A 144,179-nucleotide genomic window follows, 5' to 3' on the forward strand; every position below is an offset into this window, starting at 1 on the left:
TGAAGCCTTATGCTGCCATTACTCTAGGTAATGTCTTTGGGGAAGATATTAGTTTGAAATGACCTCAATTAATAGCAGTTTTGCATGTATTTACACACAGATTTTTAAAATGCATTTAAAAAAAGGATATTATTTCAAACTTTGATAACAGGATGACATGCTTTGGAAAACACGGTCAGAGAGCTAAAGAAGTCTCTAATGATGACCAAGAGATTGATGTCAAAGATGGATGAGAGGACAATAAAATTATCCTACAAAACATAAGCAAAAATATTCTACAATGTTCTTATATAACATACAACTGACATAATACTTCATCTATATCTCTAAAAACTTGTGTAATCTTACCAAAATATTGTTTTGGTGAAATCTTATTGGGAAAATGGGGCATAGCCTCCTACTTTACTAGGTTCATGGATGCTTACCTTGTCAAAGACGCCATCAACGAATCTCAGCTTGTGTGTCATCCATTCTCTAGTCCATTACTTATTTTTTTAACATATCACTTCTCATGATGCAAAATTACTTAATTATGTATGTATTACTTGTCTCCCTTGACTGGAATGACAACTATATGAGGGCAGGGACTTTGGCTTTTCATATGAAACCGCAGGCTGTAATGTGTTTTTAAAAGTGACAGCAAAGAGGGATAGAGGTGAAGGCAAACACAGCTGGAGTGGAAAAGGTGCTCCAGCAGTTTATTTAGTTATCTAATTGCTATGGTTTGAACGTGTCCCCTAAGGTTCTTACGTTGGAAAGTTAATCCCCAATGACAACATTGTTGACAGGTGGGACCTTTAAGAGGTGATTAGGCCATGAGGGCTGTGCCCTCATGAATAGATTAATGTCGTTATTGTGGGAATGGGCTAGTCTGTGGCAGTGCCTCCCTATAAAGGATGAGCTCAATCTCTTGCTCTCTCTCACCATTTTATGCCCTCGCAAGAGGCAGCCCCCTAGATCTTGGACATCCTAGGCTCAAGAACTGTGAGCCAAATACATTTCTTGTCTTTACAAATTACCCAGCCTGTGATATTCTGTTACGGCAACAGAAAATGAACTAAAATACTCATGAGGTCAGTTCCTCATGGATTGTTTTTAATGTAATGGGTATGTGTAAACCAAGGACCACTCACATTTACGTTTTTTTTTTTTTTTTCTTTTTGAGATAGTCTTGTTCTGTTGCCTAGACTGGAGTGCAGTGGCACGACCTCGGCTCATGGCAACCTCTGCCTCCCGGGTTCAAGTGATTCTCCTGCCTCAGCCTCCTGAGTAGCTGGGATTACAGGCGCCTGCCCCTACTCCCGGCTGATTTTTGTATTTTTGGTAGAAATGGAGTTTTGTCATGTTGCTCAGGCTGGTCTCGAACTCCTGACCTCAGGTGATCCGCCTGCTTCGGCCTCCCAAAGTGCTGGGATTACAGGTGTGAGCCACCACACCTGGCCCATATTTATGCTTACTATTCAAGAAACACAAAAGAAAAAAACCCTGAAATTAGAAGGAATCCAGTTTATTCAAATAATTCTTCTTTAACAATATTTACAAACAGGTTTTTTTCCTTATAAAATTTGCTCAGTTTTAATTTCTTCTAATATTTAGAATCAAAAAACACACTTGAAGCAAAAATATTCCATGTTTTAATATTCTGTCAAGTACAGATTTTTAAAAAATGTAACTGAATATTTAGGTAAGTCTTTAAGAGAAATTAAAACCCATAAAATAAAAATATCACAAAGACAATGTCAACAGAATCTGAAAGTTGTTTGAAGAAACAGTCCTTAACTAGAATATTTAACTTTTGGTTTACATATTAGTAGTAGTATTAACAATAAATGCTGTAACATCTTGCCATAACCAAACATAAACCAAATGACTGAGGGAAACATAAATCAAATGGCTGTTATTCATTTTTGGATGTTATTCATTTTTGAATACCAGTTAATATTACTGCTTTCAAAGTTGTTCAGGAGTTCTGATTTTGACAGAATATTTTCAAATAAAACTGCATGGACCAAACAGAAATGTTTTTTAAATATTGTTTTAACTCTATCGTCTTTTCAAATCTCTTATTTCTTTCGGTTACAGTTCTTTGCTTGACCTTCCCTTTTTAAAGATCTGTATGTTAAAGAAGCAGCTTAGGTATTCTGAATTCCATCCCAGTTGGTTTAAGTGAGTATAAAGAGGCTTATCCTGGGGATTCTCACTGTCTTTCTAAATTGAAAGATTAGTTACTCTACATTAAACAAAGTAGAATTATAGTCTTTTCAAAGGCCTGTGCCAGATAACACAAAAAGTTTGCTTACATAAAAAGTTTGCAAAAACATTGAAGCTTTGCTAGTTATTTGTTGCGATTCAGCCAAACCAATTCTCTTGTCACATTTTACGGCTAACCCTTGAGAAAGGTCTATCCAGTTGTGAGGGCTTTGTCTGACTAGGATCTTACAGAAAACAGGAATAGCTGTTGAGCAAGAAAGGTAATACATGAAAAGAGACAGCTCAAGACTGCAGTTACATACTATCCTGTTGCCCTACGATGATTATTACTAAGAGAGTTTTTACTTTTGCAGAAGGTTAAAAAGAAAAGTCTATGACAAGAGCATGAAAAAACTATATTTGTGCCACATTGTTTAAATTACTGTAATAAAGACTAACTGCATAAGCATAAACATTATTCTCTATTATTTGCTAGAAAATCATTAAAATAACTATTTAAATTGTGAAATCCAAAAACAAAATAATCTTCTGGAAATGGCTCTTGTAGAAAAAGGCATTGAAAGTGCTTCATTGCCAATATAATTAACTACAATTGCTTCCAACATAAAAATTTAAAACATCTCTACTCAAGGAAACACTGAGATTATGCAAACCAATTTTTCTTATTAAAAATATTTTACAAGTAGAAACTATAAAATACTGAAATTGAAGAAATTTGCCATATCTGGCATAGAATTGTAAATTATATAATAAAGTGTCAAGAATTATAAAATTCTTGGTTTGATGACTAATGAAAAAAAATCCTGCTTTCAGCTCAAATGGCACAATGCCATCAACAATGTATTGAAACATATCAGAAGCAAGAATCTAGTTTTAAAGATTTTACCACTATTGCTTAACCTTGATCATATTACCCTCCCCTTATAATTGCATGGAAATAATTCTGGTATATCAGATGTTAGAAATTGATGTCCTATATGATATGTGTTAGATTATTTGTATATTTTACAAAGGACCATATGATTTATATTTCCTACCACATTTACAAACATTAAAAATCGCTAAATGTTAAAAAATATATAAGTAAAAAACATTTGGAAAAACTTGTTATGTCTTATTTCAATAGACAGAAGACTATTTTCTGTGTCCTGGATGAAAGGATTCTTGGTGCCATGGAGCTGGAAGAAAAAACACCACAAAGATTTAAATAAATAATTTAGACTAATGATACATGATACTATAGTGGAAAGAACCTGAGTTTAAATTACAGCTAAAGAGATCAAAGTGCTTATTTGCCCTTAAGTAGCCATAGGGTCATCAGATCCTATGAAAGTTAATTTAAGGCTCTCTGAGGAGTGGTTTCCTCATCTGTAAAAGAACAGCACCTCTGCATCTCTCTAAGGTATCCTGTGAAATTAAATGTAATAAAGGACATAATGTGGCTGGACACAGGGCTCACTCAAGCACTGTCCTTTAGTTCCATTTTCTGGTGTTGAATACAAGCACCACGAACAATATAGTGACAAATGGGTCCAAGAGATTTTCACATTTTTAAGAATGCAGTTCCTGTAAGTGTGAGAGGTGATTTCTGTGGATTATTTACACTCATGATAACTCAAAGATGTGCTTATAACATTGCAATTGCCTCCTTAATTTTTTTTAGAGTGACTTTTGGATATAAGTAAATGATTATTTCTTTTTCTTTTATTTTAATTGGACTAATATAACCAAGGAGGTAACAATACAGATTATTTGAGAGTGATAGCTGGACTTGATTCCAGAGCTATCTTTTTTAATATCACAAATAGCTTAACTATTAAGAACAAAAGAAAGCCCAAACTATGAGAACCCTTCTGAAACAATTACAATCAAGATTTCCTATCTCAGAAATTAAAGTGTCCACTTTAATTCATAGGTTTGTCCCATCTACTATGCTTGGTGTTTATCATTACAGCATCAGCAATGATATCAAATTAATAAAAAAGGAAAAAGCAGAGTCATGGACTTTGTTCGTGCTTTCTTTTTCCCCTTTTATTATTTTTTTGAGACGGAGTTTCACCCTGTCACCCAGTATGGAGTGCAGTGGCGTGATCTCGGCTCACTGCAACCTCCGCCTCCCAAATCCAAGCCATTCTGCTGCCTCAGCCTCCCATGTAGCTGGGATTACAGGCATGTGCCACCACACCTGGCTAATTTTGTATTTTTAGGAGAGATAGGGTTGCGCCATGTTGTCCAGGCTGGTCTCAAACTCCTGACCTCAAGTGATCTGCCTGCCTTGGCCTCCCAGAGTGCTGGGATTACAGGCGTGAGCTACTGCGCCCAGCCTTTTTTCCCCTCTTTTATCGTTTTCCTTATGTTCTCAGGTGAAAAATTTCTAGCCCTGTGTAAAGTCATTTACTGAGGCAGGGAAGAAAGGAAAAGATACAGAGATTATTACAATACCACCTAATACTCACATACCTTATGTGAGAAAAGCACACAAAAAGTACTACAGAAGTACGAGAGAGATTGTTCTATGGTCCTATGGGAGAACATTAAGTTGTTCAACGTGGCTTGAATGCAGAGGTGGAAGTGGTGGCAGATGACGTTGGACATAGAGGACTGTGAAGGGCTCTGCATTCCAGGCTAAAGTATTTGAATTTTATCCAGTAGGTTATAGTGAATCAGTGATATAACTCCAAAGCAGAGGTGCTGATGTGATCAGATTTCTCAGTTAGAAACAGAACTATGTCAATAGGCTGCTTCTTGCCCAATTCAGACCTATGGCCTACGGCCTCTCAATTTTTTCTACATATCAATTTGTAACAATATCCAGGGCTTAGAAACTTTTTAAAAGAAATTCTCTGGGCCTGATGCCTCACACCTATAATCCCACACTTTGGAAGGCAGGGGCAGGAGGATCACTTGAGGCCAGGAGTCCGAGACCACCCTAGGCAACACAGTAAGACCTCATCTCTACTAATATATATATATTTTTTGGGACTGGGTCTTCCTGTCACACAGGCTGGAGTGCAGTGGCGCCATCTCGGCTCACTGCAACCTCTGCCTCCCGGGTTCAAGTGACTCTCATGCCTCACCTTCCTGAGTAGCTGGGATTACAGGTGTGTACTACCACTCCCAGCTAATTTTTGTATTTTTAGTAGATACCAGGGTTTCGCCATGTTTTGCCTCAAGTGAGCTGCCCACCTCCACCTCCCAAAGTGCTGGGATTACAGGTGCTCAGCCTCTACTAAAAATTAAAAATAATAAAAATTAAAATTAAAAATTATTAAAAATAATTAGCTGGACATAGTGATGCATGCCTGTAGTTCCAGTTACTTGGGATGCTGAAATGGGAGGACAGCTTGAGCCCAGGAGTTTGAGGTTTCAATAAGCTATGAATGTGCCACTGGACTCCAGTCTAGGCGACAGAATGAGACCCTGCCTTAAAAAAGAATTATCTTGCATTTCTCTGTATATTAAAAGATGGTTATTTTTATTTAAAGTACATTTTATTTCCAATGGTAGAATATTTGGTTGTTAGGGTAACTTTTTCTGCAGGATAATTGTTTTTATATTTTGCTTTAACTCTGATAAATGCGTATTTCAATTTCATTAAACACCTATATTCTAATCATGCTATTTTACAAGTAGAATTAAGCATTTTAGAAAGAAACAATTTCATGTTACAGAGCAAACTATCAAGTTCTTCTACCAATACATTTTAATTAACTCTATTCACTTACACCAAGATACCGTATTAGATAACTGAGAGAAACAGAAGGGTTGTTTTGTCTAATTGAAATTTATTTTCCCACTTTAGTTTACTCTGTTTTTCCTCTAATTAGCAAAATAATGTATGTTTCACAGTAGATAATCTAGAAAACGCAAGAAAAAATTCTCTATACACCCCAAAGTTTTTACCTGAAGATAGACAAATTAAAATGTTGGTATATTTTATTTCAGTATTTCTATCTATTTCCATATTTATGTAGGTAAGTTTACATGATATAGTTTTAAAAAAGGTCATTAAAAACCCTTTAATGGTTGTGTCACATTTCACTGTATCGTTTTTTGTTTTGTTTTGTTTTTTTTGAGGTCGAGTCTTGTTCTATCACCCAGGCTGGAGTGCAGTGGCGGATCTCCACTCACCACAACCTCTGCCTCCTGAATTCAAGCGATTCTCTTTCCTCAGCCTCCTGGGTAGCTGGGACTACAGGTGTGCGCCACCATGCCCAGCTAATTTTTGTATTTTTAGTAGAGATGGGGTTTCACTATGTTGGCCAGGCTAGTCTCGAACTCCTGATCTCGTGATCTGCCCCCCCGCCCCCCGGCCTCCCAAAGTGCTGGGATTACAGGTGTGAGCCACCACGCCCAGCCCCACTGTATCGATTAACTATAAGTTACTTAACTATTCCCTACTGTTGGGTTTTATTGAAGAACAAACATGTCAAGGACACATTAGTGATACTGACAGTTTTTTTTCTTGAATTTTTGACTAGATTTCCACCCTCTCTGCCCAATCCATGGGCAATTCTACAAATCTGTACAGAAAAATGACTGCTCTCTTTCCCTCTAACTCATCACTTACTGTGAATTTCACTTACATAAATGGACACAGTTAAATGTAACAACTCAATAAAGCAGGCATTAAAATGTGAAACTCACCATAAACCCAAGGAACTTCTGGAGGCACAAATCGATTAGGAAGGTAAGGGTATGTAGCTTGTGGTAATGGCTGATGAGAAGCATATTGTGAAAAAATTGGCTGCTGAAAATTAGAAGCAGGTATTTGAGATTGAAAATACCCATTCACTGGCACAAAGCCATTTGCTTGTGGCTCCCCAGCAAAATAAGTAAAATATTGAGAGTACAGAAGATTAGAATGTGTGCCCTGGGCAGTACTTGCAACTGTGGTCAACAGCCCAGAAGGAGATGGCTGTACTTCATATGATGTTATCCCTTGGTATGTCTGGGTAATGGCATTGCCATTGCTGCTGCTGTAATGATAAACACACCAAGCAGAGTATGGATATGAAGTTCCAAATAAATGCTCAGAAGAATTATATGTTGGGTTACATGCAGACTGTGGAAGTTCATTCCAATATGTGGCAGCATTCTGCGTTAGGACTTTTGAATTTTCGTCATTCTGTTGTTCAGAAAGAGAGTACTCTGCTCCTTGATTCACATTAAGGGTTATATGCCCAGATGCTCCAAAAGTATGCACAGTATTGGGATTCAATGTATCCTTCATGTATTTGTCCTCTGACTCAGTTTCTGCAGGCTGTAGTTTGTTTATCTGCAGAGTAGGAATTTTGTTCTGGATACAGATGGGTTCTGGAGAAGTCATGCATGAGGAATTTTTAATAGATGAATTTACTATATCATTATCTTGAAGTTCAAAGACTGTGTCATTCATTTCTAGATCAGGATGGACATCTTTCACAAAACAGAAAATTGGCTTTGAGAGCACCGACGCATCAGGCACAAGAGAAACATCAGTTTCTGGGTTTATATCAGAAAGGCAGGATTTTTGGGTGGGATCTGGGGAATTTTTAAGAAATTTCTGCAAAAGTGTCTCATGGTCTGGTGAAAATGTGCCATGTACACTTTTTTGGTCACAAATTGCAAAAGCAGCACAATCTTTCTTATCACTTTTTGTTTCAGCAGCACTAAAGTTCACATTTCTTTTCTTCATGCTGTTTAAATTTTCCTGTTGTCCACTGAAGTGGTCTGGAGCATCAGATGAAACAGTTAAGTCTATTTTGCTTTCCGACTTTGATGCGCAAGTGTCTTTTGGGTTCTCTAAGGGTAAAAGTGAGCCAGGTAGTGATCTTTGCATTTCAACCTTTTTTGGCGTTAAATGATTTCTTTTCAGACTGTCACATGAACTTGGTACTATTTTGTTTTCGCTTTGGGGATGAGATCCTGTAGTCCTATTAGGTGCAACACATACATAAAAATGAATTTAAATATATAGGGTCATAAAATTTTAATGGAAATATATATTTGAAATTTTTATCCAGGAGAAGAGTTCTTAAGCTTTACGTTTTCCCATTCTATTGGCACTATTCAAGTTAACATTTTCCTAGTTTGACTGCCGTGGTTTGGATTTAGATACTTCTCCTACTGAAGATGATATGCTCTACATTTTAAATATATTTCCAATATTGTAATAAACTATTTTGTGCATTAGACATTTTCTAATGGAGGCTTTTAAAAGTAGAAAACTATCACTAGTCAATTGTTCAGTACAGTTTTTTAATTCATATGCCTCCTGCCTGATGATCTTCATTACTTGTAAACAGCTAAAAATAACTGGTAAACTACCAGCTGTAACCCCTGCCTTCCCACCAAAGATTTCTTCCCTCTCTGTTATAACAGACTAATACGTTTTTGTCTGTTCATCTTTGAGAATAGGAAAAGCAGATCTCCAAAATGTCTTGCCCAATTTAGTAGCCTTGAAATTATTAGCTAAATTCGGACAGTCTCAAGCAGCTGAGAGAAGCATCCAAATGGGAATTGTCTAGAGCCAGACAGTTAATATAGGTCCCTGAGGTAATTACATATATATATACACACACATATATATACACACATATGTGTATGTGTGTATATATAAAAACATATATATATATATATATATATATATATGAATTTTTTTTTGACACAAGAGTCTCACTCTGTTGCCCAGGCTGGAGTGCAGCAGCACCATCTCGGCTCACTGCAACCTCCGCCTCCCGAGTTCAAATGATTCTCCTGCCTCAGCCTCCCAAGTAGCTGGGACTACAGGCGCCTGCCACTATGCCCGGCTAGTTTCTATATTTTTAGTAGAGATAGGGTTTCACCATGTTGGTCAGGCTGGTCTCCATCTCCTGACCTCAGGTGATCCGCCCGCCTTGGCCTCCCAAAGTGCAGGGATTACAGGCATGAGCCACCACACTCAGCCAGTAATTAGATTTTTTGGTGCTTTATGAAATTCTTAAATTGTATGAGGAAATATTATGTTGAGAAGGGAAAAGTAGTACTATTTCTCTGTAGTCAAGAGAAATTCTTCTTTGGCCTGGAATTCACATATCCCACTGAAAAAACTAAAAGCCAAATATTTCACTGAATTCAGCCTCACTGAAACATCACCAGAAATGCAATAAAATCAAAATTATACTTTCTGAGAGCTCAAAGTATCGTATGGGAATTGATGACTGTAGGTTCTCATTAAAATGCCAGTTTTGAAATTTGCCGTTCTTCAAAATGCACAAGTTAAAAAAAAAGTAATCTTATCACTTGTCCTATTTTTAAAAGTCCCTTTTTGATTTTAGAAGTCTTTTTTTGGTAAACCACTTACTAAGCCCCATCAATTCTTTATGTATTGTATCGTATCTTATAAAGATATAAATTTTTCTTTCTTATTCTGTGAAACAATCACCCTTTTCTAAGCCTTGGCTGACTTACTTCTAACTATACTCAGAATATTCTTAACGTTTACATCACTGAGAAAGCAAATTTCACATAACTTTAGCCTTTAATACTTACAGAATGAAGTTCAAACTCCTTAGGCTGAATTTAAGAAACTGTATAATTTCAAACAAATTTCTTTTTCCTTAGCTTATTCTCATCCCCTAAGTTACATGTATGATCCAATGACATTATATAAATAATTGTGTTATTCTAGTTGTTTAGTATTTGCCCAATTTTGTTCAATATTTTTTCCACATAGGGCTGATGGGAACTCCTACCTTGGATGCTTGAATGTTGCCTTTTCTCTGTTGATTTTTGTGACATCTTTCATGTCTACCTGTGTTTAAAAGATACAAAGAAAATCTTCATTAGTGATGACAAACTATAATAAAAATAATTATTATTTCAATATTAGATATTTGTAATTGCTTGTTCTGCCATCATCTAAAGTTAAACTAATTATCACCTCCCTGCAGAAAGCAGTGACTCTCCTAGACTTCCCATATTTCATATATGTTCGGAGCAACTTTAAAAAAAATAAATTTGTAACATTCTTCTTATCCTCACATCTTTTTTTTTTTTTTGAGATGGAGTCTCATTCTGTCACCCAGGCTGAAGTGCAGTGATGCGATATTGGCTCACTGCAACCTCCGCCTACTGGGTGCAAGCGATTCTCCTGCCTCAGCCTCCAGAGTAGCTGGGACTAAAGGGCTCACCACCACACCCAGCTGATATTTGTATTTTTAGTAGAGATGGGGATTCACTATGTTGGTCAGGCTGGTCTCGAACTCCTGATCTCAGATGATCCACCTGCCTCAGCCTCCCAAAGTGCTGGGATTACAGGCACGAGCCACCGCACCTGGCCCTTAAAACTAATCTTGAAGTCCATTTATGACTGTTCCCTCCCTCTTTTATGTCCTTTCTTGTAAACCAGTTGCTAAGCCCCATCGATTCTTTAAGTCATATCTGTCAGTATGAATTTTCCTTTCTAACACCTTTTTCTAAGCCATGGCTGACTTATTACTGTAAGTAGTATTGTATACAGTACTACTACTTACTACTATATATACTTCTATAGAAGACATATATGACTTATACACTCAGAATCTATCTGTTAAATCATTAGAAAAACGAATTTCATATGACAGTACACTTCGATGTGTACAGAATGAAGGTCAAACTCCTTAGGTCTAATTTAAGATATTCCATAATCTGAAATAACCTTCTCCATCCATAGATTATTCTTACCCACTAAGTTAAATTGTTCCAGACTTAATTTAAAAATTAGATATAAAAATTTTTTTGAAACAGAGTCTTACTCTGTCCTCCCAGCTTGGAGTACAGTGGTGTAATCCTGGCTCACTGCAACCTCCGCCCCTGTGCTCAGGCAATCCTCTTGCTTCAACCTTCCAAGTAGTTGGAACTACAAGTGTATGTCACCATGTCCGGCTAATTTTTTGTTATTTTTAGTGGAGATGAGGTCTCACCATGTTGCCCAGGCTGGTCTTGAACTCCTGGACTCAAGCAGTCTGCCCACCTTGGCCTCCCAAAGTGCCGGGATTACAGGCGTGAGCTATCGCACCCAGCTGCATATAGTTTTCTTTTCTAAACTTCTGAACTAAGAAGTCTTGAACAGCTGTAACGGAAACCTCTTAGAGCAGTGCTGAGACAACTGTCAATAAGGGCTCTGGAGGCCAGACTGCCTGGTTTAGATCTGGGTGCTCCCATTTACTAAACTCTGTGACCCCGGGATAGTCATTTCCTCTGTGTCCCACTTTCCTTATCTTTAAGTAAGATAATAGGAAATACATCATAAGGTGTTGTGTATAAAATAAATCAGTGCCAAGTACATATTAAATGCTTTAGACAATTTGTTAAAATGTATTTAATATAGGACTTTTAACTCCTTGATAATTATCTCTTGAAAAATATCTGTCCTATTTCTCCATTGGGATGATAATGGTCAAGAAGACAGGCTTCGTTAGCCACTTTTTAATATTCACTACACTGGGCATAGGCTTGTTATACAGAAAAGCTACTCAATAAATATTGGTCACTCATTCAGTGTTCATAATATTGAACTCCTTCTTAAGAAGGTTTTAAAATCCACGTCCTTCCAAAAAATGTTTTCTAAGTTAAAACATTTACGTTTAAAAAGTAGACATTTGCAAGGTATCACCTATGCATATAATTTATGTATCATTTTATAGATAATATGAATTGTTTAAATCAATATTATAGTTAGTAAATTCATTTTGCCAGACAATTTACCATTAAATTTTAGAATTCTGCAAACTACTTGTTTGCTTATGAGTAGACTTGTCTTCAAAAAGAATACTTATAAAAGTTTTGTTTTAAAACATACATACCTTTAGCTTTTTACAACTGGAAATAGTATCATCTTGCTGTTGTTCCTGGGAGTCTTCACATTTGTCTACAGTGCTCGGTCGTTTTTTAGAGGAATTTGAGATGTTTTTGTTTATGCACTCTGATACTGCGGGCAACATCGTAGAAATACTAAATTTATTGTTATTTTCCCCAGGTTTTACAGTATGAATATTCATTTTTTCTTTTCTCTTCAGCTGTAAAATCTTCCTTCTGTTATACAGCATTTGGCATAGGAAAAAGGAAATGGTCAGTTCAGCATTTTTAGTACATATAATCTTCATATGTTCAATCGTTTTCATGACTTTCCTAATGTGGGCCATTTTTCCTAAATCTTTCCTAGGGGCAGACATTACATTCTTCAGCAGTGTAGAAAATTGATTGTAGTTGTATTCTAACTCTGTCAGAGTGCTTCCATAATTTATGGATGCTATATATGGCACAAAGTCAATATATGTGGAAATAAAATACTTGGACTTCTTCAGAAGCTTTTTTATTTCTGAAAGTTCTTGAAGTTCTCTTGAGAGCAAATGAATAGCATATGAGCAATTAACAGCTTCATTATATTTGCAGATAATATCCAGATCTTTCTTAAGTTCGGAAATAGCAGTCTCTATCGCTTTCCAAAGGCAAACATCTGTTGAGTTATCTTTAAGAAATGAAAAAGAAGCCATTTTTTCTTGGCACTGAACCAGCTCAGGAAGAAGTGACAAATCAAACCAAAGCATACCTCGAAACCTCTGTTTGTCTAGTTTCTTTGCTATTGAGTTTTTAAGAAAGTGAATTGTTTCTGAGACCATGACGATTTCAATATACATTTCAATAGCTTCAGGCTTTAAAATGATAGCCTCATGGCTGTGGTTTATCACCATGTCTAAAACATTTTCTTCTGTGATAAAAATATTATCCATGTTATTATCTTGTAGCATCTGAAAGTATTTTTTTAAAATTTCTAAGTGATCTGTACATCTCAAGGTGAGATCCTGTAATTTTTTAAGGTCTGCAAATTCAGCTTGATCCAATATCTCACTAATACAACAAATATCTGGGTGTGCAAGCAAATTACTGTTAAATTTAGAATTTTCTATGCTAATTGTTGCTTCGTTTATTGGATGATCTGACTTTCTGGAAGCAATTATAGTATCCTCCTCAAGCCCAATAGGGGAAATTAGTTCATTGTTTAAATCTTTAGACAAAGTATCATATATCTTCTGCAACTTAGAAAAGGCACATTTATTCACTCTGAGTAGCCTTTCTTCGTCCTTCTTTTGTGAGTATTTTTTGCTGAAGGATTGTGTTCTCTCTTTCCAAACAAGATTTTTTGCAGCATCAAAAAAGATATGTTCCAGACCATAAAGAGATATTTTAACACGTACTGCCTCGTTGTTCTTAATAAAATTAACCTTTGAGGAGATCATTTCTATGATAATCCACAGATGGTCCTGTTTTCCTGGATACGAATGAACTTTAGGAGAGTCCCCACATACATTGATCAACTTTAAAGTACTTTTTCTTAAGATTTCCAGGTCTTCTAAACTATCTCCAAAGTTAACTCCACAGGTAAATGGAACAGAAAGAGAAAAATCAAAGCAATCGGAACAATGCTCCATTATGGCTTCACATTCATTAACCTGTCGTTTGTACTTTAAGAATACATAGTATGAATTCTTTTCCCTTTTTGTTTCTTCAAGCAATTCAACTAATTGATCATGGTAAGTCTGTAACTCACAAAATGCATTATATTTTAATCTTCCTTGGAAACCAGGATAGAAATTAGACTGCTGTTGAAATCCACGTGGTTTTCCAAGAAGCTCAGCATACAGTGTTTCATCATACCAAAGCAAGCTTCGGAATGTTGGTTCACCTTCTAAGTGCCTTTTTTTGTTTTCAATGAATTGAATTGTTTCCATCATCATTTGAAGTTCTACCAAAGTGTCAACAGCACATGGTTTTAATGTGTGTTTGCAATTATTCCACAGGTTTTGGTCTACCAACAGTTCTCTTGAAATCAGGATTTGTTCAACTGAACATTCTTGCTTTCTTTCAAAAGCTTCCACAAATAAAGGGAGAATATTTAGACAAACCTTAGTTTCTTCCTGTAGAATCTGCAAAGATGATGCTTCATCTGCCCTCTGCAAAATTTGAGATAGATTAGCTATAAGGGCCGTATGATTAGCTGAGCAATGTTTTTCTTTAAATTCACTCACGTATGATGCAGGTTTCTTCAGAAGAGTAGGGACTTTACAGGTTTCAGAGTGGGCAGGTAAAATAGGCGTATGACTAACTCCTAGAATTCCTGGTTTGGAAATATAGGCTATTTCTGAACGTAATGTCAAGTCAGACTGCGAGTCATTACTAACTTTAATTTCCCCCTTCTTCTCTCTTTTGTCAAGCGGATTAGAAACTGTGTTCTTCAAAGGGACTGACTCAGTGGTAGTATTTTTAGTGCTCAGATGGGAATCAATCAAGTTAGCTGTAATAATTTTCTCATTTAAGCAGGATTCTTCTGAGATCTGATTCTTTTGATTTTTGTACTCAGTATTAACAGTTGATCCTTCAGTCATGCTTCTTTTGTAAACAGAATCTTTTGCTTTTTCCGCTTGTTTAACTTTCCACGTTATTCTGTCCTCAGTGTCTTTCCTCACAATACATGTTTCTGAAGAGGAGCCTTTTACATTATCTTTTAAAAGCAGAGAACTATCACTGGAAGATAATTCCACTATATTTTCCCCATAACTTTTATTTTCTTCAGTTCCTGATGCTACATCCAACTCATAATTCTCAGTGACATTTGTTTCATTCCCATCTGTATGGAGGCAATTACCTGAAGAGCACTGTTCTGTCTTTAGAAGCTCTTTTTCTCTACAGCTCTGCTCACAGTGTGGTACAGCACTGGATTCTGCAAAAGAATCTACAGTAAGAATTCTCTGCTTATCCAAGTAAGATTTTGAAGATTCTCCCTCACTATCTGTCACTGCAGCGGCTGATAACTGAGGAATACTGTACTTTTCACTTGCTATCAAAGTTAGGTTTAATGGGCCCATAAGGAAGTTTCCTGTAATAATGCTTTGTTTGGGTCTCTCAATAGGATCTGTCCACTTTACTTCCAGGTTTCTTTTACAATCAGATAAAATAAGGTTACCTTGTTGGTAGAGATCATTTAAAAAGTGCTTCACATTTGAATCTAAGACTGATATAAGTACGTCAGTTTTCGCCTTTGTGTGACCTACGCAAGTTGCATGATAATCGTTGCCTGTACTATAATTTATGTTTTCTTTTATGCAACTTAAAGATACAGAATTACTTTCATTTATTACTTCATTAGCCTCACAACTGTTTTCTTTAGTTGCATCTTTAACATTATGATTTGCTGAATGTTTTTCAAGCTTTTCATATTTACTAGTGCTAGATAAAAACTCTGTATCAATTTGATTTTCTTTTTCTATTAGTTTCTCATCTGAGTGGTCTGGGGAAAACAGACATCCAGTTTTTCCAGAAAAGGGCTGATGTTCTTCTGATAAACTTGGATTGCTTACACTGCTATTATAATAAACTGACTGACTTGTACTTTGGGATGTGGAGGATACAGGCAACTGTGATTCAGGATGTTCTTGATTACAAAATTCTCCCATGTGACTGGTGGGGTGACTTTTTGAGACACTGCTAGCCATACTTTTCCTAGAAAGGCATTTTTTCTCTCCACTTGTTTTATAAGACTTGTGCTTTGACACATGGGTTAATGATTTAGAAATATCAGCTTTTGGAGCTCTTTTCTTTCTCCGTTTGTCATATTTTCTTTTTGACAAAAAACGCTTAGTAGAATAATATTTTCTTTGAGACACAGAACTATAACCTTGAAGGTCACAACTTTCCCAGAAATTATTGCATATTATTGCATATGATTTTGGTAATGGGCCCTTTCTTTCTTCTCCTACTTTAGTTATAAGCTGCAAAGATGTGTGAACTCTTCTATGAGCTTTTTTTAAGTGAACAACTGCTTTGTCTAGTTTTCTGGAAAGACATTTGCTTTTACATAAAGATGCTTCATCACTTAGGATATTTAGGACACTCTTAATGTGCTTTTCTGACTGTGAAAATGTTTTAATTCGTCCTTGGGATAATGAAGAAAAACACTCAGACGAGTCTTGACTGGTTAGCCTCCTCTTTCTCCCATAAATTTTATGTCGTCTTAAATCTTTATGTGGTATGTTCTGATCCCTGGAAGACGTATGTAGCTTCCTTTTGCTAATTCTTGATTCTACCTCCTTTTTATTTTTGGTATCATTATAGTCAGTTTTTGATTTTGTAAAGAAACATCTGCTTCCATCATCTATTGTTGTGACGTTAGAAGTTTCAGTAAACAAAGATTCACTGTTCTGATTTTCAGACGTATGATTCACATCTGTATTACGACTCAAGTCAAAAGAAAGGGAGATTTCAGAGTTACTCACTGGCCCTGATTGTTGCCTTATATTATCAACTTTATCTTCACATGGATAATCTGCATTTTCACCAAAAGGCTGGGAATAAATGTCAAATCCTAGAATTTCTCCATCTTCCTTATTTATTTCCGGTTTTGTGGCTTCAGTTACATGTGTGCAAAAATTATCTTTCAATGCAAGGGAGTCAGCTGTCGGGCTGAATCCTGGCCTAAATATATTAGTAATTTTAATTTGTAGATCTGGAAGTAAAATTGGGCTGGTAAGTTCTGTTTCATTGTTTTGCGTAGAGGAATAAAAATAGTTACTTTCCTTAGAATAATGCTGATCACTATTCTCCCTTCCTGTGGTGCTTTCCAAAACTTCCATCTCCCTGTTATCAAGTGCTAACAGACCTTCCCAACTGATACGAGACTTCAGAGCCTTATATGAGGTCACAAATTCTTCACAAAGCATGTTTTCATGGCTATGTGTATCTTGTTGAAATATAAAAGCATCATCACAATCTTCTAATTCTATTTCAATTTCACTTTCCAATTCAATGCTTTGAAGAACTAAGTTCTCATTTATTGATTGATGAAATGATTCTTGTGATTTATTTTTATCCGTATCAATTTCACAATCAGAAACCCTATGTTTTACTAACAAACCAAAATCTGGACTTTCAGAAGAACAAGTTTCTTTAAACTGGTATATCTGGTGATCGTCATTATTTAGGCTTAATGCAGGCATAGCAGCACTAGCTATCTGTATTGCAGCATTTGAGGCTACACACACTGAAGAACTTGCAGTTTTGGGAAATGTTGTGGAAGCCAAATGCTCTACACTTCTTCCAGTATTTTCAGTATCTTTTTGTTTCACGGCACTAATGGTATCTTCTTCACTCTCTAATAATGCAGTTGCTGCTGACACATATTTTTCTCTGCAAATCAAGTTAAATGTAGTAGAAAATTCTTCAGAACTCAAAATTTCTATATTGTGGTAATTTTTGTCCTCCTTTTCATCTATATTGCTGAAATTTTCGTTTGTATGAGAATCCTGCTTTTTGTCTCCATATATGTTCTCTATGTTGTTTTCTACACATGAAGCACTATTCTCTTTAGCCTCATTTTGGTTTTCTTTATCTGTTTGTTTTTTGAAATTAACATTCAGGCATATATCATTGCTTAACTGTGAGTTACAGAACAGATTGTGATCCTGACCCCTATTTTCAACATAAGCAGTTTCTTTATAGTCTCTCTGAATGTTCTCTAATGTCACTGGTTCATTTTCATTTTTCCTATGGACACATATATGCTCTCTAGTTATGCTGCAATTTGAACTGTCATGAGCTGTTTCTATGTTATAAGATGAAATAACTGTATCAGTGAACATTTCTTTGGCCTGGGGTATGTCTTTTGGTTTCGGGAAAGCTTCAGTTATAATGCTAGCATAATTTTGATTTATTTTCCCCAATTTCAGTTCCATTAGCTTTTGAGCAATGGCTAAACTTGTATGAATGTTACCCTCATACTCCACAGAGTGCTGAGGATGCTTTTGTGACAGGCTCTCAAAACTTGGAGTAATTTGCCATTCCAATGCTAGATGATCTAGTTCATCCTTATCCTTTATGGTAGATGTAGAAGATTTTGTTATTTCTAACTCTTGAGTAATTAATATTTTATCACAGCTTTTCCCAAAAGAATTATGACTCTCACTCTCTTTGTATTCTTGGTGCAAAACAATGTAATTATCTATTGGACTGATTTTTGTTTCATTAGTGAAATCATTATCAATTTCTTTCCATGAAGTTTGCTTTTCTTCATGTTTGGAACTGTCTTCCAGGTCAGCGAAGTTTTTCATCTTTCCAGTATTTTGAAGGTATTCATCAATGCTTACTTTCTTTTTGAGTGGAAAAACTGTAGACGTTTGGCAACCAGTCTGATAAATGGTTTTTAAATCAGAAGACTGCGAGTCCTGAAAAATGTGACTACTGTACTCTTTTGTATAAGCATTACTGGACTCCTGTTGGGCTCTCTGAGCCTTCTCCTCACTGTGGTTTTGGTTCTCAACCTCTGACACTACATTTGACACAGAAATTGGGAAGGAAAAATTACCTTGGTCCTTACATTGCCCTGCCATGGTAACTTTATTGGGAGGTATACAGTCATAGCCCTCAGAGCCCATGTTGTGAGCCCCAGATTGTGAATCATTAACAGAAGTTTTAAAGCAAGGGGTATCCAAACCATTAGTAAGAACAGCGTGATCACCAGGGACAACTTCTGAGGAGGAGGCAGAATTAGATGGTGTCGATTTTATTTCTGAATTAACATTATCTGAACTCTTCTCAAATTGCAAAATCTCATTTAAGCCTGCAGTACTACTCTGTTCTCCCATACTTTCTTCTCTCCTCATCAGTCTTGGGTCTTTGATGGATTTTGAAGTAGTGACTGTGCTTGAGCCAGTCTTGTTGTGAAGAGGAAAAGCAGCATTAAGACCACTTAAAATATTTTTAAGACTTGTCCAATTTAACAAAAGGTCACCATTAACACTCTCTTTGGCATCAGTGGGCATAAGTGAAATGTCTGAATCATGTGCAAGTACTTGAGAAGTGTCTCTAATTTCTGCTAAATTGTGCTCTGTCTGTCCACTGTATGTTTCAGGTATAGAAATGTTTCCATTTTGTACATTTCCATAGGAGTTAGAAATATTTGAGATGAAAGGATTTATCTCTGAATTTAGTGCATTGCATAAACAGTTTTCTTGAACAAATGGATCTACAGGTTTCTTGAAACGCACAAAGGTGACAGTAGCATCTTTTCCTTTTCCAATTCTTTTGGCCACTGTACAGTTATTCAGAGAGCATGTCCTTTCTGTGGAAATAATAAGGAAGACAAATTTGAAAAAAAGTGTTTCTATAGACAACTATTAATACAGGTACATTGTGCCCAGTAATTTTAATTGAAAGTTCAGCTAATAACCTAATGATGATTAAAATGTGTTTTCAACGGAAAAAGCAAAGAGAGAAGGGGATGATTAACAAATAAATAAAATATAAATGACGTAGCATGAAATTCTCCTAGTCTAGAAACCTTAATAAAGAGTATTTGCCATAAAAGTTTAATTCTGACAAATAATAGAAAAAAAATGACAAATAATAGAAAAAAACTAAATGGCGGCTGGGCACGGTGGCTCACGCTTATAATTCCATTACTTTGAGAAGCCAAGGTGGACAGATCATGAGGTCAGGAGTTCGAGACCAGCCTGGCCAACAGGGTGAAACCCTGCTAAAATTAAAAAAAAAAAAAATTAGCCAGGTGTGGTGGTGGGCACCTGTAATCCCAGCTACTCAGGAGGCTGAGGTAGGAGAATTGCTTGAACCTGGGAGGTGGAGGTTGCAGTGAGCCGAGATCGCGCCACTGCACTCCAGCCTGGGCAACAGAGCAAGACTCCATCTCGGGGGCCGGGGGCAGAGGTGGGGAAGAATAAAACTAAATAGGAATAAAAACATTTTCCCAATAGATAACAGCTCTCTTATATTAATTTTCTATATTCAGATGTTTAATAATAGCATGTACATATAAGAAGGCAAAATAATCTCCCTCTATCTACCATTACCTTGCTTCTCCCTCTACCATGGGAGAAAAAAAAGGAAAGGAAAGGGGTGTGAGGTGGAAAAACAGGGAAAGGAAAACCCAAAAAGTTCCATAAAATCTTTCCCAGGAGCCAAACTACTATTCGTCTTTTGCAGTGAAATGAATGTTCCTGCAAATAATATGTGCAAATAAAAACCTGGAAAATAAAAGCAAACTTTTAAAATAATTTATAAAAATTATTTCTAAAATTTCCTAAGAAACCTCATGTAATAATGAATTTACAAAATGCATATTTAACAAGTAAATAATAATTTCTCATAAATGTTCATCAAACATTCATAGCTAAGTAACACCCTAAAAATACCTTTACTAAAACAGGAATTAATGATGAGAAATTGCTTGTGACATCTATAGAATATATGAAGTTATCATGTCACTGACAAGTACCATAAGGTTCTTTTTCACAGTAAGAGAGCTATGTTGAAGATTTCTAAATTCTACTACCATTTGTGATTTTATTACTTACAGTAAGCTATCATGGAAATATGACCACATATGAAGAAATGTAGTTCTTTAGAGTGGTGAGTATAATGGAGAAGAAAATGGAAATGTAGATTCCTACACCTACACCAAAATAAAATTTGCTATTTAAAAAACTCCATAAAAGTACTAGAAAAAAAAATGAATGGATGTTTTTATAATCTTGGCATACGAAAGTACTTTTAAAGCATGACTGAAAATCAGAAAACTTAAAAGTAAAACATGATGTCAATTACATATAAATTATTTTAATAGGTCAAAATGCATGATAAACAATACTCAAAGGAAAAAAATAGGTAAAATTGTCAACAAACACAAAAAGATGCCCCAACCCCACTAAACAGTAAGATCCATTAAAAAAAACTTTTTAAACTGGCAAAAATTTGAAAGAATGATTAATACTATACAAATGTAAGCACTTTTTAATATGGTTCATGGAAGTATAAATTGGTACAAATTTCCTGGAAAACAAGCTGACAGTATTCATCGATATGTTATATGTAATCATTCAAAGCAAACCCATTCTTACTCATTTACTACTCTGATAAACTTGTATAAATACCCAAAGTTCTATGGACAAGGATCTTCAGTAAAATAACCCAAGACAGTTAAAAGCTAGAAACCTAACTATACATCAATATGAGACTGGCTAAATGAATGACATATCAAAAATGACAAAATTACTATGAGCATACATTATAACAAATGTCCTAGAAGACAGAATGTTATGCAGCTATTACAAAGATTAAGATGGATTAATATGGCCGGGCAAGGTGGTTCATGCCTGTAATGCCAGCACTTTGGGAGGCCGAGGCGGGCAGATCACTTGAGGTCAGGAGTTTGAGACCAGCCTGGCCAACATGGTGAAACACTGTCTCTACTAAAAATACAAGAAACTAGCCAGACGTGGTGGTGTGTGCCTGTAGTCCCAGGTACTCAGGAGGCTGAGGCAGGAGAATCGCTTGAACCCGTGAGGCGGAGGTTGCAGTGAGCTGAGATCACACCACTACACTCCAGCCTGGGCAACAGAGCAAGACTCTGTCTCAAGTAAAAAGAAAAAAAAAAGATGGATTAATATATGCCAATGTGGGAAAAGAAACCTAATTACTTAAGTTTAGACCGGGTGAATCTCCTGAGGTCAGGAGTTCGAGACCAGCCTGGCCAACATGGTGAAACCCTGTCTCTACTAAAAATACAAAAATTAGGCATGGTGGCACATTGCCTGTAGTCCCAGTTACTTGGGAGGCTGAGGCGGGAGGATTGCTTAAACCCAGGAGGCGGAAGTTGCAGTGAGCCGAGATGGCACCACTGCACTCCAACCTGGGTGACAGAGCAAGACCCCATCTCAAAACAAACAAGCAAAAAAACCCTAACTGCTTAAGTTTAATAATTTCACTTTTACAAATGTGTGACAAATGAATTTTAACATAAACATAATGTTAACAAAAACTTATAAAATACTTAACATGGATGCCAGGTCCTGTTTTAAGTGCCTCATGTACATTACTTTAATCTTTTTTTTTTTTTTTTTTGAGACAGAGTCTCTGTCGCCCAGGCTGGAGTGCAGTGGCACGATCTCGGCTCACTACAAACTCCGCCTCCCGGGTTCACGCCATTCTCCTGCCTCAGCCTCTCCGAGTAGCTGGGACTACAGGCGCCCGCCACCACGCCCGGCTAATTTTTTGTATTTTTAGTAGAGACAGGGTTTCACCGTGGTCTCGATCTCCTGAAGTCGTGATCCGCCCGCCTCGGCCTCCCAAAGTGCTACGATTACAAGTGTGAGCCACCGCGCCTGGCCACATTAATTTAATCTTAAAAACATTTCCATTTTACTGATGAGGAAGTGAAATTAAGAACAATTTGCCCAGAATCACACAGTTTATAAACAGTAGAATCTTAATCTCTATATTATGCTATCTCTTTAAACTTGATAATGGCATTTTTACTTTATTCCCTTTTTGTTGGCATTCTCATCAAATGACAATTAAAAATTGCAGAACAAATCCAACATCTTGGGTGCACCAAAATCTCACAAATCACCACTAAAGAACTTACTCATGTAACCAAATACCACCTGTTTCCCTAAAAACCTACGGAAATAAAAAAAATTAAAATAAAAAAGTAGTAAGAAAAAACCCCCAACAAATCCAACATTTTCAATGCAATACGGAAACTAATAAAACCAGATTACAATCAATAAAGTACACTACCAAATAGTTATTAGTACCATATATTCAGTGATGATAGAAATGTTATCTGTGGTAGCTACTAGCCACATGTGGTTACTGAGCATTGAAATGTGCCTGGTGTGACTGACAAATTGAATTTATAATTTTATTTAATTTTAATTAATTTAAATTTAAAGAGCCACATGTGACTAGTGGCTACTGTATTAGATAGTGTAGTCTGGTGTACTCTGGAGGGAGATGAGTATGCTGATAGCCAACACATGTGGCTATGACTGTGGGCATAATATAGGTTTTCTCTAAAGTTTATCACCCTGAAAGGCATCATCCTTTGATTAAAGCAATAAGCTATAATACATTGCGGATGGGCTGCAGTAGAAGTAGGGAAAGGTCCCTATCTGTTGTCTCTAATATAAGCCTTCTGGCTGAGGGGAAATGTGGACAGAACAACTAGGTAAAATCGTCAAGGAAAGAGAACACTTGAACAAACTATAAAACAAGTAGGTAAAATCGTCAAGGAAAGAGAACACTTGAACAAACTATAAAACAAGTAGGCCTAACAGCCTATGGAACACCCTGCCTGGCAACAGCAGAATATAGTACAATTGGCCCTATGTATTGGTGGGTTCCAAATCCATGGATTCAACCAATCATGGGTGAAAAATTAAAATAAAAACACAACAAAATAACAATATAACAATAAAAAATAATACAAATAAAAAACACAGTATAACAACTATTTACATAGCACAAATGTGGTATTGGTATTATAAGTAATATAGAGATAATTTAAAGTATATGGGAGGATGTGTGTAGGTTATATGCAAATATTGAGCCAGTCTGTATAAGGAACTTGAGCATCCACAAATTTTGGTATCCATGGAACATCCTGGAACCAATCCTCCCTGACAGATACTGGAGGACTACTGTATATTCTTTTCAGTTGCACATGGATCATTCTCCAGGAAAGACTATATGCTAGGTTATACAACAAACCTCAATAAACTTAAAGGAAAAAGATAATACAAACTGTTTTCCAACTACGATGGAATGAAATAGATATCAGTTAACAAAAAAATTTTGGAAATTTGCAAATACATAAAAAACATGGTCTGAAAAAAACCAATGAACTAAAGAATAAATCAAAAGGAATTCAGAAAATAAATTTGAGATAAATGAAAATTACAACATAACATATGTCACGGGACACAGCTAAAGTAGTTGTTTCTAGAAATTCATAGCTATAAAGACCTATATTAACAAAGAAGAAATATTTAAATCAAAACCTAACCTTCCATCTTAAGACACACACACACGTGAAACAGCAAACTAAATCTAAAGCAAACAGAAGAAAATAAAGAGAGGAAATTAATGAAATAGAGAATAGAATAATAGCAAAAAGAATGAAACCAAAATTGGTTCTTTGAAAAACAAAACAAAACAAAAACAAAATTGATAAACCTTTTTAACCTGACTGACCAAAAAAAAAAAAAAAAAAAAAAAAGAAGACTAGTAGACTCAGAAATGAAAGAGGGGACATTACTACTAACAGAAATAAAAAGACTATTAAAGGAATACTATAAGCAAATGTATGCCAATAAATTACATAACTGAAATGAACAACTTCCAATAAAACCAGAAAGTACTGAACGTGATGCAAGAAGAAACAGAAAATAAGAACAGACCTACAACAAGGGAAGAAACTGAATGAGTAATTGAATACTACCCACAAGGAAAAACCCATCCCCAGATGGCTTCCTTAGTGAAGTCTACCAAATGTTTAAAGAAGAAATAATACCAATTCTTCATATATTATTCCAAAAAATAAAAGAGGAGAAAATAGAATACTCCCCAATTCATCCTATGGAACAATATTAACCTACCACCAAAACCAGACAAAGACATCACAAAAAATCGACAGACCAGTATCTCTTACAAATATGGACACAAAAATCCCCAATAAAATTGCAGCAAACTGATTCCAGGAACATATAATTATACACCATGACCAAATGGGATCCAAGGAATGCAATGTTAACATCTAAAATCAATTAATGTAATACATTATATCGATAAAAACAACAACAACAAAAGTCACAACCATCTCAACAAAGAAAAAACAATTGAGAAAATCCAATAGTCTAAAAACTCTCAATAAACCAGAAACAGAAGCAGATTTCCTCAACATGATAAAGAGCTTCTATAAAACTCCTACAACTGACATCATACTTCCTGGTAAAAGACTGGATGCCTTCCCCCTAAATTCAAGAATACAGACAAAGATGTCTGCTCTTGCCACTTCTCTTACTGAAGGTACTTAGCCAGGGCAATTATGCAAAAAAAGACTGGAAAGAAAATAGTAAAATTTTCTCTATTCACAGATGACATGATCTTATATATAGAAAATCCCAAAGACCACTAAAAAAAATCTATTAGAATAACGAGTTCAGCAAGGCTGCAGGATACACTATAATTACACAAAATCAATTATATTTCTATACATTTGGAATGAACAATACACTAATAAAATAAATAATTCCATTTATGATAGCACCAAATAATAAAATACTTAGAAATAAGCTTAACAAAAGAAGTGCAAAACTCATATTCTGAAAACTATACTTCACACCCACTAGGATGGCTATAATCAAAAAGTCAAATAAGTTATGACAAAGATATGAAGAAATTCTAACTCTCAGACACTGCTGATGTGAATTTAAATGGTGCAGCCACTTTGGAAAATAGTCTGGCAGTTTCTCGATTAGTTACTACAGAGTCTTCATATAACCCAGCAATTCCACTCTTGGATATACTGTACTCAAGAGCAATGAAAACATATATCCATGTAAAAACTTGTATGTGAATATTCATAGCAGAATTTGTAATTGTCAAAAGATGGAAACAACCCAAATGTTGACTAACTGATAAATACAATATGGTGTATCTATACAATGAAATGGTACTGCATAAAAAGAAATAAAGTACTGATACATGCTACAACATGGACGAACTGGGAAAACATTGTTAAGTGAAAGAAATCAGGCACAAAAAAGTCCAAAAACTATGATTTTACTTAAATGAAATGCCCAGATTAGGCAAATAAGTACATTAGTAGTTGCTTAGGGCTGGGGGTCAGGGATATAATAGCTTTTAAAGGGCACAAAGTTTCTTCTTTTTTTTTTGAGACAGAGTTTTGCTCTTTCACCCAGGCTGTAGTGAAGTGGTGCCATCTCGGCTCACTGCATCCTCTGACCCCCAGGTTCAAGCGATTCTCCTGCCTCAGCCTCCCAAGTAGCTGGGATTATAGGCGCCTGGCACCATGCCCAGCTAAGTTTTGTATTTTTAGTAGAGACAGGGTTTCACCTTGTTGGCCAGGCTGGTCTTGAACTCCTGACCTCAGGTAATCCATCTGCCTCGGCCTCCCAAAGTGCTGGGATTACAGGCATGAGCCATGGTGCCCGGCACGAAGTTTCTTTAAAATGTGAGCTTCCGCAGGGTTCGGTGGCTCACGACTGTAATCCCAGCACTTCTGGAGGCTGAGGCAGGTGGATCACTTGAGCTTAAGAGTTTGAGAGCAGCCTGGGCAACATGGTGAAACCCTGTCTCTACAAAAAAAATACAAAATTAGCCAGGTGTGGTGGTGCACACCTGTAGTCCCAGCAACTGAAGGTGGAGACGGGAGGATTGCTTGAGCTTGGGAGGCGGAGGCTGCAGTGAGCCAAGTTGTGCCACAGCATTCCAGCCTGGGTGACAGGGTGAGACCCTGTCTCAAAAACAAAAGAAAACAAAATACCTTGAATTTTAAAACTGTGGTGATGATTGCACATATTTGTGAATATGCTAAAAGCTACTGAATCTTACACTTTTAAATCAACTGAATTGACATACAACAATAGAAAATAAAACAAAATAGCTATCATTTAAAATAGCATAAAATATCAAATGTTTGAAAATAAAAGACATGTAAGATGTTATAGAGAAAATTATAAAATTGAAATACATTAGAGATAACTGACATGGGAGAAACACAATGCTAATAGATTAGAAAACTCAATAAAGAAGATAATTTTCCACAAATTAATATATAGATTCCATCAATCTCAATCAAAATTCTGATAGATTTGTTGGCAGACCTTGATACGCTGATTCTAAAATTTCTATGAACAGCAAAGGACCAAAAACAAAAAATTATTGTTAAAAAGATGAAGGATCAGTTATATAGGTATTAGTATTTTTTCTCTCTCATACAAAGTCAGGTATCAGTATTTTTAATGAAGTTACAATAATTAAGGCAAGATGCTCGTGGCAAAAGGATAGGCAAAGAGATGAATAGAGAGTCCAGTAAGAAATCCCTGCAGCACCTGCAGCCAACTGATATATTATAGAGGTGGTACTGCAGTATACATCAGTGGGGAAAATGGATTCTCCAATAAACTGTACTGAGACAACTGGGTTAGCATATGTAAACTAAAATAAACTGGGACTTTAAAAGAATCCTATCGCACACCAAAGTCATTTCCAGGTAGATAAAACAAAAATGGGAAAACATACCCATAAAGTTTAAAAAAACAGAAAAATATCTTCATGTCCTAGGAAAAGTATTCTTACGAAAGACACATGTAGTAGTACTTAAAAAGACATATCTGACATTAAGAACCCCTGTTCATCAAAAAACATTTGACAAAAATGAGAATACGAAGACACAAACTCAGAGAAGACACTCGCAACACATACAACTGACCCAAGAGCCAATATCCAATACGTAAAAGAATTCCTACAAATCAATAATGAAATAAAAACTAGCTCAGTTAGAAAAAGTAGATGAAAGATGTGACCAGGAATTTCAGAAAAGTGGAAAACTAATGGCCAATACACCTATCAAAAAAGAACCTAACTTACTTAGCATTTGAGGAAAAGTAAAATACAAAAGCAATTAAATGCTGTACCTACTAGTGTAGCAAAAACACTGAAAAAGTCTGACAGCACTAAGTTTGGTGAGGATACAAAAATCCTCAACTTCATTAATTAGGGAAAAACAAGTTAAAACCACAATGAAATAACATATCACACTCATTAGACTGGCAGAAACAAAACTTTAAAAAAAAGCATAGTATGTGTTGGCAAGAATATAGAGTGATTATGTAATCTAATGCAAACCACTTTGGAAAACCATTTGATGTTGTCTTTAAGTTGAACATTCCTGTTGTAAATACATATTCTATGGAAAAATTCTTGCACATATGCAATGAGACACTTTTATGAATATTTAAAATAGCAATGTTTGGAATAAGAAGAAGACTGGAAAGTGCCCAAACATTCTCAGTAGGATAGTGTACAGTGTGTCTACACAATGGAATACTCTACCCATTCATCCATGAAAATGAACAAACTACAGTTACACATATCAATAGGGAAGAATCACACAAACCTAATACTGAGCAAAATACCTGCAGTATGATTCTAGATCTATAAAATGTAAAACAGGTAAAACACAACTATTTTACTTGGAGATTCACTACTTTTTTTAATCTTCTTTTTTTTTTTTTTTTTTTTTGCGACAAGGTCTCCCTCTGTCACCTAGGCTGGGCGCAGTGGTGTGATCCTGGCTCACTGCAACCTCCACCTCCTGGGTTCAAGTGATTCTCCTTCCTCAGCCACCTGTGTAGCTGGGATTACAGGCACACAACACCACACCTGGCTAACTTTTGTATTTTTACTAGAGACAGGGTTTTGCCATGTTGTCCAGGTTGGCCTCAAGTAATCCGCCCACTTCCGCCTCCCAAAGTGCTAGGATTACAGGTGTGAACCATTGTGCCCAGCCAGTAAATAATACTGAGAAATTTTAAGACCAGCACAAATGCTAATCAAGTACAATCATATGTGTATCTTACCAGCTCCCTTAGGAAATCCTGTTGAGAGGAATCTCAAAGATGTCATAAGGCGTCCATTATCTACTTTTGAACCAAGAAATTTTACTGTTACTATAGCATATGGAAGACATTGCCTAGGTTTATCTACAGGCTTTGAAAGGACACTGTATTCATAGAAGTACACCTGAAAGATGAAGAGGAAAACAGGTTCACGCTGATTAATTTTGGCAATCAGACTTGAATAAGCTCATATTTTTAAAAAATCAATATAATTGCATACTATTTATATACTTCCATATAAACTTCTCCAGCTGCCTTGTTTAACCCTAATGTTTTTGAAGATGTACAGAATTCCTTTTTCTCCCCCACAATTTTTTTTTGATAGGCTACTAATGTCTGCAGAAAAAGGCACAATTCGTTTTTAAATAAAAAATATTTTTTCATTAAGAGCTAAATGTTTTGCATGAAGTTTCAACTACTCTATTTTATTTGGTAGAAAAAATTAGGAAAATAACAATAGGTAATATGTTTTACATGTAGGTGCATGGATATACTTTCATTGGGAAGATTTATCTTCATTTAATCATAATATGATTATATATAATCCATATATAATTTAATATTCTGTATAAAATGAAAGGTCCACAGAATAAGTGAAATGTGACAGATTACTGTTTCATCTGATGACTAATACATAAGCCTTTTCTTTTTCCTACTTTTGCAAAGTATAGAAGATCAAAATCTTGTTTCAAAATAGCCTTGTTTTTTAAAATTAATATTATTTATGATTGATAAATCTTAACTATATATATTTGTGGGGCACAATGTGGTGTTTTGATATATGTATACAATGAGGAGTAATTAAATCAAGGTAATTAACATGTCCATCACCTCACCCATCACTTTTTATGGTGAGACATTGGAAATTTACTCTCAGCAATTATGAAATAATGCATTATTATGAAGTATGGTCACCCTGCTGTGCAGCCTTGTTTAAATGAGAAGTTGGTATATTTCGAAAGTTAGTAATTAATCTATATAATATCTAAATAAAAGAAGCCACTGTACTTTGAACACAGTTAAATGTAATTTTTCAAACTTCTTCACTAATATTCCATACGACAAATATTAAAATAGCTTTCACTGTTTGCTTAAGATATTATACTGAACGAATTAAGAGATTTTCATTTAACATTTTGGGAATTTAAGTCTTAAAACATACAATGTGAAACATGTACTTTTCAAGAAATCAAATGAACCATTAACATACTGCTGAACTGTAGGCTTGCAGTTCAATGGTATCTTTCAAAGAAGGTGCATTTCTTGACATATGGCAATCAAAGTTAGGAGAAGGATCCAAAGAAACTTTATTTTTATCCACAGAAGGTTGGATTTTCTTCACTTTTCCAAAGAGAACCTAAAAAAAAAAAAAAAGCCAAAAAAAAAGTATGTAAAAATATACCAAAACATTTCTAAACTGTCACATTTCAAACATAAAAGGCTAACATTGTTTTGTTTTTCTGAGACAGGGTCTCACTCTGTTCAGTCCAGGCTGGAGTTGCAGGCTCGACCTCTCAGGCTGAAGCGATCCTCCCACCTCAGCCCCGCTGAGTAGCTGGGACTACAGGTACGCACCACCGTGCCCAGCTAATTTTTGTAGGGACCAGGTTTCACCATGTTGCCCAAGCTGGTCATGAACTCCTGGGTCAAGCAATTCTCCTGCCTTGGCCTCCCAAAGCACTGGGATTATAGGCATGAGCCACCGTGCCAGGCCCTGATTTTTTTTTTTTAAGAAGTAGAAATATGAATGGAAAGATAATCCATTTTCTAGATGAATGGGATGACTCAACATGGCAATTATGTCAATTCTCCCCCAAATTAAACTCTAAGATTAGAGTAATACCAATTAAAATTTCAGAGAATCTATTTTTTTTTTTTTTTTTGAGACAGAGTCTCACTCTGTCACCCAGGCTGGAGTGCAGTGGTGTGATCTTGGTTCACTGCAGCCTCCGCCTCTTGGGTTCCACGATTCTCCTGCCTCAGTCTCCTGAATGGCTGGGATTACATGCCCACCTAATTTTTGTACTTTTAGTAGAGATGGGGTTTTGCCATGTTGGCCAGGCTGGGCTCGAATTCCTGACCTCAAGTGATCTGCCCACCTCGGCTTCTGAAAAGCGTTGGGATTACAGGCGTGAGCCCAGCCGAGAATCTACTTTTTAAAATGGGGTTTAATTTTAAAATGTACTTGGAAGACAAACACGAATAGCTCAGAATTTTTTTTTTTTAAGTCTGGGTTAGCAATTGACAATGATGGAACAGGACAAGTGACTTGCAATTACACATATAAAAACATTTTTAAAAAGGATGGTACTACCACAAGAAAAAGCAGAGAAAAGACCAAAACGAACAAAAAAAAGAATGAAAGAAAAAGCCTGGAGTAAGCTCCAACATGTATTAAAAATACTAAAAATACAGTATATTATATTAAAGATACCGTTTGAAATAAAGAAGTGATTATTCAATTAATGATGTGGGACAACAGAAAAAATTAAATTCTTTTCTTAACATGTTAAATATTTAAGTATTAAAAACACAACGAAAATACTGTAGAAAGAAACATAGGCCAATATTTATTCAATCTCAAAGTGACAACTGTTTTCTAAGAATATGTGCCAATAAAATGAAACAAAAACATATAAACTTCACAACATAATATTCTAAAATTTCTGCCCATAAACAACAAATGATTTAAAAACTAAAACCATGAACATAAATGACGGTATTTTATTACTGTTATTTTAAATAGATTAGTACGTTCATTCAACAATCAAAACAATACTAAGAATAAAGTGGTATCCTGAATTGGATCCTGGAACGCAAACAAACATGAGTAGAAAAATTAGCAAAAGCCAAATAAAGTCGGTAATGTAGTTAATGGTGTGACAATGTTAGTTTCTTAGTTTTGACAATCATGCCATATTTATGTAAAATGTTAACATCAGAAGAAGCTGGGTGCATTACATATAAGAGCTCTCTTTACTATCTTTGTGACTTTTCTATAAATCTAACATTATTCTAAGCTAAAAAGTTTACTAAAAAATTAAAAATGTGAAATGATAGAACATTATACAGAGAGAAGCCTAGCTCTTAAAATATGCTTTAGTCAATAGATAATGCTCACCAGTCAACGCAGAAAAGGGGAAAAAATCCCCCACAACTGTCAAGGAATATAAATAAGTAATTCACTAAATACAGTCAGTAAATATATTCAACAGAAACTTTAAACTCAGGAATAATCATAATGAAGAAAAAATTAAACCACACATTAGACTGGCAAAAGTTTTTTTTAAAGTTCAGTATAATATATAGGTTTACTGAGGTGAGATAACAGACATTCTTACACACTGTGGATGGAAATGTCAATTAGTGCAATCTTTCTCAGGACAGTTGAGCATTACACAATCAAAAGATGTAAAAATGTACATACTTTTGATTTCTAATTTGACACCTAGGAATAAACCAATTAATTCTTAGCAAAGAATCATTCATGTGTGTAAAATGTACCTAAAAGGATAATCTATGTAGCATTTAGGAGTGTAAAAACAAAACAAACTAAAAACCAAATAACTTATATCCTAACATTACAGAATTTTTTGGGCAAATATGGCAGGTCTACAGTGTAATACTATGCAGCTGCTCAAAAGGATATTACAAAATAATATTTAAGGGCTTGGAAAATGTTTACTTTATAATCAGTGAGAAAAGCAAGTAATATACAAAGCAACAACATACTTTAATTACAATTATACCTGCATGTCTATATACATGAATAGATGACTAATACACATACACAAAAAACCCTGTGGTTACTGCTGGGCTTTTTGGACTTTTTACTACATTCCAAATTTTCTAAAATCCTTATCTATTACTTTTTAATATAAAAGTAAATTATGCTTAATTTGATATTTGAGGTCAAAAAAATTGTAAGGAGTTATGCCACATGAACCACTGATTTTCTGTAGCTATACACACAATCCCAAGCTGTTTTCATGCAAATCAGGATACCTACTATGATTTTAATAGTCCTGGCAAAGCTTAACCAGAGTAAATCTTTTTTTTTCTTTTCTTCCCCACTTAGATTTCTCTTTATGTTTATTTCTCCAAGAATAATGACCAGAATAAATCTTAACCAATTTATCTGTGGATGCCTGCGATTCTGCTATGAGACTTTTTAAGATTTTGAATACCTTTTAGAATTTCAGAAAAGTTGTAAAAATAGTTCAGAGGTCAATTGGGAAGGTGGTGGAGTAGGAGGTACCAGACATCTGTCTCCCCACCTAGACAATAACTGCACTGGCAAAATCTGTCTGGTGTTAACTATTTTGGAACTCTGGAACCTACTGAAGGCTTGCAACTTTCAGGGGAACGCTTGAATAGCATACAGGTTGAGTATCCCTTATCCAAAATGCTTAAAACCAGAATGTTTCAGATTTTGAATTTTTTCAAATTTCAGAATATTTGTACTATACTTACCAGTTGATCATCCCTAATAAGGAAATCTGAAACCCTAAATGCTCCAATTAGTATTTCCTTTGAGTGTAATGTTGGCACTCAGAAAATCTCAAATTTTGGGGCATTTCAGATTTCAAATTTTTGGATTAGGGATGCTAAACCTGTATTATGGTTAATTTCAATCAATTTCAGTTCTTAGCACAGTGGCAGCCACCCTTTGTGCCCCATGACAGGCAGCTGTACAGTGTTCCTGGAGCAGCTTGTACATGTGTTCCTGGCCACAATTTTTGTGGGCCAGAGTGGGCAATAATAAACATATGGTATATATATTCTCATCACTGAGTGCTGCTTCTATTAATAACAGAGTGGCAACCAGAAGTGGCAGGCATTGCTGCATCAATACCATTGTTGCAAGCCCCTCCTTGCCTGGCTGAAATGACACCCAGGGGATTAAAGAGCCAGTGCCTTTTTTCCCTTCTTCATTTTTTTCTTTTCCCCTATTTTGCAGCCAGACATAAAAAAAAAATACTACTCAAAAGCAACTACAGATAAAGGAGAAATTAGAAAATCAGCACACAGAGGGAAAAGTGCAGGCTCAGAAAAGGCTGAGAAGTTTATACAGCAGGTTGATCCTTGGCACAGAGACAGCCTGCAACAATCAAAAAACAGAAACACAAAACCACAACCAAACCCTGGGAGGAGATGATTTCCAGAGTTACCACATTATTAGATGAAATGTCCAGTTTTCAACAAAAAATATCACCAGGCATGTAAAGAAACAGAAAATCAGAGCCCATTCAAAGGAAAAAAAAACAGAAATTGTCCCTGAAAAAGACCTGATGGCTGATCTACTAGACAAAGACTTTAAAACAACTGTCTTAAAGATGCTCAAAGAGCTAAGTATGTGGAGATAGTAAAAAAACAATGTATGAACAAAATGGAAATATCAATAAAGAAAACTTAAAAACCAAAAAGAAATCCAATAGCTGAAAAGTACAGTAACTAAAATGAACAGCTCTCTAGAGGGGTTCAAAGGCAGATATGAGCAGGCAAAGGAGAGAATAAGTGATCTTAAAGATTGGAAAACGAAAATTATTGAGGCTAAGGAACAGAGAGAAAAAAGACTAAAAAAAAAAAAAAAGTGAACAGACCCTAAGGGACCTGTGGGGCACCATCAAGTGTAAGAACATATATGCTGTGGGAGTCTGAGGAGAGAGAGAAAATGGGCAGAGAGAACATTTGAAGAAATGAAGGCTGAAAACTTCCCAAATCTGATGAAAGACATATATATAAACATCTAAAAAATAGGTAGGAGGATCGCTAGAGCCTGGGAGTTTGAAGCTATGTCCTCAGGGAAAAAAAGAAAAAAAAAAGAAAAGAAAAGAGAAAGTTTTTACTGTAGCCAGCAAACTATCCTTCAGAAATGAAGAAGAAATAGGAGGGATAATTTCCCAGACCAGAAAAAAAAAAAAAAAAGGCTGAAAGAATTTATTGTTACCAGACTTGTCCTACAAGAGATACTAAAAGGAGTTGTTCAAAACCAAAAGGATGCTAATATGATACTGTAACCATGGTGTATAAACCATCTTTTTTAAGAAGACAAAATGAAAAAAACACAATTTTTAAGAGACAAGCAATATACATAATATAAATTGTGGGATTATCAAAAATTCAAAATGTGGGAAGAAAAGAAAATTGGTGTGCATAGGTTTTTTTCTTTGCAATTAAAGTTAAACTGTATCAGTTTTAAATAACTTGTTTTAACTACAAAATGTGTTTTGTAAGCCTTAGGGTAACCAAAAAGCAGAAATACTAAAATTAAAAAGCAATGAATTAAAACATACTACCAGAGAAAATCAACCACAAAGGAAGACTTTGTTTTTAAAAAAACAAAATATACAAACTGTTACTTAGACTAAGAAAATAAGACAGAAGACCCAAATAAATAAAATCAGAAACTAAAAGGAAACATTATAACTGAAACCACGGAAATACAAAGGATTGTTAGAGACTAGTATAACTATACAGCAATAAATTGGAAAACCCAAAAGAAATAGATACATCCCTGGACATCCAACCTATTGAGACTGAACCATGAAGAAAAAGAAAACTTGAACAGATAAATAATGAGTGACAAGATCAAAACAGTAATAAAGTCTTCAGACAAAGAAAAGCCCAGGTCCTGATGGCTTCACCACTAAATTCTAACCAACATTAAAGAATAATACCAATTCTAATCAAACTATTCAAAAAAATTGAAGGGGAGGAGATACTTCCAAACTCATTCCACAAGGCCAGTATTACCTTGATGCCAAAACCAAAGACAACAAAAGAAGCTATGGGCCAATACCCCTGACGAACAGAGATGTAAAAATCCTCAACAAAAGATTAGCAAACTGAATTCAACAGCATATTAAAAATATCATTCATCATGACCAAGTGGGATTCATACCAGCGATGCAAGGATGGTTCAACTTATGCAAATCAATAAACGTGATAAATCACATCAAGAAAATCAAAAACAAAAAAACCATATTATCATTTCATTAGATGCTGAAAAAGCAATAAAACCAAACATTCCTTCACAAAAAGTCTCAACAAACTGGGTACAGAAGGAATATACCTCAAAACAATAAAACTCATATATGACAAACCTACAGCTAATATCATACTGAATGGGGAAAAATTGAAAGCCTTTTTACAAGGATCTTGAAGACAAGGATGCTCACTTTAACCATTTCTATTCAATATAGTTCTAGAAGTACTAGCCAGAGCAATCAGGCAAGTGAAAGAAATAAAGTGCATCAAAATGGGAAAGGAAGAAGTCAAATTATCCTTGTTTGTAGATGACATGATCTTATATTTAGGAAAACCTAGTGTCATTAAAAAAACCCTCTTAGAACTGATAAATTCAGTAAAGTTGCAGGATACAAAATCAACAAACACTCATCAGTAGTATTTCTATATGATAATAGTCATTGATCTGAAAAGGAAATCAGGAAATCAATCTCATTTACAACAGTTACAAATGCTGCACTCTGAGCTTGCACCACTGAACTCCAGCCTGGGTGACAGAGTGTGACTGTCGCAAAAAAAGGAAAGGAAAATGGAAGGGAGAAAGGGAGAAAAAAGGAGAAAAGGGAGAAAGGACAAAAAGGGAGAAAGGGGAAAGGGGAAAGGAGAAAGGGGAAGAGGAAGGGGAAGGGGAAGGGAAGGAAAGGAACACTTACCACTGGATATTTGGAAAACCCTAACTTGGAAAACTAGAAAGTACAGAAAACTATATTGTCATGATCCAAAGATCATCACTCATAACAACTAAGCACATTTTATATCATCTTGATATCTCATTTTTTAAAAATTTAAAAAGTTAAACATGATCGCATAAGCATTTTCCCATATCTTTAAAAATTCTCCATAAATCTAACTGCAATGGATACTTCTTATTCCAGAGACATAATATATGATACTTTCATAATACACTATTGCTGGACATTTACATGGTGGCTATTTTCTTCTATAAACAAGGCTTTGACACACACATACACACACACACACACACACACACACACGCACACGCACGCACAAAATAGTTCAAAGGTCCCATATACCCTGTGCCCAGCTTTTCTTAACGTTAACATCTTACATAACCATAGCAAAATCACCAAAATTAAGAATTTAACATTGATACAATACTATTAACTAAAATAAACTGCAGAAGTTTAAAAATAACTAGCTTAAACCAAAATTATTATAATATAATGCTTTAGAGGAGGGTATGTAAAACACTATAGTACTTATTATGATAGAAACAAAAAGAATAAAAGAGAGGTGGGTAAATTAGAACAAAAAAATATATATATTGGGAAGACAAAGATGAAGGCTGCCTTTGCTTTTTTTTTTTTTTTGCTTTGTGTTGCACACCCAGGTAAAGAGGAAAGGAGAAAATTTTGAATAATGATGACAAAAATAATAAATATAATTATTACTTATTTAATAGACTGCAGTTTAAAAACATTAACAATTTATATCGAAAGGATAATATGTTCAGTTCAATTCAAACCAAACTGTCCATATACTTAATATTTGTTTTATGATACCTACCTTAAAAATTAAAATACTTTCTACAGTAATGCTTTGACTATGAGAATAATTCAAGGCAATATCAACATGTCTAAACATATAAATTCCAAGAAGAGGATTTCCTAGTATCTTCAATGTAGATGCTCTGGTACTTATTCCATTCTGATATATCTGGGCTACATCACTCTGGGGAAGTGCTAAAAAGCAGAACTGTTCTTCAAGTTCCCTGCAATGTCTTCCACTTTCACGCATCTCTGACCTAAAGTAAAACAATGTATACAGTTAAAGATAAATATCAACAAAATTTTCAAGAAGATACATATTTCCACTTACCACAGTTAGAAAGCAAGAGAAGTAGTGATATTCAGAGGTATTACTACACTGTGATGATAAATTTGGTTGAAAATCATCTTAGGAACAAATTCAGGATTACTTAGCCAAGATTTATGAACATTATCATCATCCCTGGTCTAAAATAACAGGGGCTAACATTTCTTAAATGCTGCTAATGTAACCAGTACAAGTCTTAAGCATTACATGCATCTTCTCATTTCATTCTCAACTTCCCAAGAAGTTTTTATAGTTTATTTTGTTGCTATCGACATTTTTAAAATGAGGAAAATGAGGTTCAGAAAGTTAAATCTTGCCGAAGTAGGAAAATGACAGAGTTGGAATTATACGCGCCAATTCTTGTCTGTCAGGTTCCAGAGCTCACATTTTTTGTTAATTGTGTTACGGAGGGAAAAACATGCATTTTCTAAACAAAGTATCTTGTCTATATCTACGTATCTCTACACATCTATAGACACAAAAACGCACACACATGCAAAAATATATCAATTATTAGGGACATTCTCCATTCTTCAGGGATTTAGGTAACAGCTGGGAGAAACAAGCTAATATTTGATTACAGGATCTTATCTTAGGTAAAGAAAATCAGGAATCGACCTCAGAAAGATTATAATCTGAAGTATAGATAATCCCCAATTCTATTACTTCCATTACAAAACCCATTTAAACACATAAAATATATATCCCTTCCCTAAAATTGGCAGATTAGATATTCTATATGGCTTGCTCAGGAGTAGTGGCAGCAGAAATTGCCACACCAGGTGGTACAATAGAGTGGTTCAGACACTAGGGTCCAAATGATTATCTGCAATGGAGAACCTACAGAACCTAGCAAAGGAATGTATATACCACAAAAAGAAAATTGTTCTTGAGAACCACATGCTTCCGAGATTTATTTCCTGGAACACCACTTATAGAATGTGTTTGAAGTATACCATGCACATAAGTATATTAATACTTATTTTCAAGAATGACTCATCATTAACAGTAGGCAGGACCACAAAAGCAAGACTGACTGATTAGATAATGATCACTTCTATTTCCTAGAAATGTCAGCCTTAACTTTTGGCTCCACAAATCGGCATTTCCTGCTCTTGATTTCAACTTGACATCAGATTCCGTGAACCACTAAGATCACTGTCTAAGATTCTTACACTATACATAAAAGTAACATTTGAAGGTACACAGAATAAATTAAAGATGTATAATGTAAACCCTACAGCAGGGGTTTTCCACAGTGGCACCAGGGATATTTTGGGCTAAATTCTTTTTTTTTTTTTTTTTAACCTGGTCATCTTCCTGACTACCATTACATCATCACAATCAGTGGAATGAAACAAATATAACAATAAAAATCTAATCCGGGGCTCAAAATCCTCTGTAAATTGAAGTAGAAAATACTCCCTGGAGTTTTGTATTGGTAAATATACTACTAATACTTTTTATTTTTCAGTATGTCTTCAGAACCATATTTGAAAAAAAAATGGGCCTAAATATGTTAGTAAAAAAATGACCTATAAAAAAGTTAGTTTTTGATCTATTTCTGGCTCTAAAAATTGCATAAAAGGTTGGCTTTCCAAATTTATTCAGACGACAGGATCTAAATCACGATTTTAAATGACAGACACTCTGAGTCTCAAGACTTCCATTTCAGAAACAATAGGTAAAACGAGGCTAAAGACTCTTTTCTGTACACAGTAACATGTAATTGAAACTGTGCCCCCAAGAATTAAAGAAACCATTGACTAGCAGAAATTCTTAAGCTTGCAGGATGGCATATAAGAAAACTTAATGAAATACTCAAACTCCCTCCGCTTGTAACAAGACCAGCTGAAATCATTTGGAACCATTTTGGCCAAATGAAGTTTATACACAATAAGCTTGCTGACATCACAGCCTGAATTTCCACCGTGTGTTTTATACTAACTCCCCCCAAATTTGCACATGGGACCCATGAGGAAGCATAAAGAGACAACTGTGCATGCCCAAGGACTTTCTACACCTCCCTTTCCTTCTACCAATCACCTAAAGATCCTAGGATCCACCCCCAAACCATTTCTAATAAAACTACTGCTTTAAAGCTAGCTTCGGAGACAGATTTGAGCTTGACCTCCTATCTCCTTGTGAGTCTACTTGCAATAAAAGCTTTTCTTTTCTCAAAAACCCGGTATCATAGTACTGACTTCTAGTGCATCAGGCAGGGAGCTTCACCTGCTTGATAACGTAACTGGGTAAGAATCTGAAGAACTAGCATATACCAAGTACTCTTTTACCAAAAGACATTAATAAGCATCAGAATCTGTGCTAAAATAATATTTATATTATCTTAAATTTTAAAAATACATAAAAATAATTTTCTAGAAATGTTTCCCCATGTTTTTCTGCAGCAATACCAATGAGGGACAGATGTCAAAGTCTGTCACCTCTGAACCCTGCATGTACTTTAAGCTCTGGGGTGGAAAGCTCAAAATCAACACAACACTCAAGTCTTAGAATTTGTAGTTATACTCTTGCTTGTGGGTTTTTAATTTTGGTCATTACTTTTTAACTAATATTTTATTAAATATTAAGTAAATAAATGTAAAAGACAGATGAGAAAACTCATATAATAGAGAAGCTGAGTGGATGAAACAGAATTGGAATCTTGTGTATCTTTTTGTAGACCAGGAACTTTTAATTTACTCTGTGCTACCATACTGTCTCATTTAAGCTAACTACAACAAAGTGTAAGTGCTTTGGATGGAATGCCTATGTCATAGTTAATTACATCATTTAAAATAGGTTCCAAGACAACCTACATATAGTAGGTAATTTTTTGTACAATAAATAAAACTCTGGGAAGTATTTTATCTCTAAGTGGCCACAAAGTGATTCTTTTTTATTGAATCTGAATTTTCCATGATTGAGAAAATAATGTTTCTTGTGTCTAAACGGGAAATGGTCAAGGCACTCTAATATGCTGAGTTTTTGGTAGAAATTTTCTCAAAAACTACAGCCTCATGAAACACAGGATCTGTGCCCTAAGGTACAGATTATCACCAATTTCCCATTTGGGAATACTGGAGGGGTGGGGATTCCTCATTGCCCTCTTCCCTTGAAGTAAATCCGTATTTTAGAATCTCTTACCTACAAGTACCCCTTTCCCAGTACCAAATTCAGTTCCAGTTGGGTTATCGTTGACTTCAAGTACAGAAACCCATTCAAACTGGCTTGTGTTGCCAGACTCAGTTTTGCACTTTGAACACAAAAACAAGATAAAACTCAAAATATACTAGGAGAATGAGACACAAATCAATATATTGTAGTAAGTACCATAAAATGAGTATAAATAACTATGGGAAACAAATGAGTTTTTGTCTAATTGGGCAAATAGCTAAGAAAACAATAAATCCTATACATGTTGGTCATTTACAATGTTTTAACATGCCCTATCACTGGGTACTTGTTCTAACTTTTCCATAACACTAACAGGGAGAAATAACTTGTTTGAAAGGACAAAAATTTTAATGTCCAAAATAAGCAAAACCAAAGAACAGTGTCAGGAATTCATTTTTGATCAAAGTGTTTTTCAACTTGGAAGTCATTGGATATACCCAGTCCTTTTTACCTACAAAACTGTGTTTTTAAGAGGAAAGGCAATATACCACAACAAATTCTGTCATTCCCATTAATTCCAAATCTCCAAACAGACAACAAGTGTGGCAGCATGTTTGAATCAAGAGGAATCAATTCTAAAATAAACAAGCCAAAACATTCCAAAACGAGTTCCACATGTGGGTCTATCAAGCTCTAGTTAGGTTTTAAGTTAAACAGTGAGAAATGGCAAAGGAGACAAGTTAGAAGAAAATATAGGAATGCTAAATTGTGCTTACACAAAATCTATACCTATAATTAAAAATGCTTACAATGAGAACTTTGCATATGCTCTTATTCTTATCAAAATGACCATAATATGCCTTCCAAAAAACCTGGAGAAGTACTTTAAAAAATTATGTGTGAGAAATGGCATCAACATAGAATAGTTCTAGTGGAATAGCTGGAAACAGCTGGCTACAATCCTCTCAAATTAAAACATCAACCCAGTCTCTTAAGGGCTGGGTTCAAGAGTAAAAAGAAGTTACTTTTTGATTACTTCGACCGCAGTTTTACATTATCTAGGAGGTGTGAGCGATCTACAAACTGCCTGCTTAATAAAGGTGCTGATGCATGTTTCTGAAAAATTTATCAAGGTTAAAAAATTGGAAGGAGGTGTCTGAAATCTCACTACATTAATACATAAAACTAATCAAATCTCACACTTGGCTTTCAATGTTACAAAAGACTATGAGAATGTAACAAAAAATAATCTGTGTTTTCTTAGTAATAACTTACTAAATCTCATATGGTAGAAATGAATTAGCATAAAACTCCATAGTAACAAACATAACAAAATCTCAAACACGTTTAGATCATAGTAACTTACCTCTTAGCAGTAAAATTTTTTTCCAGTTCCTCATTGTGAACCAGTTTTGTATCCCCAAACTGCCATAACGACTGCAGATCACAGCTTACATCAAGCCTGCACTGGTTAAGAGTATCATGTATAAAACTATACTCTCTACTATTGGTGTAACAAGGTGACAAGTAAACTAAAGGTAGAAAAAGAGAAAGCAGTTGTATTTAAAATGACATTATTGGACATCTGTACAATGACAACTGTATCTCTAAGACACAAAATAACTAAGTACTGGAATTTTCATTAACAACATAAGGCAACCATTTGTATTTAAGATTCTACAACAGTAATGTAGACCTCCTATACTTGATATAAATGAAAATATGAACCATGATTTTCTCCACATACCTATTAAGAGTTCTTAAAAGTTGACACATACAGATATGACAGTCCCAGAATTTTCAACTTAAGATGTTGCAAGTCTGACTGTACAATGCACATCATTACACAAATCTGGCAGCTACTGTTAGTGCATGAGTATTTGCCAAGTAAAGATAAGGCAATCTACACATTAGAAAATGATTGGGTTATTTTGATTTGCAAGAGTACAAGAACATGTGTGTAAGATGCTGCCTGATACAGTGGCATGTGAAAGAGGAAACAGACTTTCTTAGGACAGTGAGCATCTCCAGCATTCTTGTAGTAAATAGATGCATAAAAGGATAAAATCCTATGGAAGTGAACTCAGAGGAAAGCAAGGAGCAAATATAATTGACTCTTGTTATTGGTGGTAGTTATATTCTACAAAGTTCCCACCAACATCGAGTCACAAACACTGTGTCACAAACTACTGTTCTTGGGGGAAAGGAAAGGGTTAAGTTACTGTGGGCATCTGGTCAATTTTTTTTTTTTCCTTAGAGACAGGCTCTCACTCTGTAGCCCAGGCTGGAGTGCAGTGGTATGATCATTTCTCACTGTAACCTCTAACTCCTGGGCTCCAGCGATCCTCCTGCCTTGGCTTCCTGTGTAGCTGGGACTACAGGCACAGGCCCAACATGCCCAGCTAGCTTTTATTTTTTGTAGAGATGGGGTCGCTATGTTGTCCAAGCTGGTCTCAAATTCCTGGGCTCAAGCGATCCTCTCCAACCTTGGCCTCCCAAAGTGCTGGGATTACAGACAAGAGCCACTGTGCTGATCCTCGTCAAATTTTTGACCACCAAAATGCCATCTGCATTATGTAGATTCTTCTGCCAACATCTTTATAAAACAAACCAATCTCATCAGTTTTGAAAACTTGTTCTTCCATTTTCCTATGTGACATTTAGCTGGTTATTTAAAAAAATTCTTTCTTAACATTCTGATCTGCAGAACCCATCTGCCTGCAAGTTCAATATTTTTCATATTGCATCTATCACCTTTTGAAATGTTTGAGTCAAATAGCACTAGCCAAGAAGGGTTTAACATTTTCCTGACTCTGGGTAATGTGACCTAAGTTCTTCCAGCTTTTAGCTTCACAACAATGCTGCCCACTATGTTTTTTTTATTAGCCATAACGAAATCTCACGAATCTATAAATTTAGCTGCTTTTCTATCTTTCCCAGAGTTTCATCAGGCACTATAGATGTTACCTTAGCACTTTTTGGTGAGGCCTGATGTACAGATTGGCAAGTTTCTTCCTCCTCTCCCTGGAAATACATTAACATTGAACTCAGGCCTGAGTGAAGCTTACCTAAAATGTGTTTTCTCTGTAAGGCATATCATAACCTTCTTGACCTTAGGAACACTAGACCACACTTCAGCATTACACTTGGAGACCATTTAAAGTAGTGAAATCACCAACAAAAATGTTAACAATTGATATGGTTTGGCTGTGTCCCTACCCAGATCTCATCTTGTAGTTCCCATCATCTCATGTATCATGGGAGGGACCCAGTGGAAGGTAATTGAATCATGGGGGCAGTTACCCCCATGCTAGTCTTGAGATAGTGAGTTTTTACAAGATCTGATGGTTTTATAAGGGGCCTTTCCCTCCTTGCTGAGCTCTTCTTTCTCCTGACTCCATGTGAAGAAGGACATGTTTGCTTCCCCTTCTGCCATGATTGTAAGTTTCCTAAGGCCTCCTCAGCCATGGGGAACTGTGAGTCAATTAAATCTTTTATTAAAAAAAATAGGACTAATACAACAATGTAGCACCATCACTAAGAAAAGAACACTTATTGCAGTATGAGAGCTGAAACAACGAGGCAGAGCATGACCTCATTTGACCTTAAATGAGAATGCATGCATTGGGTGACTCAAATTCTAGACCCCTACGTGCATGTCTGTGAAAGCATTGCTGAGTAACAAGTTCGGACAAAAAAGCACTGCTGACTGTTGATTGTGAATTTTACCAAGTAGGAAATTCACAAACATGGAATCCTCAAATAATGAAGATTGACTATATAGAAGGTTTAAGGCAACTTCCATATAAATGAACCTAATTAACAATTTGCCCCTTAAATTTAGCTTATCAACAGAAGTTAACATAATGACAAAAACAATATAAAACACTATAACCAGCTGATTTCAGTAACAATTCATTCCTCATTCCCATTTTTAATTCTATTATTGACCCCCAAAATGATTTTCATTTTAGTATTTGTAATAATTATTACAAATTTTGATAGTTTCATAACATATGATGTAGAAATTTTGATAGTTTTATAACATGATGATTTTGTGGATGTATAACTTTTTATTTTGAAATGAATCTAGATTCACAGGAAGTTGCAAAAACAGTACACAGAGGTCCTGTGTACCCTTAACCCAGTTTCCTCCAGTGGAAACATGTAACTATAATCCAGTATCAAAACTAGGAAAATGACATTGGTACAAGCCACAGACCTTATTAAGACTTTACCAACCAGTTTTACATCCACTTGTGTGTGTAGTTCTATGTAATTTTATCACACGTAGATTTGTGTAACAATCACCCTAAGATACAGAACTGCTCTATCACCAGAGACATCCCTTCTGCCACTCCTTTATATATTTTTTCATACTGAAACTCTCCCACACCCCCATTCTCCTACCCTGTCCCTAAATCCTGAAAATTATTACTCTCTTCTCCGTATGCATACTTTTGTCATTTCTAGAATGTTTGTAAATGAAATTTTGTAGTATGAGACCTGTAAAGATTGCTTTTTTTTTTTTGCTTAGCATACTGCCTCTGAGATTCAACCAAGTTGTTATATGAGTAGATTGTTTCTTTTTATTGCTAAGTAGTATACCATGGTATGAATGTGCCATAGTTTGTTTAACCATTTACTCATTAGAAATTTGGGTGGTTGTCAGTTTTTGGTTATTACAAATTAAGCTGCTGTGTACATTCATGTATAGGTTTTTGTGTGAACATCATTTTTTGTTTGCCAGAGAAAAATGCCCAAGGGAAGGACGGCTGGATCATATGGCAGTTGCATGCTTATTTATTTATTTTATTTTTGAGACGGAGTTTCACTCTTGTTGCCCAGGCTAGAGTGCAATGGCGCGATCTCGGCTCACCACAACCTCTGCCTCTCGGGTTCAAGTGATTCTCCTGCCTCAGCCTCACGAGTAGCTAGGATTACAGGCATGCGCCACCATGCTGGGCTAATTTTTGTATTTTTTTTAGTCAAGATGCGGTTTCTCCATGTTGGTCAGGCTGGTCTTGAACTCCCGACCTCAGGTGATCCACCTGCCTCGGCTCCCAAAGTGCTGGGAATACATGCGTGAGCCACTGTGCCTGGCCTGCGTGCTTACTTATTTTTTTAAAGATTGGGTCTTGCTATGTTGCTCAGGATGGCCTTGAACTCCTGGGCTCCAGCAATCCTCCTGCTTTGGCTTCCTGAGTAGCTGGAACTACAAGCACATGCCACTGGGCATGGCTGCATGTTTAGTTTTTAAAGATGATGCCAAATTGTTTTCTGGAGTGGCTGTGCAATCTTACATTCCCTAATGGCAATACACGAGTGAGTTGGTGTCTCCCATCCTCACTGGCATTTGGTACTGTTATTGTTTTCTTTTTCAGCTATTCTAACAAGTATATAGTTACATCTCATTGTCGTTTTCATATGCATTTCCTTAATGGCTATGATGTTGAACATCTTTTGATAAGCCCATTTGCCATCAGTGTATTCTCTCTGGTGAAAAGTCTATTCATGTCTTTTTCTTGTTTTCTAACTGCATTGCCTTTTTTTTTTTACCTATTGAACTTTGAAAGTGCTTTATATGTTCTAGATGTAAGTCCTTGCTTAGATAAACGATCTGCAAATGCTTTTTTCCCCATTCCTAGCTTATCTTCTCACCTTCCTAACAGAGTCTTTCGCAGAGCAAAAGTTTCTGATTTTCATGAAAGTGAATTTCTTCTTTCTTTTATAGATTGTGTTTTTGGTATCATGTCTAAGAACTCCTTATCCAAGCTGAGATCCTGAAGATGTTCTCTCATGTTTTCTTCTAGACGTTTTATAGCTTCACATTTTACATTTAAGCCCAAGGTTCATTCGGAATTATTTTTTGCATGAGGTTAGGGTGAAGTTCATTTTTTTGGTCTCTGGATGTCCAATTGCTCTAGCAACATTTCTTGAAGACTATTTTTCCTCTACTGAATGCACCTTTGTTAAAAATCAATGGAAAGAAAATCAATTGAGCATATTTGCATGGGTCTGTTTTCGGAATCTTTATTCTGTTCCACAGATCTGTGTGTCTATTTCTGTGGTCACATTGTCTTTCTTACTACAGCTATATGCTATGGCTTAACAGTGGATAGAGTATTTCCATATACTTCTTCTATTTCAAAATTGTTTTAGCTATTCTAGTTTCTTTGCCTTCCCAGGTAAGTGTCAGAATAAGCTTGCCTACCTATGAACATCTTAGTGGGATTTTGATAGGAACTGCAATAAACCTTCAGATAAATTTGTGGTGAACTGATGTCATTATGTTGAGTCTTTTAATCCATGAGCACACTACATCTCTCCATTTATTTAGATTTCCTTTTTTTTAAAAAAAATCAGTATTTTATAGTTTATAACATAGAAACCTTACACATTTTGTTATATTTGTACCTAAGTATTTCATTTTAAGGTTATTATCTTTTATTTTACTTTGAGATGGAATCTTGCTCTGTCACCCAGGCTGGAATGCAGTGGCGTGAGCTCAGCTCATTGCAACCTCCCCCTCCTGGGTTCAAGGGATTCTCATGCCTCACCCTCCCAAGTAGCTGGGATTATAGGCACCCACCACCACGCCTAGCTAATTTTTTTCTGTTTTTAGTAGAGACGGGGTTTCGCCATGTTGGCCAGGCTGGTCTCCAACTCCTGACCTCAGGTGATTCACCTGCCTCAGCCTCCCAAAGTGCTGGGATTACAGGTGTGAGCCACCATGACCGGCTGCCCAAAGTTATTTTAAATGGTATTTTAAAAATTGTTTATTTCCATGTGTTCTTTGCTAGTATTTAAAAGTATAGTTGACTCATGAACAATATGAGTTTGAACAGTGGGACAACTTATACTTGGATTTTCTTCCACCTCTGCTACTCCTTAAGACTGCATGACCAACCCCTCCTCTTCCTTAGCCTACTCAATGTGAAGATGATGAAGATGAAGACCTTTATGGTGATCCACTTCCATTTAAGGAATAGTAAACATATTTTCTCTTCCTTATGATTTTCTTAGTAACATTTTCTCTACCTTACTGTAAAAGTATAGTAGCATATAATACATATATAAAATTATGTGTTAATCAACTGTTCATGTTATCAGTAAGGCTTTAGGTCAACAGTAGGCTATTTGTGTTAAAAGTTAAGTTCTGGGGGAGTGAGTTATATGCAGATTTTTCAGCTGTGTGTTTTGGGGAGGGGGTGGGGGCGGGATCAGTGCCCATAACCCCTGGGTTGTTTATAAGTCAAATGAACAATTGTTTTTTTCTGTTTTCATCGTATCCAGTGACCTTGCTGAACTTACTAGTTCCAAGTTTTCCTTTCTTTTTTTTTTAAGATTCCTTAGGATTTTCCATGCAGACCATCATGTTCTCTTCAAATAGGGATAATTTTATTTCTTCTTTTCCAATCTGAATACCTGCTAATTCCTCTCCTTGGCTTTTTGTGCTGGGTACAACTTCCAGTATTATGTTGAATAAGAGTGGTGCAAGAGAACATTCACCTCTCAGTTGTGTGCAATAATTCATTTTAAATATTGAACTCCATTTGCTAATATTGTTTAGGATATCTGCATCAATTATCACGGACAATGGTCTGTGGGGTGTTTTCCATATTATATTGGTCTCATCTTGGAACCATGGTAATATTAATCTCATATTATTATTCTCTCAATTTCTATTTTCTGGAAGAGATTGTATAGTTTCTGTTCTTTAAATCTTTAGAATTCTCCAGTGAAACCATCTGGGCCTTAAACTTTCCTTTCTAACCATGAATTACATTTAATTGTTGTAAGACTATTTAAATGATCTATTTAGAACTACATGTGTTTAACAGTTTGTACTTTTGATACAACCTGTGGGCCAGTAGTGATAACCCATTTCATTCTTGATAGTGGTAATTTATGGCTTCTTTTTCCTTTGTCAGACTTGATAAAGGTTTGTCAATTTAATTGATCTTTCCAAACAACCATCTTTTTGTTGTAGTTTCATTAATTATCCTTCCATCTTGACAGATTTCTTTCTTTTTTTTTTTTTTTTTTTGAGACAGTCTTGCTCTGTCACCCAGGCTGGAGTGCAATGGCGCGATCTTGGCTCACTGCAACCTCCACCTCCTGGGTTCACGCGATTCTCCTGTCTCAGCCTCCCGAGTAGCTGGGATTACAGGCGCATACCGCCACGCCTGGCTAATTTTTTGTATTTCAGTAGAGACGGGGGTTTCACTGTGTTGCCCAGGCTGGTCTCAAACTCCTGAACTCAGGCAATCCACCTGCCTCGGCCTCCCAAAGTGCTAGGATTACAGGCGTGAGCCACCGCACCCAGCCTTTCTTTTTCTGGTTTCTTAAAGGTTGGAAGCTTAAGATTATTGATCTGAAACACTCCCTCTTTTCAAATGTAAACATTTAGTGCTATGAACTTCCTTGTTAGCAATGCTTTAACCATGTCCCTCAAATTTTGGTATGTTGCATTTTCATTTTAGTTATATATTTCCTTTAAAATCCCATGACTATTTCAAAATGTGTTATTTACCTTACTTTTTGCAGAGATAAGGTCTCACTATGTTTCCCAGGCTGGTCTCAAATTCCTAGCCTCAAGCAAGCCCCGTGCCTCCTACTTACTTTCCAAGTGTCTTTGGAGATTTACTTTTCTGTTTGCATGTTGTCAGAGAACATATTCTGTATGATTTCAATTTATTTATTTATTTATGAGACGGAGTCTCGCTCTGTCGCCCAGGCTGGAGTGTAGTGGCGCAATCTCAGCTCACTGCAAGCTCCGCCTCCTGGGCTCACACCATTCTCCTGCCTCAGCCTCCCAAGTAGCTGGGACTACAGGCAGCCGCCACCATGCCCGGCTATTTTTTTGTATTTTCAGTAGAGACAGGGTTTCACCGTGTTAGCCAGGATGGTCCCAATCTCCTGACCTCGTGATCTGCCCACCTCAGCCTCCCAAAGTGCTGGGATTACAGACGCGAGCCACTGCGCCTAGCCTCAATTCCTTTAACTATGTTGACATGTATCTCATGGCCCAAGATGTTGTCTGTTTTGATGCATGTTCCACAGGTGCTTGAAAGGTCTATTCTGCTACTGTTAGGTACAATAATCTATAAATGTCAATTAGATCCCGTTGATTGACAGTGTTAGATTCTTCAATATTCTTCCTGATTTTCTGATTAGTTTTATGAATTGAGAGTACAAAGTCTCCAACTATAATTCAAAATTTGTCCATTTCTCCTTTCAGTTTTATCAGTTTTGCTTCATATATTCTGAAGGTCTGACGTCTGATATATACATATTTTAGACTGCTGTATCTACTTGGTGGACTGACCTTTTCATCATTAAGTAACACCCCTCTTTGTTCTTGGAAATTTTCTTTTCTCTGAAGTCTACTTATCCACTATTAATACAGTCACTCTTATTTTATTATTTGTATGGCCTATCTTTTTTCATATGTCTACATTCCATCAACGTATATCACTACATTTGAAATGAGTTTGCCAACAGTAGTTGGGTTGTGTTTTTTTAATCCATTCTGTCAACGTGTCTTTTAATTGGTATATTTAGATCATGCATGTTCGATACAAGTAATGATATGTTAGGGCTTAAGCCTATGATTTAATTATTTATTTTCTGTTTTTCCTTCCGTTTGATTTTCTATTTCATTTTTCCCGCCTTCCTGTGGGTTGCCTGAATATTTTTAAAATTCCATTTTGATCTACCTATATTGTTTAAAACAATTTAATTCTGAGATATTTATTTAGATTCATTTGTAAAAGATAATGCAGAGAGATCTCATATACCATTCATCTAGTTCCCTGTAATAGTAACATCTCACGTTATAATTATCTGAAATACCTCCTCTATACACACTGAGAACCACATCAAAGAGCATTGTAATTTGTGCTACAACTGCCAAACATAACTAGGAAAACTCAAGAGAAGGATGATCTATTATATTTACCTATATGTTTAACCTTTTTTACTTCTTCCTTCATTCCTAATGTTCTCAGTTTCCTTCTTTACTAGCTTCTGTTTGGAGGACTTCTTTTAGCTATTCTTTAAGGGTATGTGTGCTGATGAAAAATTCTCAGTTTTACTTTATCTGAGAATATCTATTTTACCTCCATACCTGAAAGATACTTTTGCTGGGTACAGAACTCTGGGTTCAAAATTATTTCTTGCATTTGAAAAATGTGGTGTTACTTCCTCTGGACTCCATGATTTCTAATGAGACATCTTTCGACAAATAATTTTTTCCCCTGTAAATAATGTGGTTGCTTTCTAGTTGCTTTCAAGATTTTTTCTCTGTGTTTAGCTTTTAAAGTTTTATTATGATGTGCACTGGCATGAATTTTTGGGGGGTTTTATGTTTGGGGTTTTTCAGCTTCTTGAATGTATAGGTTTATGCTTTTTACCAAGTTTGGGAAACTTCTAGCCAATATTTCTTAGAATACTTTTTCAGCCCCACACTCTTTCTCCTCTCCTTCTGGCACTAGGACAAAGATGTTAGATCTTTTGTTATTGTTCCACAAGTCTCTTGGGTTCTGTTCATTTTTCTATTTTCTCTGTGTTGTTCAGGCTGAGTAATTTCTATTCTTAGAAGAATAGAAATAGAAGAGTATCTCTATTCTTCTCTTGAACCCACTGAGTATTTTTCTTTTTCCTTCACAAACTGTTTTTTTTTTTTTCTTTTTTTTTTTGAGACAGAGCCTTGCTCTGTCACCCAGGCTGGAGTGCAGTGGCACAATCTTGGCTCACTGCAACCTCCACCTCCCTGGTTCAAGCAATTCCCCTGCCTCAGCCTCCTGAATAGTCACCACGCCCAGCTATTTATTTGTGTGTTTTTAGTAGAGACGGAGTTTCACCATGTTGGCCAGACTGGTCTCGACCTCAAGCAATCCACCCGCCTCGGTCTCCCAAAGTGCCAGAATTACAGGCGTGAGCCCCCTACACCCAGACTTCACAGACTTTTTTAGAATAGTTTTAGGTTCACAGCAAAATTTGAGAGGAAGGTACAAAGATTTCTCATATACCCTATGCCCTCTGACATGCACAGCCTCTTCCATTATCAATCAGCATCTTCCCCCAAAGTGGTACATTTTTTTCTTTACAACTGATGAATCTACATTGATACATCATTATCACTCAAAGTCAACAGGTTACAGTAGGGTTCACTTTTGGTGTTGTACATTCTATGGGTTTAAAAAATGTACAATGCAAATATCCATAGTGTCATCCAGAGTATGGTAGTATCACATAGAGTAGTTTCTTCTGTTTTGTTTTTTGAGACGGTCTTATTCTGTCTCCCAGGCTGGAGTGCAGTGGTGCAATCTCGGCTCACTGCAGCCTCGACCTCCTGGACTCAAGTGATCCTCCCATCTCAGCCTCCCAAGTAGCTAGGATTATGCCACCAGGTGTGTGCACCACCATGCCTGGCTAATTTGTGCAGAGATGGGGTTTCACTACGCTGCCCAGGCTCGTAGTTTCAATGCCCTAAAAAAGTCCTCTGTGCTCTGCCTTTTCATCCCTCTTCCCTGTCCCAAACCCTAACAACCATTGATCTTTCTACTGTCTGCCTTTTCCAGAATGGAAAACATATGGTATGTAAATTTTTTAGATAGACTGCATTCAATCAGCCAATCTAAAAAGGCAACATGTGCTTTTAAGACTCTTCCATTTCTCTTCATGACTTGATAGCTCATTTCTTTTTTAGTGCTAAATAATATTCTATTGTCTGGATATACCACTTTATCTGTTCATCTACATTAGGACATCTTGGTTGCTTCCAAGTGTTAACTATTATGAGTATAGCTGCTATAAACACCTGTGTGCAGGTTTCTATGTGAACATAGGCTTTTAACCTATCTATGTAAATACCAAGAAGTGTAATTGCTGGAACATATGGTAAGAGTATGTTCAATTTTGTAATAAACCACTGTACTGTCTTCCAAAGTGGCTATACTATTTTGCATTGCCACCAGCAACGGATCAGAGTTTCTGTTGCCCCATACCCTCACCAGTATTTAATGTCATCAGTGTTCTGGATTTGGGCCATTCTAATAGGTGTGTACAGGTATTTCACTATTCTAATTTGAATTTTCCTGAAGACATATGATGTGAAACATCTCGTCATATGCTTGCCATCTGTGTATCTTCTTTGGTGAAGTGTATGCTAAAGTCTTTGGCTCGTGTTTATTAATTTCTTGATTTTTTTTTGAGATAGGGTTTCGCTCTTGTGATTAGGCTGGAGTGCAGTGGCGCAATCTTGGCTCACTGCAACCTCCGCCTCCTGGGTTCAAGTGATTCTCCTGCCTCAGCCTCCCGAGCAGCTGGAATTACAAGCACCCACCACCATGCCCGGCTAATTTTCGTATTTTTAGTAGAGACAGGGTTTCTCCATGTCGGCCAGGCTGGTCTCGAACTCCTGACCTCAGGTGATCCATCTGCCTCAGCCTCTCAAAGTGCTGGGATTACAGGCATGAGTGACCGTGCCCAGCAGGCTCTTTGTCTCAAAAAAAAAAAAAAAAAAAAAAAAAGAGTCTTTGTCTCTCACCCAGGCTGGAGTGCAGTGGCGCCATCTCGGCTCACTGCAGGCTCTGCCTCCCAGATTCACACCATTTTCCTGCCTCAGCCGGCAGGCTCATTTTTAAATTGACTTGTTTGTTTTCTTATTGTTGAGTTTAAGAATTTTTTTATGTATTTCAGATAACAATACCTTATCTGATATGTGTTTTGGAAATATTTTCTCTTTATTACAATTAAACATTTCTGTTCTGCAAAAGACACTGTCAAGAGAATAAAGTCTGGCTATTCAATCCTTTCTTTCACAAACTACACCTTTGGTATTGCAACTAAAGTCACTGCCAAACCCAACATCATCTAGATTTTCTCATACGTTACCTTCTGTAATTTTTACAGTTTTGTGTTTTACATTTAGGTCTGAGGTATATTTTGAATTAATTTTTGTGCAGGATGTTAAGGTCTGTGTCTAGATTCCCTTTTCTGCATGTGGGTGTCCAGTTGCTTCAGCAATATTTGTTGAAAAGACTTTGTTCTATTTTCCTGCCTCTTCTTCGTCAAAGATCAGTTTATATTTACATGGCTCTATTTCTGGGCTCTCTATTCTGTTCCACTGCTTGATTTGTCTGCTTTTTTTTTTTTTTTTTTTTTTTTGCCAACACCACCCTGCCTTAATTACTGTAGCTTTATAGTATGTCTTGAAGTAGTGTCAGTCCTCTGACTGTTCTCTTTCAATATTGAGTTGGCTATTCTTAGTCTTTTGCCACTCCATATAAACTTTTTTTCTTAATTTTTATTTTATTGTAAATTGAAAAACTGTAATTGTATATATTCAAGAGGTACAATGTGATATTATATGCATACAACACAGAATGATTAAATCAAGCTAACACATCCATTGCCTTGAATACTTATTTTCTGTGATGAAAATATTTAAAATGTACTCTTAGCAATTTTGAAACACACAATTATTAATTATAGTCAATCTGTTGTGCAAGAGACCTTAAAATTTATTCCTTCCATATCTGAAACCGTGTGCCATATAAACTTTAGAATCAGTTTGTTGGTATGCACAAAATAACTTGCTGAGGTTTTGATTCAGGTGATGTCGAATCTGTAAATCAAGTTGGGAAAAACTGGTATCTTGATAATACTGACTTTTCTTATTCATAAACGTGAAATCTCTCTATTGGGTTGATTTTTCTCACCAGAGTTTTGTAGTTTTCCTCATATAGACTTTGTACATATTTAGTTAGATTTAAACCCAAGTATTTCATTTTTTTGGTGCTAATATCAATGGTATGTTTTAAATTTCAAATTCTACTTGTTCATTACTGGTATATAAAAAAGAAATATCATATATTAACCTATATCCTATAACTTCCCCCATAATCGCTTATGAGCTCCAGGAGGGTTTTTTGTGGATTCTTTTGATTTTTCTATAGATAAGATCATGTCATCTGTGAGAAAGAACAGTTTTCTTTTTTCTCTCCCAATATGTATACCTTTTATTTCCTTATCTCCTTTTCTTGCCTTATTGCATTAGCTGGTACTTCCAGTACAATGTTGAGAAGCAGTGGTGACAGACATCCTTGCCTTGATCTTAGTGTGAAAGCTTTAAATTTTTCACTGTTAAGTTAGCTGAAAGCTTTTTGTAGATTTTTAAAAAATCAAGTTGAGGAAATTCCTCTTTATTCCTAGTTTACTGAAAACTTTTTAACATGAACGGGTGTTAGATTTTGTCAAGTGCTTTTTTTTTGCATCTATTGATATGATCATATGATTTTTCCTCTTTAGATGATGGATCACATTAATTGACTTTCAAATGTTGGACCAGCCTTACATACCTGGGATATATTCCAGTTGGTACTGGTATGAAATTCTTTTTTAAAGACAGAGTCTTGCCCAGGCTGCAGTGCAGAAGTGTGACTATGGCTTACTGCGGCCTTGATCTTCAGGGATCAAGCAATCCTCCCACCTCAGCTTCCCAAGTAGCTAGGACTACAGGTGTGCACCATGCCAGGCTGATTTAAAAATTTTTTTCGAGAGACAGGGCCTTGGCTATGTTGCACAGGCTGGTCTCAAACTCCTAGCCTCAAATGATCCTCCCACTTTAGCCTCCCAAAGTGCTGGATTATGGGCATATGCCCGGCTATAAAATTTTTTATACATTATTGAATTTGATTTGCTGATACTTGGCCGAAAAATTCTGCATCTATCTTCATGAGTGATATTGTCTGTGGTTTTTATTTTTTTTCCAGACAAGGTCTCACTCTGTTGCCCACATTGGAGTGCAGTGGCACAGTGGCACAATCATGGTTCGCTGCAGACTTGACCTCCCAGGCTCAAGTGATCCTCCCACCTCAGCCTCCTGAGTAGCTGGCACCACAGGCACATGTCACCATGGCTGGATAATTCTTGTATTTTTTGTAGAGATGGGGTTTTTCCATGTTGCCAAACTGGTGTCAAACTCCTGGGCTCAAACAAATCTCCCACCTTGGCCTTCCAAAGTGCTGGGATTACAGGTATGAGCCACCATGACTGGCCCTGTAGTTTTTTGTTTTTTAATGTCAATTTTATTTTTCTTTCTCTATTTTTTTTTTAGAGACAGGGTCTCACTCTGTCATCCAGAGTGGAGTACAGTGCTGTGATCATAGCTCACTGCAGCCTTGAACTTCTGGGCTTAAGCCATCCTCCTGCTTCAGCTTCCCAAATAATGTTGAATTTAGACGGTTTAAGTGTAGGCAGCTCTTTAAATTTAACCAACTCTCATCCTATGGATTCAGAGACCACAGCTTAATATCCAGGAGATAACGATTCCTGGCTATTCCTTCTCAGTATTTTCTTTTTTTAAAAAATTTTTTATTTTACTTTAAGTTCTGGGGTGCATGTGCAGAATATGCAGGTTTGTTACATAGATATATGTGTGCCATGGTGGTTTGCTGCACCTATTGACCTATGTCATCTAGGTTCCCTTCCCTTGACCCCCACCCTCCAACAGACCCCAGTGTGTGTTGTTTCCCTCCCCGTGTCCATGTGTTCTCATTGTTCAACTCCCACGTATAAGTGAGAACATGTGGTGTTTGGTTTTCTGTTCCTGTATTTGCAGAGGATGATGGCTTCCAGCTTCATCCATGTCTCTGCAAAGGACATGATCTCATTCCTTTTTATGGCCGCATATTCCATGATGTATATATACCACATTTTCTTAATCCAGTCTATATCACTGATGGGCATTTGGGTTGGTTCCATGTCTCTGTTACTGTAAATATTACTGCAATAAACACATGTGTGCATGTGTCTTTATGGCAGAATGATTTATATTCCTTTGGGTATATACCCAGTAATGGGACTGCTGGGTCAAATGGTATTTCTGGTTCTGATCCTTGAGGAATTGCCACATTGTCTTCCACAATGGTTGAACTAATTTACATTTACATTCTTGCTTGATTCTTGGGATCAAGCGTTCCTCCCACCTCAGCTTCCCAAGCAGCTAGGACTACTGTACCACACAGGCTGATTTTTAAATTTTTTTCTAGAGACAGGGCCTTGCTATGTTGCACAGGCTGGTCTCAAACTCCTAGCCTCAGGGCATGAGCCACAGTGCCCAATGGTGTAAAAAATTCCTATTTATCCACGGCCTCACCAGCATCTATTGTTTCTTGACTTTTCAATAACTTCTATTCTGACTTGCGTGAAATGGTATCTCATTGTGGTTTTGATTTGTATTTCTCTAATGATCAGTGATGTTGAGCTTTTCTTGGCTCTGTAGTTTTCTTCTAAGTTCTTTAACTTGTTTTGGTATTAAAATAATGCTCCTCTAAAAGCATGAGTCAGAGAATATTCCTTCTACTTGTATCTTCTGAAAGAGATTGTAAAGAATTGGTATAACTTCTTCCTTAAATGTCTACTAGTACTCACCAGTGAACCTATCTGGTCCTGGTGCTGTATTGGAAGGTTATTAGTTATTGATTCAATTTGTTTAACAGATAGATTTAGGCCTATTCAGATCATATATTTCTTCTTGTGTGACTTTTTGCAGATAGTGTCTTTCAAGGAATTGGTACATTTCATCTAGGTCACCAAATTTATGGGCCCAGAGTTGTTCATAGTATCCCTTATCCTTTTAATGCCCATAGGATCTGTAGTGATGTCCTCTCTTGATTTCCAATACCAGTAATCTGTGCTCCCTTTTTTTTCTTAGTTATCCTGGCTAGAGGCTTATCAACTTTACTGATCTTTTCAAAGACCTGGATTTTCATTTTGTTGATTTTTTTCTATTAATTTCCTGTTTTTAATTTCATTCGTTTCTGCTCTAATTTTTATTATTTTCTTCTGCTTATTTTGGATTTAATTTGTCCTCTTTTTTCTAGTTTCCTAAGGTGTAAACGTAAATTACTGATTTTAGATATTTCTTGTTTTCTAATACATGCATTCAATGCTATAAATTTCTTTCTAAGTACTGCTTTTGCTTTATCCTACAAATTTTGTTTTCCTTTTCATTTAGTTCAAGGTATTTTAACATTTCTCCTGAGATTTCTTCTTTGATGCTTTTATTATTTAGAAGTGTGCTGTTTAATCTCAAAGAATTTGGGTATTTTCCAGCTATCTTTGGGTTACTTATATCTAGTGTGGGCCCCCTACTTGATCATCTTAATTAATTCCATTGTGGTCTGATATGATTTGGCTCTGTGTCCCCAACCAAATCTCATCTTGTAGCTCCCATAATTCCCATGTGTTGTGGGAGGGATCCGGTGGGAGATGACTGAATTATGGGGGCAAGTCTTTCCCGTGCTATTCTCATGATAGTGAATGGGTCTCATGAGATCTGATGGTTTTAAAAACAGGAGTTTCTCTGCATAAGCTCTCTCTCTTTGCCTGCTGCCATCCATGTAAGATGTGACTTGCTTCTCCTTGCCTTCTGCCATGATTGTGAGGCTTCCCCAGCCACGTGGAACTGTAAGTCCATTATAAACCTCTTTCTTTTGTAAATTGCCCAGTCTCGAGTATGTCTTTATCAGCAGCGTGAAAATGGATTAATACATGGTCTGAGAGGTGACTGTATGATTTCCACTATTTCAAGTCTCTTAACGTGTATTATGGCCAAGGTATGGTCTATCTTGGTGAGTCTTGTGTGTGCTTGAGAAGAATGTCTAACGTGCTACTGTTGAATGGAATAGTCTATAGATGTCTATTATATCAAGTTGACTGATGGTGTTGCTGAGTTCAACTATGTCCTTAGTGATTTTCTGTCTGTTGGATACGCCCATTTCTGATAACGGGGGATTTCCAACTGTAATAGTGGATTTCTCTATTTCTCCTTGCAGTTCTATTAGTTTTTGCCTGAGTTTTTATTTTAATTAAATTTTCAGTTCTAAGTCTTCTATTCAGTTATTACATATTTCATTTCTTTGATGAGATTTTCTAGCTTTTCATTTGTTTCAAAAGTGTCTGTAACTGCTTGTCCAAGTATCTTCATGGTAGCTGCTTTAAAAGTCTCTCAGTTAATTATAGTTCCAACACCTGTGTCAATCTTGATGTTGGCATCTATTGAGTATCTTTTCTCATTCAAGTTGAGATTTTCTTGGTGTGTGTTAAGATGAGCGATTTTTACTATATCCTGGTCAACTGGGGCATTTTTATGAGACTCTAGATTATATTTAATCTTTCACTTCAGCAAGACTTTACTAAAACTGTGCTGGCAGGAACAATGGCTGGCAGGGAAAGGGGAGCACTGACTCTTTAATACTATGCAGAGGTGAAGTTCTGGCTTTCCACAGGGCCTCCATTTATACCCTGGGGAGTATCCTGTTACCACTGCAAAGGGCTGGAAGGCCATGGTCCCCACTCATCCTCCACCAACACTGTAGGAGGCCTTGTTACTGCTGTATGTGGTGGAGGTCCAGGCTCTCCACTTTGTTCACTGACTCTAACCCTAGTGGAAAGGACAACTCATCACCACAAAGCAGGGGTAGATATCAACTGACATTGCAGGAGCAGGATGATGGCACAGAAGGGAATGCATTATTGCTGTGTGATCCTACGTGGATCACCACTGGCACCATGGGGAAGGAAAGGGGTACCTTGTTCCTGCTGGGTAGGGGGTCAGAGTCCAGGATCCCCACTCAACCTCCTCTGCCATCACCCCAGTGGGAAACGGGAGGGGTATATTTAATGTCAAACAGGTTTCCAACTTTCTAGGCTGCCCTTTTCTTAGTTCACTGGCAAGAAAGAAGAGGTTTTTCTTGGGGCTTTTGGGGAAGGTCTGCGCCAGCTGGCATTTCTGTGCTGGGGGCATCTAGTCTGAGATATGGAGGAAACAAAAAGAAAATTGAGGGAACTTACTGCTATGCCATTCCCTGAGTCTCACATTCCCTAGTTGGTTGGTCTTCTCTCCAGTTTCGAAAGTCTTTTCATATTTGTTTCATAAAAATGTCCAGGGTTTTTAGGTGTACTTAGTGGGAAGGATGCAGAACATGCATCTATTCTATTTTGAGTGGAAACATAAGTACATGTATGTTTAAGGAATTAGAGACCTGAATTAACCTAATTTTATATAGAGTCAAAATAAAAGATGAACATAAACTAAGAATCAGAGAAATACAGTAATAGTTACTAAAAAAATTCCCAACCACAGAAATATTACCTTTCTCAGCTGTCCTCCTGATCTTAGGAATGGTGAATTTCTTCAAAGGATTGACTTCATGAGTATTCAACAGGGGTTTGCTAGTTGAGCTCATTTGCCACAGTGTATCCTGTTTAGCAGTTTCTTCCATTTCCATTTTGTTGGCCTAAAATCAACCCAAGGTTATTAAGCAAAAAGGTCAATAAATACATAAAAGGCAATGGCAGTACAATCATTTAAAAGTTCTTCAACAAAAGTAAATAGTAAAATGTTCTCAGTCAACTGTCAGAAAGTTTCCATCTCAATTTGCCAGTTACCCAAAAAAGAAAATGAGTTTACAACTTTGGTTTTTATATAATATGAAAAATATCAGCTGGGCATGGTGACTCACGCCTGTAATCCCAGCACTTTGAGAGGCTGAGGTGGGCAGATCACTTGAGGCTAGGAGTTTGAGACCAGCCTGGCCAACGTGGTGAAACTCTGTCTCTACTAAAAATACAAAAAAATTAGCTGGGTGTGGTGGCACATACCTGTAATTCCAGCTACTTGGGAGGCTGAGGCACGAGAACAGCTTGAACCCGGGAGGCGGAGGTTGCAGTGAGCTGAGATCACTCCATTGCACTCCAGCCTGGGCGACAGAGCAAGACTCTATCTCAATATATATATTTCGCATATATATATATATATTTCACTTATACATACATTTCACATATATATTTTGCATATATATATTTCACATATATATTTCATATATATATATATGAATTTTTGTTTCTAATGCATTTTTTCCTCGTAATTCATGTAACTGCTATTAGGTAACCAAAAGTCTCCCTGCTCCTGAAAAGCTCAAAAACTTACACCCATAACAATTTTTATGCACATTTGGTAAAATTCTTACCAAATACTCCATTTTTTTTTCTTTCTTTGAGACAGGGTCTCTCTGTGTTGCCCAGGCTGGTTTTGAACACCTGGGCTCAAGTGATCCTCCTGCCTCAGACTCCCAAAGTGCTGGGATTACAGGCATGAGCCACCATGCCCAGCCCAAATACTCCATTTTTAAAAAGCATTTTTTTTCCTATACACTTCTGTGACTAAAACGATACTCTCTTTAAATCAAGATCTCTGGCTTTAGAAGAAACTTCAAAAAGTTGTAAACTAACTATTGCTGACTATTCCTACAGCTGATGGCCAACAACAGCCAATCGCTTATTGACTACTGTTCCACGGTATCATTCTATAAATGCTTAAGACAACATCAAATATTGCTATACCAGAAGTATCAAAAATATTCCTCCCCTTCCTTTTTCCCTCTCCTTTCTCTCTCTCCCCAAACTCCCCTGCAACCTCCATCCCCTGCCAAATATTGATTCTTAACCTCTTTAAGTAGAACTCAAGCTGGATTTCAAAAGAAAGCTATGGAGTATACACACAGGGAAATATATATAAGCAGGTATTTTTCGTACCATTTCGTAACATGGTTGATGGCCCTCCTGACACCTATCAACTGCTTAGTTCCAACACTAGATCACAATCCAAATTAAAAGATGCTAAAATTCTACAGAAAGATCACAAAGGATAAGGTTCTAAGAAGGTTCACAAGGATGTCCCTCTTAATCCCCTCCTGTTCTTTATGAAAGGTGATCTTGCAATCACCCAATCAAACATGGATCAGGGAATGAAAAAGACCTCTAGAAAAAAAGAGAAGAAAGCCAGCCCTTCTTCCATTCAGCCACAATGACAGACAATAGTGGGGTACTGCTTTCTAACAAGAATACTCCTAAGATGCACCAGCTCTAGAGATACTTGTCAAGGCTGCCATGTTCACCTCGCAGTTTAGTAAGGGGAAGAATGGAAAATAGTTTAGAATGCCTTATGCTATAAAAACATCTTCGATTAGTCATGATCTGTAACAACAGCACATAAAGGTAAAGAATAATCAGTTGAATATACTTTACTTGAACAGCCAAGTGCTGGGACAATCCTCAAAGCACAATCCTCAATACTGTCTTTAACTACAGTTAAGTTACATATTCAGTTTGGGAGGCCAAGGTAGGTGGATCACGAGGTCAGGAGTTTGAGACCAGTTTGGCCAATATAGTGAAACTCCGTCTCTACTAAAAATACAAACAATTAGCCGGGTGTGGTGGTGTGTGCCTGTAATCCCAGCTAATCGGGAGGCTGAGGCAGAAGAATCACTTGAACCCGGGAGGCGGAGGTTGCAGCGAGCAGAGATCGCACCATTGCACTCCAGCCTGGGCAACAGTGTGAGACTCCAGCTCAAAGAAAAAAAAATTACATATTCAAGAAAGCTCAATGATTTCAGCTATAGGGTTTCTCTAGCATAATTTACTAACAAAGGAAAGATTTATGAAGTTCACTTCTGTTCCTCAGTGCTTACTTAGGATAATACTTTGCCACAAAAAGCTAAGTCTATAACTAATGAAAGATGAATAATCAGGACACAATGGTATTCAATATCCTTCATTAAATAAGTTGTGCTCAGCGATTTTTCAGTTATTACCTTTTAAGTAGGAATAATGTCTCTTTAACTTCAGCCCAAACTTCAACCATGTTAAAGTGATAACTTGATATTTTTTTTGTTTGGGTTTTTTTGGCGTGGGATATTAGACCTTTGATATATATTTCTTTATGCTCATGTAACACAGACCTATAACCTTTATATTTATATGTTACATATTATAAATTATATCATATGAAATAGTCCTACAATGATTATATATATTTATGTATTAGTTATATACATATATATATATATATAAGTAAAATCGGGAAGTTTGAATTCTGAGGATTCATGCTGAGGCTGTCTTCTGGAGTCCTGGGCTATTCTAGACAGAGAAAGAAATCAATTCTAAAACATTCAGAAATAATGTACACGGCAATACATATACCATGTACTTCATAGTACATATGGTATATAAAGTATATACCATATACTTTAACAGGTATTCAAAATAATAACTAAAGAACAAAGGAACCAAAAACAAGAGTTTGCTAACAATTTAAACATCTATTTATATAGGTTTTAAGAAAATGTATGTTATGAACAACTTTAAGTGAATACATTTAGATATTAGACAAAATAATTGTTAGGAAAAAAGCTATCAAAATTGATTCAAGAAGAAATAAAAACAATGAATAATCCTGTTATTATTAGGAGGAAATTAAATCAGTAGAAATTCAATCAAAAGTAAAAATGATAATACATCATAAATCAGCTGAGTTCATCTCAGAAATGCAAATATTTGCCATTGTCTAGCTCACCTCCCATTCCCTTCCCAATCTGCTTTGATTTCTACCTCCATTACTCTACCTAAACAGCAATCTTCAAAGTCATCAATGATTATCCACATCAGTCATTTGCGGTTCATGACTCACGTGGCCTCTCTCTGTTTAACTCTTGACCACTGTGTTCTTCAAATAACACAGCTTGCCAGACTTCTATGACTTCATAATCCTGATTTTCTTGGTCTCTTAGTAACTCACCTGTCTGTATCTAGCCTTTATTATTTACTAATTTTTGCTTAAAAGAAAATATTCTTTATATTTTTATTTTTTAATATTTCATCAAACCTAACCTTTGAAAACTTGGTAAATAAACATAGAACTGTGGTTTTAGTTTGCATTTAATTCATTATCAGTGACATTGAGCTATTTTTTCTGTGAATCACTTGTTCTTATCTTTTTGTCCATTTTTTTCCACAAAGATAGTATTGTAGTTAATGATTTATAAGGACTCCATATACAAATAAATTAGTTTTGTCTGTCATATGTATTTTAATATTTTTGTTTTTTAATTTTGTTTCTACATGAGGAAGATTCCTCACACAGAAAAACTAATTTCTGTATAGTCTCATTTCTGAATCTTTTTTTTTTCCTTTGAGACTAGGTCTCACTAGTGTTGCCCAGGCTGGTCTCAAACTCCTGAGCTCAAGTGATCAATAAATGCCTTGGAGAATTCTGGTTTGTCCTCATTGCACTGTGTGGGGTGAGTGAGGGCACGGTCATGGGAAGATGCTGGCTAACTGCACACTGATTTTTGATCCTCATGCCTCAGCCTCCCCAATGGCTAAGTAGCTAGGATTACAGGCACATGCCAACCATGCTTGGCTATTTCTGAATCTTTTATTACACATCGTCACCAAGAGTGTATGGGAGTTCCAGTTTCTCCATATTCTCATCAACACCTTATGTTGGTAGTTTTTACTTTCTGCCAACCTGACAGGAGCAAATGATAACTGATTGTGGTTAGTTTGCATTTTCTCCCCGAACCCCCCCTTTTTTTTTCGACAGTGTCTTGCTCTGTTGCCTGGGCTGGAGTGAAGTGGCGTGATCTCGGCACACTGCAACCTCTGTCTCCTGGGTTCAAGCGATTCTCCTGGCTCAGCCTCCCAAGTAGCTGGGACTACAGGCACGTGCCACCACGCCTGGCTAATTTTTGTAGAGATGAGGGAGGTTCACCATGTTGGCCAGGCTGGTCTCAGCTTCCTGACCTCAAGTGATCTGCCCGCCTCAGCCTCCCAAAGTGCCTGTAGGCATAAGCCACTGAATCCAGCCCCCAATTTTTGAGAATGATCATGTACTAAGTATATTTATTGGTCATGTTTCCACATCTGTGAAATACCCATTCAAGTTTTTTACCTGATTTTCTATCAGTTTGTTTATTCTATGTATTTGCAAGAAATCTTTATATGAGATACTATCTTTTTTGCTAATTATATTTATTGCAAGTAATTCCCCCCACTTTTAAAAATTGTATTTTCATTTTCTAAAATAGGTATATTTAATTTTAGTCCCAACTACGAATATTTTTCTTTATATTTTGTGCTTTCATTTTTGCTTTTGATCAACTTTAAGAAATACTTCTCCCCAAGATCATAAAGATATCCCATATATTTTCTTCTAAAACTTTCATAGTTTTGCCTTTTACCTTTAAGTCTTTACTTTGCCTCAAATTCATTTTTTGTCTATGGTAAAAAATAAAGGTTTGAGTTTTCCATGTGAATATCAAACTGCTGGCATTTTTTAAAACAACCTTTCTTATTCCTATTTATCTGTAATGCCATCTCTGACATAAACCCATTTTCCACATATGTATGAATTCTGGGCTCTGTGCTCTGTTTCATTGGTGTCTTTCTGTATTCATGCATCAACACCATATTGTAACAAATCTTGATACATGCTTGAGCAAAACCAGAAGAAAAAAAAACAAATCTTGTTCTTCCACAGCCTCTTTGCACTTTTATACACATTTTAAATTAGGCCTATTTAATAATAAATCTTGTTTAGGTTTTAACTGGAACTTCACTGAACCCAGTGATCGATCTTAAGATAAGTTATATTGTTATATTAGCTTTCCTATCTGTGAACATGGTATTCAGTTCATTAATGTCTTTCAATACTTTTATAATTTTTTTCCCTGAGGGTTTTTACACTTCTTTTAAAGTATTTATTCTAAGGTACTTTATAATTTTTACGTTACTATATATGGTATCTTTAAAACTTATTTTATTCACTACTATGTTTAAAATGATGTTGTAGCTGGGCGCAGTGGCTCACGCCTGTAATCCCAGCACTTTGGGAGGCTGAGGCAGGCGGATCACAAGGTCAGGAGGTCGAGACCATCCTGGCTAACACGGTAAAACCCCGTCTCTACTAAAAATGCAAAAAATTAGCTGGGCGTGGTTGCAGGCGTCTGTAGTCCCAGCTACTTGGGAGGCTGAGGCAGGAGAACAGCGTGAACCCGGGAGGTGGAGCTTGCAGTGAGCCGAGATTGTGCCACTGCACTCCAGCCTGGGGGACAGAGCGAGACTCTGCCTCAAAAAAAAAAAAAAAAAAAGATGTTGATACTGATAATAAAAATGGCTAACACGTATATAACACTTACTAGGTACCAGACACTTTTCTAAATGCTTTAGATATATACTGATCCATTTAATCTTCATAACATCCCTATGAGATACCCTTATTTTAAATTAGAAAACAAAAGTGCAGGGAAGTTAAATAATATGTCCAAGGACACAAAGCTAGGAAGGGCAGAATCTGGAATTCAAAGCTAGGCAGTGTGGCACCAGAGTGAATGCACTCAATCACGAGGCAAATGACTCCCTGAAACCAATTTCTATATATTGGCTACCCAGCAACCTTGTTAAGCTCTTACTAATTGTAATAATTTAGCTTCATCAACCACCATATCCTCTATGAATAATGGACAGTACAATGACTTACGGTTTTGTTTCTTCCCATCTGATTCTTATGCTATTTATTTCTTGTACCTAGTGCAATGTTGAATATAACTGATAATGACAGGTATCTTGATCTTGCCGTTGATTTTAAAGGGAATGTTTTAAATTTTTTACAATTTAATATGATAAATTCTATTCTTTAGTAGACATGCTGCCATCAGGCTTCATTTTCCTGGGTAGAAAATTCTAGAATGACTGCTACTTTCTCTCAGCACTCTCAAGATGTTATCACCTCCAATTTAATTGTCACTCATTTATGGGCAATCTTTTCCTCTGGCAGCTTTTAGTATCTTCTTTGTCTCTTATGTCCTGCATTTTCATCATGATGTTCTAGGCTAAGTATTTGATGAACTTCTTATATCTAACTTTTGGTATCTTTCAACAATTATGTGAAATTCTCAGAAACTTTATCTTTAAATATTGTTGTGACATCATTCTATTTCCTTAGTATAGAACTTCTATTTACCTATGTTCAAATTTCTATCTTTATTCTTCATGTTTCTTAACCCTTCTTCATATCTAAAAATCATATCATGTTTCTTCATATCTAACATCTGGTTCACTGACTCTCTTCAGCTAGGTCTAATCTGCTTCTAGTCCATTGAGTTAACTATAATTATTACTATCTTCATTAATAAAGGTTATATCTGGTTCTTAAAAACATCTGCTTCTCACATTTTAAAGCCTTTCTCATTTCTTTAAAAATATATTGTATTTAAACTGGGTGTGATGGTTTACACCTGTACTTCCTGCTACGTGGCAGGCTGTGGTGGGAGAATTGCTTGAGCCTATGAGTTCAAAGCTGTAGTGAGCTATGACTGTACTCCAGCCTGGGCAACATAGCAATGTAGCAAGAAAAAAAATTCTGTCTCTAAAAAAAATCCGTATTTGATAATTCCAACATCTTAAGTCTCAACTCCAATTCTCCTATTTTTGTGTGTGTGTGTTATCGTTTGTTTATAATACCCTGCTTCCTGTATGATTGATATATATTATTAATTCATTCACTATTTCCATAACTCATATTCCTTAAAGCTTGGAACAGGCATAAAGACAGACATCTAAGACCAATAAAATAGGAAGAAGAGTTCCAAGATAAGCCTTCACATATATGGTGAAATGATGTTCCACAAGGGTGCCAAGACCATTCAGTGGGAGAAAGCACAGTCTGCAACAAATAGTGCCAGGAAAACTGGATATCCATGTGCAAAAGAATGAAGTTGGATTCTTACTTTAAACCATGTAAAAAAATTAACTGCAAATGGGTCAAAGATTAAAGATAAGAGTTAAAACTATCAAACTGTTAGAAAACAAAAAACATAAAGAAAAAGCCTAATGTGAAGGTATTGGGAGGTGGGGCCTTCAGAAGCTGATTAGATATGAAAGGTGGTGCCTTCATGAAGGTACCCTTACAACAAACAGACTGTAAAGACCTCCTTCGTAGCTTCCACCATGTGAAGATGCAGCGAAAAGACAGCTGTCTGTGGACCAGGAAGCAGTCCCTCACCAGCTACCAAATCTGCCAGCACCTTGATCTTGGATTCCCCAGCCTCCAGAACTGTGACAAAGAAATTTCTGTTGTCTATAAGTTACCCAGTTTATGGTATTTTGTTACAGCAGCCTGAATGCACCAAGACAGAGGATTTTTAGAAGATCTCCTATAGGTTAGTTTGAACTGATCTTTAGTCAGCAAGAGCATAATCTGTACGGTAAGATGGAAAAGGCCCATACCAAAAAAAATATGTAGTATAATGACTTAGATGTCAACCTTGCACAAAATGACTGTCAACAGTGAGCCAAGATTGCACCACTGCACTCCAGCCTAGGCGACAAAGCGAGACTCCATCTCAAAAAAAAAAAAAAAAAAAAAAAAGACTGTCAACAAATGACTGCTGAATTGGTGATAGGGGTACTGAAGGGGTGAAGTTAAATAATACATTGCTTTTCATGGACTAGAAGTTTGAAACCAAGCTTTGTTGAAGGGTCAGAGGATGCCCCTAAGAGGCTATCAGTAAAATCTATCTATTAATAATCCTCTTATTGGACTTAAAGAATGTTGCTGACCTTTCTCTGCCAATTAAGGCATGAGTATCTGGTTAAGCATTAGATCTTTTTTTTTTTTTAACGGAGCTCAGACTCAACACCTATGAAGCCATTATGTGACATTCCATTAGGTAAATGTACAGGTTATTCAAGGGTTTACATGTCAACACCTTTTAAACACATGCTTTTTTTTTTTTTTTTTTTTGAGACAGAGTCTCACTGTGTCCCCAGGCTGGAGTGCAGTGGTGCGATCTCGGCTCACTGTAACCTCTGCCTCTCAGGTTCAAGCAATTCCCCTGCCTCAGCCTCCCAAGTAGCTGGGACTACAGGCATCTGCCACCACACCTGGCTAATTTTTTGTATTTTAGTAGAGACAGGGTTTCACCATGTTGGCCAGGATGATCTCGATCTCCTGACCTCGTGATCCATCCACCTTGGCCTCCCAAAGTGCTGAGATTACAATAGGTGTGAGCTACCGTGCCCGGCCAAACACATACATTTAAAGAAAGTTCAGTATCATCACAGTGACTTGTGAAGTTCTTTCATTTTTTCTCAAATCCTTTAATGTGAAGTTCGACTATTGGTACCTTGGAACTTGGGAGAAGAGTGGAACATCTGGAATGCCTAAATGCAGGACAATGACGACCCGTAAAGTTTTTTTAAACTTCCCCTCAATCTTATACATATGAGGTAGAAGTTATTAAAAAAAGTGTTCCTGGGTTATCTCCATCCTCTTTATATTAAATGAATAGAAAACTAGAAGCCAAAGAGCAAAGAATGCATGGCAGTAGTTTTATCACGCTTTTAATTTTATTTAAAATGGTTATTAGGACGTAGGCCATTTTTCATTTATTTTCACTCATCTTGTTTACTTTGCCACTGCCAAATCTCAGTCTTTTAGAAACAGATTACCAAATTCTGTTGGAGAAGATGAACCATCTATTCAGTCCACTTCCTTAGAGGGCATTAGTGTGATCCAGAGACAAAGGCTTATAGCAACTACGTTAATAATTCCAGTAGTTACCTCAGCTCACTACCAGAACCATACGATTAAAAAAAAAAAAGTCAGCATAACTCCCCAAAAGAATGCCCCCATTCTGTTGATATTTGTTTTACTTAAGTTTAAAAGATTTAGACAAGCAGAACCTGTGTGCTTCTTAGAATCAGTGCCCATATTGACCACTTCCTCAGAAAGATATGCAGTATCAAAAGAAAGCCTCATACATTAGAATGCACTACACATCTCTAAACCCTTAAAAATTTATAGTAAAACTGTAGTAATTTATTTGGGGAGAATAAAATCTAGTATCTGGATAAAAGTAATAAATCTATTATGAAGTGCTAACAAATAAAGCCTCTTCCAGATTTGTTTTGAAGACTCTAAGACTGAAAGCAATTTTTTCCCCCAATGCAAAAAAGTCTAGAACTGATCATAGTGACCATTTAAAATATGTGGGGTGGTGGGAGGGTATCTAAATTCTCAGGGCCAACCAGTGACAAGTAGCTAAAGATAACCTGGCTAGGAAATTCACACCTTTGTGATTTAACAAACCAACCTTTCACTTCCCTTACAAATTGTCTTTACAAAATCGGGTTGAAAAATAATTTTTTGAAAGGATTTATGAAATAAAATATTCTGAACAAGAAGTCGGCAGACGTAGGTATCTTGTCCTGATTCTGCCACTCACTAGATGTCTGCTCCTAAGCTTTACTTTCCTCATTTGTGTTTTGGTAAGGCTTAAAGTTGTATTGTAAACTGTAAAATATTTTGCCTCCTCCTAACACCTATCCCTCTTCCTACCACTTTCAGGCTCTATCTACATTTTCTCTGTGGCTCCACATATAGGCATATGCAAGAAATTGTACACTGTATGCAAGCTGATGCCTTAAAAGTTGGATAGCCTCATTACATTGAACAGTCCAAATTCCTCCTCTACCTTTCCAATTACTTAGAACATTTATTTGCCTAGAGTATTTCCTTCCATGACTATGGTATTTTTGCTTTTTAAATGTCAATAGTGGGTCCAATTCCCATCTGCTGAGAGTGAATTTCACTTTAGAATCAACCAAAAATCATTTAAAACCCATATGATTAATATGTGGGTAACCAAATGTGACAAAACCACTTTTGACTAAAAATATAAAAATTTTAAGAATCTGTCTAAAAATCAACTAATTCTCTTTTAAGAGTCAAGATCTCACTCTGACACTCAGGCTGGAGTGCAATGGTACAATTACAGTTCATTGTAACCTTGAATTCCTGGGCTCAAGCAATCCTTCTGCCTCAGCCTCCTAAGTAGCTAGGATTGCAAGCACATGCCACCTCACCAGACTAATTTTTTATTTTATTTTTTGAGAGACAAGGTCTTGCTATGTTGCCCAGGCTGGTCTCAAACTCCTCACCTCAAGCAATCTTCCTGCCTCTGCCTCTCAAGTGCTGGGATTACTGGCATGAGCCACTAAGCTGGGCCTCATTTTCTTGCCCTGCTTATGTATTGGTTCAAAAAGTAATTCCAAACCTTGAATACCACAAATGTTCTAAGCGATATTTGCATATTGGCTTGACTTTCAAATTAGTTATTGAAAGTGTCAATACTTACCCTAAATTAAGGTCAATTATGTACGGGACAATATTCTCCACTGGACTACAATTTACCCATTTTTCTATCTCCAGCACAAAGTATACTTCCTTATAAAATAAATACCTGCTATGGTCTGAATGCTCGTGCCCCCCTGAAACTCACACGTTGAAACCTAAACATCAGAGTGATGGTATTAAGAGGTGAAGCCTTTGGAGATGATTAAGTCTTGAGAACAGACCCCTCATGAATGGGATTAGCATACTTATTAAAGACCCTCAGGGGAGCTAGCTACCTCCTTCCACCACGCAATAACACAATGAAAATGCACCACCTATGAGAAAGCACCCATCATCCCAGACACTGAATCTGCCAGCACCTTGATCTTGGACTTCTCTGCTTCCAGAACTGTGAAAAATAAATTTATGTTGTTTATGAGTTACCCAGTTTATATTATGTTGTAGTGGCCCGAGTAGATTAAGACAGTACCCAATAACTATTATCATCAAGAATAAATATTTACATAAAGTATTCCAATGTGTGATAAAAGACACTCTTCATCTATCTTCTTTATTGCCGAATTATTTATAAATCAATTGTAAAGTAGTTAAAATAAATCAACAAGGTATAAATAAAGCAGTAACAAAGTCATTATTTGAAATACTTACCACTCTTCAATGGCATCCAGCATTACACAGTTATAATCAGTACTCAGTCCATACATGAAAACTGAAGAGGGAACATCTACAAAATAAAAATAAAAACAGAAACATGTAGAGAATTATGATCAGAAGCTCCCCCAGCCCAATAATTATCTCTTCATTGTCTTCTCTATTCACTTTTTTCCTCCTGGTTTCTGTCTCCCTTTCACTCCTGTTCCATTCTGGGGGAGGGAGCTGTCTGTTTTCTTCATATCTCAGTTCCTTCTCTCAAGCCTTTCCATTTCTCCCTCTTCTTTCCCTCCTCTTTTCTCAATAAGCTTTTCTCTTTTTCTTCCCTTCAGTACATTCTCATCTGCTATCCAGAGTCCCAGTGTCAGCTCACCAATCTCACGCAGCTCTACTTGGGAAAACCACCTGTAACGCAGCACATGAGCTTGCTCTAGTGTTTTTACATACAGCACAAAACATTGAATTTTAGTCAATCACTGCAGTTATGATACATGCTACGCACAGTATAGGTAGCTTACATACAGTATCTCATTTTATCTTCACAGATTGATGGTGTTGCTCTCATTTTCAGATGAGAACAACAGACTCAGAAAGGTTAAGAAACTTATTCGAGGTAACCAAACTGGTAAGTTGGTTTTCAAGTCCAGGCCTGATGCTTAAGTATGGATCTAAACCACTACACTATTCAAACTCCATTCTTTTTGTGTGTGCGTGTGAGACAGTCTCACTCACTCTATCGCCCAGGTTGGAGTACAGTGGCATGATTTTGGCTCACGGCTCACTGCAACCTCCGCCTCCTGGGTTCAAGCGATTCTCCTGCTTCAGCCTCCTAAGTAGCTGGGATTACAGGCATGTGCCACCATGCCCGGCTAATTTTTGTATTTCTAGTAGAGATGGGGTTTCACCATGTCTTGAACTCCTGACCTCTAGTGATCTGTCCGCCTCAGCCTCCCAAAGTGCTGGGATTACAAGCGTAAGCCACCGCACCTGGCCCCAACTCCGTTCTTGTATTTCTTTCTAGAGGCATTTAAACCCTAACTCTGACCGTATGCACCATGGAGACAACAGAAAACTATAATTAGCCCAAATCCTAATGACCTATTATAATGAGCTTTCATGTTCCTGTGAAGCTAGACAACTTTTAACTTATTTCGTGATTTCAAGATAATACTACTGATTATAAGGTATATCTCTATATGGTACTAATTAATATATTTAAAATGCTATGCATTTTCAAGAAAAGATAACTTTTATTGGTGAAACATTTAGCAAAATTTGAGATTTACTCCAAATTCTAGATCTTTTTTCTTTTCTCCAAGTTAAGCATCCAAAAAAAGGTCAAAAGCTATTTAAAGCTGACACTGTAGATTGGTCTTTGAAAATATTTTAGAACTCATCATATAAATAAAAGAACATCTTATCCTTTACTGACTTACTAGTTTGTGTATATTTTACTCAAGTGCTTTAATTGTCATTGTCTAAGAGACCCAAAGAAGTAAACGTAGAGAATAAAAAGAAATAATCAGGGACAAATATAGCCATGCAATATCAGGGTAATTAAAATGAGAGACTGGCATATAAAAATAAAATGTCAAATAATTTGGGAACCAGAAATTCTGAGTACTGTGATAGTGATGATCCATCTCTCTCACCAGCATTCACATAAGGATATCATTAGTAACATGAAATATTTAGCAACAATTATATGAGTAATATGTGTATTTGAAAACTGATGACTGATGACATTTCTATGTCTACTGTAATTATAGTAAGTTGAAAGATAGTTTTTAAGTTAGTACATTAATAAGAATCTGAAGCAAACTTGTAAGTTAACACAACTGTCATGTATAAGAAAGGAAATATGCATGAAGATGTTACCAATTGTCTTAATTTGATCATGAAAGTTCTCAAGGGAGGATGTCAACACAAAGACACTTGCACAGAGCTGTTCCAGACTTTCTGGAATGGCAAAAGAGTGGCATACAAAATCCCTGCAATAGGAAAAAGAAAAGTTGGCTACAGGACACTGAAATTACAGAACCACACCAACCACAGGTTTTAACAAAGAAGGTACTGATTTGGTAAACCTTTCTACAATTCATGGGTGATATTCCATGAAAAGAAAAACTAGGGCTGTGCATGGTGGCTCACACCTGTAATCCCAGCACTTTGGGAGGCCAAGGCAGGAAGCTTACTTGAGGTCAGGAGTTTGAGACCAGCTTGGGCAACATAGTGGGACCAAAAAGTTAAAAAATTAGCCAGGCGTGCCTGTAGTCCCAGCTACTCAGGAGGCTGAGGTGCGAGGATAACTTGAGCCTAGGAAGTCAAGGCTGCAATGAGCTGTGTTTGTGCCACTGCACTCCAGCCTGATTGACAGAATAAGAGCCTGTCTCAAAACAAACAAACAAAAAAAGAAAATGAAAAACCAAAATGGTCTTCAATAGCTTTTTTCTCTACCAGAAGCTATCTAGTAGAGTACCTATAAATTTAATCTGCAGAAGATTAATCTGCACAGGAATATAGTGTTTGCATAGATATGGTTGAAAACATTTAACTAAAGTTCCTATTAAATACAAGAATTCTGTATTGATTAATATTTCAATTTTTCCTCCTTAAAAGCACTTGTTTAGCAAGAAAAAAAGGCTTACAGAAGAGTTTGGAAAAAAAGGCCTCAGTTTCATCTGTTTTCAATCTCTGTTTAAGGAGATGCTAAGGATGTGTTTCATAATAAGAATTCAAGTGACAAGGAGTCAAGTCTGTAACAACTGTGTTTAGCTGTGAGAAAAAATCCAGAAGAAATGCCCATTTCCCATTCTTCAGGAAATTGTATGGGAGTACAGAAAACAGATAAACAATATCAACTTAAGCAACGTATGTTTGAGTATATAATAATATTGGAAAAATTAAGGTTGAAATAAAAAGAAACAGAAGCAGAGAAATGAAGTAATCAGTGTGGTAAGAGTTGGGTAAAATCTATTCCACTCAACCTCAATTATTTAGACAAGTAAGTCTGAGGAAGTTTGCAAAGTCTGAAAAAAGTCTTATGTTGAAAGAGAAGATCTTAACTTCTGGAATATGGAAAGGCACAGAGCTAGAAAAAACTACTACTTAACAAAGTTTGTCACCTGGGCATGTCCTATACTTCCTAATTATAGATCACTGGCTACGCAAGCTGGGGGACACCTAACAAGCACATCATGAAATTACCTGTATTTCTGGTCTAGTGAACTAGGGGAAGTGGTTCTCAAACTGTGGTCCCTAGATCAGCAGCATCAGCACAACCTGGGAACTTGCTGGCAATGCAAATCCTCTGGCTTCATCCCAGACGTATTGAATCTAGAGGCTGGGCCCGGAAATCTGTGGTTTGACAAGTTCTCCAGGTGATTCTGATGTAAGATAAATTTGAGATCCGCTGGTCTAAGATAATTCTGAGGAAGGCATCTAATCAGGTATATAAGAACTATTTTTTCCTTTTCCTCCTTTTTTTTTTTTTTTCTTAATGTATCAGGAATCTCTTTTAGCCAGAGTCACTATTAGGAAAAAGAAATACTTGCAACTGGGAACTTCACTTTCAGGCTTAAAGCTCCTGCAGAGGAAGAAACCAAAAGATAAATGAAAACGTGATTTTGCTTTTTGCAGGGGGAGGGCAGGAAGGGGGGAAGATAGGCATTCAATTAACAAATTATCCAGTGGCTACCTTGTTTCAGGCACTCTGCAAGAAGGAAGACAAGGAAGTAGAAAAGAACTGTGAAGGTCACTAACAATTTTAACTTGGGTATCATTCAATGTAGTACTAACAACACAGGTTGCCAATTCCTGGTATACACATGCAGTAATATCCACATGGGCAATAAAATATTTATAGTGAAGTAACAGACCAGCAAAGCAAAAAACTATGGTTCATCCTTGATGATCAAAGGGATTGGTGATTCTCCAACTTCAGTGTGTATCAGAATCATCTAGAGGGCTTATTAAAATACAGATTACTGGGTCCCACCTCCAGAGTTTCTAATTCTGTATGTTTAAGGCCCAAGAATTTTTATTTCTCATAAATTCCCAGGTGACATTGATAGTGAAGAGAGACCACAGTTTGAGAACCACCAATCTAGGTGATGAAGCACAGTAGAATTTAAGTATTCCAGGAAGGAAATGTCTGAAGATTACCAGTACATTTCTCAAGGTGTTCATATTTATTGCACAGATTTTGTCTGTTGCCCCTCAGGGAAAAGGCAAGAGAGGGATTATGCTTTTAAACTATGTGGTTAAACTATTTTATTTTGATAATGCGTATTACATAGTCTATGTTGAATCAACCAACCTCCATTATGAAGGGTTTCCCAAACTAGAAGCCAAAACTGGCACTCAAAGATTTCCATGATTTTGTGATGACTCAAATTATAATCTTGTTTTAATGACCTATGCTGTATGGATGTATTTCTCTAAAAATTTGGGGCAGGCTCTCCTCTAGGTCCAAGGAGGATCCTGTATCTATCTAATTATATAGTCAAATGAGAGCAGACTTAAAAATAATTTGCATGTTTAAAAGACTGTCCCAAGAGCCCAGGCTATGGGGAGGAGTACTTCCAGTCCAGCTGCTTTTCATCACGGGGAAAAATCAAAGTTAAGGGGCCCCCAGGAGTTAGGACTCCCTTGGTTTCTTTCCCTTTGGAGTCTAGGAGCTGCAGTACAAACAGATTGAGTTCCACAAAAAGGTCAAGGTCATCCTGGCTGCAGAGAAAGGTGAGAAACAGCTCAACTTTTCACTGAATCAAGCCTTCAGTCCTAGTCCTTCCTTCAGCTTTCTCAAAAAGGACACATTCTGACTGGCTTGACTGAAATAGACCCACTCTACCATAAAGTAAGCTAGCACAGGATAACCTGCATCTTATTCCACAAGGAAGATTACCTGGATTACCTATCCTTCTACAAATCAGCATTCTTTTTTCAGCCCAAGCATTAAATATAACAAATGCCATCCTCTGTGTTACTGATAGTGAAAAACTGAGAACGGCAAAAAAGTCACCACTTTGCCTGCTTAAAGCCACTTGTCTTCCCTATGCAGATATAAACAGAGAGATAATTACCTTGCCAAGGTCCTTGAAATCAGATATGGTGTTAGAAGGGTATGAAATATGGAAGATGACTGTGCTAACAGGTTGTGAAAGATGAGGACAGATCAATCATGTACAACCCCAAACTGAGTGCATTCTCTGCTCAAACAGATGGAAATTATATGCAAAAGAAGTTGGGAATTGTCATAAAAGCACAGGGATTAGTTACTAATCTATTATGGTTATGAGGCTTTTTAAAAGACATTAGGGAAATACAAAGAAATAATCAGATGATTAAAGATAATGACACAATTTTCAAGGGAATTAATAACTACAAGTCTTGGAAAGGAAATAATAATAAAACGACCTTATTTAGGCTGGGTGCAGTGGCTCACGCCTGTAATCCCACCACTTTGGGAGGCTCAGGTGGGTGGATCAACTGAGGTCAGGAGTTCGAGACCAGCCTGGCCAACACGGGGAAACCCCATCTCTACCAAAAATATAAAAACTAGCCGGGTGTGGTGGTGGGCGCCTGTAATCCCAGCTACTTAGGAAGCTGAGGCAGGAGAATTGCTTGAACCCAGGAGATGGAGGTTGCAGTGAGCCAACATGGTGCCACTTCACTCCAGCCTTGGTGACAGAGTCAGACTCCGTCTCAAAAAAAAAAAAAAAAGGACCTTATTTAAACCCTGAAATTGGTCATAACTAAATATTCACACAATTCATTTTGATTAATGTAGGAAAATAGCTATATAGGTAATACATTTTTAACTAGAAATTCATAAATTTCTAACTAGGATTGACCAATACTGAATCAACTTTTCCTCCCCCTGTGAGTTGTTTTCCGGTTAAAACCCACAAGTATTCCTCAGCTTCTCTTTCAATGTCAATGAGGTGTGCATGAAGTCATCTTGCATATAAAATATTCCTCCCATTTTAAAACATTAAACTATCTTTCTGTGTTAATTCAAAGAAGTCAACAGCTTTATTTTCCACATTTTAGTATGAAAAACATAGCTGCTGACCATTATTCACGTTTTATGATCTGCTGAACCTAAAATTAAAAAAATGTATTACTTGATAAGGTTAAAACAAGTTATCTAATACTGTAATGGAGTTATGCCCAGAAAAACACTAATACACAATTATAAATTTCTAAATGTATCTAATTATACATCTTTCTCATGAAAGAGTTCACTTACACATTTTCTTTAGGTACTTACATTAAATGTGGGGGTAACAAAGCTAACAACTAGCAATTCACGTGCCTTCTTACTAATGTCCCTATCAAGAATGAATTTTAATATAACTTGTCTACTTCTAACATTCATTTTAAGATTCTACCTGACTTTAGTAACAAACAGGCTTCTCAAAAATTCTTCAGAAACTGTTTGATCGTGCAATGTCAAAGTACTGCAACAAACCTGGTGGGAATTATACCAAATAGACCAACTGAAGACTTAAAAAGACTTCAAAAAAAAAAAAAAACTGTAGGCAAAAGTTGAATATTATTGAGTCCCCAGGAGAAATAAACTGGAGTACTGGTCATAGCATTCTAGGCAGAGAATGAACTCTTGGGATGCTGCTATTCCTTTGTCAGACTAAAAATTTTAGTCCTACTTTTGAATTGTCATATTAAATACAAGATCACCAAAATAGAGTAATTTTCAGACTGCAAATTTGTACCAAGCAAAAAATTTTCCTCTAAAAAATTAAGCATAATTCAGATAGATTATTTTTAAGAGAAAATTATTTGACTTATTCACGCCATGGATAAGAGATACTATTTTTGGTGGCAGTTTGGTGAAGCCAGACCACCTGGTCTGTGGCTCACGCCTATAATCCCAGCATTTTGGGAGGCTGAGGCCGGTGGATCACTTGAGCTCAGGAGGTCAAGACCAGCCTGGGCAACATGGCGAAAACCTGTCTTTACAAAAAATACAAAAAAAAAAAAAAAAAAAAAAAAAGGCTGGGCATGGTGGCACACCTGTATTCCCAGCTGCTCGGGATGCTGAGGTGGGAGGATTGCTTGAGCTCAGAAGGTGGCTGTTGCAATGAGCCTTGTGATCATGCCACTGCACTCCACCCTGGGTGAGAGTGACACCCTGTCTCAAAAAACAAAACAAACAAGAAAACCCCCAAAACCCAAATTCTATCTGCCCCTTACTGACTGCAACGCTAGACCCATTACCTATACTTTTGTGCCTGTTTCTTCATACATAAAATGGGAAAAAAATAACAGTATTTAGTAGATTAATTCAGTTAATCAATACTCTTCTGCTATATTGATTACTACAACACACAGAACAGTGACTCATTTATGGTAAAGTGCTATATAAGTATTGGCTATTATTATTAATGTATGTTTAATCAAATAAAGAGGCATAATATTTTAATCCTCACAGTTTAATGTTAATCATCTAACATTCCTCCATTCTTCTTCAAATAGTTATATTATTTATTGACCTGGGAAGTCTTTGTTTCTGTTTTAGCCTTAAAAGAGAACAAGCAGCTGGGCGCAGTGGCTCACGCCTGCAATCCCAGCACTTTGGAAGGCTGAAGTGGGAGGATCATGAGGTCAGGAGATCAAGACCATCTTGGCTAACATGGTGAAACCCCGTCTCTACTAAAAATACAAAAAAAAAATTAGCCTGGTGTGGTGGCAGGCACCTGTAATCCCAGCTACTCAGGAGGCTGAGGCAGGAGAGTGATGTGAACCCGGGAGGCGGAGCTTGTGGTGAGCCGAGATTGTGCCACTGCACTCCAGCCTGGGCGACAGAGCGAGACTCCATCTCAAAAGAAAAAAAAAAAAGAGAGAGAACAAGCATATATTAAAGTGCTTGTATTTGTACCTTGGATAAGCAGGCATGTAATACCTTAGCAAAAACTAAAACACTAGGTTTAACTGCTGGGAATAGGCTTGAAAGACCCATGAAAAAGACAATACTGCAGAAGACAGTCAACCAAAATAACTTATAAGCAGATTTTCCCATTTTACGTATGAAAATTTTCCATTTTACATATGAAAAAACCAAGGCACAGAAAGACACTAGGTTTAATTGTTTAGCATGGGCTTGAAAGACACAAAAAATTGCATTTTCTAGAGAGAAAAATGGATTTGAGGAACTTAAAACAATTTTTTTTTCTTTTGCTGTTCACTTAAGCTGATTCTTACTCCTTGGCCAAATGTGACTTTATATAAAACACCACACAGATGTAAAGGTTGTATAAATCTTCGTAAGAATACCATTCTAAACTCAAAGAGTTTATAGACTTTCCTAATCACTATTACCCTATGTAATTATACCACTGAAGAATTTGTTGTTGATTTAATAAAAGCTTTTTCCTTATTTAGAGACAAGATCTTGCTGTGTTGCCAAGGCTGGAGGGTGGAGTGCAGTGGTGCAATCATGGCTCATTGTGTGCCTGACAGCATCACAAGAGTCAAGTTCATTTCTCTGCCTAGAATGCTGTGATCAGTACTCCAGTTTATTTCTCCTGGTGACTGGATAATATTCAAAATTTGCTTACAGTTTTCTAAACGCTTGAACTCCTGGGCTCAAGCAATCTTTCCACCTCAGCCTCTTGAGTACCTAGGACTACAGGCGCATGCCAGGATGCCTGGCTAATTTATATATAAAAGTATATATAAATTATATACAAAATGTATATATAAATTATATATAAAATGTATATATAAATTATATACAAAATGTATATACAAATTATATATAAAATGTATATACAAAATTTATATATAATTTATTATAAATTAATATACATTATATTTAATTATATAATTACATATAATTTATATATAAATTTTATATCTAATTTATACATATTTTGTATATAATTTATATATAATATATATAAATTATATATAAATTAGATATAAAATTTATATATAAATTATATATAAAATTTATATATAAATTATATATAAAATTTATATAAAATTTATATATAATTACACCAAAAAAAAAAAAGCCAGGCATGGTGGCACAAGCCTTTAGTCCCCAGCTATTTGGGAGGCTGAAATGGGAAGACTGCTTGAGCCCAGGTGATCAAGGCTGCAGGAAACCGTGATCACATCACTGCACTCCTGGGCAACAGAGTCAGACTCTATGAATTCTATAAAAGAATTCATCGCCCAGGCTGATGCAGAGGCACAGTGATGGCTCACTGCAGCCTTGACCTCTCAGGCTCAAGTGATCCTCCCACCTCAGCAACCTACCCCCTCTACCCAGGAGCTGGGACTATACGCATGTGCCACCGCATCACATTAATACTTAAATTTTTTGTAGAGATGGGGTCTCACTACGTTGCCCAGGCTGGTCTTGAATTCCTGAGTCCCAGTGATCCTCCCACCTCAGCCTTCTAAGGTGCTGGAATTGCAGGCATGAGCCACTGTGCCTGACCCTATTTTTTAATTTTTTGTAGAGGCAGGGCATTGCTATATTGCCAAGGGTGGTCTCCGACTTCTGGACTCAAGCGATCCTCCTGCCTCGGCATCCCAAATTACTAGGATTACAGGTGTGAGCCACTGTGCTGGCATGCTTTCTCCCTTTTGACTTGCTCTATTATATTAATGGCACAAAATTTATAGTAATGCTTTCATCTACGTATATCGAGAAAATATTTGCCTATATATCTCCTTTACATACAATTCATTTTTTTTGCTCATAGTTCTTGCTAAGATCCTACATTAAATGCTTACATGAGCTTGAAGTCTCTCTCTAAACAAAGCTTTACCGTAAGCCACAGAGTGGAGAACACTGCCCCATCCGGAAAAGAGGTTACAAGGTACAATAATTGTGGACTAACAGAAGAAGCAAAGGATTGGCAGTTAAAAACCTATGTTTGAATCCTAGCTCTTTCACTATTTAGCTACTTCAGTTCATAAAACTGAAATGTGTTCATCTCTCGATATTACTGCTAACTTTGTTTTTGATAAGAGGGGTGTCTCACATGCTTTAAAGAATCTGATGAAGTCATAGATCTTTTCTTCAACAAAAATTAACACAATCCACACATTTTTGCATACAGTTAGGGGCTTCAAGTAATCACACAAGTCCATGTATCCTAAGAACCCTCTAGAATACTGGATTACAATGGTTCCTGCTGTTTTAATATAAAAATGCCATTTCCACATTCATATTCTTTCTCACACACACCCTTAAAGTCTTGCTGTGCAACCTGTAAATGTACCAGAGCTCACAAGCTTACTTTTAAACACATAAAAGAAATGAAGTTTTATCTTTATTGGCAAAGTTTCCCCCCTTGAGGCATATTAACAGTGATTGTGTGTAGTTTTAGATTTATATCAGGACAAGCTAGATACTCAAATCAGTTATTTTATTATCATTATCCTAAAAAATCTTCAAATTTAGTTACAGTAGCTTAATTAAACCTCAGATAAACCTTAAAAATCAAAATATGTTTTGTATACCTAGGGTCTAATAGGCACGAACAGAGCTATGCAAAACTGGGTTTGGATAAGGATTTAATTGTCCACATGTATTCAGTCACATTGGTGAAAGCAGAAACTGCATCTGTGCCAAAGTCTCAGCTGTTGTAATTAAAGACAGACCCCCCCCCCCGCCCCCACTCCCCCCTCAGGAGCAGCTAGCTATCATTATTTTCAAAGGGCAGCAATTACAAAGGCTTTGCATTATGTGGATTACACATTCCAAGGATATAGGATTGCTACCAGACTTTGGGGACTATCCTAATAAGCAAAGTAGTTCATTAAAGCAATCATCAAATTTACATACAAGTTTTAAATTTTCTGAACTTTGCTTAGTTTGTCATGTGAAGTTACCTCCCTTTGTGAAATAGAGCTATTTCTGAAAAGTTAATTTCTGATCATCTTGCCCTACTACTTGACTAACTTTATAAAGCTTGGAAGTATTATGACAAAGCAAGAGTAAATCACCACAGAACATCAATTTTAAACATGCTTAATTGAACAAAAAAATTAGTTCCTCTTTGATAAAGATAAGTAACAAAATATAAACGGAAAGAAGATGAGGTTATTTTTCACCTTTGATATCACATTTAATAGATTCAGAGGAAAACTAATCCCAACTGTGCAACACATTCAGGGGCTGGAGATTTAATGAGATTCCATTAGACCTAACATGATAACATGTAGGCACTTCAAATCCCCTCTATCATCCTTCATGAAGCCAAGCTATTTTGAAATAAATGAGAAATAGGAACATAGCAAAAGCAGACCAAAGCAGTACATTTACCAAAAATTAAAACTGCCAATTTTCCAAAATTTTTGGGTACTGTGAAAATCATGATTGTTTTCTCTAACTTAAAGAAATTTTGTAATCCAGTACAGTATATCATCCTTCAGTACAATTCAAAAAAAAAAACTTTAAAGTGCTCAAGTACACTAGTAGGTGTGCTGGGAGAAAAAGTAACCTTCGGATCTCCTGAAATTGAGTAAAAGCATTATAATTATACTTCACTGATTTTGTAAAACATTTTTTAACATACTAAAGCCATATACTAAAGCGGAAATTATCACTAGCTGCTAGGATTAAAATTTCAAAAAGTGCCAGTGGAAGTTCTTATGCTTTCTTCCCACTGGCCAATAAGACTCCTACAGGTAATTTCTTATGTTTGCCTAGTTCCATGAATTCTTTTATAGAATTCATAGAGTCTGACTCTGTTGCCCAGGAGTGCAATGATGTGATCACGGTTTCCTGCAGCCTTGACCACCCGGGCTCAAGCAATCTTCCCATTTTAGCATCCCAAACAGCTGGGGACCAAAGGCTTGCACCACCACGCCTGGCCTTTTTTTTTTTTTTTGGTAGAGACGGGGACTATGTTGCCCCAGGCTGGTCTTGAACTCCTGGCCTCAAGCAATCTCCCACCTTGGCCTCCCAAAGTCCTAGGATTACATGGCATTATTTGGCACTCATCCAAATAATTTATTTAAAAAAGAAAACATACATGGGTTTTGATGCTTAAGCACTCTCCCTCAAATTTTGACATCTTTATGATTAGGTAGGGTTCAGATTTTAAAATATCTTTGCAATAAGGTAAAGAAAGATCTATGTTTTGTTTTTTAATTAAAGGCCTTTAAGAAAGTGAGCAATAACAAAGCATTAAACGTATCTCTAAATACTGATTTCACTCCTCCAGTTCCCTTAACTTCAACTGTTAAAACCAACTCTCCCTTTCAAGCAGCGATGATATATTTTGGACGAACCTTAAAACCTTTTAAAAATATTCAATAAATTTAACCATTTTCTCAATGTGAACTCAACGACATTTTAATTAAAGCTTGTACCACTTTATTTTTATGTTTTTGAGACAGAGTCTCGCTCTGTCGCCCGGGCTGGAGTGCAGTGGTGCAATCTCAGCTCACTGCAGCCTCAAACTCCCAGACTCAAACGATTCTCCTGCCTCAGCCTCCCGAATAGTTGAGATTACAGGCGCGTGGCAACACACCAGCTAATTTTCGTATTTTTTGTATTATTACTACTACTACTATTATTATTTTTTGTAGAGACGGGGTTTCCCCATGTTGCCCAGGCTGGTTTCGAACTCCTGGGCTCATGCGATCCGCCCGCCTTGGCCTCCCAAAATGCTAGGACTACAGGCGTTGAGCCACCGCGCTCGCCAAAGCTTGTATCACTTCTATTCCTTCTCCACCAACACACATAGTCGTCAAAAAGGAAATTCAAAAATAAAAAAAGCGAATAATGGTATCACTTCTACTTCATACTTTGAAACAGTCCCATATTCACCCATCACCCCCAAAAGCAATCAGTGCACTTAGGGCGTTGGGGTGCTTCACACTGCACTTAGAGCTCACCATTTTTAAACTTGAAGGGAACCGTGGTATCTTCAAAGTCTCCGAGTTGCCAGCGACCTCAGCCTCTCCACTTTCTCGAACATCATCCCTGGGCACTGTCTCCCAACACAGCCAGCGCGGTGGCCATGCACCTCAAACCGAGCATTCCAAACGCGGAAACTCAACCCCGAGCGCGGAGAGGATGGAAACTGCCTGAAAGGATCTGTGCAGGGCTGGGCTTGGGACGCGGCTCACGCGAAACTGAGGCAGGAGTCTCTTCCTGCACCCGCACCACGCCGGGACCCGAGGGGTTTCACTCCCTTCACTGAGCCGAGCCAGGAAGCCAAGAGCCACCAGGGCGAAGCAGCCCCGCAAAACCTCCACTTAGCCTTACAACAGCCACAGCGCCGGGACACGCGGCACCGCATCCCGGGCGCGCCAGTCCTCCTGCAGTCGGGGGACGCTCCCCTCAGGCGCCCGCATCGGAGCCCAGCTACCCCCGCGCCGCCCTCACCTACCGAGGCTCCCCCGCGTCCACCGGCTCCTGCAGCGAGACAGCCGGCGCAGGCGGGCATGGTCCGAGCGCGGGCTCTGCAGGGGAGAACGAGGCGCGCGGACTGCCAGTCACCCGGGCGGCGTTCCCCGCCCTAGCGCTCCAGGGTCGCGAGTCCCACAGGAGTCCCGAGTTGCGGTCCCGGGGCGGGCGCGGAGCCTCCATGAGGCCCCGCCCCCTCCCCGCCCCCGCGGATATCCCCACGCACCACGGAGATCCCCACGCGCCCTGCGCAACGCGGCTGCTCCGCGCTGCCTTCTGCTGACTACAAACTGCGCCTCCAGGGAGCCAGGGCGAGGCGGAGGCCACCACCAAGTAGTGGCGCTCTCTCCTCTCGCTGCCTCAGAGCAGCGAGTTTCTCCTCAGCTGCAAACAAGGACGCAGGGCCAGCTCCGTGGGGCTCAGCGGGGGCAGAGGGAGAGCGAAAGCGCGGGAACCCGCGCATCTGAGGAAAGCTAAACATTTCACCTGTAGAGTCGGCTGCCCTGGCCCTCAGAGGCCCACCTTTGGCCCCAGAGTCCCTGAATCAATGATAATTAACATTTTTAAAAAATATTATTTTTAAAAATAAATTTAATCGGGAAGCCCCGAGCCAGAAGAGTAGCGTCTGAGACTCCCCATAATTAACATTCTTCACTCCTTAATTTTAATTTACCTCACACCAAACTAGCTGCTAACCCTCCTCTCCTCATGTGCCACATTCCCCACAAACCTTGAGCTGTCTTTGCTCAGTTCCTCAGACTCAATCTTAGCACGGTACAGACCTTCGCCCACTGCCTTCCCTGGAAGCCTCAGGAACACAGCAGCACCCCCCAGCCAGGTGCGCACAGTGAGCAGGCAGCTCGGAAAGCAGCGGCGCTTGCGCACTGCGCCGGGGGCGGAGCCAGAGGCCCCGCACGTGGAAGCTCGAAGCCCGTAGGTGGGGCCCGCGCAGGAACGGACTCCTGAGAGACTTTCCATGTCCTGAAGCAAACTGTGTGTTCAGTGCCTACTCCGTGTACACGGAGTGGGCCTTCAACAAAACGATCGTTTTGTCATGGCTTTCTAATTTAATTCAAAAGGAGTTAGAAGATCGGGGAGGACTTTATGTTGCTCGGCTAATGGCCAAATCCCTTAGCTAAGGCTTCAGCTTGGAGCTAACAAGTACATCCAAGTTTCAGGGATCTAAAGCATGAAGATTTTTACCAGACTCATTCGGTCGGGTGCGGTGGTCGGTGATCTCAGCACTTTGGGAGGCCAAGGTGCGTTCAGGAGTTTGAGACCAGCCTGGGCAACATAGTGAGACCTCCTCTGCCAAAAACAAAAAAAAATCCTTGCACTCAGAAAATTAATTCTACTTCATAGCGCGGCTTATGACAGCCTGATTCAGAGGCTATATAGATTACAGAATCGAAGTCTTCCAGTCCAGTCACTCAGATTTAGTTTTACAATTGCAGGCCTGACAGTCACTTCATCCTTCAGTGGGTGAATCCTTTAGGGGTGAAGACGCTGAAGACAGGCAGCTTAAAAGATGCAGTATTCGGCCGGGCGCGGTGGCTCATGCCTGTAATCCCAGCACTCTGAAAGGCCGAGACGGGCGGATCACCTGAGGTGTTCCAGACCAGCCTGGCCAACATGGCGAATCCCAGTCTCTACTTAAAAATGCAAAAATTAGCCAGGCGTGGTGGCGTGCGCCTGTAGTCCCAGCTACTTGAAAGGCTGAGGGGGGAGAATTGCTTGAATCCGGGAGGCGGAGGTTGCAGTGAGCCAAGCTCATGCCACTGCACTCCAGCCTGGGCAAAGGAGTGAGAGTCTGTCTGTCTGTCTGTCTGTCTGTCTGTCTGTCTCTCTCTCTCTCTCACACACACACACACACACACACACACAAAGATGCACCATTCCATTTTCCAATCATCACTTTCTATAAGGCAAGTTTTAAGTGTATTTTACAACTGGATTGAAAGAGGAGCTTCAGGGATCTGTGAATACCGTAATTCTGAGAATTAAAATGTTTCTTTCCTTTTTTTTTTTTTTTTTTTTTTTACAGAATCTAGCTCTGTTGCCAGGCTGGAGTGCATTGGCGCGATCTCGGCTCACTGCAACTTCCGCCTCCCAGCTTCAAGCGATTTTCCTGCCTCAGCCTCCTGAGTAGCTAGGATTACAGCCAGGCGCCGCCATGCCCAGCTAATTTTTGTATTTTTAGTAGAGACGGGGTTTTACCATGTTGGCCAGGATGAGTCTCGATCTCCTGACCTCGTGATCCGCTCTCCTCGGCCCGCCAAAGTGCTGGGATTACAGGCGTGAGCCACTGCGCCCGGCCTAAAATGTTTCTTTCACTATAAATTCAATTTAGTGGAAAGACGTTCTTTAACTATCATCAAATTCTAATATCAATGACACTACCCCACCAAAACACAGTCGGAATTTCTGTTTTCTGTTTATGCTCCTATAAACCAATGGTATTTTAAAAACTTATTTTAAGTTTCAATTTTACTGCGTGTGAAATAAAATTTTATTATTCCTCTTAATAACCTATTTTGGTTGGGCAAGGTGGCTCACGCCCTGTAATCCCAACACTTTGGGAGAGCGAAGCAGGTGGATCACTTGAGGTCAGGAGTTTGAGACCAGCCTGGCCAACATGGTGAAACCCCGTCTCTACTAAAAATACAAAAATTAGCTGAGTGTGGTGGCATGCGTCTGTAATCCCAGCTACTCGGGAGGCTGAGGCAGGAGAATCACTTGAATCTGGGAGGCAGAGGTTGCAGTGAAACCACTGCACTCCAGCCTGAGACTTCGTCTAAAAATAAAAAATTAAAAAAATCTATTTTTGACAATAAATTGAAAGTTCAAAATTTATATATTTTTCATTTTCTTCTTCATGACCATTATCTGTCTTTTTCAACTTAAGAATTAGGGTACCCAGCAATTGTACTCCTAGGAGTTTACACCCAAGGGACATGTATAAAAATTTCATAGCAATACGGTTCATAATAGCAGAATACTAGGAACAGCTGGAATATCCTGAATAAAAATTGTGGCATATTCATTCATTGGAATATTTAACAGCAATGAAAACAGAATAAACTACATTTACATGCAACAACATGCATGGATTGCCTAAGCAATATTGAGGGAAAGAAGTCAGACAGAAGAGAATGTACATTGTGAGTTGCCAATTGTATAGTTTAAAAATAGACAAAACCAAACTGGTATGTAAGTATGCATACTTATGTGTCTAAAGGATAGAGAAAAGCAAGGAAGTGATTTTCATGAAAATCAGGATAGTGGTTATCTTTTAGAGAAAATTGTCATCAGTGTGTTATAGGATTTTAGGTAATTTTTATTTTTTCTTTATGCTTTTCTGTAATTTCCAAATTATCTACAATGAACATGTGTTTCTTTATAACCAGCAGGGGAAAACTAGATATTACTCTCAAAAATAAATAAAAAAGGATCAAGGTCGAGTGCCACAAGAAAATTGAAAAAAAGAGGTATCTTGTGAACAACACTATAAAACTATACCAAATCTACAACTTCAGTTTACTCCTATTTCCTTTATCTCCATCCTTTTCTTTTTAAAATTCCAAAAGAAACAAAAACTATAATAATCTGCAATTTATTTTCTAAAACATTACTTTTTATCCCTTATCATTTTCTTAGATTTACTTTATTCTTATATTACTGTCTTGAATTGATTGGCTAATGTTCATCTTCTTTTGCATTCTTTACTTTTTTCTTTTTGAGACGGAGTTTTGCCCTGTCGCCTGGGTTGGAGTGCAGTGGTGCAGTATCGGCTCACTGCAACCTCTGCCTCCTGGTTCAAGCGATTCTCTGCCTCAGCCTCCCAAGTAGCTGGGATTACAAGCATGTGCCACCACACCCAGCTAATTTTTATATATTTTTTTTAGTAGAGACGGGGTTTCATTGCATTCTTTTCTAGAATTGATTGGCCAGTTTATGTTTTATTTTCTTTTTCATTTCTTAAAAAACAAAACATTTTTAAGACTATAGCTCTACCTCTGAGGTCATACATTGGCTTCATCCTATGAGTTTTCATAAATAGTATTATTTTCACGATTGTTTTTTAAAAATAATTTGTATTTGCATTTTTAATTTTTTCTTTTGCTGCCTTCTGTAGCATGTAAAGTTTAACATACACACATTATATCTATCTTATTGATTGTATTATTCAGACCATTCAAATCTTACTTTTTTTGGCATACTTCGTATTTTTGTCTTTTTATCTTTCTAAGTCTTAGACAAATGTCCATTTCTCCTCAAATTTGTAGTCACTTTTTTCATATATGTATGGCTATATTATTTAGTACATAAAGCTTTATGAATACTATGTATTGTGCATATTGGATCTTGTATTAAAATAAAGTGAATCCCTTTATCAGATTTTAAATGTTTTTTTCCCTCTGTTGAATTCTACTTTAACGAATTATTATTGTTACCTCCTTCTGTCTTTGCATTTGCTTCTTGTTTCTCTGTCCAATCTTTTGCTTTTAACTTTTCTGTGCCATTTGGTTTCCATGTATTTCTAATGAACAGTGTACAATTAAATGTTATTCCATTTTAATCTCTTTTCTTTCTTTCTTTTTTTTTTTTTTGAGACAGAGTCTTGCTCTGTCACCCAGGCTGGAGTGCAGTGGTGTGATCATAGCTCACTGCAGCCTAGAACTCCTGGGCTCAAGCCATCCTCCTGCCTCAGCCTCACAGTAGCTGGGAATACAGTCACGCACCACCACACTCAGCTAATTTTTTTTTTATAGAGATGAGGTCTCCCTGTGTTGCCCAGGCTGGTCTCAAAGTCCTAGGCTCACGCGATCCTCACACCTCAGCCTCCCAAAGTGCTGGGATAATGGGCATGAGCCACCGTGCCTGGCTTAATTTCTTTTTTAACAGGAGTGCAAAAGCTTTTATAGGTATATCTAACATTGACATTAGTCATCTTGGTTTAGCTACTTTTAATGCATCTTTGCTGTTTCTTTTCTTTTATATCTTTTGTCATGTGGGCTATATTTACTTTTGCTTTCCTCTAGTGTTTTGGCAGGTATGGATACTTTTGTTAACCAAATAATACTAAAACCAGTACTCTCTAATTATCAATACAAATGAAAAGAGTATCTATTGGCTCCTCAATTGATTAAAGAAATTAGCATAATGTTCATATCAATTGTTGATGTCATCTGGAATGTTAGACCCAAACTTTAAGAAATTAATAACTCATTTAATCCTCAGAACAATTCTGAACAATGCCATTAATCTCATATTGCAGTTGAACAATCTGAAGCACAGATAAATCATTTCTGAAGTACATACAGGTAACAAATGGTAGAATGAGAACTCAAATCCAAGGGCTTTGACTCTAAACCTCACTTTTTCCCCACTGTACTATGCTAAGTGAAAAGAATAAACAACTTTCTTATCAAACTCTAAGAGCACAGATAATTTATTTGTCAAATTTAAAGCTCCTAGCGATGTTATAACCTTCACAAGATCACGTCTTCAACATTTTTTTGAGTGAATTGCTGTAGTTCCAGGAAGTGCTGGGCACATAAAAAGTGCTGCTCAGCAAATACTCTTGACTTAAGTCCAAATAAAAGATATCTTCAATTGAGAGGTTAATTATTAATTTATTGATGAGAAAGCTACCATTTAATCATTTCCAGCATCATCTCTGTATAGTAAGTGATGTAGAAAGAATCACTTGAATAGTTACGTAATTGAAAGGCACATATGCACCCTGTTTCCTAGGGAAAGGTTGTAATGGTAACTTTTCTGCAACTTGAAAATGGCTTCATCTCCCAATACTCTTTTGGTGTGAAAATCTTGAGACTGGGGAGAAAATATGCAAATTTACTCCTGAACCAATGAGCTTCTGAGAGCAAAGAGAGGGAAGAATTGACCTACTTTAGGGTCAACATAATTAAAACTTCTCTGATGAACTGAGATGGTCCCCGCTGGGAAAAGCTGGCAGTATGTCTCCCCGAAGGACCTCCATGAATGAGCACACTGTGAAGTCAGGGTGAGTATGGCAATGGTGGCCAGCATCGGTACTCAGCCCAGGCTGCATCCAGAAGCTCTTCCTAAAACCAGCCACTCCAGCATGGGTAATCAATGGTGCTGTAACCTTACAAACACAGGCTTGGGGAAAGAGACTCTTCTCCCTAGAAGAATCTCTATGGCCTCTGCAGGAAGCTGGATGATCAGTAGCTCTGCCATAAACATAAGCAGGGGTGCAAAGATAATGCAGGGATGGCTGTTTCAATGGTAAAATGAAGTGACAGGAGTGAGAATGGCAGTAACAAGTGCACCAGCTACAGAAAATAACAGTATAGTAGTAGATTGATCACTCCTGTTCTTACTTCACATAGCCTTTGGAAAGCAAAGTTGGTCCCTTGGTACTTATTAAGCCCACCTGGGGTTCTTAAACAATTCAGGGTTGAGGAGGCAGGCTTCTTGTAGGACTACCAGATCCATAAATAAGTAAATAAAACTACTGCAGTTTTTAACTTTAAGTATATTTCATGCAGTATTTGTCTGAAATTCAAATTTAACTGGATGCCTTGTTTTTGATCTGTCAACCTCGTCTCCAAGGTAAAATTACTGAATATTTTCAATTTTTTTGTCAGATGAGGTCTCACATAGAGGTCACACCAGTTAATAAGTCAAAGTAGACAATAAATCGTATTTTCTTCGTAATCCAATAGTATCTGTGCCACTCTTTATTAAAGCATTTATTAAATGCTACCACTCTTTATTAAAGCATTTAACACTCTCCGTTGCAATCACTGATTTTCTTATGAGTCTTCTTCAATTCCCTGTGAGATATTTGAGGGCAGGCAATGTGTTTTCCCCACCTCTGTATCCCTGAAGCTCAACACGGTGCCTGAGATAGTCATAAATATTTGTTGAAAGCTAAATGAATGCTTGAGTAAATTAATTCCAGTTTCGATGAACTTGGGTAAATTGTCATTTCATCCAGTAGAGGGCAGCTGTGTACCCAGTACTGCAGAGAGCAAGCCCCACATCAGTGCTGAGTGAAGCAGCCTTTCAAACTCGAAAAAATCTATTACCTGCAGCTCGCTGCTTAACAGCAGTGTGGTCCCTAACCCCATACCCGTGCCAAAGATTCTTATTGTTCTGTTGAAAAGCTTAATCTAATCTCAACCCATCCTTTCTTCTCTTTAGAAATGCAGAAACTCTCTTATCTGAAAATACTAGAAAAAACAGATCCAACCAGGTGATCTCTTCTTTTTTGAATAACAATTGTAGGTTGATAAATCTATGTAGAATTCTAAATATTCTAGGCATTGCCATTACCCTTTAATATATTCCATTAATAGAATCTTTAAGAAATTAGTTCCATATGACTTTTTGGTTCACATCAGATATTAAGCTGCCTATCAGAGATAAATAAAACTAAAAAAAGAAGTAATCATGTTGATATACATTGTATGAAAGGGAAAAAAGCATGATTACTCCCTTATGGGTGTTATTCTTTTTGTGGTTTTCTTTTTTTGTTTTGTTTTGTTTTTTTTTTTGAGATAGAGTCCCATTCCATCGTCCAGGCTGGAGTGCAATAGTGCGATCATGGCTCACTGCAGCCTCAACTTCCTGGGCTCAGTTGATTCTTCCACCTCAGCCTCCCAAGTAGCTGGGACTACAGGCACACACCACCACACCTGGCTAATTTTTGTAATTAGTGCCCTTATAAGAAGAGGAAGAGACCCTAAAGTGCTGTCTTTCTCTGCCATGTGAGGACACAGTGAGAAGGCAGCTGTCTGTAAGCCAAGAGGAGGGCCCTCACCAGAACCTGACCATGCTGACAACCTGATCTTGTGCTTCCAAACTCCAGAACTATGAGCAAATAAGTGTCAGTTGTTTAAGCCATCCAGTTTATAATATATTGTGATAGCAGCCTGAGCTGACTAAGACATTATGTATACCTAATTTTCTATTCATGATTTTCTATTGTTTTCCTTAAATATGGGTCCTCAAATTGTATGAGATTCAGGACCCCAAATCCTGGCTCCAATTCTGGAAATAGGAATGATTATTGTCATCATATTAGGGAAGCAAAATGGAGGTTCAGGCAGTTACCTCAAGTCACAGAGCTTACAGAGTTCAAACTCAGATCTGTAATTCCAAAGTCAGTTTAAAGATCAGTATGACTGTCTCTTTTAAGGGGTTTGGGTTCCTTATTTCTAAATCCTGTCTTTATGAGGAATGTAGTTTGTACCTGCAGAGCATTTGCATGATCAGTTTCAAATTTCAACTTAAATTTATATACAAGTGTAAATTCCTTAATAAAAATATTAAGTAATAAGTATTGGTGAGAAAGGAATATAAATTATTCTATCATAAAGACACATGCATGCATATGTTCATTGCACCACTATTCACAATAGCAAAGACATGGAATCAACCTAAATGCTCATCAATGGCAGGTTGGATAAAGAAAATGTGGTACATATACACCGTGGAATACTATGCAGCCATAAAAAAGGTCATGTCCTTTGCAGGAACATGGATGGAGCTGGAGGCCATTATCCTTAGCAAACTAATGCAGGAAGAGAAAACCAAATACAGCATGTTCTCACTTATAAGTGGGAACTAAATAACAAGAACATATGAATACAAAGAGGGGGAACAACAGACACTGGGGTCTACTTGAGGGTGGAGGGTGGGAGGAGGGAGAGAATCAGAAAAAACAACTATTGGGTACTAGGCTTAGTACCTGGGTGATGAAATAATCTGTACAGAAAACCCCTGTGACATGAGTTTATCTATATAACAAACCTGCACATGTAACCCTGAACCTAAAATAAAAGTTTAAAAACAAAACAAAAAAACCTCCAGGTATTGGTGAGGGTGTGGAGAAATTTGAATTCTCATATACTGCTGGTTAGAAATATACGGTGCAGGTGCCAAAGCCCTCATTGACTATGAGAACTATGAGAACGAAGCTCTGGATAAGGCCTGGTTAAAGAGCAAAGATGTCAAGTTGGCTGAGGTACACCAGCAGGAGTGCTGCCAGAAATTTGAACAACTTTCCAAATCTGCAAAAGAAGAGCTGATAAATTTCAAACGGAAGAGAGTGGCAGCATTTAGAAAGAATCTAATTGAAATGTCTGAACTGGAAATAAAACATGCCAGGAACGATGTCTCCCTTTTGCAGAGCTGTATTGACTTGTTCAAGAATAACTGATAGGCCTTCACCCAGAAGAAAAGAAATGAATGTGAAAGAAAGCCAAACATCACTTGCACTTAAATCATTGCCATGGAAGATTTATTAGCTTCAACTTTAGTTTAAAATTATGTGAATAAATATTTTGATTTCTACAAAAAAAAAAAAAAAAAGAAGGAAGAATGAAATATATGGTGCAGGTGTTTTGGAAACAGTCTGGCAGTTCCTCAAAAAGCTAAACATAAAATTACCATATGACCCCACAATATATACCCACTGTACACCTGAGAAAATTGGAATCATATATCCACACAAAACTTGTACATGAATTTTCATAGCAGCATTATTTATAATAGCGAAAAAGTGGAAACAACCCAAATGTCCATCAACTGATAAATGGATAAACGAAATGTGGCATATCTACACAATGGGGTATTATTCAGGCATAAAAAGGAATGAAGTTCTGATACATTGCTACAGTATGAATGAACCTGGGAAACATTACACGAAGTGATAGGAGCCAGACACAAAAAATCATACATTGTACGATTCTATTTGTATGAAATGTCCAGAATAGGCAAATCCAGGGAGAAAGTAGATTACTGGTTGTGGTGAGGAGAGGATGGTTAATGACTGCTAATGTATATGTTTCTCTTGGAGATGATAAAAATGTGCTGGAATTAGTATTGTTAGTTGCACAACATAGAGAATATACTGAAAGCCACTGAAATATACAATTTCAAAGGCTGAATTTTATGGTGTGTAAATTTTATCTAAACATAGGTTTAAAGGATTAAATTTCTTAGTCTTAGAGGCATGTTATCCTTTTACCTACAAAATCATGATAAAATAATACAAAAGACACACTGAAAAAAACCACGTAAAAGAAAAAATTTCTGAAATACTTTTTAAAAAAGACTTACTGAAGTTTTAGAACAAGATTTCTTTTTCCATAGAGTCCATAGGGTTTTTTTGCACCTGTTTGGAAAGAGATGTATTAATGCTTGTATTAATGCTGTTAACTGAATAAATTTTTGTTATACAGAGTTCTAAGCATATACATGGCACTGAATAAATATTTTGATTTAGGGATTGATTCTCCAATCCTAGTCCAACCCATAAATTACTGACCTTATGCCTAAGAAGCAAGAGATTTGGGAAATAAATGTAAATCTAAGAAGAAGGCAATGGACACATTTGATGTATCCTCCGGTTCTCCAGCAAACATTATCTCTAGCTCTACTCTGCTACAAATTCTTCAAGTGAAAGGTAGAACTCTGGGGGGTAGATTTCACACTGAAACCCTTCAGAAAACAAGTTTCTTAAAAATGCCATAGAATACAAAAATTAGCCCGGAGTGGTGGCACGTGCCTGTAGTCCCAGCTACTCAGGAGGCTGAGGTGGGAAGATCACTTGAGCCCGAGAGGTCGAGGCTGCAATGAACTGTGACGGTGTCACTGCACTCTAGCCTGGGTGACAGAGCAAGACCCCGTCTCAAAAAATAAAATTAAATTAAAAATAAATGCCATAGGTATGTTTCCTTGGGAGTTATTTTTGTTCCTTTCCCTAAAAGCAATTCTGTTTACCCCAGCTATAGTTTCTCTCACTCAGAGTTCAGATCCTTTCCTTTAAATTTGGAATAACGTGTTCTGATTTTATTTATTTATTTATTTATTTATTTATTTATTTATTTATTTATTATTATTATTTGAGACGGTGTCTTGCTCTGCCACCCAGGGTGGAGTGCAGTGGCGCGCTCTCGGCTCATTGCAAGCTCCACCTCCTGGGTTCACGCCATTCTCTTGCCTCAGCCTCCCAAGTAGCTGGGACTACAGGTGCCCACCACCATGCCCGGCTAATTCTTTTGTATTTTTAGTAGACAGGGTTTCACCATGTTAGCCAGGATGGTCTCCATCTCCTGACTTCGTGATCCTCTCGCCCCGGCCTCCCAAAGTGCTGGGATTACAGGCGTGAGCCACCGTGCCCAGCCATGTGTTCTGATTTTATTTACAGCCAGTTCTTATTAAATGGGTACAAATGTGTACAAATGTGTATGCCCCATCTTTTTATCCTTTTTTTTTTTATAGCGGCTTGTATCTTTTGCAGGTTCTTTGAATTTTCAAATTGCCCTGAGGACAATAATTAGAAGTTTTTAGGTCTCTTCTCTTCCTGAAATATTTCTTTCTTCTAGAGGGGGTTCCTCTGCTTGTTTATCATAAATGTTTTATTTATGCTCTTGTTTTGTTTTGAACGTCTGGGGACTCTAGGTTGTTCGTGCATACATTTCAATGACAGATGAGATTGTGCAGTACACAAGCTGACCTGGAGCCCCTCCAATTCTGGAGGTCTGTTCCATGATAGCTTTTCTCATGATGAGGAGGGGAGACAGGGCTCTAGAAGAGAGTAGGCAGGAATGTGTGGACAGACAGGATTCCTTTCAGAGTGGGTGCAGATTGCACAGGTGTATAAAGACCAGCTAAGCTCAGGCCCTTCATTTACTGTAGTAAGACATTAACATGGAGACAGAGTGTATAGTATATTTCACCCAGCACATTGCCTCACTTCCTTTTTTCCTTTTTGTCTGTTGTGGAGTTGCAAAGCCTCACTGTCGCCGTTGGTCTTCCAATTCATTTTGAAATTTATTCTCATCATACCTAACTTGAAAGCAAATGTCTCAACCAGGTATTCTGTATACAAACAGTAAATTAATTATCTTATTTCACGACTCACTCCAACTCCAACTCACTGTGAACTTGGAGTTTCTCCTAGAAACCCTTGTGGAGAGTGGTGCTCAGCTGTGCATCAGGCCTTTATTTTGGGCTGCAGGTTTCTAGTTATAGTTTCTACATTGGGCAAGGAACTTCCTTTTTTGTATTTTCTATCACTTGAATGAGATTTTGACAGGTATGAGATAAACACATTTGCTTAGACCACTATCTTGAATGAGTTAATATGCAAGTTTTAAATTTTAAGGCATATTGTCAGAATCAACCTTCCAAAATAAAATTTGCATCAGTTTACACTTCCATCAACAGCAGAGGAGAGTGCCAGTTTTCTCATTCTCATGCCAGTTCTCAGTGGGATCCCTCCTCTGAATTTTTCTTAGCCTCATAAATTAAAAAAGTATGATTTATATTTGTATTTCTTTGATTGCTAGTGAAGTTAAGCATCTTTTCATCTGTGTGATTGCTTCTTAGCTTCTGTTCTTGGAAATTTTCTGTTTAATCCCCATTTATTTTCTGTTGAAGTGTTTGTTCATTTTTATTGATTTAAAATATATTTGTACATATTCAGTGTATTATTGTGTTTTTGGCATATGTTGGATGTTTTTTCCCAGTTTGTCATTTGTATTTTGTTTTTATGTATGGCATATTTTGCTCTAGAGTTTAAAAATAAGTTTTGTAGTCAAACCTGTCAATATTTTCCTTTATGGTTTCCGAGTTTAGTGTAATAGTTAGAACATTCATTGGCTCTACTTTTGTTAGAATTTTTTTCTTTCTTGAGATAATTGATCAATTTTCACATTTTCTCGTTTTTTACAGCTTTGAATTTTTCTCTGAATGTGGCTGTAGCTGTATCCCAAAAGTTTTGATAAGGAGAGTTATCGTTGTTGCTTTTCTAAATAATCTGTAAATTCAGTTTTAACTTATCTTTTATCCAGGAGTTAGAGATGTCATTTAATATCTCCAGGCAATTACTTTTTTAAAAAGCTATCTTTTTGTTGATAGCTTCTATTTTAAATTTTATTTGGGTCAAGGATTTCTACTTTGTAGAATTTATTATTTACTAGCAACATGATGCAATTGCAATTAATCTGGAAAACTCATCATTAACCTTCCTCATGAGATCACTCACGGCTGTCATTATCTCTGTTTACAGATCAAGTCTTTCCCAACCTCACCTGAACTACTGTAATTTGATATTTACTGACTTCTCTTTCTTCAGAACAACTTTTCCTTTATACTTTCTTTCCATTTCTAGAAACATGTATGAAATCTTTTGATAAATGTAGAGAATGGTCTTTTGAGCCTTTCAGAGTCTTTTTGTGGATCCAGACCGCAGCTAGATGAGAAGCTGTACAGACCTAGAACCAGACCTGAAAGGTAGTATAAGCCCTGCTGGAACAGGAATTGAAAGAAATGAAAGAATGTGTAAGCAAAAACTCAGTTGTATGTAAAAAAACCCAATTCCCCCTGAGAAAGAGAAAAAGCTGGAGTCCTTTAAAAATTAACTGCCTGTTTTTCTGTGGCTAGTGAGCCTTATCTCGCCTCCTTTCCCAGGCATTGTGAAGACCCTGTTTCTCTAGCTGTGCAGCTGCAAGGTCACCAGACAGATAAACTCAAGTCATAAAATATGTTTTTCCCTGAAAAGTAAGAAATGATGTAATGCATGTCTCAATTAATTGAATAACTGTCTTTGTTTCTTGCTTCTGTAATATGCTTCCCCCTGCACAGATCTCCCCCTAGAAGTTCAAGACCAGGCTGGGAACATGGCAAAACCCCATCTCTACCAAAAATACAAAAATTAGGTAGGCATGGTGGCATGCCCCTGTAGTACCAGCTACTGGGGAGGCTGAGATGGGAAGATAGTTGGACCCTGGGAGGTGGAGGTTGCATTGAGCCAATATTGTACTGCCCCACGAAATGCTTAAAAGGTAACTTAACTCTTTGTCCAGGGCTCAGTCCTTTGGATGCTAATCCGACTGGGCCAGTGCACCTAAATAATAAATATCCTCCTCAACCCCATCAGTCTCTCTAATTCCTTATCAATCCCACTACACTGCAATAACAGATACAACAGCATGGCTGGGAGGATGGGAAGAAGGCCAGACCAGTAGGCAGAACAAAGTTTTTAAGACAGCTGGAAAATCCAACAGGATTGATCTCAGGATAGTCCGAATGCAGAGTAACCTGTGCTTTAAGAGGCTTGTGGAATAAATACAGGTGAATTCTGGAGGCAATGGAAAACAGATTCGAGTAGGTATGTCAACCACTGGAGCCAACAGTGGAGAACAATTCAGGTCTCCAATCCTAAAAAAGATTGCCAGGCTGGAAAGGTGACCAAGATAAGAATCAGGAATGTGGAACAAGAGAGAAGAACGCTAGTCATTACAACTTAGGTAAAATATTAGAGGTACAAAATAGTAGATGTAATGATATCAAATACAATATTCTTGGCTTAGAATCCCTTGAATATCTTCTTCCTAAATTAGAATTGACCCTAGTGATGCAGTGTCTCCTGATTTAGGGTAGAAGGTTGGTAGCAGGAAGGAGGGATACCAGGCATAATCTGACATAATACGTGGAAAACCCAATTATCCTATTGTAAGCCTCCCTTTGTAAATGGTGCTATACAGTGGTACGTTATTTCTATTAAAAATAATTAAATGTTCAATTCATACATTGAAATACATTGATAATAGTACTAATAAATTTATCTATTATACCAAAATATAAATAGTAATATAGTTCCTACTTTGCTGAGTAAAGACTAGAATATTTTTACGTATATATAGAAAAATATGATGAAGATCTGAGCCTAACAGACTGTAAGCCCTCTACAAATATTTTTGAATTAATGAAGGAATAAATGAATAAGAATCATGGTATAATTTATAAAAACAAAAAAAGGAGGGGAGAGAAAAAGTTAACATTCATTAGAAGGAGAATAAAAATTCTAACACAGGCTGGGTGCAATGGCTCACACCTGTAATCTCAGCACTTTGGGAGGCTGAGGCAGGAGGATCACAAGATCAGGAGTTCGAGACCAACCTGGCCAACATAGTGAAACCCCATCTCTACTAAAAATGCAAAAAAAAATTAGCTGGGTGTGGTGACGGGCGCCTGTAATCCCAGCTACTCAGGAGGCTGAGGCAGGAGAATCTGTTGAACCTGGGAGGCAGAGGTTGCAGTGAGCTGAGATCATGCCATTGCACTCCAGCCCAGGCAACAGTGCAAGACTCTGTCTCAAAATAAATAAATAAATAAATAACACATTCATACTATGTAATGCTATATAATCATGAAAAAAATTGATAGATATTTTTGTATTCATGCACGCTGAAGGATGTTTATAATATTTTAAAATCCATAAATAAAGAGAATAATCGGCCTCCATGTATCCATTATCCAGCTTCAACAATTATCAACATTCTGGAATTGTCATTTTATCTCCCTCTTTTGTTCATGACAGATTTGAGGTGTAAAACACATACACATAAACATAGTGCCATCCAATTTTTGTTTAAAAAGTTACAAACTCTGTGTGTGTGTGTGTGTGTTGTGTGTGTGTGTGTGTGTGCCCTTAGTAGGAAATCTAGAAGAAAATACATCATTCTTTTAATAGTAATTTTCCGTAGTGCATGAGAGTGAGGTAGTTAAGGGTAGGGAATGTAGGTAAGATTTAATTTTTTTAACAAAGCTGCACATGCACCCCTGAACTTAAAAGTTTATAAAAAAGATTTAATTTTTTACTTTATATTCCTGGATTGTTGGATTTTTAAAATTATAGGCTTTTGTTTTGTAGTTACCCTGAAACTTACATACAACACTTTATAACTAGTACGTTAAGCTGATAACAATTTAACTTGGATCACATACACAAACGCTACACTTTTATCTCCCTTTGCCCCACATTTTGTGTTTTTGTTTCTTTGTGTTTTGAGATGGAGCCTTGTTTAGTCACTCAGGCTGGAATGCAGTAGCATGATTGTAGCTCACTGCAGTATTGAACTCCTGGGCTCAAGCAAGCCTCCTGCCTCGGCCTCCTGAGAAGCTGGGACTACAGGTGCACACCAGCACACCCAGCTAATATTTAAGTTTTTTATAGAGACAAGATCTTCCTATGTTGACCAGGTTGATCTAGAACTCCTGGCCTCAAGTGACTTTCCTGCTTCAGCTTCGCAAAGTGTGGGGATTACAGACATGAGCCACTGTTCCTGACTCTCTCTCTCTCTCTTTGAGTCAGGGTCTTGCTCTGTTGCCCAGGCTGGAGTGCAGTGGTGCAGTCATGGCTTGCTGTAGCCTCAACCTCCTGGGCTCAAGCAATCCTCCCTCCTCAGCCTCCTGAGAATCTGGGACTACAGGCATGCACCACCATACCTGGCTAATTTTTTGATTTTTTTTTTTTTGTAGAGACAAAGTCTCACTGTGTTGCCCAGGATGGTCTTGAATTCCTGGGCTCAAGCGATCCTCCTGTCTTGGCCTCCCAAATTGCTGAGATTACAGGCATGAGCCACTGTGCCCAGCCTGGCCCATATTTTGTGTTTTTGATGTTACAATTTGCAGTAGTAATAGTTTATATCCTTAACAAAGTTTTGCAGTTTTAGTTTTTTTTAACAGTTTTGCCTTTTATCCTTTATATTAGAGATATAATTGATTTACCCAGTGCCATTACAGTATTAGAGTGTTATGCATTTGACAATGTACTTACTTTTACTTTCAAATGTTTTCATGTTGCCAGTTAGCATCCTTTTTCTTTCGTTTGACAACTCCCTTTAGCATTTCTTGTAAGTCAGCGCTAGTGGTGATAAACTCTCAGTTTTTGGTTGTCTGAGAAAGTCTTTATCACGTCTTCAGTTTTGAAATACAGGGTTGCCAGGTATAGTATTATTGGTTGACTTTTTTTTTCTTTCAGGATTTTCAATATATCACCCCACACTCCCTCTGGCTTATAAGGCTTCTGCTGAAAAATCCACTGATAATCTTATGGCGGTTCCCTTGTATGTAACAATTTGTTATTCCCTTGCTGCTTTCAAAACTCCCTTTGTGTTTAATTTGGTAATTTGATTATGATGTGTCTCAGTGTGGGTCTTTTTGGAATTATCTTATTTTGTGTCCTTTGTTCTTCCTGGATCTGGATTTCTATTTCCTCCCCAAGTGTGGGAAGTTTTCTATCATTGTTTCTTTGGATATGTTTTCTGTCTCATTCTCTCTCTCTTTTCTTTCTGGTACATTGATAATGCATATGTTGTTATGCTTGATGGTGCCCCATAAGTCTCTTAAACTGTCCTCACTTCCCCACTTTTTAAAATTCTTTTTTCTTTTTGGTCCTCTGATTATACAATTTCCAGTGACCTGTCTTCAAGTTTATCAATTCTTGCTTTGCTTGCTCTTGTCTGCTGTTGAATGCCTCTACTGAATTTTTTTAGTTCAGTTATAGTATTCTTTGGCTGTATGATTTCTGTTTGGTACTTTTTTATATTTTCTATTTCTTTGTTAAAATTCTCAGTTTGGGCTGGGCACAGTATCTCACATCTGTAATCTTAGCACTTTGGGAGGCTGATGCAGGAGGATTGCTTGAGCCCAGAAGTTCGAGACCAGGCTGGGCAACATGACAAAACCCCATCTCTACCAAAAATACAAAAATTAGCTAGGCATGGTGGCATGCTCCTGTAGTACCAGTTACTGGGGAGGGTGAGATGGGAAGATAGTTGGAGGCTGGGAGGTGGAGGTTGCATTGAGCCAATATTGTACCATTTCACTCCAGCCTGGGTAACAGAGCCAGACCCTATCTCAAATAAAAAACAAAATAAAAACAAAGGAAATTCTCACAAGTTTGTTCTTGTGTTGCTTTTCTGACATTGGTGAGCATCTTTACAACCACTATTTTTAATTCCTTGTCAGATAAATCACATATGTCCACTTCACTCTGGTCAGTTTCTGGAGATTTATCTTCTTCATTTATTTGAAATATATTGCCCTATTTCTTCATTTTCCTTTACTGTCTGTGTTGGTTACTGCATATTAGATAAGACAGTTACCTCTCCCAGTCTTGTCAGATTGACCTCATGCAGGGGATTTTAAGGTGCCAGACATATTTATTTATTTATTTATTTATTTATTTATTTATTTATTTATTGTGACAGGGTCTCACTCTGTTGCCCAGGTTGGAGTGTAGTGGCACAATCCTACCTCATGGCAGCAGCCCTGACCTCCTGGGCTCAAGGGATCCTCCCACCTCAGCCTTTCAAATAACTGGGATTACAATCATATACCACCACCCCTGGCTAATTTTTTATTCTTTTGTAGAGATTGGGTCTCAGTGCCTATCAAATCTTTGTGTTTGGCCACACTGCTGTCTCTGTTTTTGGTGGCCCCCCCGGAACTTAGGATATGTTACTTTCTGTCAGTACCTCAAGACTGGTGAGGTAAGAAGGTAAGAGCTAGACTCCCTAGAGGTAGCTGGGAAAATTGGGGTGTTGAATGTGTGTTCCATTCCCTTTTGTCTTCATCGTGAAACTGAGTGTAGGCATTTTCTCTTACTCTCTCTGCACTAAGATGGGGAGAGAATTTGTGTCAAATGCCCATATTCATGTTCAGGTTGTACCCTCTGATCCTGGGAACATAGCTGCTGGAAGCGGGTCCATTGTATATTAACCTCTATGTTCTGTGGTCTAGGATCACTCAGAAATGCAAAGCCCATTGACTCCCAGATCTAGGTCATTAAAGAGAAGCTATAGGTTGAGCACGGTGGCTCATGCGGATAATCCTAGCACTTTGGGAGGCTGAGGCAGATGGATCACCTGAGGTCAGGAGTTCAGCAACATGGTGAAACCCTGTCGCTACTAAAAACACAAAAATTAGCCAGGTATGGTGTTGTGCACCTGTAGTCTCAGTTCCTTGGGAGGCTGAGGCAAGAGAATCACTTGAACCCGGGAGGTGGAGGTTGGAGTGAGCTGAGATTGCACTGCTGCACTCCAGCCTGGGCAACACAGTGAGACTCCATCTCAAAAAATAAAATTAATTAATTAATTAATTAATTAAAATTAGGAGAAGCTATAGAAGATGTGGCATTCGGTGTGTAGCCAAACTCCTTCTAGGAGGAATTGATAGGCCTGAATTTATCACTAGGGTGGGCCAGAAGGAAGGCTTAGGAAGTGCCAAGATCTGGCTCTGGCTGATAAGGGCTATTGTTTGTCCTATTAGTTTCCTGATGCAAGTTCATTAGAAGCCTGGCCATCAAGTAGCCACTGGAGGTGTATAGCGTAAGCCCCTTCCAAAGAGAAAATGGGAGCTGCATATTTCCACCTCTCTTCTGTACTACTCCAACAGGGTGCAGCCCCTGGAAGTGTTTGCACACCTGTTTAAAACCCCCTCTTTGTTCCATGATCTAGGGAGACTCATATATGCCTAATCCCTTCTGCTCCCAGAGCTAAGAGGCTCAGGATGGAGTCCTCTGGGAGGTAGCTGTAATAGTTTGGATACTTGATGCACGGCATAAACCCCTTCCTGGGAGAAACAAAGAGCTGCTTTTGTTTTGTTTTGTTTTTTTGAGATGGAGTCCCACTCTGTCGCCCAGGCTGGAGTGCAATAGTGCCATCTTGGCTCACTTCAACCTCCAATTCCCAGGTTCAAATAATTCTCTTGCCTCAGGCTCCAGAGTAGCTGGGATTACAGGGGACTGCCACCACGCCTGGCTAATTTTTTTTTTTTTTTTGTATTTTTAGTAGAGACCTGGTTTTACCATGTTGGCCAGGCTTGTCCCGAACTCCTGACCTCAGGTGATAAGCCTGTCTCAGCCTCCCAAAGTGCTGGGATTACAGGTGTGAGCCACCGTGCTTGGCCAGAAGCTGCATTTTAAAGCCCCTTTTCTGCACTGCTCCTGGGGGATAAAGCCCCTGGAAGTTCTTACACACCTGTCTAAAACTGTCACTTTTTTCTGTGATCTAAAGAGACATGTGTATGCCAGTCCCCTCTGCCCCCAGAACTGGAAAGTTTAGGATGACGTTTTTTGGGTGGAAGCTATAAAAGTTGGGATGCTCGATGTGTGGACCAACTCCTTCCAAGAGGGATTAATAGACATGGAGTTATTTCTGGGTAAGCTGGGTAAGAAAGCTCAGAAAGTACCAACCTGCTTCTCAGCTAGGCAGGGATGCTTTAATACTTGTGTATCCTTTTAACTCCCTGATGCAAGTTAGTTAGAAGCCAGACTGCCGAGTAGCCACTGAGAGAGTGTGTTATGAATCCCTTCCAGGGAGAAACAAAGGTTGTATTTTAAAGTCCCTTCTCTGCATTGCTCCCAGGGTAGGAAGTCCTTGGAAGTTCTTGAGAAACCATGTAAAACTGCTGCTTTTTCCCTGCAGTCTAGAGAAACTCGCACGCATCTAATCCCCTTTGCTCCCAGAATTGATGAATTAAGAATCAAACCATGGGGAACCTCAGAGTTAGGGTGCTGTATGTGAGGTGCAAACCCTCTTCTTCACAGGGAAAAGCTGGGTATTCCCTTCCCAATTTGATGGCACAGTGCCTGCGGTGGGGCCCATCCACAAGTGTGCCTCAGCTCTTCCTACCTGTATGATGCAGATACTTTCTCAGCTGCCCGGTGGGTAGGAGTCTCTCAACTGGTCTCCGACTTTCTCCCAGAAGGAGTTAACCCATGAATACATGTTTATTTGGTGTGTCTGTGGATGGAATCAGGAGCTTCCTATTCTGCCATGTTGCTGATGTCACCCTGAATGTTTTTTTCAACATCACGTATTATTTTTCTAACTGCAGGGAAGCAAAACTTTACTTCTGCCCTCTTGGAGTCTCAGGTTAGGCCTGAAAATTCAGTTGTCATAAGACACATTAACAAAAGAAAAGCATACAGATTTTATTTTACATGTACATGGAAGTTCCCATAAGAAAATGAGGACCCAAAAAAGAGGCACATCCCAAATGCTTATATCTTAGGTTGGACAAAGAGTGGCAATTGTGAGTAAGTAACTAAAATATATGGGAAGGCAAAATAAGATAAGAGTTATTTTAACAAGATCTGTTTATGCAGATTTTTGTCAGCCTTGACTCCCTGCCTCTGGTGATAAGAATTTTTTTTTTATCCTGTACAGAAAAAAAAGAGTGACCTCAGAGTGGCCCTTTTATATCTGCTACTTTACATGTGCCTTCAGCTCAAAATAATTCTTATGCCAAAGTGACTTTTTTTTTTTTTTAAAGACAGAGTCTCACTTTGTTGCCCAGGCTGGAGTACAGTGGCACGATCTTGGCTCACTGTAACCTCTGCCTCCCGGGTTCAAGTGAATCTGCTGCCCCAGCCTCCCGAGTACCTGGGTCTACAGGCTCCCATCCCCATGAATGGCTAATTTTTGTATTTTCAGTCGAGATGGGGTTTCACCCTGTTGGCCAGGCTGGCCTTGAACTCCTAACCTCAGGCGATCCACCTACCTCGGCCTCCCAAAGTGCTGGGATTACAGTCATGAGCCACTGCGCCTGGCCCAAAGTGGCATATTTTGGAGTGGCATATTCTGCCACCCTTCACAACTAAACTTTTTAATAAAAAAGAAGAATATTCTATATAAAGAGCTTGATAAAATTAACTAACATAATTATTGCTATAAACTTTAGTGTCCAAAGGAGAAATTTAATCCAGCGTTTACAAGTGGCCTTCATAATATTATTATTTTTCTTTTGTATCAGATATCAACAGTCTATTGGTCTGGTTTTAACATATATGCTGTCAATGTAACCCTACGTAGGAAAATTGCAGTATGCCAAAAAAGAAAATAAAACCAATTTATCCAGTGACAGCAAGGCCTGAACAAAATTATGAGTAAGGTTGGGAGTTTGTTAATAATTGATTTGGTCAAATGCAGAGTGAGTTGTCACAAGAAGATGAAGAGTGGCCAAGGCCTCTATATTGCATTTTAAATGGAATATAGGAGGTGAATTCAGGTACTGCATGCTCCCTGGAGGCTGCTAAGCCCAGTACTCTTACAATGCATGCTGTATCACAGTGGCACAGCTGTTGCCCTGGCAAACATAATTCTTTTTTGCCTCTCTCCTATAAGCACAGAAGACAACTTTCAAGAAAAGAAGTGAGGCTAGTGCATAACGTTGACAAAAGCAGAAACAGTGCCTGCTATGGACTGAATCGCCCCCACTAATTCATACGTTGAAACTCTAACCCCAAATGCCACTGTATTTGGAGATAAGGCCTTCAAGGAGATAAAGAAGGTTAAGTAAGATCATAAGAGTGGGACCCTAATCTGATAGGACTGGTGTCCTTATAAGAAGGGGAAAATACCAGGCACAGTGGCTCACACCTGTAATCCCAGCACTTTGGGAGGCTGAGGCTGGAGGATTGCTTGAGTCCAGGAGTTCAAGACCAGCATAAGTAACACAGTGATACCTTATCTCTACAAAAAACAAAACAATTAGCTGGGTGTGGTGGCATGCTCCTGTAGTCCCGGCCACTCAGGAGGCTGAGGCAGCAGGATTGCTTGAGCCCAGGAATTTGAGGCTGCAGTGAGCCACGATCATGCCACTGCACTCTACACACCAGAGCTCTCTCCTCGCAAACACAGAGAAAAGGGCACATGAGGACACAGGAAGAAGGTGGTCATCTGGGAGCCAGAAAGAGGCCTCAGTGGAAACCAACCCTGCAGGCACCTTGATCCTGGGCTTCCAAACTCCAGAATTGTGAGAAAATAAATTTCTGTTGTCGAAGCTGCCCAGTCTGTGATATTTTGTTACGGCAGCCCTAGCAGGCTAATCAGTGCTCTTGCACTTTTCTTAAGACCCTTCTTTCATTCAGCCAAGATCTCCTGCTATCTTCTTTCAGGGAATTCTGCTCAACTTCCCAGTCTCATCTCTATCTTTCAAACTCAGTCCTGCTCTCTCTCAATCATTTCTGGTCATTCTGTATCTCTAGCTTTAATTAAAATAGAATCTTATGCTCTTTAGGTAAGAAAATGAGGAAAATGTAGTACAATGTGATTTTGTTCTTTGAAAAAGACTGATTAAGAAAAATACAGCTCAGGCCTGGCGCAGTGTCTCATGCCTGTAATCCCAACACTTTGGGAGGCCAAGGCAGGTGGATCACCTGAGGTCAGGAGTTCGAGACCAGCCTGGCTAACATGGTGAAACCCTGTTTCTACTAAAATTACAAAAAATTAGCCAGGTGTGGTGATGAGTGGCTGTAATCCCAGCTACTCGGGAGTCTGAGGCAGGAGAAATTGCTTGAACCCAGGAGGCAGGGGTTGCAGTGAGCCAAGATTGTGCCACTACACTCCAGCCTAGGTGACAGAGCAAGGCTCCATCTCAAAAAACAAAACAAAACAAAACAAAACAAACAAAAAAACCCCAGCTTATAACACTGGTTTAAAACCAAATTGCCAAAATGCCTTAGTTTCTGTATACATTTGCATTGTTTTCCTTGTATAAGTTGATAGAAAAAAGATACAAATGAATGTCACTAGTAATGATACCCAAAATGCTACTGTGTGTCATGTAATTAGTTTTAAATCAAAACTTGCTGTAAGACTTTTGGCAGGGCACTTCGCCTCTGGGTTTGTTTCCTTGTCTATAAAAAGAAGATATTGCTACTGAGCAAAAGTGCTTGCTGCCAGATGTGCTAGAAGCCAGTACTATGACGCCAGTTTTTTGAGAAACAAAAGCTTTTTATTGCAGGGTGAGCAACAAAGAAACAGGAGTCTAGCTTGGATCTATCTCCCTGTGATAACTTTAAGGTAGTAATTTTATTAGAAAAGGTTTAGGCCGGGCGCAGTGGCTCATACCTGTAATCCCAGCATTTTGGGAGGCCGAGGTGGGTGGATCACGAGGTCAGGAGATTGAGACCACCCTGGCCAACATGGTGAAACCCCGTCTCTACTAGAAATACAAAAATTAGCTGGGTGTGGTGGTGCGTGGCTGTAATCCCAGCTACTCAGGAGGCTGGGGCAGGATAATCACTTGAACCTAGGAGGCAGAGGTTGCAGTGAGCCAAGATCGTGCCACTGCATTCCAGCCTGGTGACAGAGTGAGACTCCATCTCAAAAAAAAAAAAAAAAAAAAAAAAAACAGAAAAGAAAAGGTTTAGGGGTGCATTTGGAGATTCATAGGTGATTGGTGGAAGGAAAGGGTAGAGGTCAGGAAAGTCCTCAGGCATGCACAGTTATCTCTTCATGCTACCTCATGGATCTTATATGCAAATTTGGGAGGAGTCAGCATGAAATATGTGATGGAAATTTGGGCTGTGACATCAGCAAGCTCATTCTGTGCAGACTCTAGTTGGCCATATTGGTTCCAACCAATTTCAGCCAGTTTCTTAAATCTCACAAGCAGGGGGAATTTTGGCGTTTTAGTAAATGGTTTTGTTTTTGCCATCCTCTAAACTCAAGAATTTCCACCGTCCTGTAAACTCAAGAATTTCTGTTTGTCAATAGTTTCTTTAACTCACTGGTTTCAGTATGCCCCACTATTGTTTGTATTTTTCCTTGACGTATGTGGTTCAGAGAATAAGTTGAAAACCACTGGATAAGATGATCTTTAAGATTCCTTCAAGTTCTAACCTCCTCTCACTCCTGGGTCATAACTCACAGTCGGAGCTGCATGGCACGCTGGAACATTTCAACCAGTGGGATCCACGAACCAGGGGCTAAGAGCGCAGTGCCGTGGAGGACCCAGCAGGTGCACTAACTCCCCCTGGGGAAAAGGTGTGCAGACACAGCAGCAAGTCCATGGGGATATGGCAACTCCAGGTGAATCTACATCCGCAGTACACCCTAAGGGGAAAATTTGATTCTGAGAGCAATGGGCGCGGCATCATCGCAGGATGTCTGGGCAGCAGTGACTCTCAGCTCAGCTAGGCTTCCAGGATTGTAAGTCAAGGAGGACTGTCAAATAGAGCCATTGCAAGGAATACAAAGAGTCCTAAAGGGAAGAGGGTGGTGAAGGGAATTTGGATTGTAGTCTACCAAGCTGGAAACAGGGCCAAGCTTCGTTTCCAGTGGGGAAGATGCATGGAGACAGAGAACCTCGGTAGACCAAGGTAGACCCAGGCTGGTCTGCAACTCCTAGTCTTAAGCAATCCTCCCACCTCAGCCTCCCAAGCAGCTGGGACTACAGGTACACATCACTGTGCCTGGTTTAGATGGGCCTGTTTTCAATTCAGCCTTAGAATTATTTGCCAAGAGAGGGGACTGGGACAGAGTTCTCCACTGTCATGTCCTTCTTTTGTACAGATTCTAAATGAGGCAGCAAGTGACCTTAGCTAACTGTACTTCCAAAGCTACACTTTTCAAGAAGAGAGCATTTGAGGACAAAAATTAAATTAAAGGAATGGAGAGAGGAAAATGAGATGAGGCTATTTTTGAGCAGTGACTGAAGATATACTTGAGAAGGAGGTGACTGTTATAGGTTTGAGCTTCTAGCAGCACATCCTGTGTCAGGGATTCATGTGTAAGTGATTTATTAAAGAAATGCTTCCAGGAGAAACTGGCAAGGGAGTGATGGATAAAGGACAGGGAAAGAAAAGCTGAGAAAAGGCAAGAATTCAGGTACTATGTTAATTTCTTATTGCTGTGTACCACAAACTTAGTGGTTGACATAATGGTGTATTATGTCACAGTTTCTGAAGGTCAGAAGTCCAGGCACAGTGTAACTGAGTTCTCCACACAGGGTCTCACAAGGCTGTAATGAAGGTGTCATCTGGGGCTGTGGTCCCATATGAGGCTTGAGGTCCTCTTCTAAGCTCACATGACTGTTGGCAGAATTCATTTCCTTGCAGCTGTAGGACTCACAGTGACTTGTTTCTTCAAGGCAGGCAAAAGAGTACCTCTTTACTCTCAGGAAAGGCCTGAGCCTTCTTTGAAAGACTCATTTGAGTAGGTCAGGCCTGCTCCAGATGGTTTCCTTTTTTATGAACTCAAAGTCAACTGATTAGGGACCTTAATTACATCTGCAAAATCTTTTCCCTCTTTCCATGTACTGCAACATAATCACAGGAGTGGTATTTCATCCTATTCACAGGTCCTGCACACACTCAAGGGAAGGGGATCATACAAGGGTGTGGGTCATTCATTGGCTGCCATCTTAGAATTCTGCCTACCACAAATATATTACTAGCCTCAGCATGATCCCATATGGAGCTCTAAGAATTTGTGGAAACTTGAGGCAAGGTTGACTTTCATGTTCTTTCACCAGTCTGTCACTGGTTAAGGGCTTCTCCCGGGATGTAAACTCCCAGGCACATTGGGCTTTCCAATGGGCAGTGGCTCCCGTAGCTCTCAGGCAGTCATATTAAGAAAGTTGCAGGCACAAGCCATTAAGAACAAAATAATACAGAAAATGAGAGAGGAGCACACAGAATTAAGGAATCATAGGGGGCCAGGCGAGGTGGCTCATACCTGTAATCCCAGCACTTTGGGAGGCTGAGGCAGGCAGATTGCTTCAGCCCAGGAGTTCAAGATCAGCCAGGCAGCATGGCAAAACCCCATCTCTATGAAAAAAATACAAAAGTTAGCCAGGTGTAAACGTGTGGACCTGTAGTCCCAGCTACTTGAGAGGCTGAGGCAGGAGAGTTGCTTGAGCCCAGGACGTTGAGGCTGTAGTGAGCCCTGATTGTACCACTGCACTCCAGCTTGGGTGACAGAGCAAGATCCTGTCTCAAAAAAAAGAAAAAAAGAAAAACGAGAAAGAAGGAAAAAAAAGGGAATCGTAAGGGATTTGGGTAAATCACCAACAATAATCACTACCAGTCGCTCATTCTAATGGACCTACTTGAGTTTCACTTAAGTTCATTCCATCCTGTTAGAAGTGCTTCATGGTGGTGGTTGGTCATCACATTTCTGCGAGGGTTGGGAAAGTTACCAGAGGGATGTTGGTGAGATCATCTGAAGCTCCCAATGCTGAAGTTGGTTTTAGGTCATAACTGTTATTCATCATCTCTCTTCTTCCACTCATTCTAGATTCTTTCATACGATGAGTATTTCTGCTGGTCTTGGTGGCTTATCTGATGAGGTGAACCAGAGGGTCTGAGCACATGATTACCAGAACTTTACCAGGCCATTTTTGCTGCAATTGCCCACTTAGAGTTAAGACTTGGCATAGGAGCACCAGGAATTGCCCCTAATGGGTCCTTTGAGTCCCAGAGATATTCCTCTTGCCTCTCTCTATAGCAGCAGCTCTATGTTCTTATGATGAATAGGGTCGATTCCTAGATTATTAACTGCTAGGATAGTAATTATGAAAGGAACTCAGTCTCACTATGTTTTGCATTGCTATAACAGAATACCTGAGACTGGGTAATTTATAATAAACAGAAATTTATTTTCTCACAGTTCTGGATGCTGGGAAGTCTAAGATCAAGGTACCAGCATCTGACAAAAGCTTTCTTGTTGTGTCATCACATGACAGAAGGTCAAAGGGCAAAGAGGCAAAAAGGGGGCTGAACTTGTCCTTTTATAACAGATTAATCCCACCATGAGCATGGAACTCTCATGACCCAATCACCTCCCAAAGGTTCCACCTCCAACACCTTCACAAGGGCAACCAAATTCAACACGAGTTTTAGAGAGGACAAACACTCAAACCATAGCAAACTTTATATGACCATGTGGCAGCCACAGCTTTAAGTTTATTAGGACTCTTATGGTGTCCTCTGGTGGAAACATTCCCACTCTCGGCAACTAGGATATCTGGACTCACAGATTCTAAACTTGTAGAGACAAGAAAGATTCCCCAGGGGGTTCACTTAAAACTGATAGCAGTACTACTTCTATTTTCACTCTTTGGTTTCTGGGCCCCTCTGCTCTACCTATGGGGCATAATATCATATACTGGCCACCAGTTTAAGGTATACATCACCTCCTGAAAAACAGAGCCCTGACCTTTCCAATCATCTCTTAGCTAGTGTCATAGTTGCATCTTTTGTTTTTGTTTGTTTGTTTGTTTTTGAGACAGGGTCTTGCTCTGTCCCATGCTGGAGTGAGGTAGTGCAATCACAGCTGACTGCAGCCTCAATCTCCCAGGCTCAAGTGATCTCCCACCTCAGCCTCCCTGGTAGCTGGAACTACAGGCCCATGCATCACCATGCCTGGCTGGTTTTTTTCATTCTTTTGTAGAGATGGGGTCTTGCTATCTTGCCCAGGCTGGTCTTAAAATCCTGGGCTCAAGCAATCCTCCTGCCTTGGCCTCCCAAAATGCTGGAATTACAGGTGTGAGCCACCGCACCCAGCCCCATAGTTGCATCTTTAAGAGTATTCCAGTGCTCCATCAAGCCAGCCATACTTGAATGATGTAGTCTGTGGTATGATCAATGGATCTTGTGGTCATGGGCCCATGCTGTGACTCCTTCACTGTTAGGTGGGTTCCTTGGTCTGTAGCTCTGTTATGTGGGATCCTGTGGTATTATGGGCAAGGAAGTCAGATCCAGAGAATTGTCAATCTTAGTCAAGAACAATCGCTGCCCTTTTCAGGGTAGAAGGAATCTGGGGTGATCTACTTGCCACAATGGGGCTGGCTAGTCTCCTTAAGGGAAAGTACCATATTATATTAAGAGATGTGTCAGTATCTGCCACTGAAATACAAGACATTTAGCAGCAACAATAGCTAAATCAGCACTGAAGAGGGGAGTCTATCTTTGTTCAGGCACAGGTGGTCAGGAATACAGGCTGTCTAGGGAAGCCCTGAGTTGTTTAATGCCTCTTCTGCAACTGATCCACTCTGGTGGGCATACAAAGGTCCTCACACTTTGAGCCTACTCCAATAGCCCTCCAAGCTTTCATGTTCCCAGCCTTGCTTCTTCCAACCCTCTCACCAACCAAGTGAATTATTCACCAGAGCTTCTGAGCAGTGGCGAGCCAGGGGGATGGTGATGGAAGTGGTTCACTCTTGTGCAGGCAAGAAAGGTGTGTATTGTCTGCAGAGAATTTACAAATAATAAAAATGCCTACAAGTCAGCCAGTGTGGTATTATTACTGTGCAGTGGCAATTCTAAACAATGTCAATATGAAACTATTCCTCCATGCTGGAGTAGACTCTTCGTACTGCCCTTTTCTGCAACTTGGTATCTCTCTGCCCAAGAGTCTTTGATATCCTTTTTCCAGAACACTTAATCTCCCTCCACACAAAGTGCATAATAGGATGAACTGCATGAAGCTCAGCCCACTGGGAGGATTTTCCATCATCACTGTCTTTCAGAACCACTCCTGCATGAAACTATAGTGCAACCCAGTCCATTTGTGGTTCACACCAATGAGCTGGCCCATCCACGAATGATTCCAGTCTTGCCAACCAATATGGTAACTAAGTTCATCCTGTCTCTGGTGGTTAAGAGCTACCAGTTGGCATCTATTATTCCAAAATCTTATCATCCCCATTAGGGAGAAGAGTTTCATAATGCACCTGAAACTCTCAGCTCTAGGAAATGGAGGGACCCACAATTGAGTGTCTCAAGAGTGCGGTGCCCCTCTCATTAGCACATTCCTTATTATGTAAGTGACAGGAAGGTGCTCGGGGCCCTTGCAAGGAACAAAGACAGATGGTGGGTCCACGAGTCTTAAATAAGCTCATTCTGACAGGTTCTCTTCTCTGGGTCTTTTTACGTATTTATGTACTTTTTAGAGACAGGGTCTTGCTCTGTCACCCAGGCTGGAGTGCAGTGGTACACGTATCATTCACTGCAGCCTCAGCCTCCGGGGCTCAAGTGATCCTCCCACCTCAGCCTCCCAATAGCTGGGACTACAAGCTTTGCCACCATGCCAGACTAATTTCAAAAAGTTTTTTTTTTTTTTTTTGTACAGATGGGTTCTCACTTTGTTTCCTAGGCTGGTCTTGAACTGCTGGCTTCAAGTGATCCTCCTACCTTGGCCTCCCAAAGCACTGGGATTACAGGCATGAGCCACTGTGCCTAGTCTCCAAGCTTTTTAAATTCCACTCTTATCACTTTGCTAAGAGACTGGACATGAATCCCAAGTCACAGGATAATGCCCTCATATTAAAAATCTCCTTTATCCAGCTTAGCAGACTGCCCCCAACTTGTTCGAGCACCCTCAAGACCCACTCCTGGACATATCTGCCAGGCCTTGAGACTCTTTTGGGACCCACTCCCTTTCTTTTCCTGGCAGGGCCAGCACTTCCCCAAACAGGCCAGAGTGAGACTTATGCTGCATTATTGGTCTAGTGGCCAGGAGGGGAGGGGGCTGCTGAACTTGAGGAGGATAAGTATTGTCTTGAGGAGCACAAGTCATCTGCCACATTTGAGGCCTCTACATAGTCTCCAGGCAAGCGGTGGGAAGGGTGGGGGTGGGTGGGCCTCTCTATCCTCTAGCAAGGGGAAGTGGTCCCTTCTGCAGACCCAGACGGTTCAAGGATCTCAAGTGCATTCACCTGGATGTTGTCATCCCAAATCTCAAGTTCACACTCCTTCCCTGACAAGGCCTTGCCTCTGGCTTAGGAGACTTGATGAGGCTGCAAATTCAGCCTTCTCTGAAGTTCTATTGCTCCTACAGTTCAGGGTCTGGTCTTCAGCAAGCTGTGTCTTCTGGTTTCTGGAAATGAATGTGTCTTTAAGTGATGTTTCAGAGCCCTTCTGACTTTCACACCTGAGCCTATCATTTTCTCTTCAATGCCTCAACAATGCTGTATTCGTCCATTCTCACACTGCTAAAAAAGACATACCTGAGACTGGGTAATTTATAAAGGAAAGAGATTTAATTGACTCACAGTTCAACGTGGCTAGGTAGGTCTCAGGAAACCTACAACCATGGTGGAAGGGGAAGCAAACACGTCCTTCTTCACATGGCGGCAGAAGAGAGACGTGTCAGCAGGGGGAAATGCCAGAAGCTTATAAAACCATCAGATCTTGTGAGACTCGCTCATTATCATGAGAACAGCATGGGTTGGGGGGACCTGCCCCCATGATATAATCACCTTCCACAGGTCCCTTCCCCAACATGTAGGAATTACAATTCGGATTACAATTCAAGATGAGATTTGGGTGGGGACACAAAACCAGATCATATCAGATGCCCAGAAACAATCAACTAATTTCATAGTTCTTTCAGTTACCATTTCCCTCCTACTTCTTAAACAGAGACATTATAGACACCAGTGCCTCTTGTCCTTCTGTGTCACATCCCATTTTGCCACAGTGAAAGTGTTTGCAGTTCTACAATGTGGCAGGGGTTATCAACCCTCCACTTAGCCCACCAGGGAGGAAGTCCCAGTTGCCATATGGCAGGCAAGTGGCCCAGCTCCAGAAGCCCATGCCAGAATCGGCTTCCTAGGGCCCCTGTTAGAATCAACTGCCTTAGGCTCAGTTCCCCAAAAGCAGACACTGAGACAAGGATTTGTGGGTAAATGATTTAATTATGAGGTGCTCCCAGGAGAAACCCATAAGAAAATGGGGAAGCAGGACATGCAAGTGGAAGAAATGAAGCAAGTGTGCAATCACGGGCAAAGTCTCAGCATCAGCATGTCCCTGTTGGAACCGCTGGAGTGAAAATTACCTTTGAAGGTCAGCCATCTCAAGACTAGGAAGATGGGCTTACACACACACACACACACACACACACACACATACACATACCACACTAGTCATTGGCTATAGGCCCCTCCAGGGAATGTTAACCTCCCAGGCACAACTGCCTCTCTGTAAATGTGGACAAATCAGCTCTTGCAGTCCTTGGGCAGTGCTCTAAAGAGAGTCACTGGAGTGTGCTGTCAAAAGCAAAAGGGCAGAGAAGCTGGGGGGAGTGTCTTTGGAAATGGTAAAAAGAATCCAAAGAGATCTGAGAGGAGAACCCCAAAATTTCCACTACCATGACCAAAGAGGGTGATTATCATAGTGGTGCATCTTTCAGCTCTTCCAAGAGACTTCCCTAATTAATTGAGCCGTTGGTCCTCTGGATGAGGGAGGAGAATAAATGAGAGACATATGGACAACAGCAGGGTCAAGCCAGTATGTCTTTGCATTGCACCTTTGGAATTGGAGGTGATAAGGAGTCTTTCGTGTGTGTGTGTGTGTGTGTGTGTGTGTGTATGTGTGTTTGCTTTGTGATTCCTCAGTGCTGGAAGCCTTCTTCTGGGCCCATGCTTGTATTCCCTGGTATTTATTGCCATCATGATTAATGTGTCCACCTTTTAATATCAGTGGTATAAAGGAAGGGGTAGCAATTCTGTCCTTTGCTTCACAGTGGATGAATTGCCACATCATGCTTATTTAAAGAAACACAAAGCAAATATTAATAGAACAGTGGATACAGATCTGAGAATTTATGAGCACCCATCTAGTTTAAGGCCTGATTTATAGACACCCCAGATGACCACACGTATAAGAAAAGTTTTGTAAAATCCAACAAAACCAAAGGTCAACTCTTAGAAATTATCCAGAATAAGAATTAACTTTTGCAATAAGACACAGTTGGATAAGTGACCTTCACTTACTCGGCAAGTGTATGCTGCACACCTAAGATCTGCCAGGCATTTCATTAGGGAGAGACATATCATAGTGAATAGTACATGGTCCTTTTCCTGGAGCTTATGAATTAATAACACCTACACTATATTTTTGTATGCATGCAAAAATAGAGGTATATACAGGTTCAGAAAAGGTACAGAGTAAGCTGCTTAGAGGATGCCTTGCTGCAGCCTCAGGAATACTTCATAAAACAGTAGTTAAAAAATACAGACAAAAATTAGCTGGGCATGGTGGCATGCACCTGTAGTTCCAGCTACTCCAGAGGCTGAGGTGGGAAGATCGCTTGAGTCTTGGAGGCAGAGGTTGCACTGAGCCAAGATTGTGCCACTGCACTCCAGCTTGGGTAAGAGAGCAAGAATTTGCCAAAAAAAAAAAAAAAAGTCCGGGCACGGTGGCACACGCCTATAATTCCAGCACTTCGGGAGTCCAAGGCAGGTGGATCATGAGGTCAGGAGTTCAAGACCAGCCTGGCCAATATGGTGAAACCCCGTCTCTACTAAAAAAATACAAAAATAAGCCAGGCATGGTGATGTGCGCCTGTAGTCCCAGCTACTTGGGAGGATGAGGCAGGAGAACTGCTTGAACCCAGAAGGCAGAGGTTGCAAGGAGCTGAGATCACACCACTGCACTCCAGCCTGGGTGATGGAGTGAGACTCCATGTCAAAAAAAAAGAAGGAAGGAAGAGAAAGAAAGAAAGAAGGAAGAAAGAAAGAAAAAGAAGGAAAGAAAGAAAGGAAGGAAGGAAGGAAGGAAGGAAAAAAAGAAGGAAAGAAAGAAAGAAAGAAAAGAAAGAAAGAAAGAAAGAAAGAAAGAAAGAAAGAAAGAAAAAGAAAGAAAGAAAGAAAATAAGTTACAGACACAAGACCCGGCGTGGTGGCTCACGCCTGTAATCTCAGCACTTTGGGATGCCAAGGTACGTGGCCTGCTTGAGCCCAGGAGTTTGAGACCAGGCTGGGCAACATGGCGAAATCTCATCTGTACCAAAATTACAAAATACAAAAATTCACTGGGGCGTTGTGGCGCATGCCTGTAGTCCCAGATACTCAGGAGGCTGAGATGGGAAGGATCACCTGAGCCTGGGAGGTTGAGGTTGCAGTGAGCCATGATCATGCCACTGTACTCCAGCCTGGGTGACAGAGTGAGACCCTGTCTAAAGAAAAAAAAATTACACAGAAGACCCTGGAGTCACTGATCTTTCCCCAAGTAGAGATGAGATGGGAGAATTATGTTGCCTCTGCTCTGACTGCCTCCCAAGGCTTATGACAAAGAAGACAACTTAACCATAGTAGCTGATAAATTATTGCTAACCCTTGAAGGAGCTATTACCATCACCACCAACAAATACTTGCTCCCCCATGATAGATGCTATGGTGGAAGAGGAGCTTAAAGTCTACCTCCTTTACAAAGGCTTTCCTGGTCTCTCTAACTAAATTTTCTTTCTTGCACATTCTAACTCTTCCATGGCATTTATTACATTATATATTATAGTACAATTTGTGCTATCTCTTTAACTCAAGTGGCAGAGTTTGGGATATAGAGACATGTATCATGTATCCTTGTCTCTCTAACAGTAGCTGGTACTATAGTTTACATAGGCGGTTTTTACTAAATGTTTATGGATGAGCGAATGAATGAATGAAATGCCAAGACTTTACAGTAGACTTGGAGAGACAAATTATGTACTCGTAAAAAGTAATTATAGTATTACAGGTCCAGGTCATCAACTATGTCCAGGAACATAGTTAGAATAATTAGGAAATGCTTTGTAGTTATACCATCAAGGATAGGGAGAATTAAAGAAAATGAAGAAAGACATTTCAAAATAATGAATGAATGAATGAATGAATGAATGGAGGATTTACTATATGCAGGGCCCTGTGTGAGTGCCTGAAGATATACAAGTGAATGACTATATTTCTGCCCTCACGAAAGGTATATACAAAACAAATACACAAGTAATTATGCAATGAAAACTCTTGTAATACTACCCTGACGTTGTGAAATATATATTTGGTCTTTGTCCTTGTTTTCTGATATACAGTTCCTAAAACCCTTGTAGATAGGGGTGTTAGGAGAATCTTTTGTTCTAATATTTGGTCTTTGATCCCCAGTTCCTGACACAGAGCTCCTAACATCTTTGTCATTCCCTGAGTGATAGGAGGTGATAGGAGTGTCTGACACAGAGCTCCTATATTTCTTGGAATTTCCTAGATGACGGGAGCATCTTTTGGTCTAAAATGTGGCCCTTGGCGGACTCCTGCATGCTCTCAGGATGGCAGCTGGTGCCAGGGGAACCAATCATGTGATTAGAAGGTTGGAACTTGCAGTCCCACCCCCGACCTCCAGAGAGGGGAGAGATGCTTAATAGTCGACGATGTAATTAGTCCTGCTAACATAATGATGCCTCCTAAAAAGTCCAAAAGGCCTGGGTTTAGTGACCTTCTGGATAGCTAAAGACATGGGGGTTTTGGAGCATGGTGCACCCAGAGAGGGCCTGGAAGCTCAGCCCTTCCCACACACCTTGTCCTGTGCATCTCTTCCATCTGGCTGTTTCTCTATATCCTTTGAAATACCCTTTATAATAAACTGATAAATGGGTGGGGTGCAGTAGCTCACACCTGTTATCCCAGCACTTTGGGAGGCTAGGGTATATGGATCACCTGAGGTCACGAGTTTGAGACCAGCCTGGCCAACATGGTGAAACACCATCTCTACTAAAAATACAAAAAAAAAAAAAAAAAAATTAGCCGGGCATGGTCGTGGGTGCCTGTAGTCCCAGCTACTTGGGAGGCTGAGGCAGGAGAATTGCTAGAACCCAGGAGGCAGAGGTTGCAGTGAGCCGAGATTGCACCACTGCACTCCAGCCTGGGCAATACAGTGGGACTCCATCTGAAAAAATAAAATAAAATAAACTGATAAATGGAAGTAAAGCGTTTTCCTTAGTTCTGTGATCTGCTCTAGCAAACTAATTGAGCCTGAGGAGGGAGTCATTGGAACCTGATTCACAGCCAATCAGTCAGAAGCCCAGGCCACAACCTGAGGTTTGCCATTGGCATCCCAAGTGAGAATAGTAATGTTGGGACTGACATTTAGGAGTTCCAGAAAGAGAACAACAAAAAAAAAAAAAAAAAAAAAAAAAAAGGAAAAGTTTCAAAGGAATAATACAAAAATGTTCTGAACTACTGAGTTTCAAGATTGAAACCATCCCCTAAGTTTCTAGGATAACGAATGAGGAAATACCTACTCAAAGTGTAACACCAGGATGTTTGAGTCCTTGTGGTCCTTCTCTGTGTCTTTCTAGTTATATTGGCTGTTTGAAGCTTGTTCTTTAGTAGATTCTACAGGAAGGGCCCATGAGAATAACATACAAGAAACTCCAAATCTTTGTGTGTTAATAATAGTTTGCCTATACTCCTTTATACTTAAAAATCAGTTTTATTGCATATAAAATCTTTGACTCACATTTTCTCTCCTTGAGTATTTTAAATATGTTATTCCATTTTCTTTTGGTATAAACCATTGCTGACAAAAGTTTGATGATCATCTAATTTTCTTTCCTTTCCATCCCTTGTTGTTTTTTGCCTTGATGTCCAAATAATTTTTTCTTAAAGTCTGGTAATTTTTAAAGAATGTGTCTTGGTGTTGGTGAGTCTCAGGTTGATAGAGTTGGGTACATGGTGTGCTCTTTCAACATGTAGTTTTAAATTGTTTTAAAATTTAGCTTAATGAAAATTATTTTTGGAGATGGGTCTGGCTCTGTTGCTCAGGCTAGAGTGCAGTGGCATGATTACAGCTCACTGTCACCTTGACCTCCTGGGCTCAAGCAATCCTCCTGCCTCAGCCTCCCAAGTAGCTAGTACCACAGGTGTGTGCCATCTCACCCGGCTAATTTTTTTATTTTCGTAGAGATAGGATCTCACTATGTTGATCAGGCTGGTTATAAACTCCTAGGCTCAGGTGATCCTCTTGCCTTGGCCTCCCAAAATGGTGGGATTATAGGCGTGAACAACTGCACCTGACTGTGTTTTTTAATTTTAGACAAGGTTTCCTGAATGACGGATTTTATTTTATTTATTTATTTCTTTAAGACAGAGTCTCGCTCTGTCATCCAGGCTGGAGTGCAGCAGTGTGATCTCGGCTCACTGCAACATCTGCCTCCTGGGTTCAAGTGATTCTCCTGCCTCAGCCTCCTGAGTAGCTAGGATTACAGGTGCCCACCACCATATCCAACTAATTTTTGTATTTTTAATAGAGACAGAGTTTCACCATGTTGGCCAGGCTGGTCTTGAACTCCTAACCTCAGGTGATCCGCCTGCCTCGGCCTCCTAAAGCACTGGGATTACGGGGGCGTGAGCCACTGTGCCCGGCTCTAAATGAAAGATTTTAATATTTATTCTGTCCAGCTTGCTTTACAGGGGCAGACCCTGTAAACCTTTTCCCAGTTTCTGAAGCTGTTGTAAATTGGGTCCCCTGTGCTTTCCAGGGAGTATCTGTTGTTGGCTGCCGAGGTTCTCCTGCTTCGAGGCCTGTTAGACACCTGCTGCTTCCCTCTGAGCTCCAGCATAAACGCAGACACCATGCAGGCCTATGGCTGCTGGGAGTTTGTCCTCACCTGGTGCACTCAGATTTATGGAGATATCTTGTTACCTAGTTTTGCTTTTGACTTTGCTATATAATTATTCTGACTGTTTATATGTGGGGAGCTGGGGAGATTCAGAAGCCATGTTTCTGCTGCTATCTTCCCAGAACCCCTCACACTGGAACAAAGATAAAACCCTAAAATTTTTAGAAAGGATCAAGAAGCAGAAATGTGTCAGATTTAGAAGCATAACACTGGAAGCAAGAAAGCAGAGGAGAAATGTCTTGAAATCTTCAGGGAAAAATACTTTTAACCTAAAATTCTTTACATAGGTAAACTACCAGAAAAGTGGAATAGGGCTGTAGAGTGGATTGGAAACTGCTGTTTTAAGTTTTGGAAAATTGCAGTGCTACTTGACTTTAAAAAAAAGTTATACAGTCTTATTTTTATTAGATTAAAATAAAAATTAAATATTAAAATGCCAAAGTGGCTGGAGAAGAGTGAGTAAGGATGAGGGACACCTGAGATAAAGCTGGGATATTAGGGGGCAGTAGGGAAGAACATGTGTGGCATTGAAGAAATGAAACACACTTACACACAAGGTATATTCAGGCCACTATATTCCTTCTTTCCTTCCTTCCTTCCTCTCTCTCTTTCTTTCTTTCTCTCTCTCTCTTCCTCTCTTTCTCCTTCCTTCCTCCCTTTCTCCCTCCTTCCTTCCTCCCTCCCTCCTTCCTTCCTCTTTCTTTCTTTCTTTTTCTTTCTCTCTGTTTCTCCTTCCTTCCTTCCTCCCTCCCACCTTCCTTCCTTCCTCCTTCCATCCTTCCTTCCCCCTTCCTTCCTTCCTTCCTTCCTCCCTCCCTCCCTCTCTCCCTCCCTTCCTCCTTCCTTCTTTCCTTCCTTCCTTCCTTCCTTCCTTCCTTCCTTCCTTCCTTCCTTCCTTCCTTCCTTCTTTCTTTCCTTCTTTCTTCGGGGGTAGAAGGGAGAAAGGATCTCGTTCTGTTCCCCAGGCTGGAGTGCAGTCGTGCCATCACAGCTCACTTAAGCTTCAGCCCACCTCAGCCTCCTGAGTAGCTGGGACTATAGGTGTGCACCACCATGCCCAGCTAATTTTTGTATTTTTTTTGTGGATACAGAATTTCGCCATGTTGCCCAGGCTGGTCTCAAACTCCTGTATTTAAATGGTTCACTTGCTTAGGCTTCCCAAAATGCTGTGATTACAGGCATGAGCCACCACGTCTGGCCTGCTACCTTTCTTTTCTTTCTTTTTGAGACAGGGTCTCACTCTGTCACCCAGACTGGAGTAGAGTAGCACAGTCTTGGCTCACTGCAACCTCCGCCACCCCGGCTCAAGTGATTCTCCTGCCTCAGCCTCCTGAGTAGCTGGCATTACAGGTGCGGACCACCACCACCTGGCTAATTTTTGTATTTTTAGTAGAGATGGGTTTCCCCATGTTGGCCAGGCTGGTCTTGAACTGCTGACAACAGGTGATCTGCCCGCCTCGGCCTCCCAAAGTGCTGGGATTACAGGCGTGAGCCACCATACCTGGCCGGCCTGCTACCTTTCATTTGTATAATATGTCATCAAACATAGTCACATAACAGAATTCAGAAAGTAGAGAACAAGAAGAATTCAATAGCTAGAGAACTTGATAAAATAAGTAGGTCAATCATAATTAGCTTAACTTTATAGATTTATTATATAATTGCCAAGTTATTATGATGGCCAAAACAGACATGATCCCTGACTCATGCTGTTTACACTATAGAAGGCAAGGGAGACATTAAATAAAAAATCCTAAAAGCATATAACCACAACTATGATAAATAGCATACATGCACAGCATATAGCAGGGAGGCCATGATCTGGTCTGTGTGACACAGAAGCCCTTCTTTCAGAGGAAACAGAAGCAGGTCAGGATGCCCAGTATATTCGTTTGTTGCCTGTTGCTTACAACAGAATACCTACAACTGGGTAATTTACTTTAAAAAAGGAATTTATGTCTTACAATTGTAAAGGCTGAGACATCCAAGGTCAAGGGGCTGCATCTGGTGAGGGCCTTCTTGCTGGTGGGGACTTTCTGCAGAGTCCCAAGGTAGCACAGGGCATCACATGGTGGGCAGCTGAGTGTGCTAATGTGCTAGCTCAGGTCTCTCTTCCTCTTATAAAGCCAACAGTTCTTCTCCCATGATAACCCATTAATCTACAAATTGATTAATCCATTCATGAAGGCAGAGTCCTCATGATCCAATCACCTCTTAAAGTGTACATCATTTAATACTACCACATTAAGGATGAGGTTTCCAACATAAATTTTAGGGGATACATTTCCAAGCGGAGGGGGAAGGGGAAAGTTGAACAAGATGAGATTGGAGAGTTAAGGAAAGGCCAGAGCATACAGGGCCATGAAGGATGTAATTAGGATCCATCCTTTTTCTAACGGAAATGAGAAATACTGAAGAGTTTTATACAAGGGAGTGATGCGATCAGATTTCCGTTTTTTCTTGGGTTTTTTATTTAGAGACGGGATCTTGCTCTGTTGCCCAGGTGGGAGTGCAGTGGTGTGATCATAGCTCACTGCAGTCTGAAACTTCTGGACTCAAGTGATCCTTCTGCCTCAGCCTCCCAAGTAGCTGGGACTACAGGCACGTGCCACCACACCCTGCTAATTTTAAAATTTTTTCTAAGGATGGGGTCTTGCCATGTTGCCCAGGCTGGTCTTAAACTCCTGAGCTCAAGTGACCCTCCCATTTTAACCTCCCAAAGTGCTGGATTACAGGCATAAGCCACTGCACTGGCCCAGTTTTCCATTTTTAAAAGATCATGTGTTGGGCTGGGCGCCGTGACTCACGCCTGTAATCTCAGCCCTTTGGGAGGCTGAGGCGGGCGGAGATCGCGCCATTGCACTTCAACATGGGCAACGAGAGCGAAACTCCGTCTCAAACAAAAAAAAAATCATGTGATGATGTCATTTATGTTATTTTTAACAATATGTACATATATGCTCTCAGGAAACTAGGAATAGAGGAGAACTTCCTCAACTTGGTGAAGAACATTTACAAAGAAACTAATATCATACTTAATGATGAGCGTTATAGATTGAATTGAGTCCCCTCTAAATTCACATGCTAAGTCCTAATCCCTAGCACTTCTAAATGTGACTGTATTTGGGGATAGAGTTGTTAAAGAAACAATTATGTTAAATTGAGGTCATTAGGATGGGCCCCAATCTAATACAACTAGTGTCATAAAAAGAGGAAACGAGGACATAGAGAAGTACCGAGAGAAGGCCATGAGAAGACATAGGCAGAAGGCAGCCACCTACAAGCCAAGGAGAGAGGCCTCAGAAGAAACTAACCCTTCTGACACCTTGATTTCAAATTTCTAGGCTTCAGTATTGGGAGAAAATAAATTTCTGTTGTTTAAGCCACCCAGTCTGTGGTACTTTTTATAGCAGCCCTAGAAAATGAATACAGTGAGAAACCAGAGGCTTTTTCACTAAGATCAGGATCAAGGTAAGGATGTCCCCTCTCGCTACTCCCATTCAATATCTCACTGAATGTCCTAGCTAATGCAATAAGACAAGAAAAGGAAATAAAGTGTATACACATTTGGAAGGATGACATAACATTGTCTTTGTTTGCAGGTGAGAAGATTTTCTATGTAGAAGATGCAAATAATTAACAACAAAAAAATGAATAAGTGGTTATAGCAGGGTTTCTGGATACAAGGATAATATATAAAAGTGAACTGATTTCTTATATGCCAGCAGAGAACAACTGGAATTTGAAGTGTAAAATACAATGTATTTACATCAGCACCAAAAAAATGAAGCACTTAGGTATAAAGCTAACAAAATACGTATAAAATCTACATGAGAAAAACTGTAAAAATCTGATGAAAGAAATCAAAGATGTAAATAAATGGGAAAATATCCCAAATACATAGATAGGAAGATTTTCTCAATATTATCAAGATGTCAGTTCTTTCCCAACTGATTCAATTTCCAACTGATCAATTTCCCAATGATCTATAGATTCAATGCAATCTCAATCAAAATCCCAAGTCATTTTATGGACATATATATATATATGCATTTGCATATGTGTAGACTGTAGCTAGAGAGATTAATTAGAAACTTCTCACAATATGTTGCTTCTGGGGAAAGGAATAGGGGATGTGGGGGGACGCTTGCTTTTACACATTTTGTATTTTGTATCTTTTGAATTTTGTACCAGGTGCATTCATGCAGACAAAAACAACTTAGCTTAGAAAAGAATTTATACTAGCTCACACTGCTAGTAAGGGATTAAAAAAGGGGACTAAATCCAGGTCTTCTGAAGTGTAAGCTCAGTGCTTTTTTTCACTAGCCCACTATGTGAAGATGAATAAGAGAAGGCGGTTTATTTTTGTATGGGATGGTAGTGAGAGACAGGGATGGAAAGAGCCTCATGGTTGGATTGGGAATGGGTTAGGCAGAGTGTTGGGCAAAGTGGTGTGAATGTCAGCCTGCAGATAATAAGAGTGGCCCAAGTTTTATCCAGGGGGAATTTGATTACAGTAATAGTAGGGGCTTGTCTCCTTTCCTCTTTTGACCACTGCCCAGAAATCTACCCACTCAGGATTCCAAGGGGTGAATTAGGAAGAAGACGGGCTCTTGGTTCCTTTGTGCTGCTGTAACAGAATACCACAGACTGGGTAATTTGTAAGCAACAGAAATGTATTTCTCACAGTTCTGGAGCCTGGGAAGTCTAAGATCAAGGCAGCAGCAGACTGGCCAGCAGATTCCATGTCTGGTGAGTGTGTTCTGCTTAAAAGCTGACCTCTTGTTGCTGCTTGGTGGAAAGGGGCGAGGGAGCTGCTTAAGGGCACTAACCCCATCATTAGCATGGAGCCTGGTGATTTGATCACTTCCCAGAGGCCCCACCTCTTAATATTGTTACATTGGGTATTAGGTTCCAATGTATTTCCAACATCTAGCCTTCAGAATTGGGAGACAATAAATTTCTGTTGTTTAAGCCACCCAGTCTGTGATACTTTGTTTTGGCAGCCCTACAAACTAATATAGGGAGAAACTAATGCATTTTGGGGGGACATCAACTTTTAGGCTACAGAAGGATTCTTTAAGAATTGAAAAAGTAGAATATATATAGTCTTTTATTATTTTTTAATTATTAAATTTTTTTTTAGAGACAGGGTCTCAGTCTGTCACCCAGGCTGGAATGCAGTGGCATGATCATAGCTCACCATAACCTTGAACTCTTGGGCTCAAGTGATTCTCCTGCCCCAGCCTCTCCAGTAGCTAGGACTACAGGGGCACACCACCACACCTGGCTAATTTTTAATTTTTTGTAGGAACGGGGTCTTGCTGTGTCACTCAGGCTGGTCTTGAACTCCTGACCTCAACTGATCCTCCCACCATGGCCTCCCAAAGTGCTGGGATTACAGGCTCAAGCAACTGTGCCTGGCCTTAGAATATTTTTGTTTTAATAGAAGCTCATTTGCATAAGCCTCAAAGGGTTTTAGGAATGACAAGAACATCTAGTAGCCAAAAGGTAATGGAAGGACAACTTGATCAGTGGCCGAAGAAAGAACATGCATAACTAACCAGCACTTAAGAGACAGGGAGAATGTGGGGGAAGGCATCAGAAGCAATTCTAATATTCCTGGCTACCCTTCACACGGATTGCTTTTCCTCTAAACAAAGCTGTGTTCACATTAGAATTACTGCTCCGCGTTATGAAAGAATCTAAGTTCTAAAAGTCACTGCATTTTTACGTGTAAGCCCAGCTGTAATGCAATAATTTGCATTTATACAGCAACATTCATCTAAGGCAGAAACATGCTTCTCCAGCATTAACTCATTAATCCTTACAATGTCCTTGTGAAGGAGCTGGTGAGTGTGATTATCTCCCTTTCACAAATAAGAAAAATGGATCCACAGAGATGATAAGTGATTTGGGTGAGAATAGGTTGAGTCTATATAATGAATTCATAACTAGTATTAATACAAATCTCTTGGAAATGAGTTATAAATGATTGGTTCCACACAGTTTGGTGTTCAGATGTCTCAAAAATTTTTAATAGATGAATATCTTACTTTGGCTTTATAACCAACAGAATCTGATTATTATTCAGGTTTTATTCACCCTGACTGATGAATGACAAAATTTGTCTCATGGGAATTAAATCCACTTTCCTCTCCAACTAATAACTTTAGAGCCCAGGACTCTATGAAAGGAATTACAAGATCGGGGTAATAATAAGAGAAAGTCACTTGATTTAAACTGGTTATGAGCAATTTTTTTTTTTTTTAAGACAGGATCTTACTCTGTTGCCTAGGTTGGAGTACAGTGGTGCAATTGCGGCTCACTGCAACTTTGAACACCTGGGCTCAAGCGACCTTCCCACCTCAGCCTCCCCGGTAGCTGGGATTACAGGCGTATGCATTACCATGCCCGGCTAATTTTTTCATTCTTTTGTAGAGATGAGGTCTCGCTATTTTGCACAGGCTGGTCTTAAAGTCCTGGCCTGAAGCGATCCTCCCACCTCGGCCTCCCAAAGTGCTGGGATTACAGGCGTGAGCCACCACTCCCAGCCTCCAACTTCTGAGATAAAGATTTGGGTGCAAGTAATTTATTCAGAGTTTATCCCAGGAAACATGTTGAGGGCATGGAGAAATAAGAGAGGAAAGTTCATAACCAGTTTCTTACATGGGTAACAGCTGTGAGCCTCAGCAGATAGAGCCCATTACCCACAGCTGTTATCCATGTGAGGAACTGGACCTCAGAACTGGCAAGGGAGTTTTTTGTTTTGTTTTGTTTTTTGTTTCTTTAGAGACAGGGTCTGCCTCTGTCACCCAGGCTGGAGTGCAGTGGTACAATCATAGCTCACTGCAGCCTCCACCTCCTGAACTCAAAGGATCCTCCCACTTCAGCCTCAGCCTCCCCAGTAGCTGGGACTGCAGGTGTGCACCACAACACCTGGCTATTTTTTTAAAATTATTTTTTGTTGGCCGGGCATGGTGGCTCACGCCTGTTATCCCAGCACTTTGGGAGGCCAAAGCAGGCAGATCACTTGAGGTCAGGAGTTCAAGACCAGCCTGGACAACATGGTGAAACCCCATCTCTATTTAAAATACAAAAATTAGCCAGGCATGGTGGTGGGCATGTGTGGTCCCAGCTATTAGGGAGGCTGAGGCAGGAGAATCACTTGAACCTGGGAGGTGGAGGTTGCAGTGAACTGAGATCATGCCACTGCACTCCAGTCTGGGCGATATACTATATATATATGTGTATATATATATATATATATATACACACACACACACACACACACACACACATATACACACACACACATATATATATGCACACACACACATATATATACACACACACACATATATATACACACACATACACACACACACACACACACACACATATATATATATATATGGTTTGGACAGGATATGTTGCCTATAGCCCGTTACCATATTAGCTTCCATTTTCTCCATTTCTTCTAAACTGATTTACAAATATATGTGCTTCTTTCTTGTTAACTACTTTACCTGCTTTTTCTCTTTTCAACCTGATTCTCCTTTGTAAATATCTTTCCAATGATTGCTAGCTCATTTGGGGCTTTCCTTCCCTCGTCTTGGGCTCATCTCAAACTTCTGGCCTCAAGCCATCCTCTTGCCTCGGCCTCCCAAAGTGCTTGGATTACAGGCGTGAGCCACTGCACCCGGCCCAGAGTTGAGCTTTTCACCCACCATCTTTTGTCCCTCTTCAGTGAGCATTGTTCCTGTGGCACTTCTGTTCTGCTCTGTGCTCAGGCTAAACACCCCCTGCAGCCAGAGAAATTCCTCTGACAGAAATGCTGGGCAGCCCGGTCCAGCTCAGACCGCGACATCTCATCTGGCACTGCTGGTGACCTCAGGATGGTCAAAGAGGATAAGATCAAGATACTGACTGCATGTGCTGCAACGTTTAACAAATATTTATTAAATACCTACAATGTGCCTGCCACTTTGCTAGGTCTAAGGATAAAAAATAACTCAGACATGGTGATTTCTCTGAAACATAAAAACTGATCATGACATTCTCCATTCCCACCTTCTAGTAGTTCAGATCTACTTTGAACTGCTGCAATAGTATAAGAGATGCAGAGAACTTTGCAAGCTTGAGATGGAAAAAACATCGAGTAGCCCTAATATGTTCTCTTCAATTGCAATTTGGTTTGACTTAGGGAGGGTTCCCCAGACTGCTTTTCCCATCACCTCCCAATCTCTAAGTTACAGACAGGATTTTGGATTCATGGCAGAGCAGGGCAGAATCCTCTCACTTTATGAACTTCCTTTAGCCACGTCTTGGTTGCTTTTTCCCTAATAGGCTATTTGGGAAGACTGTCTATTTGGCTACTGTATTAGCCCATTTTCACGCTGCTGATAAAGACATACCTGAGAGGCCAGGCGCGGTGGCTCACGCCTGTAATCCCAGCAGTTTGGGAGGCTGAGGCGGGCGGATTACCTGAGGTTGGGAGTTGGAGACCAGCCTGACCAACATGGAGAAACCCCGTCTTTTCTAAAAATACAAAATTAGCCAGGTGTGGTGGTGCATGCCTGTAATCCCAGCTACTTGGGAGGCTGAGGCAGGAAAAGTGCTTGAATTTGGGAGGCGGAGATTGGAGGTTGCAGTGAGCCGAGATCGGCCATTTCACTCCAGCCTGGGCAACAAGAGCGAAACTCCATCTCAAAAAAACAAAAAAAACAACAACCAAAAAACCACACCTGAGACTGGGTGATTTATAAAGAGAAAGAGATTTAATGGGTTCACAGTTCCAGTGGCTAGGGAGGCCTCACAATCATGGCAGAAGGTGACAGGCACATCTTACATGGTGGCAGGGAGTAGCGAACTTGTGCAGGAAAACTCCCCTTTATAAAACCATCAGATCTCATGAGACTTATTCACTACCACAAGAAGAGCATGAGAAAGACCCGCCCCCATGATTCAATTACCTCCCACCAGGTCCCTCCCACAACATGTGGGAATTGTGGGAGCTACAATTCAAGATGAGATTTGGGTGGGGACACAGCCAAACCATATTAGCTTCCATTTTCTCCATCTCTTCTAAACTGATTTACAAATATATGTGCTTCTTTCTTGTTAACTACTTTGCCTGCTTTTTCTCTTTTCAACCTGATTCTTCTTTGTAAAAATCTTTCCAATGATTGTGAGCTCATTTGGGGCTTTCCTTCCCTATTCTCTGATGATTTATGGTCTCGATTAATATTTACTGATATTATTATATAATCCCAAAATTCTATGCTTTTTTGTGATTTCCAAGGTGATGCTAGGTAAATTTTTCCATGGGTTAGCAGGTTGTTGATGAGAAAAGACAAGGCCCTGTCTGTTCTGCCTGACAAATACATCCCAGGTAGCATTTATATACCTTCAACACAACTCTCCAGAGTCAGCCTTTAATTCCTGATCACTGCTTGGCCTAACAGAATAATGATGTCAAGATCCTCAGTTTAACATAGAGGCAAGAGTGATAGGCTATCTATGCATGGGGCTATTTTCTGCCCCATACTTAAATCACTTGGATTACATTTCCTGATAGTTTTGTGAAGAAGGGAAAGAAAGCAATTTGGGTTGCTGAGGAGGATTCAAGTCCTATCTCTATTAATAGTCAGGTAGTGTCTGCTGACTGTTGTACAACTCTCCTCTTGGGCACCTGTGTGCTTTCTGGTCACAGTCAGACATTGAGAACTATTAAGGGTTGGGTGCAGTGAATCACACCTGTAATTTCAACACTTTGAGAGGCTGAGTCAGAAGGATGACTTGAGGCCAGGAGTTCACTATGGGAAACATAGTGAGACCCCCTCTCTACTATATATATATCTCTATATATATATCTCTATATATCTATATCTATATATATAGATATATTAGAAACTCTGTCTCTCTCTCTCTCTATATATATATAGAGTCTCTACTATATATATAGAGAGAGTCTCTACTATATATATATAGTCTACTACATATATAGAGTCTCTACTATATATAGAGTCTACCATATATATATATTCTCTACTATATATATATATATATAGTCTCTACCATATATATATATATATATATAGTCTCTACCATATATATATATATATATATAGTCTCTACCATATATATATATATATATAGTCTCTACTATATATATATATAATTAGCCAGGTGTGGTGGCATGTGCCTCTAGTCCCAGCTACTTGGGAGGTAGAGGCAGGATGGTCACTTGACCTCAGGAGTTTGAGGCTGCAGTGTGATTGAACCACTGCACTCCAGCCTGGGCAATACAGCAAGATCCTATCTCATGAAGAAGAAGCAGAAGGAGAAGGAGAAGGAGAAGGAGGAGGAGGAGAAAGAGGAGGAGGAGGAGAAGGAGAAGGAGAAGGAAAAGAAGAAGAAGAAGAAGAGGAAGAAGAAGAAGAAGAAGAAGCCAAGAAGAAGTTGTTGAGAAGAAGAAGGAGAAGGAGAGGAAGAAGAAGAATGTGTGTGTGTATGTGTGTGTGTGTGGTGATAACACAAAGACAAAGTCAATGAGTCTGGAGTGCATTAGCCATCTTGCATTATTGACACTACATTTAGGAACTCCAAAAGCTGAGAGTTAATGCCACATCTGCTTGGTTGGTAGCTTTTTTCTAAGGTGACCGGAAGGTAGAAGGTATGAAGAAAAGTCACAGAAGGTATAATTATATAATTGTAACCAATGAAAGTCAATTTTCTCCTTCACTCATAGAAACAATCTGAGGAGGTTCTGAAGTATGGGGCCAAAGACATAAATTCAGCCTGTAACTCCCATGCTAAATGGTGGTCCATTTATTATTAGGCGTAGGGGAAAGGAGAAAGGGAATGGAAGTGTATTCTTGTATCACTTTAGAAAACAATTCTAAATGGAAATCACAAGGGCACATTAGTTTCTCAAAAATCTTGGCCAAAAAGGAAAGGAGAGAGGTAGAATGATAGCCATAAAGGAATGTAGCATCAGGCCGGGTGTGGTGGCTCACGCCTGTAACCCCAGCACTTTGGGAGGCCGAGGCAGGTGGATCACTTGAGGTCAGGAGTTCAAGACCAGCCTGACCAACATGGTGAAACCCCATCTCTACTAAAAATACAAAAAATTAGCCACGGGTAGTGGTGGGTGCCTGTAATCCCAGCTACTTGGGAGACTGAGACAGGAGGATTGCTTGAACCCAGGAGGCAGAGGGTGCGAGATCGTGCTACTGCACTCCAGCCCGGATGACAGAATGAGACTCTGTCACCAAAAAAAAAAAAAAAAAAAAAAGGAATGCAGCATTAAAAAATTAGCAAGCAAGCAAGCACTCCATCTTACTGGGATATTACCAAATAAAGTTAGGATATTTTGTTTCTGTCTTTACTCTTTAAATGTTTCCCTTGGTTTTCATTTTTTTGGCAAAAATGTCCCAGTCTCTACTGTACTCTATGCTCTCACTCTGTGTGGGTTAGGTGGGGTTTACTCTGCCTGGGTAATCAGAACCGTCTATCCTCCTGGTCATCAGAACTGGCTGATGAATTGGCTGTAATTCAAGTCAGGCTAATGAAATTTTGGAGCAACTTGTAGAGAGTCACTCTCTTTCTGAAGTGGTTGCTAAGGGGATAGAAGGTAAGCTTGGAGCTGCAGGTAGTCATTTTTACTATCATCTGGGGGTGAACCCACATAAGAATGAAATTAACATAGAGGAAACATGACTAATAGAAACAGAAGAAGTTATGATTACATTGAATATTTGAATCCAGCCATGCCTGAAATATAACATTTATTACTTGACTTTTCAGTTACATGATCCCATACATTTTCTTTCTTTTATCTTTTCTATAAACAAATTTGAGTTGCCTTTCTTGTGCTTGAGAACCAGAGTTCTAATATAATCTTTTATTAATCAATGGCTTCTCCTTTCCATTGCTCTATTTGGCTTGTATCAATATTTTTAATATAAACTCAGCCTTTTTTATTGTAATAAAATATACATAACAAAATTTACCATTTTAACTATTTTAAGTGTACAATCTCATGGCACTGAGTGCATTCACAATGTTGTACAACCATCATAATTATCCATTTAGCTCAGCCTTTTTAAAGAAGGAATATTTCAGTTAAATTTTCTTCTTTATAATCTACTTCCACAGAGGCTTAGTCAATTACAGTAATGCTGGATCAAAACCATTATGTGAAATTAATTTACAAAAACAATGCTTGTGGGGGCAAAGAAATTACCCATCCACAGGTCACAGAGGAGCTATTTCTCCCAGATACATACTGAGTGGACACAATCTTGTTGCACCCTGAATACCTCTTAGTCTAATGTGAGTATTGTAGAAGGGCCCAGTACAAAGAAACCTTATTAAGTTATGAAACTACATTAAGAGTCAAAGTCAGAGACACAAATGGATGTATAAACACCATTGACTTTGCATTGGCAAGTCAAACCACTGTAAGTCCTTAATTCTTTGATCTTACCTTTGTAATCTTTAAACAGGGACTTTGAAAGCACATAAAAACTTGGAGCAATGGAGAATACAAGACACTGAAGTGAACTGTTGCTGGGAAATACATATTAGAATGTAGTAAGATGGCCTCGTGTGTATGTGTGTGTGTGTGTGTGCTTGAGTGTGTGCTGGGCAGGTAGGGGAGCAGTATTTGGAGAAAGCTAATAAGGGAACCAGCTCAGATTTCATCTGGGTAGACAAACCAATGTGGCCTTCATTTAGAATCTTCAGGGAATTACTGGAGGTGATTTTTCACTTCTCAGCCTTCAAATACATCTCTTTCCTTCTCTTTCTATTGTCTCTTTTCTCCTATCTTCTGACCAATTTTTGCTTCCACATGTGTCCTTTTTTCTTTCTTCCTTTCCTTTGCCTCAATTCCACACTCACTACCAGAGGCAGTGATAGGCACCAAGTACAAATGCTCTGAAAGCTCCTTGGAATCCAAAGTTGGTCCATTTAGGCCAGGAATCACCTTAATTTCTCAAAGAAACTCAAGATTTACTCTATCTCTTGACTAACTGCATGGGAGGTCAGAAATCATGTTCTCATATTACATGTACATGAAATTGTCTCGTAGATATCGGATTATTGTGATTTTAGGAGTTCTGGTATTTCAAGCCCTCAGGCATCCCTCAACGGAAGATGCAGGAGAAATGATAATGGTTCCAGCTAAGAGTTCTTATTAATAGTGAGTATAATGTAAGCATAATTTTTTTCCAAGTCTTCATGGATAATAGAAGGAACTGGGATCAAAGGCACTTAAGAGTAACTCACAATGATTTAAAAAATCTGTCCTGCTTGCTACTCTACAATTTTTTTTTTTTTTTTCTGAGACAGGGTCTTGCTGTTGCCCAGGCGGCAGTGCAGTGGTGCAATCTCGGGTCACTGTAACCTCCATGGGCTCAAGTGATCCTCCTGAGTAGCTGGGACCAGAGGTACAAGCCACCACACCAGGCTCATTTTCTTTTTTTTTTTTGTAGACATGGGGTTTCACCATATTGCCCAGGCTGGTCTCAAAGTCCTGAGTTCAGGTGATCCTCCCACCTGAGCCTCCCAAAGTGCTGGGATTACAGGTGTGCACCACTGCACCTGGCCTACTCTACAGTTCTTCTGTGATATTGGGGTCAGCGTGCTGAATTCTGATTTGGTTGATATGTTGCAGATGTTGGGGAATAGTAGACCACACTCCTGTGAAGAGTGAGGGTTTTCTCTGAAGAGTGTCCCATTTGGGTTTGCTTTTTTTTTACAGATAGATTTTAAAAAGACTTTTCAGGAAGGCGAGTGCTTGGGTGTGGACTGCTGTGGAAGAAATGCAAAGATAGTATCTACAGGAAATTTGGCATTTATCACTTTCCTATTTAAGGTGGTTTTTATTGAGACACTGTTCCGACACAGCTGTAGCACAAGTTGTGGGTAACTAACTTGTGGATGGGCCAGTTCGATTTTTGCTTTAGAGAAGTTGAAATTGTAACAATGAGAGTGTGAGTCAACTAGATGATTATGTGTACTTGAACTAAAAGGTCATATACACTCAGGGATGGAATTGATTTCGGGGTAGGGCAAATCCCTGTTGCAGCCAAAATTGTAGAGAGCCTTAAAGGTGGTCTTCAAAGAGAAGCAGGAGAATGGCATAGCAATGCAGGCAAAAAGAGACCAGAGATTAAACAGCATCCCAATTGCTTAGGGGAAGCAATGCTAGCCGCTATAATAGATAAACCCAGGCCGGGTGCAGTGACTCACGCCTGTAATCCCAGCACTTTGGGAGGCCGAGGTGGGTGGATCACTTGAGGCCAGGAGTTTGAGGCCAGCCTAGCTGACATGGTGAAAACCCAAATTCACTAAAAATACAAAAATTAGCCAGGTGTGGTGGCAGGCACCTGTAATCCCAGCTATTGGGAGGCTGAGGCACAAGAATCACTTGAACCCAGGAGGCAGAGGTTGCAGTGAGCCAAGATCACACCCCTGCACTCCAGCCTGGGTGACAGAGTGAGACTCCATCTCAAAAAACAAACAAACAAAAAACTCAGTGGTTTAACAGATGCGTTTCCATAGTTTAATATAGTAGAAGTTTGTTTCTAGCTATACAAGGTCCAACTGGGTGCTCTGGGTTGGTGGGTGGCCTTCCACTTAATCATTCAGGGACCTAAGGTCCTTTTGTCTTGAAGCTCTGTTCTCCTCTAGTGGCTCATAATTATATTTTTGATACCAGTTCATATGCTGGGTAGAGTGAATAATGCTCTGTAACAGATAAATTCTCACCACAGTGGCTTGACAAAATAGTTATTTACTTCTCACTCATATAAACTGCAATTTGGGATTTCTGGGTGGAGAACAGCCATCTCTGCGGTCATTCTGAGACACAGAATCCTTCTATCTTATAGATCCACCTCCTTCTAAGGCCTTAGAGTGTAGCTACCTGACAGGTTCTTCTTGCTAGCTGCACAGAAAAGCTGATACACTGAGACGGCGGTGTTGCAGTAGAGAAAGTTTAATAATCACAAGGCTAGACAAGCAGAAAGATGAGAGAGAATCCTCAAATCCACCTCCCTGAGAGCCAAGAGGCTAACGTGTTTAAGGATAATTTGGTGGGCAGAGGGCTAGGGAATGGGTGCTGCTAATTGGTCGGGGATGAAATCTTAGGCATGTCCAAACTGTCTTTGTGTGCCGAGTCAGTTTCTGGGTGGGAGTTTCTGGGTGAGATCAGTTCCTTGGTATGAGTTACAGATCTGGGTGGAGTCAGTCAGTCACCAGAATGGAAAAGGCTGAAAAATATCTCAAAGATCAAACTTAGGTTTTGTTTTGTTTTGTTTTGAGACGGAGTCTCACTCTGTCACCCAGGCTGGAGTGCAGTGGCATGATCTTGGCTCACTGCAAGCTCCGCCTCCCAGGTTCACGCCATTCTCCTGCCTCAGCCTCCCAAGTCGCTGGGACTACAGGCACCCCCCACCATGCCCAGCTAATTTTTTGTATTTTTAGTAGAGATGGGGTTTCACCATGTTAGCGAGGATGGTCTTGATCTCCTGACCTCGTGATCTGCCCGCCTCAGCCTCCCAATGTGCTGGGATTACAGGCGTGAGCCACTGCGCCCGGCCCCAGGTCTGTTTTTTAATATTTGTTTGTTTGTTTATGATAGAGACAGAGTTTCACCATGTTGCCCAGGCTGGTCTTGAATTCCTGGCCTCAAGCAATCCTCCTAAAGTGCTGGGATTACAGGCATGAACCACTACTCCCAGCCCTTAGGTTTTGACAATAGGAAAGCTCTATAGGAACAACTGGGGAAGTTACAAATCTTGTGACCTCTGGCTACATGACTCTTGAGCAGTAAGTGATTATAGAAAGGCAACCTAGGGAGCAATGGCTGGTTATCATTTAACTATTCGCATGTTCTAGCAGAATTCTGGCCCCTCCTATAATCCTAATCTTGTGGCTTTTCATTAGTCTTACAAAAGTGATTTCCATCCCCAAGCAGGGAGGGAGGTAGTAACAGGAAGGGACTGTTATTATTTTTGTTTTAAAGTTAACAAAGACAGTTAGCTTGTGAGGTTAGAAGCAACATGGAGTCAGCAATGTCAGATTTCTTTCACTGTCCTAATTTTTGCAAAGACAGTTTCAGGAGTTTTTTTCACTAAGTGATCACATGGGGTAAGAGAAGCTGATTGTGTATAGGTGGTTTTTGCGGGTTAGGCCTTCAAAAGGGGGATGACATATTTACTATTCCTTGAGCAGAATTAGTCACTTGGCTACAGCTAACTACAAAGGGAGGTTGGGGAGGTTAATCTAGCTATGTGGCCAGAAGTAAAGGAAGGTGAGTTTGGGAAGCATTTTTTTTCTTATTACAAACACTCTGATATTTCCTACTTCTAATTCTTTTTCTTCCATGACATTCAAGACCATGTCATATGATATGTATTTTATTTATTTATTTTGACTATTGTCTGATTCCACCATATAGTGTAAACTCTCTGATAAAGGTTGCTCATGGACATTTTTTACTGCTGTATCTGCCTCATTTAGAACAGTTGCCAGGAGCTTGGGATAGATGCTCAGTAAGTCTTTATTGAATGAATGAGTATAATTCAGATCTTTCTTTTCCCAGTTCCTGTGTAGTTCAATCAGCTCGGCTTTGCTTCCTGCCTGTGAGTGCATTCTTGAGCACCTGTGTGTTCTTTCCAAAAAAAGTCTTTTGACTAGAGCTAATTTGACTGTGATTCTTTTTTCCTCTGACAATCGTAAAAAGCCTGGATTGAGATAATACCTACCTCATGAAATAGACTATGGGGTGGAAAAAGATGGGCCCTGAGGGCTTCAGCAAGCAAACTGTATCTTGCAGGATATGTTATTTTGTGGTACATTGTGCATTTATTTTTTCTCTTTTATTGTTCCCCTAAGTTAGTCTTACTAATATTCCAGCCAGCCACATGTTAGGTGTGTTTAGGAAAATTAAGAATTATACATATGTGTGTGTGTGTGTGTGTGTGTGTGTGTGCATGTATAGTTGGTGCAAAAGTAATTGCGGTTTTTCTTTTTTTTTTTTTGAGACAGGGTCTCACTCTGTCTCCCAGGCTGGAGTGCAGTGGTGTGATCTCAGCTCACTGCAACCTCTGCCTCCTGGGTTCAAGCAATTCTCCTGCCTCAGCCTCCCAAGTAGCTGGGATTACAGGGGCCCACCACCACGCCTGGCCAATTTTTTTTTTGTTTTTTGGTAGAGATAGGTTTTTACCATGTTGGCCAGGCTGGTCTTGAACTCCTGATCTCAAGTGATCTGCCTGCCTTGGCCTCCAAAAGTGCTGGAATTACAGGCGTGAGCCACTGCACCCGGCCTCCTTTGCCATTACTTTTAATGGCAAAATCCACAATTACTTTTGTGCCAACCTAATACATATAGGGTAATATGGCGGAGACTACTAAGTGTCCAACAAAATCCATTATTTTCTTCTTCCATAACAACAACAAAAAAAAGATGTGCTATTCCATAGCTACACAGCTAGTGGCCACATTTCCCAGCTTCCCTTGCAGCTAGGTATGACCGTGTGACTCAAGTGTTGCCAGTGGAATGAGCAAAAGCGGTCTGTGCAACTTCTTCCTCACTTGTTTATGATGGAATCCCCAGCCTTGGTGAACCATTCTTTCCTCCTGCCAGTTACCTGACATGGTGAAGACCAGAGTGCCCTTGGAAGTCACACACTGAGACTGCAGGGCAGCTGTTAGCCTGGCTCCCTAAAGGATCGTGTGGATAGATTTGCCCATCAACCTAGACCATCATTCTGGACTGTTGTGAGGGATAGAAATAAACTTTAAAAAAATGTCATGTTATTTTTTGGTGTCTTGTAACAACAGACTAGTGAGAGATCCTAAAGAGAAATGAGCCTTGGGGGTCAATATCAGGGCTGTGATGTCTAATTGGCCCATTCTCCCATACAATGTGATGATTAAAATCATAGGCTTTGTGGTGAAACAACCTGGGTTTGAACAATACCTTTTCTACTTACTAGTTTCAATCTACTAATAAACTGAGTAGTTTACTTAATCTCCCTGGGCCTTGGCTCTCTCTCTCTCTCTTTTTTTTTAAATTAAAGAACAATATTACCTTAGAGGGTTATTAAGGGGATTAAATGAGATTAAAGTATATCAAGCACATGGTAAACATTTAAGAACAGTAGTGATCACAATTTTAAGTCTAGGAATTCCTCCTCTGGCTAGGTGCAGTGGCTGACACCTGTAATCCCAGCACTTTGGGAGGCCAAGGCAGGAGGATCCCTTGATCCCGGAAGTTCAAGACCAGCCTGGGCAATGTGGTGAGACCCCAGTCTCTATTAAAAAAAAAAAAGAATTCCTTCTCCATTGCCAACTTTGAGGGACAAAAGCTTGGATTTATTAGAGAGATGGTTGGTTTCCTTATAAGGCACAAAAAGAGCTTTGGGTTATCTACGTTGACTGTGGTGAGACACCAAATGCCATAATCTCTGACTCTTCCAAACAAGAGGTGTTCTCACTTTCAAAATTGAGGTACAATTCGCATACCATAAAATGCATAAATCTTAATCATATAGATCAGTAAGCTTTGAAAAACATATACACTGCACTGGAGTTAAGTATCACACCAGCCAATCTATAGAATATTTCCATCATCCCAGAAAAGGTCCTTGTCCCCTTTCCAGTCAATTCCATTCCCAGTGGCAACCACTATCCTGATTTCCATCATCAAAACTTAGTTTTTCTTGTTCTAGAATTTTATATCAATGGAATTATACAGGATATGGTTTATTTTGCTCAACTTAATGTTTCTGGGATTCATCCATGTTGTTGGTATCATGTCAAAGACAAAACTAAGTCTGAGACAAAATTAGCAAAGGCTCATTATTCATAAACTTGTGGCGAGGGAACCCATCTGCCATCACTTTTGTGTCAGCAAGGGTTCAAAGGTGTTAGAAAGAAAAGTAAGTTTTCATAGAGCAAAAAGAGGAAATCTTGGGACAGTCTCTGATTGGCAAATATTCTGTTAGGGTGGGAATTTTGGAAGCAGGGGAGACTTTCTAATTGGTTTTCAGGTACATTTGGCAGTTCTCAGTTGGTTGAAAGGGAGCCAGTGGGAGCAGTTTAGGAACAGTTCAAAAGAGGAAGGCCGGGCATGGTGACTCACGCCTGTAGTCCCAGCACTTTGGAAGACTGAGGATGGAACACTGTTTGAAGCTAGGAGCAGCCTGGACAAGACAGTGAGATCCTGTCTCCACATAAAATTTTAAAATTAGCCAGGCATGGTGATGCACCTGTAGTCCTAGGTACTTGGGAGGCTGAGGCAAGAGGATTGTTTGAGCTCAGGAATTTCAGGCTGCAGTGAGCTCTGATCACACCTCTGCACTCCAGACTGGGTGACAGAGTGAGACCCTGTGTCAGAAAAAAGAGAAAAGAGTGTTCAGTGTTGGGAGCGGAGGGCTTTCTGTGGCTAGTCATTGCCTGGAACAATGTTTTTTTTGTGATCAAATTGTCATAACAGTCCTTTGAGGGGGATGTTGCCAGAGCAAGTAATTTCTCAATCAGTAATTTGGTCTTTTTCGTTCCTGAGTAAGTATTCCATTCAGCATATTATACCATTCCATAGCAAACTACAATTTGTCTATCCATTGATAAATTCTCTTGGGAAAAACTCAATATACAGCCAATAAATTTGTTAAACTAGGCCAGGTGCAGTGGCTCACACCTGTAATCCCAGCACTTTGGGAGGCTGGGAGGTGGGTGTGGATCACTTGAGGCCAGGAGTTCGAGACCAGCCTGGCCAACATGGTGAAACCCTGTGTCTACTAAAAACACAAAAAAATTAGCCAGGCATGGTGATAGGCACCTGTAGTCCCAGCTACTCGGGAGGCCGAGGCAGGAGAATCGCTTGAACCCAGGAGGTGGAGATTGCAGCAAGCCCAGATTGCACCACTGCACTCCAGCCTGGGCAACAGAGCAGGACTCCATCTCAAACAAAACAAAACAAAACAAAACAAAACAAAACAAAACAAAACAAAACTGTGTTTGTCTTTTTGATGGAACGTAGAGAGAGCTACATCTAACTGAACAAGTGAAAAAAGTAAAGATTCCCTTAGGCAGAAGGCTAAAATAATGTGATAATATCTAAACGTTGGTTAATTTTTTTTTCGGTTAGAGAATAAATAGGTACAAAATTTTTTTTACTAGTCTCCGAGTCTTTCAGCATTTTAAAAATTTTTCTATAATTTATTTTAAAGAATCCAAATTAGGCCCAGTCCAAAAAAAGGGAGTCATCTCTTATTTTAGCAAGCGCTTAGCATAGCTACTAATTGAACCTCTTACATTTGTCTTTAATAAATCATCACTTCACCGAAGCAAGTAGAAGAATGGTAATTTGCAAGACTGTGTTGTCTTACTTACAAGTACTCAAGTAATTTCTCTCTCAGAATTCTCCTTGATCAAATGCCTACATTTTACATATCTTTCTTTAAAACGTAATAAATCATTCAGCATTATTATTTTCATGTAACAAATACTTATGTGGTAGGTGTCAGGGACACAGTAGTGAAAAATCAACAAGCTGATCCTAAAAACAAGTTGCAAATATTGTAAATGAACAGTTTCCAAGTGAGAAATTCATCAAGCTGAGATTTTGCTTTTGGTGAAACGATGCAGAGAAGTGAGGAATAAAGACATAAGGTGAGATTTCCCAAGGAAGGGCATTCACTCTTACTTCCACAAGCTTGAAAATGCAGGAAGTTCTGTGGTCAAGAAGCTCATGTCTGGGATTAAAAGCATCATTCTTTAGAATGGCTGCTATTCCCTCACCCTAACGTGGAACATTGTTTATAACATACAACACACAAAGAATGGCATTCTTTAAATTTAAAAACAAGATGGGGCCGGGCGTGGTGGCTTATGCCTGTAATTTCAACACTTTGGGAGGCCAAGGTGGGTGGCTCACATGAGGCCAGGAGCTCAAGACCACTCTGGCCAATGTGGCGAAACCCTATCTCTACTAAAAGTATAAAAATTGGCCAGGCATGGTGGTGCACACCTGTAATCCCAGCTACTCAGGAGGCTGAGGCAGGAGAATCGCTTCAACCAGGGAGGTGGAGGTTGCAGTGAGCCGAAATTGTGCCACTGCACTCCAGCCTGGCCGACAGAGTGAGACTCTACAACAACAACAACAACAACAACAACAAGATGGAAGATGCAGCCTGGATTTTGTGCAAGTAGGACATACAGGTCATACAGGTCAAATATGACATACAGGTCAAAGACCACAACAAATTTGCTTCATCTTCACAGAAAAAGCAAAGTTTGTTTGAAATTATCCTATCAAGGTACAAATGGGCAGAAATTAAAGACAGAAGCAATTTTTAATGAATAAATTTCCTTCACTCCAACAACTTTCTGCCATATAGTGATGAGAATGAGAAAGGAAACCTCACATGCAAATGCTCAACTTTTACGCTGACCTGTTTCTACCGCTATCTAATCAGTGGGCCAATAATGTCCAGAACAGGCAGGCATTGCCTGAAACACAAGAACCATCCCTTGCTGTTTAAGTGACTATTCATGCTGGCAGCAATTTTCACAAAGAGGGAAAACACTGGGGGGAAGGAAAGAAGAGTTCATTTTCATTGCTATTCCTCTGTAATGCCAAAAATAGTCTGCCGAACAGTAGCAGGGGAAAAAAAACCTAACAGACAACTGGTGTTTGCCCATTTCTAAAAAATATTTGTTAATGAATTGACTACAATAAATAATTGTTTTTGCATCGGCTGGAACAACTTAAGATTTGCCAATGAACAGACTGCTAGCCCAGTGATGGACAGTGGTGCTGCTGGTGGTAACAGAAGCTATTATTCTTTAAATGTTTGCTATGTGCCAACCATTATTCCACATCTAATCCCACAATAAGCTAATGAAGTGAGCATTATATTGTGTTCAATGTATTAGGTTGATGCAAAAGTAATTGTGGTTTTGCCATTAAAAGTAATGCAGGCTGGGCATGGTTGCTCATGCCTGTAAATCCCAGTACTTTGGGATGCCAAGGCAGGTGAATCACCTGAGGTCAGGAGTTCAAGACCAGCCTGGCCAACATGGTGAGAAACCCCGTCTCTACTAAAATTACAAAAAGTAGCCAGGTGTAGTGGCGGGCACCTGTAATCCCAGCTACTTGAGAGGCTGAGCTACTCAGGAGAATTGCTTGAACCTGGGAGGCGAAGGTTACAGTGAACCGAGATGGTGCCATTGCACTCCAGCCTGGGCGACAAGAATGAAACTCCATCTCAAAAAAAAAAAAAAAAAAAAAGAGTAATGCAAAACCATGATTACTTCTGCACCAATCCAATACAATGAGGAAATGAGACTAG

At 38.8% G+C, this 144,179-nt stretch overlaps 1 protein-coding gene across 6 annotated transcripts; it reads right to left on the reverse strand.

Moving 5' to 3' along the window:
• Nucleotides 1–1,099: 1,099 nt before the first annotated feature.
• TEX15 (testis expressed 15, meiosis and synapsis associated) lies at nt 1,100–71,435 on the reverse strand. 6 transcript variants are annotated; one of them, XM_055348363.2, is made up of 11 exons: nt 59,854–59,974; nt 59,553–59,694; nt 42,052–42,217; nt 40,716–40,824; nt 37,260–37,497; nt 29,914–30,060; nt 28,665–28,827; nt 12,018–19,324; nt 9,927–9,985; nt 6,859–8,126; nt 1,100–1,456 (listed from the first exon to the last, which is right to left on the reverse strand). In XM_055348363.2, the coding sequence occupies exons 5-11, from the start codon at nt 37,488–37,490 to the stop codon at nt 1,350–1,352; spliced, it is 9,282 nt and encodes a 3,093-aa protein (XP_055204338.2). In that variant the 5' UTR covers nt 37,491–37,497; nt 40,716–40,824; nt 42,052–42,217; nt 59,553–59,694; nt 59,854–59,974; the 3' UTR covers nt 1,100–1,349. The 6 variants fall into 6 exon arrangements, 5 of the variants coding, with proteins under 5 accessions (XP_055204338.2, XP_055204335.2, XP_055204334.2 ...); XR_008667712.2 differs by lacking the exons at nt 40,716–40,824; nt 59,553–59,694 and adding exons at nt 2,301–3,389; nt 60,363–60,455 and having other exon boundaries at nt 1,324–1,456; nt 59,854–59,998; XM_055348360.2 differs by lacking the exons at nt 40,716–40,824; nt 59,553–59,694 and adding an exon at nt 71,386–71,435 and having other exon boundaries at nt 59,854–59,998.
• Nucleotides 71,436–144,179: the final 72,744 nt, after the last annotated feature.

This window comes from Gorilla gorilla, chromosome 7 (genome assembly GCF_029281585.2).
Source record: "Gorilla gorilla gorilla isolate KB3781 chromosome 7, NHGRI_mGorGor1-v2.1_pri, whole genome shotgun sequence".
Classification (NCBI taxonomy): Eukaryota; Metazoa; Chordata; class Mammalia; order Primates; family Hominidae; genus Gorilla; species Gorilla gorilla.

Excerpts from the sequence above, each read along its gene's own strand:
- TEX15 (XM_055348360.2), bottom strand. The coding sequence starts at position 59,989 with ATGGAAATGGAAGAAACTGCTAAACAGGATACACTGTGGCAAATGAGC. Across the intron at positions 30,061-37,259 it reads AAAGTATTTTAATTTTTAAG|GTTCTCTTTGGAAAAGTGAA; the intron begins GTAGGTATCATA and ends TTTTTTTTTTAG. Across the intron at positions 19,325-28,664 it reads AGGATTTCCTAAGGGAGCTG|AAAGGACATGCTCTCTGAAT; the intron begins GTAAGATACACA and ends TTATTTCCACAG.